Below are 144,179 nucleotides of genomic sequence, written 5' to 3'. Positions count from 1 at the left end.
AGATGATCCAGTGGACGTCTACCCCTTCTTCCTTCCCTTGTTTTGTTTCCCTTCTTCCCCACCTTCCCTCTTTTGCTTTGACTATGTTGGGCGAAGGAGGTGGGTGTGGGAAGTTGGGGGTCTAGCCTCGTGTTCATCCATGCCGTCCCTGCAGTAAACCCAGGTGAGCTCTCACAAGTGGAAACTGAAGAGGAGACGGAACCAAGGGAAGCAGGACAAACCTGCCCCGCCAGCTGCATCAGCAGTAGAAATCAAAGGTGGTGGGGCAAAAATGGGGCACTCAAGAGCACTGGCACTCTCTACCTCCGAATCTTTTGCTGCACACCTGGGAGGAGGGTAACCAGAGGGAAGGCATTCAGAAGGCCCGAAGGCCAAGGAATACAGAGTGCTTCTACCGCCCAAGCCTGAGAACAAACCATCTCAGAACAGAACCAAGGGAGAAGTGAGTTGTGAAGAGAAGCAAAAATATTGATCCAGGGAGTCCTGAACCGAAGACAAAGGTCCCTTAACAGAGGAATAGACGTATGGAACAGAACCGAAGATGGAAGGTTGCAGCTCAAGCTGTCTGCACGAAAGTTCAGGAGCCCCTGAATGTAAACAGCCCTCAATTCCAATAGGTGAGATTCCACCCAGGCACAAACCAGGTAAGCCAGGAGATTCGGACACCGGGTCCCCTCCTGGTGGTTCAAGTAACAATGAACTATCTGATTGTCGGTGTGAACCAACAGATTTGCCCCTTAGAGAGAAACCTGAAAGAACAGCATCGCCTGCCAAATGGACTCCAATTTCCGCCACTTTGAGGAACGGGCGCTGTCCGCCAGAGACCACTGACTCTTGGCCTTCAAGGACCCCAATATGGCCCCCATCCCGAAAGACTGGCATCCATACTCAACATGATGGGAGGAAGAAGCTGGAATTGCAATCCCTTCTCCAGATTGGGAGTGCAAAGCCACCAGGCCAAACCCTGCACCAGCACAGGGGAGAGAGGAACCAGAGCGTTGTGAGCTGCACGGGAAGGGTCCCAATAAGCCAACAGATGATTCACCAAGGGCTTGAGGTGCAGTTGAGCCCAAAGAACCACAGCCATAGTGGCAGCCATCAACCCCTGGACCCACAACCAAACCCGAGCCGGGGCAGAAGGGCGTCTAAGCAGGTCCCACAGAAGAGCCTGTGGGGTAGACATCCGAACAGGAGAGTGAAACACCACCCCCAACATGGTGTTGAAAAGTCCCCCAATCAACTGAAGCTGCTTCACAGGGACCAGAGGAGAATTCGCCAGATTCAGCTTTAACTCCAGACCCTCGAAATGGGCATTGTCGCCTCCACTGCTAGAAGAGCCTTAGGAAGGGATAAAGCAGAGACCAAACAATCATTATTTTAAGGAAACACAGAGAAACCCTTAAGCTGCAAACCCCCCACAGCAGTAGCCAATACCTTGGTAAAATTCCGGGGAGCAGTAGAGAGAACAAAAGGTAACACTTGAAACTGGTAGTGGAATCCATTCATTGCAAACCTCAGGAAACTCTGACTTCTGGGATGGACAGGAATGCGAAAATAGGCATCTTCTAAGTCCAGAGAAGCCCAAAAAACACCCACCTGGATGAGGGGAGTGACAATGTGACCATCTAAAAATGATCCAGTTGCACTAATTTGTTCAATGACTTGAGGTTCAGAATCGGGCAGAAGGAACCATCGGGTTTTGGGAACAGGAACAGAGTCAAATAGAACCCAAGGCCCTGCTCTGCATCTGGTAACCAGGACAACTGCGCCCTTTGACAGTAAGAGGTTCATGCCTGACAACATGGCAGACCTTTTCATGAGGTCTCTTGACAATGGGGTAACCAGAAAACAGTCCAAAGAGGGCGGGACCTGGAATGGAATCTGGTAACCCAGATCAGTGACCGACAGGACCCACGGGTTGGAAATCAGACTTGACCAATGAACCAGGAACTAATGGAGCTGAGCCCCCACCCTGGCATGGTCACTTTTGTCCAGCACCCTGGGGCTGCTGCTGCTGCTGTTCGGCCGGGATTTATAACTGAACGAAACCCCCGACCCTGAAAGGGCTGAGAAGAAGATAGAGCACCCTCAACTCCCTCAACTCCCTGTTTATGAAAAATGGTTTTCTTGTTCGGCACATTCTGAAAAAGTTTCAACAACTTCTTCTCTTCTGCAGACCGCCTGACCATTGTGTTCAAATCATCCCGCAAAAGCCAGGGACCATCAAAAGGCAGTTTATGAATCAAGGCCTTCTGAGCAGTGTCAAGACACCAAGTCTTGGTCCAGAGAGACCTCCGACCAGCTACTGCTGTCTGGCAGCCGAGGAGAAGGCCAACAGTGTATCAAAAGTCACAGCAGACAGAAACTGAGCCAAGACCTCCATCTGCACCAAGATAATAGTGGGATCCCCCTGAACACAGTCAAACAACTTCTCGAAATCCTTGATGAGGACCTGCGAGGCATAGGCTGAGTAAGTGCTAGCCCGAAACCCAAAATGAGAAGCAGCATAAGAACGCTTTAAATTGGACTCCACCTTCTGGTCAACTGGGTCAGCAAGGGAAGCCTCTTCCGAAGACAAAGATGAAGAAGAAGCCATGGAGGACAAAAAAGAATTGACTTTAGGAACTTGAGAAAACTGGGCATCAAACTCCGCCAGGAGATACCATTTACCCAAAAAGTGAGGAATCCCCGGCTTGTTGATCTCAAGCCATTCCTTAGCCAGAATGTCCCTGATGACATCATGAAAGGGCAGGTCATCCAACACCGAGCTACTATACTGGGAGTAAAACCCCTCATCAGTCAATGACTTAGGGTAAAACCCCAGACCCTCACAAATAGGGACCAACATGTCCAAAAAACCCTGCCTGGATATACTTCCTCTCAGGGGAATTATCCATGTCCCCATCATCCCCCACCTTAGACTTTTTAGCAGAAGGTTCAAGCAGTGCAGCCTGCACGGCAGAATTAAATAAATCCTGCAAATCTGACCTGGAAATCTGCAACAGGTCATCCTCCTGCAGCTCCTGTACATTATTCCTTTTGGGAAAAGACTTTGCAGGTATCAGAGAAGAATCCCTATCCCCCATGACAGAAGCAGAAAGCAAACACAACAGAGGAAGCCACAGAATAAACCAGGTTGTGCCAAGCAACTCCCAATTAATACTGTCACCAAGCAACCAAGTCTCGACAAACACGAGACTTAGAAATGCCAAAAAGGACAGCCCTGCTGCCTCCCCCACAGCCACAGAAACAAAAACCATGGCCACGGGAGCCAGACCTTGCTAGAAAACCCCAGCACCGGAACAGTCAGAATGCAAAGGAAAGCTCCCCGTCCCAGCCAGGCACATGTGCGGGGAGTGCATTCAGACAATGGAGCAGGTACACGACTGACCATAACACCAGCGAGGTCAGCATGCGCACAGTAGAAATATGTCTTCAGGTAAAGAAAAAAAAAACTCAACGCACAATAGCATCTGGAAAGAAAACACGGTACAGCAAACACCAACGCTCCGACCGCCGTGTCGGACAGTAAAAAAAACAGGCATGGCAGTGGGTGGGAGGGGCTTATATAGTAAAATTTTAAAAAGACAGACATTTTAATTAGACTGTCGTGAGGCAGGATTGCCTAACCTAGTAAGGACTGGGACGAGGAGGACATATGAGGGAGTAATGCCCCCGGGCAGCTTCTGAGGAGAGAGGGGGTACAGTGGGGCCTTGGCACAGGACGAGCTGGGGAGACCTGTGCTAGTCCTTGTTAAAGTCATACTGTTACCGGTACAAGGATCATGAAAGTGGTGGTAGTTTGTGAACACACTGATAGAAGTTTTACGAGTACAAGGGGGCCAGACAGAGAGGTGAGTGTAAAGTACGCAGTTCAATTTGCTCCCCACATGTCTTCATTTCCAAGTTCAGCCATGAGCCAAGCCCATTCCTATAATTAATTATCCAAGTAAAGGTGGAGGCAGGGTGAGAATGACAGCAGCTCAGGAGATGACTTTTGGGAAAATACAGCTGCCCAGCCACTTACATTTTTTTTTTTTAAAATAGCTGCATCTCTTCTGCAGCATGAAAGAAATCTATAGTACTGGCCCTCTAACATAAGTGTTGGTGCTGAGCACCGTAAACCACTGGCAGAAATTAAACACTGGGCATAAGAGATAGTAGTATGACATCTATGGGATGCACTAAAAATGCACTCATGACTATTTTGCAAGTCCTACATTTGTGCTGGATTGAGTAGAATTATGGCAGTTCAGGAGTTTAAAAATTGCTTATTTTTAATAAACTTCTGGATAAATGTAGGAAATGCAGTTGTCAATATTTATAAATAACAACAAAAGTGATATCGGTTTGGGTATGCGCTATACACCTGGATGGTATTTTTCACACCACTCCTCTGAGGTGCTTGAACAAAATATTGGGAAAAAAATACTGTGATACAAAAACGTAATGTCAAGAATATTGGAATGTTACAAATATCATCAGCAGGAATATCGAAGGTTTTAGTGTTGTTTTTAATATTGTTGCATGAAATATAGGTGTTCAAACTATAATTGTAAGTAATATCATTTGTAAGTGTTAATTAGTATGCCATTTATTGTAGTGTATGTAGTTGCATATGTGTATTATTTTTTTATTTATGTTTTCAGTTAGATGATTTTTTAGTTTTGAAATCGTTAGAATTAGTTTTTTAGTTGCATTCATCTATATAATTAATTGTTGAATACTTTTTTAGTAGTGGGATATTGGCTTTTTAGGGGATAAAGGTGGGGAGATTATGTTAAAATGTATGTTTTAAATAAATATTTCAAATATTTGTAATTATTTGCAAACTAATATTTGTGAATTTTTTATTTTATTTTGTTGTATTGATATTTTAATTGGATGCTAATTAAAATATATATCAATGGTAATAAGTAATCAAAAAATATTATAAAAATGAAACATAAAATAGTTTTTAATATCATCGAATATTTAGAAAATATTTATGTTAACATGTAAAGTGTTAATTTATTTTTGTTTAATATATAACATTGCATTCAAATTCAAATTTTTATAAATGATACAAAAAAAATTGTAACTCTTTATTTGACAGTTGCTCAGTGCACGGAAGTTGGTACAATCTTGTGTGAATAATTTGACACATTGTGAAGAAATGGCACAATATCCTTGGAATCACAATTAATAGCAAACAACAGTATACATCACTTAAGTGCAGTTCTGATTCTGTGCAAGCACTATCTTCATTCTTCACCCACCTAGTCCTTAAAATCCTCCCAACTAGTCCCCATGGTAACCATTCATGTTTCCCTGTAAAAGCACCATTGGTTCCATACTTTCGCATATTTTCTTGGCCATCCTCAACTTTGATAAATCATCTGCTCCGCTAGCTGGCACCACTCCAGATCATTTTCCCAACCTTGGACGCTCAGGGATCTGCTCTCTCCCCAAGCCCTGGCAATGTTTCTCTTAGCCACTCCGGCCACTGACATCAACCCGATCTTCAGATATCTATGCCACAGATCTTCTCCTGTTATGTATAGTACATGCCATCTGGCCTTCAATGGTACAAGAAGACCCATGACTTTGGCCATAATTTGCACCACCCCCTTCCAATATTGATGGATTATAGGGCAGTCCCACAGTATATGAAAGAATTACCCCACCATTCCACACCCTCTAGTGCAGAGAGCCATGCGTATCACCCCAAATGATGTGTAAGTGACCTGGAATAGTATGATGTATGTAGTATCCTTATCTGTATTAGACTGAAGCGAGCTCGTATGGCAACCTCTATAGGGCTCTGGAGTGCCTCCACCCAAACGTCATCTTCAAAATTCCTGTGTCATGCTCCCAAGCCTCTTGCAGGGAGTGCTAGGGGTCAGAGGAGTTGTTATTTAATTTCATGGAGATCACTTTGTCCAGCATAGGGTTCAACAGTAGTCAGTCCTCCAAAGGGGTTGACTCAGGCAATTGCTCACCCTCCAGCACATGGGGTCCTAATGCATGTCCTTACAGTAAATGCCTAAACCATTCTGTTTCCCCCATCTGGTATTCTCTGTGTAGGTCAAGTTCAAGTTCAAGTTCGGGCATTTATAGAGCGCACTACTCACCCAGAGGGTCTCAAGGCGCTTGGGGAGGGGTTCATTATTTGTCGAATAGCCAGGTTTTAAGTTCTTTTCTGAAGGAGATGTGGTGTTGAGTAAGGCGGAGGTGAGTGGGGAGTGAGTTCCAGGTCTTGGCAGCAAGGTAGGAGAAGGATCTGCCACCCATGGTGGATTTTCGGATGCGCGGGACTGTGGCGAGGGCTTGATTGGACGATCTTAGTTGGCGGGTGGGTTTGTAGAAGGACAGTCGAGTGTTGAGGCATTCGGGTCCTAGATTGTGGAGGGCCTTGTGTGCGTGGGTGAGAAGGCGGAATGTAATTCTTTTGTTGACTGGAAGCCAGTGGAGGTCTTTTAGGTGTCCGGTGATGTGATCTTGGCGAGGGATGTCTAATATGAGTCTCGCTGATGCGTTTTGGATGCGTTGGAGTTTTTTCTGTAATTTTGCTGTGATTCCGGCGTATAGTGTGTTACCATAGTCCAGACGACTCGTGACCAGTGCGTGGGTGACAGTCTTTCTTGTCTCGAGGGGGATCCAGCGGAAGATCTTTTTGAGAATGCGAAGTACGTTGAAGCAGGAGGATGAGACTGCGTTGACTTGTCTGGACATCGAGAGAGAGGAGTCTAGGATGAAGCCAAGGTTACGTGCATGGTCTGTGGGTGTGGGTGCTGTGCCCAGGGCGGAAGGCCACCAAGAGTCGTCCCAGGCAGAGGGTGAAGATCCTAGGATGAGCACCTCCATTTTGTCTGAGTTGAGTTTTAGGCGGCTGTGTTTCATCCATTCGGCTACTTGTTTCATGCCTTCGTGAAGGTTGGTTTTGGCGGTGATAGGGTCTTTGGTGAGGGAAAGGATTAACTGAGTGTCGTCAGCGTAAGAGATGATGTTAAGGTTGTGTTGACGCGCGATGGAGGTGAGTGGACTCATGTAAACGTTGAAGAGGGTGGGACTGAGTGAAGATCCTTGTGGTACGCCACAGATGACTTCAGTGGCCTCTGAGTTGAATGGGGGAAGTCGGACTCTTTGGGTTCTCCCAGCGAGGAATGAGACGATCCAGTCCAGGGCTTTTCCTTGTATGCCGATGTTGCTGAGGCGTTGTATAAGGGTGCTGTGGCAGACTGTGTCGAAAGCGGCGGAGAGGTCGAGTAGGATGAGGGCCACTGTTTCTCCGTTGTCCAGTAGTGTTCGGATGTCGTCAGTCGCTGCAATGAGGGCGGTTTCGGTGCTGTGTTTGGCTCGAAACCCGGATTGAGATGGATCAAGGGAGTTGTTCGATTCAAGGAAGGCGGCGAGCTGGCTGTTGACGGCTTTCTCAATGACTTTGGCCGGGAATGGGAGGAGGGATATGGGTCGGTAGTTTTTAAGTTCAGAGGGGTCTGCTGTGGGTTTCTTCAGAAGGGCGCTGAGTTCGGCGTGTTTCCAGCTTTCTGGAAAGGTGGCAGAGTTGAACGAGCAGTTGATGACATCACGGAGATGGGGTGCGATGATTGAGTCAGCTTTGTTGAAGATGTGGTGGGGGCAGGGGTCGGTTGGCGAGCCAGAGTGGATTGAGTTCATTAGGCGGATGGTGTCCTCAGTGGTGATTGGGTTCCAGGCGCTAAGGTTGTTAGATGGCGGAGTAGGGTCTGAGGGGGGTGGGGAGGGTTGATCGCTGGGAGTATTCTTGAAGCTGTTGTGGATGTCGGCAATTTTGTTGTAGAAGAAGGAGGATAACGCATCGCAGAGGTCTTGGGAGGGAGTGATGTCGTTAGATGCTGCGGTGGGGTTGGTGAATTCTTTGACGATGTTGAAAAGTTCCTTGCTGTTGTGAGTGTTGTTGTCGAGACGATCCTTGAATGCTGATTTCTTGGCGGATCTAATCAGTGGTGGTGTAATTGGTGGTGTTTGCGGGAGGCTGCCTTGAGGGTGGCCATGTTGTCTGTGGTCGGGTTTTTTCTCCATGTTTTCTCCAGGGTGCGGCATAGCTTCTTGGATTTTTTAAGGTCAACATTGAACCAGGGAGCCTTTTTACTGGCTGATTTGATCTGGTGCTTTTTCAGGGGTGCTAATTCGTCAGCACTGTGGGTGATCCATTGCTTGAGATTGGTGGCCGCTTGGTTTGGGTCCAATGAGAGGGTGGGAGGGTTTTGGTTGAGTGATGTGAGGAGTTGGTCGGAGGTGATTTTGTTCCAGTTTCTCCGTGGAATAGGTTGTGGGCGGTTGTTGGTCAGGGTGGATTTGTAGCTGAAGTGAACACAGCTGTGGTCCGTCCAGTGGAGAGCTGTGGTGCGATCGAAGGAGATGTGCTTGCTGCAGGTGAAGATAGGGTCGAGCGTGTGTCTGGCTACATGGGTGGGGGTGTCAACAAGTTGTTTGAGTCCGAGATTGGCCAGGTTGTCCAGAAGGGTGGTGGTGTTGCTGTCGTGTTTGTTTTCAGTGTGGTAGTTGAGGTCTCCTAAAAGAATGTAGTTCTCGGAGGCGAGGGCATGTGGGCTGACGAAGTCCGTGATGTCGTCGCTGAATTGAGTACGGGTGCCTGGAGGCCTGTAGATGAGGGTTCCTCTAAGTGTGGTCCTAGGGTCGGTGTGGATCTGAAAGTGGAGATGTTCGGCGGTTGCAAGATTATTGTCGGAGCTGGTCGTGATGTTGATGGTTTTCCTATGGATGATAGCGATGCCTCCTCCTGTTTGATTGGTGCGGTCTTTTCGGATAATCTTGTAAGTGTCCGGTATGGCTATGGCGATGTCGGGTGCTGATGATGTGTTCATCCATGTTTCTGTAAGGAAGGCGATGTCCGGTGACGCAGTGTCGAGTAGATCCCAGAGTTCAGTTGCGTGTCTGTGGACTGAGCGGGTGTTAAGCAGGATGCACTTCAGGCGGTTAGAGTCGGAGCCGTGTATGGAGGAAGTGGGTTTGGTGATGGTCCTGGAACAATTGAACTTGCAGGAGAGGCAGGCAAATGGGCCGTGGGTACGTCCTGGGGCGGTTTTGCAGCATTGAGGAGCGCGTCCGGGGTTGAGGGCGAGTAGAGTTGTGGCATCATATGTGACTCTAGTGGGCTGGGTATGGTGGGGACCAGGGGGACAGGCGCTGGGCGCGGTCCAGGCGCGACCGCTGCGCGTGGACGCTGCGCGTTGATTCATCTGTCTTAAATGGTGAGTGGAGGGGGGCGGAGCGTGGGGGGGGCAGCTGGGAGGCGGGGAGGAGACACGGGCCACGAGCACAACAAATGGAGGTAGGGAAAGTGAAACTGGGGCACGACACACTGAAGGGGTCAAATAAAATACAATCAATGCAGCGCAATTGACATACAATATAATTCCTCTGAAACGATACCAGGCGCTCTCACAGGACAGGCAATGGGCGCTAAGACAGCGTCGAGGCGCTGGATCTGCAGGCGATATCTGGCACAGCAAAATGTGATTCAGTCTGTAGTCAGCAGGAGGGGTGCCGGTAGGTAGGGAAGTGAGGCAGGGAGCGAGAAGGAGCGACCGTCGAGGAGCGAGTCCAGCTGGTCACAATGAGCCAGGGGAGGAGCGCTCTAACTCGGCTAGTGGGTGGGAGGGGCAGCTGGGAGGTGGGGAGGAGACACGGGCCACGAGCACAACAAATGGAGGTAGGGAAAGTGAAACTGGGGCACGAAACACTGAAGGGGACAAATAAAATACAATCAATGCAGCGCAATTGACATACAATATAATTCCTATGAAACGATACCAGGCGCTCTCACAGGACAGGCAATGGGCGCTAAGACAGCGTCGAGGCGCTGGATCTGCAGGCGATGTCTGGCGCAGCAAAATGTGATTCAGTCTGTAGTCAGCAGGAGGGGTGCCGGTAGGTAGGGAAGTGAGGCAGGGAGCGAGAAGGAGCGACCGTCGAGGAGCGAGTCCAGCTGGTCCTCAAAGGTTTGCAAGTACCCCCTCTCCAAACGTCCCCATGGTGCTTGATACCTATTAACCCTATTTATGAAAAACCTTCAGCTTCCCAGCTACCCTTGGCAGCTCATCATCCAGAGTGGGGTCCTGTTTATAAGCTTGCCCTCCCATCCAAGAAATGTGGAGGTCTCTCTCCATGCCCTCTTCACTGGCTGAGTGTGTATAGTAACAAACTCTCCGGTTTCCCGCTGTACAAGATTAATGGGTAGCCATGGCTTCCCATAGCCTTTCGGTTGACTCAATAGGCTGGTTCTTCCATGCCCCTGAACACTCAGTCGCTGATTGTGATCAATTGGGCTGCCCAGTAGTAGGTGTGTATGTCAGGGTCTGCCAGACCACCTTCAAAAAATTCTTGTTGAAGCTTACTGAGGGAAAACGTCAACTACCCCCATCCCACAGGAGTTTACGCAGCTCACTATTGACCATGCTGAAAAAGTCGAGTGGAAACCGGTATGGGGTGTTTGAAGGACCTATAGTAGTCGAGAGATGGGCATCATCACCTTAAAGAGTATGGCTGATCCCATCATGGACACTGAAAGCATCTGCCAGTGTGCTGCATCATTTACGAGGCCTTCCTGTTGAGGAAGCAGGTTCCTCCCCTGAAACTCCTCAACACTTCTCGTTACGTAAATGTCCAGGTACTGGAAACCATCCATCATCATGACTGAGGCCACACACCTTGACGGTAAGGCTGGGTTTCACCCAGCTAGTGGGAAAATAAGGAACCTGTCCCAGTTAATCTGATATCCAGAATAAATCCCAGAAAGCTGAAAAATATGGAGTATTCTGTCCACTGTGAAGCGAGGCCACATAGCGTACAGCAGGATGTCATCAACATATAGGGAGATCCGTTCTTCCGTTCCTCCGAGCCTCCACCCCCTCTGATACCCCACTGGAGAGGGTCATGATAAATCCAGGCCGTCAATAGCTCTAATGCCAAAGCAAATATCATTGGGGATAATGGGTAGCTCTTCCTTGTGCCCTTGTGAAGGGCAAAAGAACAGGATAGCACACCATTTACCCGCACCCTTGCCAAATGGTCCTGGTACAGAAGTATAATCCAGGTACAAAATTAGGGGCCAAATCCCTTTCTGGTAATGCCAGCAAATAGGTATTGCCATTCAATACTATCAAATGCCAACCTTGCATCTAAGGAGAGCAGAACGGTATCCTTAGTCTGTCGAGCCCCCGTCATGTATAAGTCCCCATAGAAGTACCTCAAATTCAATCTAATATCCCCATGTGGCATGAATGGATCGCGGATTGACCACCATGCTATCACTGTCTTAAGTCGGTTAGCCAGGGCCTGCGCAAAGACCTTGGCCTCTAGGTTCAATTGAGATTTAGGCCTGTATGAGTTGCAAGCTGCAGGTGGCTTACCCTTTTTTGGAATAACTACAATAGTAGACAACCTCTGGTCTATCAGGAGGGTGCCTTCTTAACTAGCCGACTGGAGCATGCCCAGTATGTGTTTCGTGACTTTGTCAGCTACGCATCTATATAATTATGTGGCAAGGACGTTAGGCCCAGCTGCCTTCCCAGATTGCAATTCTCATATTGCCCCTCCACGTCTTCTACCATCAAGTCCTGTTCTAATGTGTCCAAATCCTTGTTGGGGAGGACCCAGAGAGAAAGCTCTTTAAAGAGGTCAGCACAGTCATCACTGGATCATTTTGTCATAGAGGAGTACTTATGTTCATAGTATGTTGCAAAGACCTCCTTTGCGGCTTCCCCAGTGGTATGTACTGTCTACCAAGAATCCAGGATGTCTAATATTGTTATTGTTAATTGGGATTTATAAAGCGCATAATCACCGGCAGGTGTCTTAGCGCTGAGAGAGAGTTGCTAGAAACCCCACCATCGGCGGACTGTTAGTAACCAGTTTCAACCCACTGTCTCTCTTTTCCAATTAGGCTATGAGTTTATTGGCTTTATTGCCAACATCGTAAAGGTGCCTCTGTGTGGCCAGCGTGTGAGCTCGGGCTTTATTCTCTGCCAGGTCCCTCAGCTCCTGTTGCCGAGGCCTGAGCCTGGCGCACTGAGACGGGTCAGGTGTTCCCCCCCCACCAAGAACTTCTTTCTCATCCCCCCAATCAGGACCTGGGCATGGCCACGCAATGCTTCCCTGAAGGCCTTCCATAACGTGCAAGCTGAGTCAACTGTCCCTTCATTTTCTTGAAGGTATTGGTCTGTCTGTTCTCGTATTTTGTCTTGAATGTTTCTGTCTTTTAGATGCCAAGGATCTCTCCTAGGGGCCACGTTGAGTCCTGGGTAGAACCTGAGAATGACACCGCCACCGGGGAGTCATCAGAGATACCATGTGCCACGTGTGATGCCTTTTGAAACTGACCTGCGTGCATGGGTTTGGTAAATATGTAGCCCAAGTGGGAGAAACTACCATGCATCGCTGAAAGGTATGTAAACTATTTTGCAATCGGGTTGTGCTCATACCACTAGTCCACTAATCACATTGTATCCACAAACCCCCAAGTGGACTAATGTTAGTGGCTCCACCGTGTTGGACATCCTATCCCTCTCCGGGTCCATTGTGGCGTTCATGCCCCCCCCCCCCCCCAGAATCATGGTGCTCAGTGGTATTTCCAGCAACAATGCACTAAGTGCTGTAAAGGTTTCCGTCTGTAATCTTGGTGGCACATAGACTGGGGAAAGGTTAAGTGTACGGACCTTCCAGGTACCGGTCTGTGCAACAAACCTACCTAGTGGGTCACTCCATGTTTGGCCTGGCGTGTAATGTACTGATGATTTGATTAGAATAATGGTGCCCCTGGAATTAGAGGTGAAACCTGTATGCGCCAACAAGGAATAACCTAATTGGTCCAGTGCCCTTTAGTGGTAAACTTTTAAATGGATTTCCTGTAGGAGGATGAAGTCTGGGGCATGTGCATGGATATATTGCAAGACAACGGACCTTTGATTTTGTTTCCTAAGCCATTGACATTCCATGGCATGACCTTCAGAACAGAGTGGTGTGGGACCCCATGAGGTGTCGAGTTGTGTGGCAGTCCCACCTAGTGTGGGAAGGTGCAAAGGTTCTGCCGCCCCTTCAAAATTATTTGAGCCCCTTTCCCCTGTTGCACAATGTGACTGAGCAAAAACACATGAAACTATCCAAACCCATCAAAATATAACATAACTGTGATCACCTAGTAAACTCCCCTCAGCCTGCTACCCTGCACAGTAGGCATCGAAGCCCCCACCACCCCAACTTGCAGAGTGCCTGTGGTCCAAACGTTAGCATAAAGTCAATATTAAGAGTTAGCCGGCACTACCAAGACAAATCAAGTTATTGTAGCCAATGTCCATAACCCCTAAGCACAGCAACATTTCCACACATCTGCAATATATGAAACATAGCAGATCATTACTGCTCCTCACACTTAAAAGCAACCAGAGTTCACATCCTGGTGATCATACATTTACCTCGGGGGCCTGATTTTAGACCCCACGCTCAACACCCCCTCCTCCAATTCTCGTCCCACAGCGAGCAGTTCCATCAATCAGGGGGTCATATATTGTATGGCCATCAAAGCTAATTATAAGGCCTCAGCTGCATCACCCTCAGTGGATTGTCCCTGAGGTTGCATCGGTGGATTGTCCTCTGCTAGACAGTGGGACACCCTCTCCTTGCCTCTCGGTTGGTCCGTCATCCAAGAGGGGAGCAGCCTTCGAGCCAGTCCCATGCCCTGCTGGTGTGGTGAAATACAATGATTTACCCTCCACCACAACCCATAGTTTTGCTGAATAGAGCATCATGTATTTGAGTTCTTTAGTGCGGAGTTCCTGCTTGACTTTGGCGAAGCGGGTGCGCTGGCACTGTACCTGTAGTGTGAAATCTGGGGAAAAGCATATTGTGGTATTTCCATGAGTCAAGTACCCATGGGAAAGGGCTGCTTGTAGTATGGCATCATGATCACAGTGATTAAAAATCTTGGCAATAATCATCCGGGGGGAGGGGCTGGCTTTGGCGGCAGTATTGGCGCCCTGTGCACCCACTCAACGGAGAAGAAATTTGACAATTAGATCTTTGAGGAAGCGGTCTACACTAGGTCCCTCTGGCCCCTCATGAACCCCAATCACTCTGATGTTGTTCCTACGTGCCCTGCCTTCTTAATCTTCGAGTTTAGCTGCCATAATCCTGAGTTGCTTTTGAAGGTACTGTACTTGCTCCTCCAGCATTTTAGACATAGTCTGTAACATGTGCAACTCGGCTGCTGTGACCTTCTTCAACATTTTCTTGAAATCAGCTCTCAAAAGATTAACGTCCACAGTCACAGCGCCTATTTTAAGTTCAAGAGCACTCCTAAAATCACAGTTTGCTGCCATAATGGCTCAGAGGGAGGTTTCCGCCAACTCCCATGTTTCAATCCCATACCCAGCCTTATCCAAAGACTGTTTGGTCACAGCTAACCATGGGCGGAGCTGGCAGAGCGGGACTACCCTGAGGTCCATGGAGTTGGGAACAAACTCTGTGGATCTTCGCTCCGTCACCCGCCTCCATCCCCCCCCTTAAAAAATAATTAGACATTAATTATAACAATAAAAAAACACTTACCTGTACTGCGGCGTCCCTGGGCTGCCCTCCTCCTCTTCTTCGCCGTCTCTCTCCTTCGTTGGGTAATAAACCCAAAAACTGCACATGCGCGCGCGCCCAGCGCATGTGCATTTCTTGCGAGAAGTAAGTGTTTTTTTATTCTTTTAATTAATGCCTATTTAATTTTTTAAAGGGGGTGGAGGCGGGGCTGGCCATCTCCGCTCCGCAGCAGAGTGTGCAGAGATTTGCCTACTCCGTGTTCCACGGAGACAGCCAAGTCCTCGTGATATGACAGGTTGCATTAGGAGCCCACACTCAAATCGCACCTCTCAGGTCTTCCTCACCACCACAAACAGCCTTCTGAGGGCACTCACAATACTCTGCGATGATCTGAAGCCTGCAAAGAGTAGTCTGGCTCCGACCTGGTGGTATGTGCACAAATTTAATGAAGGCCAGCAGAGTGTCAGCCCTCAGGAGGTGGGCCACCTCCCCATATAAATGAGGAAATGGAGATCGTCATCCCACTGCTAAGGGCCAATTGCTCTGCGTCTCCTGCTGCCCAACTTATGCCTGCATACATAAGCGCCCAATTCTTTATGGCCAGGCAGCACCGACCGCACATTAGGTGATAACAATTTAGCTAGGAAAGCCAACAACAGGCACCAGCAAGGAGGAGGGTCCCCCAAGACCTGGTCACAGTTCGGGAACCCCCAGTGCCTCAAGTCCCAGTGCAGCTCCCTACACCAGGTTAGCAGCTGTTGCCAGGAATGTCGAGCCTTAGTGCATGTCCATGTCCCAGAGGCCCCTCAGCGAGCGGGCATGTGCCGCTCAGGCCCATGTCTGTCCCTGAACAATAATTTCACTGCTGGGGTGTCACACCTACTGTCCTGCCCTGCACTCGTGGCAGAATGTCTCCATGATTATGAGTGCGGAGCCTCAGCGCCCAATCTACCAGCATGTCTTCCTTGTTTGGGAGCCCACCCCGGCCACAGCCCAGATCCGGCACAGCTCATTGGCTCACCAGTCGCAACCCTCACCGCCTCACCTCCAGACTGATGTGTTCGGACACAGTGAGCCCCGACCAATCATGGACCACTGGCGGCAAGTCATGTCCGGGTCCCGCCCAAGATCCAGGTATGTGCCTCAGTTCCTCCACGGCTGCCAGATAACATGGGTAATTGCAGTGATGGGGGCAGTCGACAGCAGATGCATGAGTTCGGCAGGGGCTCTGTGTCTTTCCTCCCCCAGTCACTGCGCCGCATCAGGAATGGGGACTCTTCTTCTTTACAGGCCAGCTCCAGGGCATGCGGATGTGGGGACCCACCTCTTTAATCGCCCAGGTTTCGGTCTTCAAGACATAGCTGGCTTCAAATACACCCCTGGGCTTGCCAGGCACCCAGGAGTGTCAGTGTGTATACTTACAGAGCCAATATGTACAGATTTCAGGAGGGATGTCGGGGTTTAGATTACTGAGCACCATGGAGCTCGCTTAGTGTGTGCCATCTTGGCTGGAGCCAGGCCACGCCCTTTAAAATAGAATTTTTGTAAATGTATGATTTTGCATTATTTTCTTTTCCGTTTATTCTATCAAGCTTATGAATTGTGGAAAACATTTGTAAGAATATATTAGTTTTTAATAGTCATTAAAATACTAATTTTTCTGAATATGCACATAAAGGTTTGTAATTTAACATAGTGTTTTTAGATAAAAGTTTAGTTCATTTTATATTAAAAAATGTGTATAATTATGAAGTATTGCTTGTTTATGTTAAAAATATTTATTTGTATTATCTTGTGTAAAAGGTTTTATTTTGTAGTGCTTATTGTAAATTACATTTCTTTAGCCTTCAACACCTTCCTCAAATAGCCTTAGATTAGAATGGGATTAGTAAATGTCACCCCTTTAGAGGCCGACATCTTTCCCCAATATGAATATATTGGAATGGGAATAGTAAATGTCACCTGTTTAGTGTCCAACGCCATCTACAGATTGGTTTAGATTGGAGTGGGAATAGTAAATGTCATCCCATAGTGTCCAACAACATCCTCCGATAGGGTAAGATTGGAGTGTGAATAATAAATATCACTCCCTTAGAGTCTAACCTTTTTTTTAATGATTAATGTGGGAATTTGATACTGTAATTTTATGATTTTATTTAAAAATATATTTGACTTTTATTTGTCTGTTGTAGAAGGCTTTGTGTTATTTCATTATTATAATTGTGATTTGAAATTGAAAAAGAAATAGTTTGCAACCTATAATAGAATTCATTAAAAATTTAAATAAAATAAAGACATGTTTAAGGCTGGGCGGAACTTGTGGAGTTTCACTCTGTGGAATTTCTCACTGTTACATAAAAACTGAGATTCAACTGAGTTCAGCGTGTGGGGGGAAGTGGCACATCGAGGTGATTTTTAATGTCAGGAGCTTGTTCTGTGCTGCAAAATCAGCACAAATGGCACCACGCAGCATGCCAGGGGGAGGTGCTTTTTTGCTGCTGCTCGAGGAGATTTTCAGTCCTGTTTAGGTTCTGGGACTTTAGGTAGTATCTTTAAGGATTTTCCTTGTGGTGTCCTGAAACCTAGTGCTTGCCTCTCATATCCTGCCATGTTTTTCTTACTTCTATTTCTGTCACATTTGGGGTGTGGTTGTACTCTCTTACATGATTTACAAAATCATCTTTTGTATTTGTCCTCCCATTCCAGTTTATAATTTAAGATGATGCACTTTCTTGGCTGTAGGTGTAGCCCATGTCATTTAGCAACTGCTTTTCTTTCTGTGAAGTGATACATTTGGAAACATATGTCATTGTATCTGAAAGTAGTGTAATAGTGTAAATATATATTATATTTAACTTTTAAACGTTTGTTATTGACATAACAAAATGCAACTACTTCGATTTAGTATACTTACATGTATGTTCTGTTTAGATGTTTCAGACAATTTTTTGGAGCGTGTTAAGATGGTGGACTGGACGATCGCCCGAATGTGAACTCTGGCCGGTCGCCACATTTATCCACCTAAATCCCCTACAGTACTGGTGCTCTGGGACAAAAGCTGCAGCTCCAAATCGACAGTAAGTGAGTGTGTTCCCCCCCGACTCCCACCAAAAGCCATGGGTGGCTCTAATGGACGGGAGCTACCCACGCGGCTGCATCACTGGAGCCTACGCTGCATGTCAGAGGGAGGTGCCTGACAGCTCACAGGCACGGAGATCCTTCTCTTTGCACGGTGCACTTGGAGTGGTCATGGGCCACCAGGAAGCTGACCGGCCTTACCTACGGCCATTATCTATCCCTGCGCCCTACCAGACCCTACGACGCACCAGCTGCCCCTGATCCCGGACTCCCAAGATGATTGATTGCACTTCTAATTGTGGTAAGACTGTTGGCACCAAAATGTGGGGGCTTGTGTGGAGACCTGGGCGACCCTTGCAGCCCTGCTCCTCAAGCTGGCATGGTGATGAGGGCTCCCGGCTTGCTCACAGCCAATAACACACCCATTTCTGTCTCCGTGCCCTCTGTGGGCCATTTTTTTCTCTCCTGTCCCAGTCCACAGAGAGTGGACTGGGAAAGGGGAGAAAAAAACCTGCCCACAGAGGGCACGGAGACAGAAATGAAAGCAGACTCGCTGTGGGGCCCTACAGCAATCATCAGCTGTGGCCTCTCCTTCACCCCTGCCCTGCCAAGTAATCACGCTGAGGGTGGGGTGGGGAGGGCTGATTGTTTGCAAGAATCGGCCTCCCTGGGGGCCAGGTTTTGCTCAGACCTTTGAGCCATTTTCACCTCGGGCCCCCTGGGGCCCACACAGTCCAGAAACAGTGTTAGTCTTAACACCTCGCCCACAGCCCTTCACATACAGGGCATAGTGGGCGAATAAGAATGGGTCTCGCGGTGGGGGGGGCAGGTGATATTTGGAATTCGCACAATCTTCACCTCAGCCTCCCCCTGGCTACCGTGGATGACCCAGCAGCTGTGTTTTGTGCTCCCCTGCCAGGACATTGCCCTGAGGCGTGGAGGGATGGGGAGGGCTGAATAATTTACTAATTGCAGGGGCCTTACCTCTGTTCATGTGCTCCTCAGCTGAAGGTCGGGGAGGGCTAAGTAGGTTAGTAATAGCAGGGGCTTCGCTGCTATTCAGGTGCTCCTGCGCTGGAGGGCTCGAATAATTTTGTGACAGAAAGGGGCCTTGCTGGTTTTTAGGTCTCGGCTAGTAAAGCGCTGAAAGCGCGTTCTCGCCAGAGAACTATAGTCGGCGTCTCGGGACTTTGAGAACGACGAAGTGAGACAAGACCTGGCCGCGCGCAGCGTTTCCACATAGGATAACGTTGTGCGCGCGGCCAGGTCTTGTCTCCACGGCATTGCATGGCAGTCCGGATCGCGTCGCGCGCCTCTCTGGAATGGAGGGGGAGTCTGCATACCATGGCGCGGCGCAGATAACACACACTACAGAATGTAACCGACTCTGCTGCAGGCAGATACAAGTGTCGCCTACGCCCATGGGTGTAATCACACTACTAATTAATAAAAGCGCTGTAAAAAATGCCAAAACATATTTAGATAATGAGCCACTAAGTGCCTACGATGTTGTACTTTGTTACGGTCTGTATTGTCACACATGTCCTATAACGTGAGCCCATATCTAAAGCGTCCCTCCCTCCAGGCAGCCCATGTAAATCCCAGGGTGGCTCCTGCAGGAAGGGCGTCCTAATCCCGGCCCCCGGCCCCCGGCCCCTTTCTTCTTTAACCGTTGTGTTTGTGGTGTCTGCCCCCACCTTGCCAGCTTCAGATTTCGCAGGAGAGGCCCGGGTGTCAGCTGGTACCTGCTTCGCCACTCCACCTCCGAAAGAGTTAACGGGAGGTTGGAGAGGCCAGGTTTGGGGAAAAAAAGGAGCGTAGCCAGTTGTGAGTCACTCACTCACCTTTCTTCCTTGGCTGCCGCTCACCTTTGCTGGAGCTCACTTGCCTCAGATCACACACGAAGACTGAGACGTGCTATTTGGATTGTCTCTGTCGCACTTGGACAAGTGTTGGATCTGAACACGAACCCGATGCAATCACGTGGAAGCGGCGACACTAGCCTCTCCCCAGGTATTTATATTTGTAAATGTGTTCTTTTTAAAATTTATTTACAAGACGCCTTGTGAGAAGCGAGCGCGGTTTAAGGTAATCGAGTTGGTGTAAAGTACTGTCGTTTTGGAAATAACGTCGAAAACATCTTTCTAGAAGAGCCTCGCCGACTGGAGGGCGCAGGGACCGGACTGTGTTTGTATTTTTTTATTATTTTGGCAGCAAGCGCTTTGCTGTTAGGGGGGGTCTGTCCTGTGTTGGTGACTGCAGGGTGGTGTGTAGCGGGCTACAGGAGATATCTCTGTTTTGGGGTGCAACCTCCTGACAGCATGCACTGCAATTGACTGTGGTGTGTAGATAATTCGGGGGTAATGTCTGTTCTGAGTACCAGTGGCTTCAAGGTGGTGGTGCAGTGTGCACGAGGACCTGTGGCTTCAAGGTGGTGGTGCTTTGTGCTTTGTGCACAAGGACCAGTTGATTCAAGGTGGAGGTGCTGTGTGCGCGAGGTCCTGTGGCTTCAAGGTGGCGGTGCTTTGTGCACAAGGACCAGTTGATTCAAGGTGGAGGTGCTGTGTGCGCGAGGACCAGATGCATCATGGTGGTGGTGCTGTGTGCACGAGAACCAGTGACTTAAAGGTGGCGGTGCTGTGTGCGCGAGGACCAGATGCTTCATGGTGGTGGTGCTGTGTGCACGAGAACCAGTGACTTCAAGGTGGCGGTGCTGTGTGCACGAGGACCAGAGACTTAAAGGTGGTGGTGGTGCTGTGTGCATGTGGAATGGTGGCTTGAAGGTGGTGGTGCTGTGCGCACGATGAACGGTGGCTTAAAGGGTGGTGATGTGAGAGCTTCATACACCAATACAGACTTTGCTAAAAATGTAATGCAACACATTGTCATATACAATGCCAATAACGCAAACTTTAATGCTGCGAGACCCATTGCATTGCAAATGCTTGTTTTAGTTGCTCAGCATGTAGGCCATTGTCACCTTGGCCCTGTGTCCTGCACAAGAACAGTATCCTCCTACTTTCATTCCTTGTCTGTGCAAATGGTGTTTGATTTTTCTTATGCAACTAACAACCATTGACAAAGCCAATAGTCCTGGCTGCTTGTAGGTGTAATGTTACTTGTTTTACATATCTGGATGCAATGACAGAAGCACCGCAATACCAGTCGGGAGCACGGGCTCTCGACTGGTATTACGAAAGGGCACGCCCCTTGAATGTGGGCCACGCCCCTTAAATGTGAGTCACACCCCTTAAATGTGGGCCACTTTTTTCGTCAGTGACCGGGCCAAATTGTGATCCCAATCCGACCCTGCAGTGAACTAGACCAGACCGACTGGAGGTTTGGTAGGCCGCTCCACTGCATTGAGAAGCCCTCGAGCTGATAAGGCCTTGAGCGCCTGCCACCACAGTGCATTGACTACTGGTGCCACATATTCTGAAGAGGCGTCACTCCTGTGGATGTGCATCAGTGTTTTCCAAAGGAAATTCCATCACTTCAGACACCCCACCTCCCTGTACATTTATCCACGTAAATCCCCTACAGTACTGGTGCTCCGGGACAAAAGCTGCAGCTCCATATCGTCAGTATGTGAGTGTGCTCCCCCCGACTCCTTCCAAGAGCCATCGGTGGCTCTAATGTACTGGAGCACACTGTGCATCCTCCCTCCAGTTTCTCTCTCATACATGTCATTTTGAATGGTGGGGGCCTCATTGTCTGGGGTGAATCAGTCAACCATTGGCCATAGCTACACAATCTTTTAGCCTGCTATGGCTGCTGATGAGGTTAACTGGAATTCCCTTCCACAGTGTACTTCATGGACAGTGTTTCTGGGACTACAGTCCTATGTGATAGCTGTTGGGGCCTTTTGAAAGGTGACAATGTTGGTACGGTACGGACTGGTTCTGCCTGGGGTGGTGACCCATGCGTGCTTCATGTTATTGTCTGGCTCTTCCCTGTGGGAGGTGCGCATGGTCAGCGACTGGCTGCCGCCCCCCCCCCCATCCGACCACACCAACACCCAGAAACAAGAACATGAGGCCTGGTTATCTTTGGAAGGCGGGGGCTAGTCCCCCGGCCGTATTTATTAAGATATGAAATTAAAAAAGGTTTTTTAATTGCATGGTCAACAATTTATACAAAAATCAGCAGGACATTAGATACAATCTCGTCAACAAGTTTGAGAGGCTACCCTTAACAAAAACTGTAATACATGTTGTTTCCTAACCGAATCTAACATCCTCATCTTGATTTTTGTATCCTACATTTCTGGCCATATGGCAAGGTCGCTAACAGGTGTCAGGTCCTACTAGCTGTGCCTCACCTAGAGATGTGCGCATGCGCAGCCGGGCACGTTAATTACTCCGGTCTACGCCGTGAACTCCATTTACCCACTAAAGGAGGGCCCTTACTCTGCGCCATCCGGTGACGTCATGAGTATGCGCGCGCGGGGTGGCTACCAGCCTAAGGAAAGCGTGACTACTCCAACCCGCGCCCCTTTGAAGCATGAGTTACCTTGCCCCTGGAGTTCTAGGAGTGGCCAATGGCCCCTCCCCCTGGGCGGGAACCTCCATAGGATGATGCCCGCCCCCTCAGACCTTAAAAATAGGTGCTCACCGGTCATGACCTTACCGCATGTCCCATACCTAATAAATACGACGCCCTGTAGGAAAAAATTCTAATGGACAACTACTCTGACTAATACATCAAAACATTACTGTAAGGCTACAAAGGGAAAAAGATCCTAAACATCATTGCAAATCACAAATATTTCAGCATAGCACACAAAAAGGAGAGAAACTTCCTAAACACAATTACAAATTATATCGTATTTTACAATTCACTAAAAGGGGAAAAATTCCTAATGAAAGCATCATCAGCATAATATCTAACTCGACAATTTCCTTGAGCATTGCCATGGTGGCAACAGTCACCTTAAAACTACACCAAAACACGACTAATACAGAATCAACCATTTTTGTTCCTGGGATGGTGGGTGGGTAAACAAAGAAGCCCCGAGCGCGGGGCACAACACGCTGTGGGGGAGCGTCCAGGGACAAGAGGGTCTCCCGGGCGCTCCCCGCCTCTTTATTCTCGAGGGGCCGGGTGGGGTGGCGACGCCCCCCGCCCAGCCTCTCCAGCAGCACGCCCCCCCCCCTGACCAAGACATCCTACCCTGGTATCCGGGTCAGGGGGGCCGCCGGCCAATCGGTGGCGGGTCGCGCCCATGAGGGCCCGCCCCTCCATCGAAAGGCACTCAAGGGGAGACGGTCGCCGCGCAGCCATGCGGGCGGGGGGGCCAAGGGCCCCCCCTTTTCATTATCTGCGTGTTGGCTGAGCTGAGATCCCCCACTAGACCACTGATATGATCTTCCCTTGCTCCGTATCCAGAAGGCATACGCTTAGTGGAAGTGTGCCAACATGTCTAAAGTGAAGGTGGAAAGGGGAGAGACGGACCGAACGTGCGTGCCACTGTGGACCCGAATCCTCCGATGCACCGTCGACTGCGGAACGACACCTGCAGGATCACACCGAGAAATTCACAGCACTGTTGGTCAGTAATCTTAAGTACTCCTTAGAACCCAAACTACACTCTTTAATGATCGACGTGGGGGTCCTTCTTGAGGGCCACAAGAATGTAAAAGACAGAGTAAAAGTTGCAAAAACAGAATTGGCGATGGATTGAAACGGTTCAGAAGGAAGAGGCACACCTGTGTCTGGCCATAGGGTTTACATTATTAGTACTGATTCAACTCTCATACATAGCAATAAGCAAACGAAAGGTGAACAGATAACCAAAGGGCCTTTCTCTATGCTTCAACATGTGTTCTGCTCTTTTAGTAACTTTTCACCTGTTTGAGATAGATTTTTTATTAAAATATGCAGATTATGCAGTTGGTGACGCATAGCGTAGCAAATGTGTCAAATCAAAATGTATATGGAAAACGCAGGAGCAGAAACATCTCATAATTTCAGTGGCCCTGACAATGGGGCATGGTGTAGCTGTCTGAACAGTGCTGGTTTGTGCTTTTTGATTGAATGTGGGTGCCGGGTAATTTTCCTTGCTGCAAGATGCTTCCCAGGAGGCTGCATTCACACATCTTCTTTTGGAGGATTTTTCTTCTCCAAGCCGGTCTCAAATCCCAGGACATTGCCTCAAAATTCTCTTAAAATGGAAAGACTGTTGGCTTCCATATTGTGAGAAATTGGGTTATTGGTTGAGGGGGTTCAAGCTCCACTCAAGCAACATCCACAATCCTTGTCTGGGTGAACCACAAAAGAGACTAAATTAACCTGTGCTTAACCATCTGGTATTTTGCCGCAATGCAGTCTGGCTTAATTTAGAGGCAATGTAAGTATTTATGCAGCATACAAACAGTAATGAAGTGAAAACATAATACAAAAAAATGGCAAACCAATTTAGAAAAATAGAGTACATTTTAAAAATTAAACTAATAGCAGAACTACCAAAATCGAATCAGTAGTACCGGAGTATTCAGTTTTAAAGTTTTCAATTAAAATAGCACCTAAAAGCACAAAGCGCTACTCGTTGTCATGTGGCCCCGCAAGATGGGGGAAAGTCACAAATTCATGCCAACTGAGATGGAGCGTAGGTCAGATACCGGGACCAGGTTAGTGCTGCTGAAAATGTACCTTCTCAAGTCTGGCTTCAAGAGTTCAGTTTCCGCTGGAAGACTTCACGAGGAGGAGAAATTCGGCGCAAAGAACGGGTCAAACATCGCACACAGTAGTTGTTGTAGTGTGAAGCGATCCAGCTTCTTGTTTTTCGGTCTTTGTATGCTGCTGCTGCTGTAGCATGAAGTGTAGGTCTCACTTTGCCGGTCGTCATGGATGTTTGCTGTTAGAATGAAGAGCAGGTCTCACTGCATTGGCAGTTGTTGGAGGCAGCAGAAATTTGGTGCAAACTGGCCCCTTCCCAGTTTTTCGGAGCTCAAACTTTAGGATTTTCACCTTTTCTTGGAGGAGCTCCCACTGATGCCAGCCAAGGGTCAAGTACCTGGGAGTAATTCTTGGGGATCAGGACTCACTGCGTAAGAGGCCAGCAGCAGGGCTCTGGCAAGCCCAGGCAGGTCCAGTTGCAGCTGGTTTGCTGGGCAGTTTCAGGGAGACCTCAGAAGCTTGTTGTGTCTAGTTAGCTCACATAGGAGGTCAGTCAACTGACCTTATGAGCCACTCAGGGTAGCCTGGGAGTAAGGCAAGCAGATCCAGGCTTCCTTTTTCGGACAACAAGGTACTCCTTCAAGCAGCTGGGCAGTCCTCTGGCAGCAGGGCAGACCTTCTTCTGAATCTTCCACAGGTCCCGGAGTGTTCTAATGAGTGGCTATGTAGGTCCAATATATTGTTGGTGCCTGCCTTGTGTGAGGGTATTCCCTGTCCTACCTCCAACACTGGTTTAGGAAAGTTCTCCTTCCTTCCACATGGTCAAGGCTCCAAACTGTCTTGGGTGACAAAAGGAAGGGTAGTACTCTTGTCAGGTTCCTTCGTATGTACTGTAGGCAAAACCCTTTGAGGTGTAAGTGGGGCTGAGTACAGCCTCTCCCCAGTCATCCTGCCAAGATGGCCCATCCTGTCCACACCTAAGCCCCTTCTTTCTTATTGTCTGGAAGTAATACACAAACCCCGATACCAGAGCCATTCACAGTCATGTGACAATGGAGGCATAGTTGGTTCGGACAACCAAATGACAATTTTCTAAAAGTGGCATTTTCGTTATTGTAACTTAAAATCTGACTTCACCATTAAAGAGGATTATAAATTACAATGCATTTGAGTGTCAACAGCATATCTCTATCTGCTTTCAATCTGATGTTAGTACTTATTAAATGGAATAAGGTAATCCAGTATTAGTCAATGGAAGAAGTAGGCCTTACAGCAGTGAAAAACAACTCTAGGATCTTTTCACTGACAGCACATATAAACCATACACGTCCTACTTATTAAGTACAATGTACCTTTCCCTGTGAACCTTTAGGGCCTACTTTAGAGGTGACTTATGAGTATTAAAAAGGAAGGTTCCAGCCTGGGTTTTGCCAGGTCGAAATGGCAATTTAAAACTGCAGCCATGGTCTGCAGTGGTAGGCGTGAGATTTGATTTACAGTGCTACTTTAGTGGGTGGCACAATGAGTGCTTCTGCCCACTAGTAGCCTCTAATTTACAGGCTGTGAGTACAGGGAGTTTCCATTTACATGGGGCTTACATGTAAATGAAATGTGCCAATTAGGTGTAGTCCAAATTCTACTATGATTAAGGGAAAGAACACAAACACTTCACCATTGATTAGCAGGGGAAAGTGCACCGAGCCCTAAAAGCAAAGAATAACAGGTTCATCAAATAATGGCAGTAGAAGGAAGAAATCTCGTAGTGACCCTGCAGGAAGCATCACGCCCTTCACATAGGAGCAAAGAGATTATTCTCTCCCACAATTTCCAACTAACAATTCTACTCCCATAGTTGGTTTACCCTCCTGCACTGTTGAGAATTGTCCCTTGATATTAGGGTTATAAACCCTGGTGATGATAATCCTCTCCTGATGAAGACACCCTCCAGTTTGTTCCGCTTGCTGCTCAAAACCTAGGTGGACATGCTAAGAAGGTTTGGACCGTTTAAATTGTTTCACTTGAAAACCAGAAAGATTCACTATGAATCATTGTAGCCATTGGGCCAGCCATAATATTGACAGGAAAAACTATGTTTTTGTTGTTGGTGTTTAACATATTTGTACTCAACATTTACACTTTTTTCACCAAAGCACTTTGCCAGCATAAATAAACCATTGAAGAACTTTAATATGCTATTGCAATGCGTTTTTTATTTTTGTATATGGGATATAAAAATACCATTTATGCATTCAAATCTACTTTTCATACTACCATAATTCCTCTCGCTAAGGAATATTTGTAATTCAGAATCTCAATTATTGATTTACCAAGAAGCACAAAAAGGAGCCTATTACGTTGTCGGACAAACCTAAGTCTGTCCGACATCGGGCAGGAGCTGTAACCGACCGACCTGCTGTCGTCGGTTACAGCCCTGCTAGTACGATGCGACCAAACAGGGTTCGGTGGCATTTGTGTACCTTACAATGCAAGCATGCTTTCCGACCGGAAAGCATGCTTGCAATGTAGAAAGCAGGGGTGCAGTTCATCCCTGCACCCTGTGACCGGCACCCCAAGGTGCCTGCCACCGGGTGCAGGGATCAGCGGAGGGGCACCATAGGTGAGCCCAGGCCACCATCTGGTGGCCTCACACCCATGGGGACCCTGCTGGGGGCCCCCAGAGACAGCTTCCGACTGCCTTTTTGTGCCGGACAGACCGGCACGAAAAGGCAGTGAAAAGCTGCCATCGTACTCCCTCGGTCGCACAGAGGCGACTGGGGGAGTACTGGGGGATTTCCGGACTGCGGACACGAGCCTATCGTTCCCAATCCGGAAATCCGAGTCGGATTCCTTCCCGACTGAGCCCATCGGAATGGCTCGGTCAGGAAGGAATCCAACCGGCACTGACCTATTCGGTTGGAAGGGCTCCGAACATGGTTCAGAGCCCTTCTGGACGAAATTGGAATTGGCCCCTAAGTTGTTTCAACTCTCTGATCAGGATCACATTGGTTGCACCTAAAACAAATCTGTTTTACTCTAAGTCACCCTGAAAGAACTATTTTTGTTGTTTTGGGGGGGAATTTATTGCAATATCTGATTGTTCCGTGTTAGGTGGAATTTGATGATCATGTCCCATGTTTTTTTTTTATTATTATTGGACGTGTAGCTTAGTATCTTTACTCAAAACGGCAAGTATCAGAGTGCACAAATTAAAAGTAGGGCTGCATAAGTGACTACCACAGTCAATAGCAGCACTGATGTTCTATCTTCTAAATATGTAGTGTGGGACTATGTTTTTGAATCTTTTTTACTGAGGTATCAGACATTTGTATCCAAATCAGGGCTTTAGGTGGGCCTGGACCCTCTGGACCTAAGACATGGTAGTAATTAAAAACATCAACATTGAAATGGGCCCTCTTTGGGCTCTATATTCAAGTCCTTAACTTTCTTAGCTTAAAAAAAACTGATCGATTTTAGAAGAGTGAATGTAAGAATATTTAGGTAATCCATATCAGCCATTTTGGTCCTTTTTATATTTTACATTTTTTACCAAATTTTGCATTTATTAAGAGTGTTTACTATTCCCAGGATGTTGTGTTTCTGTATTTTGTTGTTGTTGTATATTACTCCTGTATAGTGCATTCTTTGAACTGAGTTGCCTCCAGGTGTTTAACCCCTTCCATGCTGATGACGGCCCCCAGCCGTCATGCATCACGGGGCTCATGTGCTGATGACGGCTGGGGGCCGTCATGAACCCGCCGACTTTTAAAAACGGCAGTACAGGCGCAGTATCGCGGCCGCGCCCAAGGGGTTAAAACAGGCCACGTTTTAAAGCTCTGGAGTTGAGGCTGAAGGCAGTGCAAGTTTCTCACAGTGGCTGTTAGTAGGTCAGAAAGGTATTCAGAACATTTGGTATTCCAGGCTTGGCCTCTTTGCCGATTACATAGGACGATGATTTTGTATTACTGTTGCAATTGTGATTCTGTGCAAATGTTTGTGATGATGGATGTACAAATTTGTTAAAATATTGACAAGGCAAAAGTAAAAGAAAATGCAATCCTTATGGGTGAGTGGGTTTGTTGGGTGTTTGGAGGCTTGTGGAATTAAGGAGATGCGAATAAGTGCATTCAGGAAGGAGTGGAAAGAGGGCGCTGAAGAGGAAAGAGATGTAAGATATGCAGATGGGCTAGATGTGAACAGAAAAGGGCGTACATGTCTAACACAGAGCGAACATAACGTGGCCGATTGAGACCACTACCCTTTGAACAGGAGTCAGTAATGATTAATTCACAGCCTCGCAGTTTCAAAATTGACACATTTTCAATATTATTTACAACAAAATTGTTGTTGCTAGTCTCTTATCTTGAGCATCCAACAACCACTGATAAAGCTAATAGTCCTGGCTGGTTTTAGGTGTTTCAGTTGTTGTGTTATAAATCTGGATGTCACTGGCGTAACAAAACTTGAGCCCCCCCACCCTGCAAGGCATGTGTAGGTGCCTCCTCCGGACTCATTAAGGAGCTCTCAGCCTGTGCTGAGGGGACCCCTTGAACCTGCCCCCACCCCTTACGGGGGCTGCGGTGGCTTGTGTTACGCCAGGGCTGGATGCAGTAACAAAGCTCAGGGGAATCAAAATACCGGTCGGCAAGCACACTATAGGAACCACAGAAATGTAGTTTATGTGTTTAAGGCACACCCTTAATTACATAGGCCAGTGTTTCCCAAACTGGGGTCCACGGACCCCCAAGTGTCCTTGACACATTCCCAGGGGGTCCGTATGCAACAGTTTTAAAAGCACAGAAAAGTTTCTTGTATAATTAGCAGCTTTCCAGCAACAATAAAAGTGTCAAGATAATGCCAGTGATTAATGTACCTGCTGGAGCATGAGGAGAGTTTTGTTCAGTGGCAGCTTTGATTTAACTAATGTAGCACAGAGGGTTAATGTGCCTACTGCAAAAAACGTGTAACATGCATTTTTAAAAAGCAGTATTTTATGTGCATAGGTTTGTGGTTACTGCTGTTGTCACAGAGATTCATTCGTTACTGTGCACTTCATAAGTGACAATCGTAATCTAGCAGAGGGACCTATAAACTGTTTAGAGAGCTGCTTGCAAACTGCATGGTACCAGTTAGTAACATATTTTTTCCCAGTTATTCATTATCCTGATGCTGCTAAAAAGATTTATTTGGGTGGAAATACATTTTTAATGTTAAAGTCAGTGCTAGCCACTGTGTTATGTTCTGAATCCTGAGTTTGTGCTTTTCCAGACCAAGCACTCTTTAAAAATTTTATATACACACTGATTTACATGTATGATTCAATGTCTCTATATGTGTGTGATGTAAAGTGCTCTGACATCCTACAATGGTATGAGAGATGCTATAAAACAAATGAAATTAATGTGACAGAGGGGATATTACTTCAATATAAAATACTAAGGGCCAGATGTACGATCTGTTTTTATTTGCGCGAACGGGTTTGCGAACCCGTTTGTGCATGAAAAAACCTATTGGGACATGTACATAGCCTAGTTCGCGAGTTGCAATTTGTTTGCGACTCGCTAAATAGGTTTTGAACTTGCTATTTGGAAGGGGCATTCCCTTCCAAATAGCGAGTCTCAAAACCATGTACAAATGTTTTGCGGTCGCAAAACAGTCGCAATTACCACCTACTTCAAGTAGATGGTAATGCATTCGCAAGTGGGAAGGGGTCCCCAAGGGACCCCTTCCCCTTTGCAAATGCATGCTAAATTATTTTTTAAGGGGCAGGCAGTGGTCCCAGGGATCTCTGCCTGCCCTTAGAAAATGAAACCAAAACGATTGCTTTTTTTTTTTTAAATGCATGGTAATGGGCTGCATTTTTTTTAAACTGCTTTATTTAAAAGCAGTCCCAGACATGGTGGCCTGCAGAGCCCAGCAGGCCACCATCCCTGAGAGGGCTGGCATTCCCAATGGGGTCGCAAATTGCAAGAGGCTCATTAATATTAATGAACCTCGAAATTTGCGACCCCATTGGGAATCCCAAACAGTGTTAAACACACTTTTGTACATTTCATTTAGCGACTCACAATTTGCCACTCGCAATGTGTCGCCAATTGCGAGGCGCTAAATGAAATGGTCGTACATCTGGCCCCAAAATCCTTAGTACTTTGAGTATTTGTTTTGTGTGCACACGTGTGTATTTTTTCGAATTACTGTTTTAATATTTGAAATTTAACTCATACAAATTGTTTGGGGGTCCCCGGCTTCCAGTGATGACTCAATGGGGGTCCTCAGGAGTCAAAAGTTTGGGAACCACTGACATAGGCCATTCTTCTTTCATAACCCTCCCCACCACACACGTTTTCCATCCCACTTAAAGCCCCGATTCAAGCGTCTGCCTTTCACGCTCAGATAGTTAATTACTTTTACATTATCTATAAATCTTTGCCTGGCCAGATTTGTTCTTTCCCATACTCACTCCAATTATATTCATGCATTAGTTTGGAAAATTAGAAAAAAAATTCCCATGAAAACTATTTCTTTATGCTTCTTGTGAAAATGGGGTACTAGTTCCACTTTACTGTGTTTACTGTACTCACACTACATGGTACCTGTGGGAAAGTAGATATTTTAAAAATATATATTCGTATTATTTTATTTTCTTCGATGGAAAATTATTTCAATGAAATGTTTCTAATTTCCCTACACCACGTGTGGAAATGGGTGATCCTGTCTGCTCTTCACTCTAGGACGTTTATTAACCAACAAAGTCAAATATGATTATGCCCATTGTCGTAAAACATACGACGGTTTGTTAAAAGCATCAGTAGGTGGCGCTGTTTAGCCGTTTCTCATTCCTAAATGGAAAAAGATGTAACATGAGAACCTCTCTCCTCTCAAGCCTAAGCCGAAGGACTTCTTTCTTGGAACAAAGGGTCAATGTTTTCTCAGCTTCCCTCCTTAAATACAGGCAGAGGGGAGGCAGTGCGGCTCAGCAGCACGTTTTCAATCATCATTGAAACACGGAGCACAGCCTGGGACATACCCACCCAGATACCTCGGACCACTGCTCTGGTTCACAATGAATCCCCGAGTGTTTCTCTGTTTCTTTTTACCCTGCCTCTTTCAAGATGCCCTGGCTTCCAACTGCACTGCCTGTGACAGGAAGAAGTGCCCCCCAAACCCTCTCTCCTGCAGCGGCAAGTACGCGACGGACCCGTGCGGCTGCTGCAGGCACTGCGCTAAGGACGAGTGGCAACCGTGCGGCGGAGAGAACTGGGAGCTGGGCTACTGCGACCACCGGCTCAGGTGTGCGGCTCTCAATGGGACCCAGCTGGTGCAGATACCGGACGTCGGCGTCTGCAAGCGTAAGTTGTCGTTTACTTTAGCTCGGCCAGTGCTTAGTTTGGAAAACTTGACTGCGGGTTCCTACGGTTCATAGGAACACTGTCACTGCCAAATCCCGGGCTGTCGAATACCAAGGTTGCATTGCATGCCATGCCTCTTTTCTCCTCCGTCCTACTCTGCCTATATTTTTTTTTATCTCATCCTTAAAGGTTATTTTCATCCCTGCTCCTCACTCTGGTATTGATGTTCTCCTTCCTCCCTTTCTGCTTTTTTTCTTTCGCTCCGAGTCAAAAGTTTTAATGATGCAAAATAAGATGGCCCATCTTATTTTGCATCATAAGACTTTGACTCGGAGCGAAAGAAAAATAAGCAGAAAAATGTGCAGGCGGGGGACAGTGGAAATTATTTTTGGGCCTATCTTAGATGGGTCCCCAAAATAATTTCCACTGTCGCCGCCTACAAATTTTTACTAACCATTGAGTTTTTATAGCTGTCTTTTATGCAAAACATATGTGCGTGTGTGTAGCAGGTGTAAACTTAAGCAGGTTTTTCCCACTAAGTGGCCGGAGGCACGTGAAAGACTTTCTGCCTGTCAAATGTTTTCCTCTAGCAATGATTTCCGCTCTCTGTTTTATAAACGTGCGTTCCCCGTGATAAAACATGGGCGTTCAGGTACCAACAGTCAAATTGCTCTTGAATGAAAAGTCAGGATTGTTTTTTTTCTTTCCCTGCTGTTTTTAGTTTATGATTCTGGTTGTTGGTTTTCATATAACAAGCACATGTATTCTGGCAGCTGTAGCTTTTGTTGTTTCAGATCAATGATTTAAATGGGAAAAATAAGTGCAGGTACTCATCTAATTGAGTTACGGGTGTGGTTAGTGGGCTGGGCTTGGGCAGGGCTAGGGGTGGGACATGATACAATGACACTTATTCCATCTGAGTATTCGTTTTGCACTTGCATTGTCCCTGATAGTGATCTCCAATTTCCCATATGTGCAGATTCCCTTAGCACGTGACATACCCCAAACATATACATTAATATCCACTTTGCTGTTATGACCCACTAAAATATGTATGCAGCCCATTGCACTTAAAGTGATCTTTACCTATGCTGTGTGGTATTTGGTCAGAAATATGTGCACACTATCTCAAAACGGTGTGATTTTAAGCAACACTTGTCTGTATATGAGCAATTGCTGTGATTTAGGCCAGCACTGAGTGATGTTGGGCCGCCAATGTTCTATCTTGTGCCAGTCATGTGGGGTCCTTGTTCAGCCCTACCAGGCCCTGCCTCTGGAATTTCAGATCTTTGCTCGATGCGTTGATCCCCACACAGAGAAAACAAACAAAATATATGGATGAGCTCACGAAAAGTAACACATGGGGGCATATTAGCAATAACCTCGTTAAAATTATCGCCGTTTTAGCGGCAGGAAACTACCGCTAAAACGGCCATAATGGGCTTGCTAATATGCGTTATAGAATTCCAATAGAAGCCCAAGTTAGAAGTCCTGCACATCTAACCTAGGCTTCTATTGGTATTCTATAACGCATATTAGCAAGCTCATTATCGCCGTTTTAGCGGCAATTACCTGCCGCTAAAACAGCAATAATTTTAACGAGGTTATTGCTAATATGCCCCTTGGTTCATAATGCATGGATACAGACATTTGTGAAATAGAGGGGAGACTTTTAGCTTAAAATAGTATTTTCTCATCCTTTTTCCTTCATTCTCAAGAAAGCTAACAGAAAATAAAATTGAAATGTATATCTCTAAGATTAACTCTTAGGTGTTCCCAATATCTTTGAGCTGTACTCTCAAAGCCAAGTCCACTAGATCTCAGAGTATATATGTCACAAAGACAGTATATTTGAGAGAAAAGAAAGAAAACAGAGTGAACTATACATGCATAGAAAAGACCGACACATCACGGGGTCACCAGTCCAAAACAATTCAAATAGGGTTTCCATCAAACAGACTTAATGATCAGTCATATCATTTGGCCAAACCCTTGTGCATGAATGGTTGATCCCTTGATCATAGGGACAAAACCCGCACCTTATCGCCGTTTTGGGATTTGGTCCGCCAACACAAACAGAACGTCCATGATGACTGATCTTTTGATGGTAGAATAAATAAGTGCAACAGAACAAATAGTGAACTTAAAATAGAATGGAATACCTTCCTTCTGACAACTTTATTCTGCGGACAAGGCACACCTCCTAATTAAAAACCAGAACAGTGCAAAGAGGACAGTAACAAATATCTGCCTATAGAAGGGCCAACATGTTTCTGCCTAACGGGTATAAATCCCTTGGCATTCATCAGGGCCTCTGCTCTTATGATAGTTGCACTCCTAGTAATGAAATGAAAAAATCACCACCATCACCAAAGAAATAAAGATAAAAAGGTTAGATACGGTACAACCTGTAGTAACCATGGACTTTCACCCTCCGACTCACTTTGGCTACAGTGAATTCTGTGAATGAAAGCATTATATTGTTAACATTATGTGAGTTGTGTCAATCTCCTATAACGCATGTGTCACCCTGATACCAACAATGTGTATGAAATTTAAAAGTTCAATGCTCACCCTTAATGGTAGGGGAATGTACCTCACCTCACCTGGACACTGCTCAGGTATAGGAGGCCCCGCACTATAAAGATAAAGGGAAGAATAGAGGAATATAGTACAGTGAAGCTAAAGATTATAGACTTAACACCATGCATATAACTCAATTCTCAAGATAATACCCTATATCTGAATGCTAACATATAGAATAGGTCAATACACAGACTCAGTTTCACCAAACCCTCAGGTGACTCAGACACTGAGCTCTAACACCAGACTATTTAGTAACACCACTAAGCTTTAATAAAAACAGTTATTTACAACTACTCTCTACTTCCTCAAAGGCAATAAGTCATCTCATGTGCTCTTACCTATCCGTCGGTGCCACGAGCTTGCATCTGAGGCTTGGGGGAGGCACCGACACGTGTGTGCTCTCAGTTTAAGTAGGATAAGGAGGTTGATGTTAGTATGTTAACCCTCCACCTGCATAAACACTACTGTCTGACAATAGCTGTAATATACAAAATCCCCAAAATACCATATCGTTTGTTATAAATGCAGAGTCAAAGATAACCCCACAGTGAGTTGTTAGAGGGGCTACTTAGCATGTAATAGCTCAAAGTGTACAGCGCACTATTTTGCAATCGAAATAATGCGGAGAAACGCGTCCAGAACTACAGGGTGATGTCACCGCGGCCATATTTGTAGTTCTTAACCTCGACGCCGATAAATAAATATATAGTGTCGGGGTAGCCTTTGTAGCAGCGCAAAATCATGCCCACTCGCTGACCAGACGACAACAAATCAGTCATCTCCTCGCTATTAAAGGCTTATGGAGCCTAACCACTCGGCAAGATGCTTGGTTCAGTAATTTTTTCTGTAATTTTTTACCTAATGTTTCACCTCCGAAAATGCGCGAGACCATGCGCTATCAAACTACAAATAAAAATTATTGTGCCCATATTTATAGTTTTCGTTGTCAGAGGCTAAAGGCTTACAGCCTGATTCATGAAGCGAAATTGCGCCCGCAATGGCTGCGAAAATGCAATTGCGGGTGCAAAACACGGAATCGGCATTCAAGTACAAAATAGCGAATTTGCAAACACAGAATAGCGATTTAAATAGCGATTACGCTATAATAGTCGCAGACTCCGGGTAGTCGAGCATTAGCGATACGGAAATAGCGACCAACCACGGAATCTGCGAAATGAATAGCGAAACGCAATATTGTCTCAATCGGCATTCATGAAAAAAATACTATAGCGAAAAAGCGCAAATTCGCACGTTTGCGCGGCGCAATTTAAGGACAACTCAAAGCAGGTGGTAACCATAAAAGCCATGATTAAGTAAAATTTGAAAAACTGTTGGCCAATCACCAACAGGTCCAGGCCTGACCAATCACACATAAGGACATTCAGCAGCAGCATTAGGCGTTCCACAATGCCAGGGATGTACATGGTGGTGAGGCGGCGAAGGCTACAGCGAGCAGCACGGAGGAGACGCATGAGGCAGGAAAGGATTTACCGGCAGCGGGTCACCTTGCTGGGCCAAACCAGAGAACAGATTTATGCTAAATACAGGCTGAATGGGGAAATGATCACCTGGCTGATACAAGAACTCGACCCCATCATGCAGCACCCAACAAGGCGAAACAATTCTGTGCCCACACATGTGCAGGTATTGTGCAGCCTGCACCTCCTGGCCTCCGGCAGTTTCCAGGGCATAGTAGCCGCTGCTGGGGGGATATCCCAGCCCACCATGTCACGCTGCCTCCACACTTTTGTTATACATCAACATAAAGACAGGGTGAACTTGCTATTTTGATCAGCACATCACTATTGTATCTTTCCCATCGTAGTCATAGTCCAGTCACACAAGAATACTCAATTTGGGAGTGCCCAACTGATAAGATGCTTATTCACCCTTAAGCAATTTCCGTCACGATAATCTACCCACAGAGACTGTAGTAGAGTTTCATGAACCATATATAAAGATAATTCCACCAGTGCACATCCCTGTTTGTTACTTCTCTCCAATTGGGTCGTAATTCGATCGCTTTAATAGATCAATTTCTTTCAAATCCTCACAGATAATCAAGTAGTACACAGTCCATCAATCTTGCAAATTCCTGTTTATTGATTTTTTTCTTGCCACATCGTCACAGCCGACGCGCGTTTCGCCCTCCACGGGCTTTTTCAAGGCAAAACAAAGTAGAATGGTGAGTGGCGTAATCTCGTACAAATCAATAAAAGATATAAAAATCCTTCTCTTATTTCTCCTTAGAGCCTTTCAATAGTAGAGGTGATAGTTATCCCTTAGAGTACTAGTGCTTCTAAGTCCAATCCTCATTCAATAGTCCATAAATTAGTCTAGAGTTCAAGGAGCCATGATAAGTTCCATCGCCGTTGCGAAGCCGGTCGCGTCTCTGCAAGGCGTCTCCCTTCCGCTGTTGACGCCATGCTCCGCCAGCTCCACCGCCACATCACATTTCCCACGAGCCAACAGGAATTGGACCTGACAAAACTACAATTTTACAATGTCGCCCATTTTCCCCATGTCCTCGGCTGCATAGACTGTACCCACGTCGCCATCTGCCCACCAGCTGCCACGGAGTATATGTACCGCAACAGGAAGTCCTACCACTCCCTCAACATACAGATGGTCTGCAATGCCAAGACCATCATCACTGACATTGTGGCCCAGTACCCAGGGAGTACCCATGACTCCTTTATCTTCAGGCACAGCGGACTCCACACACGACTGCTCAGGGGAGAGTTTGGGGAAGGACACCTACTTGGTAAGTACACTTTGTCGACAATGTCACATTGCTATGAAGTAACTGCGCTGCACAGGCAATCAACATCTGCTCCTCTCATTCAGGTGACAGCGGCTACGCCCTACGGGAATACCTCCTGACCCCTTACCTCAACCCTGCCACACCTCAGCAACGGCGCTACAATGTTGCGCACATCAGGACAAGGAACTGTATAGAAAGGACATTTGGCCTGCTCAAGAGCAGGTTCCGTATTCTGCACAAGACAGGTGGGGCGATGTATTACAGTCCTGCAGCGTGCTGCCGCATTGTGGCTGTCTGTGCAATGCTTCATAACATTGCACCCAAGCGCCGGATACCTGTTGACATCTCAGGCAGTGAATCTGAGGGGGACGACCGGCCACCAGCACATGCGCACCATGCACGCGGGGAGAACCCAGCTGAAGGCCACAGACGTCGCAACCACATCACAGCGAACAATTTCTAGCCCACCCTCTTCCCCCACCCCACATATCACAATTGCATGCAAAATGTAATGATTACACAAGGCTAATGTGTGCAGCAAAATAAATGTATTTGTTTCATTCACAAGAAAAAGGTTATGGTTTCAACTATTTACAAATTACAGTATTCCTGCATACTGCAGTGTGAAGGTTCTTGGCAGGCTTAGCGTCAGCCTGTGCCAGTGTCCCTCAGACAGTGTCAAAGGCGCCTCCGGCGCGTAATGCCCAGGCGCCTGTGAGGCTCATCCTCATCCTGGGCACCTGTACCAGGCGTTGCCCTGGTGCTGCGCCTAGGTGGCGGGACCTGCGTGGCAGATTGGCTGCTCACGCTGGAGGCACCCTCACTGGCATCGTCTCCCCCTACAGTGGCCGGTAGCACAGGTGTGTGAAGTGCCGTCACGGCGGTGGTTAGGTGCTCCAGGACCCTGGTTATGTCCTCGCAGCACTGGACCAGTTGGTGCTGCTGGGTGAGAGAGCGCCGCGACAACTGGGTGGTGGCATTTGCTGCCACATAATTTGACCTTCTATAGGACGACAGCCGGCTCATTAGCTGGTGGTGGCGCCTGCTTGCTACACTGCGGTGCTTGATGAGCGCAGCAGTGTTCTCCTCCATGGCTGCAGTCATGCGGCCCATGGCCGCCGTCATGCGGTCCATCCTGTCTCCAACTCCCGCCACATTGCGGCCAATTTTGTGCAGCTGGAGCTGGATGGCTCCTTGCTGCTGCGACTGGCGCTGGTGGATTCTGAGCATGCGCCGCTCGACGCTCATACAGGCATGGAGATGCCCATTGCCCCTCCTGCTGATCGGCCGCTGTGTTGCCGCTGTCGCAGGCCCAGATCTCGTTGCACGAGCTGCAGGTGGTGTCGCAGCAGGTGTTGCTGGTGCGGCAGGAACTGGAGGCACATTGGTGGGGTGCCTGGCTCTGGCTGCCGGTGGGCCGGCAGATGCAGGAGCAGGTACGGTGGGGGGCCTGGCCTTGGCAGCCGGTGGGCCGGCAGATGCAGGAGCAGGTACGGTGGGGGGCCTGGCCTTGGCTGCGGGTGGTGCGGCAGATCCAGATGCAGCTACGGTGGGGGGCCTGGCCTTGGCTGCCGGTGGGATGCTAGATGCAGGGGCCACAACGGTGGGGGGCCTGGCTGCTGGTGTTGGTGCAGCGGCAGATGCAGGAGCAGGTACGGTGGGGGCCTGGCTGCTGGTGTTGGTGCAGCGGCAGGGGCTGGTGCCTGGGTTTCGGGTTGTGAATCCTCCTCCTGGGCCTCCTCATCAATCTGCAGCCTCTCGCTGTCACTGCTATCTGCGCCACCTGTGAGGGTAAGTGGATACTCATTAGTTGCATGTGACTGTCAGATGTGCAGATGTTACATGCATGCTGGGTGACATTCCCTGGATGGCTGTGGATTTGCGTACTTTGGAACCTTTCTGGCTGCATTGTGGTACTACTACATTGTGGACATACTACATCTCCCACAATGCTTCAGGGCATTTCCTGATGCACAACATCGGCATTACTAAGGGCCAATGAGTGAGCCTATTTGGTCAGGGACGGTCATAGGGGACAGGGTCGCAGTCGCATGCCACTTACCTTGGGTGTCTTGGGTGGGGCGGGAGGAGTCCAGAGGGGTCACGCCAACGCACGCCTCCCTCTCCAAGGTGTTCTCAACCTGGTCCTCCAGGGGTGTGTTGGGTGGGACTGTCGGTCCGCCACCTCCAGTGCCCGATGCCTCACCAAGGCGCTCCGCCACCCTCTCCTTGGCACGACCTCGGAGGTCATACCAGCGCTTCTTTAGCTCCTCCAATGACCTATCGGCCACACCCACCGAGTTTACGCTGGAGGCTATTCCCAGCCAGATCCTCCGCTTGTCCTGCTCTGGGACCTTCCTGGAGTTGAGGCCGAACAGCCTGTCATGGTTGGCCACCACCCCTTCAATTAGGTTCTCGAGCTCCTGCTCTGAGAACTTGAGCTTTCGCTTTCGTCCTGCGCTGTTGCTGGGGCCAGGGACAGGTTCCTCAGACATGGCGGTCGCTATTTCAGGCGTTTCTGGAGTCGCTATCGCTGGTTAGGCGTCTGCTTTCCGACGTGCTCACTCGTAGGATAGCGTCACTGTGGTGTTTGGGGGTGGGAACTGCCTGCTTCCTGGATGTGATGTCATCACGGTGCTCGGAATGCGTCTTCCCGTTTTCCCGATCGCGCGAGAATGCGAGTCGCATTCCCGATCGCACGGGATTGCGAGTCGCATTCCCGATCGCACGGGATTGCGAGTCGCATTCCCGATCGCACGGGATTGCGAGTCGCAATCCCGATCGCAGGTAGCCGGGAATAGCGATTTTTCTGCGTTTTTAGTTGGTCGCTAACGGCTTTAGCGCCCGCGTGCGAGTCGCTATTTTTTCCCCGAAAAGTACATGAATGCCGTTTTGCGTTTCCTCTATAGCGAGTCGCTATGAATCGCTATTAGGGACACGCAAAACGGCCCGTACATGAATCAGGCTGTTAGATCTTGACTTTAATACTTTACTTGCAAAATAGCGCGATATCGCGTCGAGAACTACAAAACGAGACTATAGCGGCCATGTTAGTAGTTCACATTTAGACAGACTTGTCAAATTTCAAACAGCTAATAGCTGGTATTACAGGTGTGAACATCAAAGCTTATTATCAGAATGTTTATAGACTCTGTCTATATGTTGAAACCTAACAAGTTCAGTCAGTGATATAAGCAACATGTGGTAATATAGATCCTATACATTGCATGAAATAAATACACAATGATTACTGTGATTAGCCAACGCCTACAAAAGGTTATATGAATAGTATAGGGATTGTGATACTTGTTGTTGCTATACATTCCATTACAGTCTTTGATCTACAACACGAAGAATGAATAATCTTGCAATATCTATAAACTACTTTGAGCTTTATAGAATAGGGCTGGATAGTAATGCCCACTACTGTATAACACTAGATCATTATAATAGGGTCCAGGGAACGTCATCATTTAATCCCTCTTTATCAGACCGAAGTCTATAGATCCATTTCTGTTCCTTCCTAAAGAAGTAGCCAGACACATCGCTGATATAACTGGGTATATGCGGCTTTTCCAAAACAGTCCATTGGAAATCCGTTTCAATATGTGCCTGGTCAAGGAAATGTCTGGTAAGTTTAGTATTGCCTTTCTTGCATCTGAAAGAGCTCTTGTGTTCCAGCATTCTAGTTCGAACTTTACGAGTAGTCATTCCTACATATCGTATGGAACAAGGGCAAGTCAGCATGTAAATCAAGTTGGTACTGTTACAATTGCTGAAGTTATTCTGCAACCAAGGTCTACTCGTGCCTATATCTAACTCCCTTGAATGTTTGGTCTGTGGACAAACCGAGCAAGTGCCGCACGGATGATGCCCAACTACTGGAGGGAGATCCCAAAGGGTTGCACCCAGTTTTTTAGGAGTTTCTCTTGGGCGTGTGTGGACCAGTCGATCTCGTATACTGTGCGACCTTTTGAACGCAAACAAAGGTTGAGCGATTATCTCCTTTCCGTGATTTAAGAGACGCCAATGTCTTTTCACAATCTTTTGGATAGTATTGCTTCTCGTGTTAAAGGTGCTCACAAAGGTGAGTCTTTCTAAAGGAGGTTTTGCAATTGGAGCTTCAAGGAGAGCCTCTCTGTTGTTATTAAGTGCTCGTTTACGTGACCTCTTAATAAGCGATTTAGGATAATGTCTATCCTTTAGTTGTACACAGAGATTATTGGCATGTACCTCAAAGTCCTATCTGTTGGAGCAGTTTCTACGAACCCGTAGAAACTGGCCATAAGGTAGATTTTGGCGCAGGGATTTCGGGTGATAGCTCCCATACAGGAGAAGTGAGTTTCGCGCCATGGGTTTCCTGTAGAGTTCGCTCTGCAGGCCTGCAGGAGTGACATAGATCGATAGATCAAGGAAAGCAATCCTTTCTCCGTGTGCTTCCATGGTGAATTTGAGAAACTGGTTTTGGCTATTAAGCCACTGATGGAATTCGCTGGCTGAATCTAGTGTGCCTCTCCACACCACCAACACGTCGTCAATATAACGCTTCCACCACCTAATGGAGGTGTGGAAGGGGTTGGTGGGTGTCAGTACGTGCTGTTGTTCGAACTGATGGACATATAAGTTCGCCAGACTCGGCGCAAAAATGCTGTCCATACTAGTTCCAGAGATCTGGAGAAATAGCTTGTCATTATATTGGAAAAAGTTATTTTTCATGGCCACGGTGGCTAGAGCCATTATAAACGGTACTGGAGTGATAGTCTCACCTATATTGTCCCTCAGGATGGATGTTACAGCTTCCAGAGTCTCATCCTGAGGGATAGAGGTGTACAACGATTCTACATCGAAAGAGACCAACAGGTCTCTTTCGCTATCAAAGTCTATTTCTGGTAAAACCCGTAGCACATCTTTTGTGTCCTGCAAATATGTGGGCATTCGTTGTACAATAGGCCGCAGGAAATGATCCACAAAGGTAGACAGCGGCTCTAAAGCAGACCCTATGCCTGATATGATCGGCCTACCAGGCGGTGGCCTCTGTGGCTTGTGTACCTTTGGCAAAAGGTAAAAGTAAGGTGTTATTGGATGTTTGGAAACCAGGAATGTTGCCTCACTCTGGGTGATCCACCCCTCGGCAAGTGCTTCTTCCACCAAATCTCGTATCTGCTTGATGACTTCCTCAGTGGGATCTACAGACAGAGGAAGGTACGCCTGTCTGTTGTTAAGTTGTCTGTAGCACTCATTCTGATAATCAGTAGTGTTTAAAATAACTATAGAGCCACCCTTGTCTGCAGGCTTTGTAGTTATTGACTGATCTTCCGACAGTGTCTTCAGTGTGGTTTGTTCTAGTCTGGTCAGATTGTTAAATGACCTGATTCTTGTGTTCCATAGTGACGCGGTGTCCTCAGCCACCGCTTGTTCAAACGCCAAGACCTGTGGCGGAACAGTATGAACAGGTGGTTGAAATTTGGATTTGATTTTTAATCCAGTATTGATGTCTTTCGTCTGACCCTCATCGTTGTTCTTATCTTTAAAGAAATAGTGGAGTCTGAGTTTTCTGAAAAACTGACTGAGTTCACATTGAAAAGCAAATGGGTCGCCATGATTCGTCATGACGAAACCCAAGCCCTTATTCAGTACTTCATATTCAAGTGTGGTCAATGTCTTTGTGGATAAGTTAACTACGAGGGATTGTTCCCCGACCGGCCTGCTTTCTGATTCTTGGCAGTTTGGCTCCGTGTCCCTGCATGTGGACCTGTCTGGTCTTCCCACTGCACTCCAGTGTTTTGAGCCGCTCGCCTCTTGCCTCTGGGTCGGCGAGGGCCAAACCCTAAAAAAGGTTGTGAGTTGTAAGTGTTTGGAAACCCTTGGAAATGCGGAGGCGGTGGTGGTGCAGGGTAGGGCTGTTGGTTGGGTGGGAAACCCCAAGGGCCGGGTGGCCACCACTGCTGATATTGGTTAGTATGTTGATTACCATATGAGTAAGGTCTATTGCCCCTTCCTCTACCACGCTGTGGAAAGCTTGGTGCACACATATTTGTGTTGTCTGGGTCGCTACTATCAGACCCTGAGCTAGAGTAATTTGATCCAAAACGTCTGCCATTATTCCTATACATGGGAGGTGCATACATGTCACTCGTGTACGGGTACACGCGTTCATGTCTCCATTTACCCAGATCTTTCTTGAATTTATCTAATTTAGTTTGGAGGATTGTGTCATGAAACTCACATGAAGATTTATTCGATTCGTCCTGTTGTTTCTTGAACAGAATCGGGGTTACCGTTGTTTTTATAGCTACTTCCAGAATCTGTATTTCTACCAAGATAGTGTCTGCTATTCGTTTTGCTGTGCTAATGATCAAAATTAGCCAGTCCCTGGTACATCTCCATGCAATTAACGACCAATCCTTCATAAAGATCTTGTCTTGTAAAAATAGTCGAGGGGCATTGGAGACCACCAGACCAGGTGGGGCACAACTGGCCCTCAAATATTCCGCCATAGTTATACCATGAACCAAAGTTCGGGCATGTGATTTCTTTAGAACCAGAACTTTGGCCCAATCGTCTCCTACACTGGAGGTAACTGTTGAAGGTGTATCCAATACACTGGGCATACTCTCCAGTATGGATCTGTACATGTCATCATCGTACGCAATGCCACTGATTTCTGCCATGGTTATTAATGAAGGGAGTAGTTTGTGGAGGGAGTAGTTGTAGAAGTGGTGTCAAAGCAGTATCAAAGAAACCGAGGCTCAGTTACCACTAACATCCATGGTCAACCGACTCTCAATAACAGTTCTACAATTTAGTAACTATCAAAGAACCATCAATGCGTATGGTTCTACCAAAAGGACCCGCAGCCCAACAGCTGCTCAATAACAAACAACCACAAGAGTTTAGAAAAAGGGTCCAAGGGATATATAGTTTAAAGACCCACACCTGATCATATCCCCAGCTCCTACTTAGTATATAACACAAGAAACACAGGGGGTCTACCAGCTAAATATTTGAGCTATACTCTCAAAGCCAAGTCCACTAGATCTCAGAGTATATATGTCACAAAGACAGTATATTTGAGAGAAAAGAAAGAAAACAGAGTGAACTATACATGCATAGAAAAGACCGACACACGTGATGTGTCGGTCTTTTCTATGCATGTATAGTTCACTCTGTTTTCTTTCTTTTCTCTCAAATGTACTGTCTTTGTGACATATATACTCTGAGATCTAGTGGACTTGGCTTTGAGAGTACAGCTCAAATATTTAGCTGGTAGACCCCCTGTGTTTCTTGTGTTATATACTAAGTAGGAGCTGGGGATATGATCAGGTGTGGGTCTTTAAACTATATATCCCTTGGACCCTTTTTCTAAACTCTTGTGGTTGTTTGTTCCCAATATCTTGCCTGTATACAATGGGGTCTGTAATGTAAGTGGTAATGGTCCATCCACCTATCTTTACTACATGAAAGGAGATGGCAGGGGAAAGCTGTGGCACATCATAGACTATTGCTTTACCATTTTTTTCTTTTTAACCAGGTAACATCAAACAGTATTTGTACACACCTGGGCAAAGCTCCCTCCTTCAGCAACATAGTTTTCAATAGATCCTCCTTTAAAGGGTTAATCCTCATTTTCTCTTATACGCAATGGGCATATTGATGCATCTTATTCTATTTATTTGGACTGGCCAGATCAGACCATGTGAAAGAATCCTCAGAACAACTTTGACAATTTAAAAACCGTACACATTGGTCATCACTATAGGTTATATTCGGCCTGCATAGTGTTGTAGGCCAGCATTATGTGATCTGAGCACTGTTGGGTATTGGGTGTTGGTAGTTTAGTATGTACATTTGGGTCATTGCTCTACACAAGACGAGCACTGTCATATTGGGTCTGAAACGGGTGGGCGGAGCAGAGGAGAGGCAGTGATGGGTGTGACCTGTGTTAGTTCATGGTTTTAACCACTATGGAAACCAGTCAATGGCAAACATTTTTAGGATCTTGGAGGGGATGACAAACATCTCAAATGTCCCTCTTTATAAGCCATCAATCCGCCATCCCTGGCGTGGCATAGTCAAGCATGAAGGCAGATGTGTAGTCGTGTCTTCCATCCCCCCTGGTCTTCTTACATCATTGTTAGTTGGTATCAGGAGGCGAGTAGGAAAATATTCTAGGGTAGATTCTTTGTAACACCATGCACGTCTCAATATCTTATCTCAGTTATCCCTAGAGATGACATCACATTCTTTGAACCGTATTACTAGTCATGCATTCCCGCCACCACACTATAGAATACTTACCATCTGCCACTCTCTGCTTGAAGCCACCGATCTTCTAGGAACTTCTAGGGTGCTGGGTCCAGCAATCCTACACACAGATGGAAATATGTTTGAGGCCTCCAATAACCAAGATTGACTGACTTGTGGTGTCTTCTGGCACAGAAGGAATCACAGCTCACAACCCCCCAAAAATGCAATCTATTTTTTTCTGGTTAGCTACTGAACAGGGGTTTGTTGCCGACAGTGAAAGACAGCCTAAGAAAAGAACTAACTGAGTACAACGGCCCCATTTTGGAAGTCTCTCTGTTTGCTGGAAATGTCTTGAAAATTATACCCAATTCATCCATTCTCCATCTTAGACATCTGCACAATGATAATATAGAGCAGAGGAACCTTACCTTACAACCTACTGAACACCTTTAACGCATTTTATGCAGCCATGCTAGGTTCTATTAAAGGCCGTCCCCTCCCCTCCCCGCCCCCCAACACACCTACACACAGACCTCCCAGTCCTCTCTCACTTTAAATTGAAACAATAGAAAACAATAATTGCAGCAAAAAAATCAGAGCTCTCCACCTTCAGCTCCTGCCTGAAAATGAAGCCCAGCTGACCCATTTTATTTTTACGCTTGGATACATCCATAAATAAAAAATACATAAATATGTACAGGGGATTGTACTCAACCTTCTTCATCCACGGGTCCATTCAGCTATCATTCACGTTCTGCTTACCACAAGAAGTAACATGGGGTAAAGGGCCAGCCCATGAAGACCACTGGCCAGCTTGCACTGAGAGTGATTGCATTTTTCTTGATCACATGGGCAAATTTGCCTTAAAAAGTGCACTTCAGTGCCAGGCTGGTGGGCCAGTACTTTTGCAATGATTTTTTCTTTCCACTTTTTATCCATTTTTTTTTTTTTTGTCATTGTTTTTTTTTTAAATAGGTCTTCAGGTTACAGTAATTAAGGGCCAATTGTAGCTTTTCCTTCCATCAATAAGAATCATACTTTCGTGTAATGTGTATTAAAACTAAAAAGAGGTTCTAAACCAATTCTAAGTCACCTGTCTGATAGGGCACACTGATACTGTTTAATTCTATGCAATGAGAAATCTTTGTTTATTTAAATGTATTTCGGCATGATTATGATCACCACTTATAGGAGGCATGTTTTCTTTTTTTGTGGCATATTAATGCAATATTCTTTTTTGACTTAACGATGCACCTTCTTGACCAATGTCACACCTAATGGCTTTGCCAATACTTATTTATCCATTGCAGTTTCTTGATGCCACATTTTTATTATCAGGGAAATGGAATTATGCGATTCCATTTCACATTCATTATGGATCTACAGCATTTGCCACATATTCCATCATCTGCTGCATAATCTGCAGATTTTGCCCCCAAAAATTGTTTCTACCTCAGACAGTTCAAAAGTTAGTAAAATCATAGCCAGGGCTGCAGTGCAAAGCGGGACGGTGCTCTGTGTTCTCCAAAAGGGGGGTCCACAGGTCATGGTGCAGACAGCGGCATCGGTGACTCCATTGCGATGTCATCCGGGATACCAGGGCGGCGGTGTTAAGTGAGGCATGTGGGGTGCGGTGCCCACAGGTCACGGAGCCGACAGTGGCGTCGTTGGCGGTGTCAGGTTACCTTTTCTCCTTTGTGGCAGCTGAAACATCCTGTTCCAGAAGCTGGTTCCCAGAAGTTGTTGAAGTCTTAGATTTCTTTGAGCCTTCCAACAGGAGGCAATCTCTACTTCAAACCCTTGGGGATACTTAGTATGCAGGAAGAACATTCCAATCCTTTCTCTGCTCAAGACAGAAGCAGCAACTTCGGGCTAACCCAACAAAACACAACAGCAATGGGCAGACATCCTCCTGGCAGCTCTTTAGTCCAGCAGTAATCTAATGTTCTGGGGTCAGGGCCCCAATATTTATACCACATTTCTATTTGAAGCTGGTACAAACAAAGTTCCTTTGATGCACATAAACCGGTTCAGCTTGGCTCAGGCTAGTTTCACCACAGGAGTTGGAGACAACTTTGTGAGAGGCAGCCACTGTCCATTCAGGTATAAGGAACAACTCCTCCCACTACTCTAAATGCAGCCAGGTCTATTCAGCCTTGCTTTGAGTCACCCATGAAAGGCAGAACACACCTCAAGCCCCCCTTGTGTCTGTCTAGTGTGAATGCACATCCCCTGCTCCTGTCACTCTGAACCCAGACAGGAATGCACATAAGGCAGAGGCATGCAGACAAGATGGCTAAGCAAGAAACCGTCCACTATCTAAAAGTTGCATTTACAATCACATAATACAAAAATAATCTTTACTAAAAGGCTTATCTTTAAATTATGAGTTCAGGAAGCCTAAACTTCATTCCTTCATCTTGTCCCAATGGAAAGTTATGCTTGTAAGACATTACAAAGTGACTCCCTTGTTAGCATATGGGACAGATAGCCTTGCAATAGTGAAAAACGAAATGCACAGTATTTCACTTCCAGGACATGTAATAAACACCAGTACATGTCCTACCTTTCCCCCACACTGCACCCTGCTTATAGGGCTACCTTGGACCTACTTTCGGGGTATCTTATGTGTGAGAAAACACCCAGATCGATCATCCCTCACATTTCTTTGTGGTTGCATTTTGCCCAACCATCTTAGCTTGCTCTTACGTGATGTACCCATTTTTCCATAGGATTCAAGTTACATTTCATTAATGAGGGCCAACACAGGGGAAACGAGTTTGGAGTTGCTTGTGCTCGTAACAAAAATGAACGGGGGGGCTGGTCTTTTCCTACTGGAGCAGGACCAAAGCTGGTTTGCATATGACTGGTGCCTTCGTGAATCGGGATAGTGGCCAAAAACTATGGACTGGAATGCGGTCCAGGTAATTATCTGCAGCTGAGATTACTTCAAGCATTCCGCCCATCACATTCTTGTTTTCTGATTTTAATTCTGCCTGATCTCAAATTATGACTGGGAACGTCCAGTGGGACTATCTGTCTATCATAACGTCCATAACCCTCACACTACCCTAAAAGTAGGTCTGTTGATGTGGAATAGTATTTGTAAGTGTTTAGGACAAAGTCCCTTCCGAGCTTTGTACCTCTAGAGTACTGTATAGTCTTAAGAGCGTTTCTCGGCTATTGCACATAGGTGCGGAAGGGGCTTCTTTAAATGAATGGGTTGTTATGGACAATTTAGCAATTAACATGGGTTATGTGTCTATCCATAAAGACCAGCCTAGAAACGTGCTGACAACTGTCTATATGTAATCTAAAGGTCACATGTTTAAATGCCAGTGGGACTCCCCCTGCCTTTAACCCGTTCGTGATTGATTAATGTGTACCATTTAGTTAGCTACAAATAACATGTATTAAAAAAAAGTATATTGTTAAACCAAACTTTTCTTTTAGAGCAGACAAGTATGACAGAATCCTGGTTACGTGATAAAATCATTTGTCAACAGAACATATGCAGCTTTCTTTCTGCCACCCCCTGCGCTAATCTCTATACAGTTCACCAAAGCTTTTAACCAGCCTCACTTTGCAGCCGAATTGGGGGGTTTGCCGAGGATCACCCAGTGCATCTGGTTGTAGGAGCTTATAAATGTCCGTGTTGGAGACTAAGGACAAAGCTAGCACGTTTTCTGTCCCTGGGTCCCCTGTTTGTTAAACAAAACTGCAGCCGTTTTGCACCCGGCCCTCGAGCAGCCATTTAAATATACCCGGGAGCACTTTCGTGCATCATCCGCGTCATTGCATTGACGTAGCCTCAAAGCGTACAACCATGCCCTGGGTTTTTGCCATTACAAAGCCGGCTCGACGTATTGCATTGGGTGGACTTAATGTGCAAATGAGCAACAAAAAACGTGGGTGCACAAAGCTCCAGCTGCCAAATGAAAGAGAGCGGCACAGCTAATGAATGCGCTGAGCTGTGGGTTCAGATGTTCCAATCACCCCTCGCCATGAGGCCCTCGTGCAGCCAGCCCTGGTCAATGCCCCTCGCCCTCACACCATTCTTCTTTCTACTCTTCAAAGAGCAGGGCCAAGTGGGGAAAATACAGCTTCAAATGCGCCCCTCCACGACGCCATCCCTCCAGGCGTCCTTTGTACACATGGCTTCAAAGGGCTGGGGGTGCTCGGGCTGACAGAGGCTCCCCCACCCCACCTGTTTTTATTTACAGGCATTCGAAGAACATGAGAGTGCGAGTGGGGCACACATGTAAACTAAAACCACACAGAATGTGCATAGATAGGATTTTACCTACGATGTGACTTACCGCTTTTTAAGAATTCGCATTAATTGTAATGAAGTGTGGCCGATAGGCCTGAGCTGCCATCTGGGAAACCAGGTTGGAGTCCCGGCGTCGGCTCGACACCCTGACATTCTGGGCGCATCACTGAAACGTCCCGTGTCCAAGTAAGTAATCTGATCTTGTGTAATGTGCTCCTCGTGATAAATGCCCTGGTGTCTTTGGGCAAAGTTCGTTGCATATAAAACTGCACAAAAAATGACGATAGCTGTATGGGGTTGTCATTAGAAGCAGTTGTGTTGTTAGAAGCAGTTGTCTTCTATGCGTTTTTCGACATAAGGCTTTATGCACAGTTCCGTACAATTTCTTTTTTGGTTTATCATTAAGTGTTAATAGGCTGGTGACAGTACTTAATTTGTGCAGGTGATGGACACCGTCGACCTTTTTTTGGAGACTAGTTCTTATGGTGTTTTTATTCTAAGATTTTTTTTCGTTTCGTAAGACAAAAAGAAAGGGAAAGAAAAGGAGGACGAATAGGGAAAAAGCGAGGACATTATGGAAAAGAACCTGCAAGATAAAGAGGCCAGGGCTTGATCACAGCAATTTTTGACTGGCTGTATTACATGCCCATGGTGATAAATTAAGGCGGTGCTTGCTTCAAACACCTTTTATCTCCACACACTGAAAACAGGATTCTTGAGGTGGTGATGTGTGACGATAACGTTTGTGGATTTTTTTCTTGTGGAATGTTATTATGGTGGTGATGTGTTCTGCTGTGCTGCTCTGTATTGGTGCGGCATTATTGCTATGTGATTTTGTTGTGTTGTATTGAGGTTGTTGTGTCGCACTCGTTTCTGATTGTATAGTTATTATGTACAATGTTATGTTTTAATTATGTTGCTCTGTGTATGGTATTGTTATGTTCAGTTGTTTACTTTAAATGTCAACAAATGCTGATACTTTTTCGGCCAAAAGCAGCACAAGCTTTGAAAGATCCCGTGACAAGCGACCATTACCACTGTCTTGTGTGGTAAAATAGCACTGCTCCAGCTCTTCAACTATTTAAGACACCAGTCAGCCCAAAACTTTGGCAGAGACTGTGTCTTGACTTACTGCTCCCAGTGCAAACTTTAGTTGATTGTTAGAAATGGGGTTGCTGATTGACTAGGGCATATGCCTAAGGCAGGCAGAAACCACCTCTCTAGTCAGGGCAAGGGAGCTACACACTGAAGATAACCCCTGCTCACCCCCTTGGTAGCTTGGCAAGAGCAGTCCGGCTTATCCCAGAAGCAATGTGTAGAGCATTTGCACACCACACACTCACACACGCACGCACCAATGCCACACTAGACACACCACAAAGGGCACTCCACACTGAGGTATATGAAAATATATATCCTTCATGTTACTTTAAAAAAGAATTCAGTAGTTCCATAAATCACATTAGCTAGATATGTTCCTTATACTGAAGGCCAGAGATGTAACAACTTTCATGGGTCACCTAAGTAAGGGCAAGCTCTGGGTGTTAGTTAGCCGGAGTGCAATTTTTGTCATGAATCCCACGGGGTACAAATGCCCTGGTATCCGCAGAAAGATCTTAACGGCCACTGAGTAGCTAGTTCATGTCCTACCAAAGTGTCAGGCTCTAGTAATCACATTCACAAAGGAATCATGCCCCCATAAGATGTCTACTTCCAGTAATTTCTTAAATGAGGAAAACATGCCCCCGTAACCATGTCAATGAAGAAAACCTGCCCCCATCACGTGTCATAGGTTCCCCAGTTGCCACCGATCCCTTTAGTGAAAACACGGGATCTTCGTATTAACAGGAAGGTGCCCCAGTTGCAGTTGATCACAAAAGCAGTTTCACTTATGCCCGCAAATCGCTAGTTGGAAATACAGTGAGCTGTGCTCAGACCTCGGGACTGAGCGTTACCTGATTGATCCTCTGTCCTTCGCGCACCTCCGGGCTTCTCCGCTATGCAAGGGGGGCCCCGGCTGGGGCAGACACCACCACCACCTGCGGGGGCCATCTACTCCTCAGCGTCACTCCCTCTCACGACTGCCTGTGCCTCGGACGGCACTCCGACAGCGGCAGGAGCTCTGAGCGGCCCAGAGAGGACAAGGGAAGCACAGGCTCGAGGCTCCCTCGGTCTCCGGGCTGGGGCGGTAAAATCCTCTATGATGCTGTGGGGGGAAGCGGGGCAGCTCCTTCCTGAATGGAGCGTGTCCTCACTACCTGGCGGATGGAGCTGACATACTGCTGGGCAGTGCTAATTCAACAACTGCTTCTCCTCACTGAGAGATCTCGGTTGCTTGACAGGGGGTGGAGACAGCATTGTGCAGTGGAGTCAAGCGCCATTTATGTGTAAGATAAATCCTCCCACCACTCTATATGCAGCTGGGTCTATTCAGCTCAGGACTAGGTTATCCAGGAAGGGCCAGCCACACCTCAACCCCACCAGAGGCTGTTTACAGGGAATACACATCCTCTGTCTCTGTCACACTGAAACCAGACAGTCAATCCATAAACGGGCAGAGGCACAGAGGATTGTTGGACAAGGAAATAGACACTTTCTAAAAGTGTTACTTTCAAACACCCAATTTAAAAACCATCTTTACTAAAAGATGTGTTATTAACTTCTAAGTTCAGGGACCCCAAACTCAATTTTTCCATCTTGTCCCTGTGGGAAGATATGCTTGTCAGAGGTCACAAAGCATTCCCCATTCTCTCCTATGGGGGCAAGATAGCCTTTCATTAGTGAAAAACTGAAATTGGCATTATTTCACTATCAGGACATGTTACATACACCAGTGCATGTCCTACCTTTCACATACACTGCACCCTGCCAAGGGGGGTACCTTGGGCCTACCATATGGGTGTCCTATGTGTACTAAAAGGGAAGAGTAGGGCCTGGCCAGTGGGCGAACTTGCCATATTGACATGGCAGTTAACAAACTGTGCACAGGCACCGCAATGGCAGGCCTGAAACATCTTTTCAGGGCTACTCATGTGGCTTGCTCCATCAGTGCTGCAGGCCCACTGGTAGCATTGGATTTACCAGCCCTGACACACTCTGTGCACTTTACTAGGAACCTACTGGTAAAACAAATATGCCCATCAGGGAGAACCAATCACAATACCAATTTATGCAGGGAGGATTTGCGCTTTGACACTGATCAGCTGTGGCAAAGTGCTCAAAGCATCTAAGCCAGCAAAAACGAAATCCAGCACAGCATCAAAAACACAGGACGTAGAGGCAAAAAGTCAGGGAAACCCACGACAAGGATGCCAGGTCTAACAGTAATCTAACCCAGGAAGCGTAGGATGGTGGAAGGAAGAACCATGAGGTGGAAAAAAGACTAGTCGTTGTTGGTATTCGGCAGCCTAGACTTTAGTAGTACTGCAAGTTCCTAAAAAAACTATGGAAACTTAGGACCCTGCATTTTTTGTTTGGACTAAGGGGCTTAATCACTAGAAAACGAAGCAGCGCGGTGCTGCAAGCTATCTTACTGTGCAGAGTTGCGTCATTAGGAAAGTGCAGGGATGTGTTGGATTTACAACAATATGATGCATCCCTGTGCTATCCTCTGCACTGGTGCACAATTAGCTGCCTAGCGCTAACGCAGGCCCCCTTGCACCATGGTGCAAGGGTGCCTGATTTGCAGGGCTGATAGATTTTGTGCACAAAGAGACTCCTTCCTGCACAAAAGCAATCATTGATGGCGTTTTCCTCCTTCTATGTGTGCCGCAGAACAATACAAAGAGCAAAAAACGAGGAGAAATAAAGGTATTTCTCCTTGTTGTGCCACTTTAATGCTTCCCCTGGGGAGGCATTAGAATCTGACCCATTCCGGGTTTACGAAAGGGTCTCAAGGCGCTGGATGCGGCTTCCCGGAGTGGTGGTGTTCAAACAGATAAGCATACTTGTTCTTGTGGCTCATGTACATGTTCAAATAGTTGAAATAAAAATAAGATTTTAAATGTCATTTATGTGTAGTTTATTGAGTCCTGCTTTTATTTGAATTTTGATGTTTATATTGTTCTTTTTGTTTGCTAATGTTAAGTACAATGCAATGAAAAAAATGGTCTAGCTTAACTACAGCACCTTATACACACCCATTCAAGACTTCTGTTTTTTGATAATTTATTGACCAAATTGTTTAGGCTATAAAAATGTGATCAGTAACCTATCTCAAGAGGCAAACCTTACATTTATTATGCCCATAAAATGTCCAATTTCCAGCCGCGGCGTGTGGAGGTAAGATCGGTGGGACCTCGTGAGGGGGGATTTCGAAGGACGATGACGAGGGAAAATAAAATAAATCAATTTTCCCACGTCATCGTCCATCGAAATCCCCCCTCACCCGGCCCCACCGTCCCACCGCTCTTACCTGCACGGGACGCGGCTGCCAATTTCAATAAAGATCTCTGGTTGTCCCATCAGCAGTGACATGGGGTTGTTTATGGTGTCTGGCGTCCTACTCTGAACAGGGACTATTTCTGTCAAGATTTTATTTTTGTGATGTACTGGTATTTATATAGTGCTTTCCATAGTTGATTTAGGGCAATTGTCCTAAGTGAACCATAGCTACAACCCCCAGCATTTATTAGTGTGTTGCCTCAAGGCCCTGTACTGGAAACATGGTGTCACAGTGGCATGGATACATCAAACAAACACCACCTATCTTGACTGTGAACACAATGTCATATTTAACTCTGATTCAGTACTTGTTTCCTATTTTCAATTAGGATTACCAGCATACCTTCGAATGGAAGAAGATGACCACTGTCCGGAGGTGACCGGATGTAACATCAGGATGAGTGTGTGTGTCTGCGGCCGGCTTCGAAGCTGCTTTCATGTTTTCAGTTACCCTAACATAATCATATGCAGAAAGCACACGATCTATGGTAAGTTCACCCATTTGAGGTTGGAGATATGTACTCTGCGTTCCGATATTAGCTCAGTTCATGGTGCATCTTAACATTTAGTCACATGGCAAGATAGAGTGGGAGATATCTCAAATCAGCGAAACCAGATTCTTAATCATCCATTTCCAAACCAGCGCAGCAATTGTATTAGCTTTTCCAAAGCACAAACCAGATTGCCCCTCATTTGAGATCACTGATCCCCTAAACCCACTTGCGGCTATGAAATTCTTTCTCTGCCCACATCAGAAACGTCCCGAAATTCTTCTTCCATTTTTATAAGATGCAAAGATTCAGTATTTCCAACTGACTAGATTTAATTGAGATATTCACAAATGTAGACACCTCCTAGGTTATTTCTCCCATGAGTCCTCAGGTTGCAGATTACCTAACTTTCCGAATATTAACAAAAATTCCCATGTAAGACCCAGTAAGCTACACACAGTAGATTCCTATTCATTCCCCTCACTTGTGCTTATCCATGAGCACTGTCTGCAGTGTGGAGTATCTGCATCTGCAGGTAAGTATGCGGAGCACATTTGAGCATTCCTCCCCCAACACTTTTTTTCTCTGAGTGGAAAATATTTTTCCTGTGGAGAAACCGCTTCCTTTACACCCCAATGATATTCATTTTCCGTCCCAGATGCACTTGCTTCTGCCTTTAAAAGACAGTTTAAGTTTTTGTAGTGGGGAATGCTATGTAAAATGTTTTGACTACTTGCCTACATATAAGCTTGTAAGTATTCTATCCTTTTTGTATTTCCATAGACCATTACACCCTCATCCTGCTCCCAATCTTTAAATTACTGCGGAAGAAATCCCATAACGCCATCCTATTTTCCTTAGCAATATGTATAAGTCTACAAGAATTTTAGTTTTTATGAGTAGGATAAAGTTTAACTTGTGTGAGGTTGTACAACAATCCTCAAGTGATATCTACACTCAATAGACACCTATACTAAAGAAAGCTGATTCCACCCCATCTGATCTCAACAGCTATCGCCCTATATCCAACATCCCTCTGGCGAAAATGTGTACAAATCCAATTATGCGACCATATTGAGAATTACAATCACCTAGACAGTCACCAATCTGGCTTCCGTCAAGGTCAAAGCACAGAATCTGCACTCACACACATAATTGACCGCAACAAATCATGCCTAATGATAATTCTGGACTTATCCTCCGACTTTGATACGGTCAAGCATGACAACCTATTGTCCCTATTGGTACTCAGAATGGGCCTCTAGGGCTCAGTGTTACAATGGTTCTCCTCCTTCCTAAATAACAGAACACAAAGAATCAAGATGAAGAATTCCCTCTCTCAACCCTCCGCGGTCACCCTGGGCGTTCCACAGGGATCAGCCTTATCACCCATTCTTTTCATCCTACTAATGGAACCCCTGGCGAACGCATTAAAAGCAGGAAATATTCTTTATCACCTGTATGCGGACGACACCCAACTGTATTTAAAAATCTCCACTCCAGAAGACTTAATTTCCCTCAATACTATTCTACAGAACCCGCAAAGCTGGCTCACTAACAACCACCTCATGCTGTATACCCAAAAAAACTGAATTCATTCTCATCTCTCCACTGAATCACACACTTAAGATAGACCTATGGTTGAAACACCTTACCTCCTTTGACCGTGCTCCCCTCATCATTGGCTCCGCAAAACCCCTAGGAGTCACCATAGACAAACACCTGAATATGCAGACGCGCATCATAATGCCACTAAGGGAGCTAATCACAAGTTGAGTATACTAAGGAAACTCAAACCCTTCCTCCCTCAGGCCGACCTAAAAATGGCAGTGCAAGCCCTAGTGCTACCAAGATTAGACTATGGCAGCACCACTCTTTGCTCTCTCCCCAAATACAAGCTTGCTCCGCTGAGGGCATCACTTAATGCTGCAGCAAGAATGTTATCATGAACAAAAAGAAATAGCCACATCTCTCCGACCCTAAAAGCTCTGAACTGGCTGCCCTACGAGGCAAGAATACACCTAAAGGTTGCCTGCATGACCCATAAAGCACTACATAACCATACACCCAGTTACTTAGCTCTAAAGCTAGAAAGGTCGGGAGGTTGCAGACAACTACAAAGTGTGAGTACTTTACTTCTGAAACCGCAATCCTTCCACAAGAAGAGAACCAGTTGCAGAGCCTTCTCTGGGATTGCACCAAAGATTTGGAACTCCTTACCCCCAGGGGTACGTGGAATCTCTTCCTTTACCACATTCAAAAAAGAAGTAAAAATACTACTAATGAAGAAATTCATGTCCTAAGACTTAATTCTATGCCGACACTGAATCACCTATACGATCCGCATATCATTCCCTACCTCCGGAGGATTGAAAGAGATTATTATATGTATGTTTATTACCACAGCCACTTAATGCTCAATTACTGTGTTTAGTGTAAAGATCAGTTGACCACGGGTCTACTATACTATCCATATACCTCATACCCATGGTTGATCGAAGAAGAATAATATATATAGGTTTATTATCAAAAACATCTAATGCTCAATAACTGTATATAGTGCAATGTCTGTCTGGATACGGGTCCCCTATATTACCCATATACTATATACCTCTTATGTACCTAATGACAAATATCAAATGCTTGTATACTACCTCATCCTTTTATGATTTATACAGTATACTGTAAACTGCTCCGATACCCTTGTGGGTCTCATTTGCGCTATATAAAACTTTACAAATAAATAAATAAATAAATCATTACAGTTTAAGGGAATGATTTTAAACAATAATAACATAATAGTGAAAGACAAGTTTCAGACCCATGGATAGCTTCTGTTGGAACAAAATATTACATTTTCTCTAGGGGTGGGTGGAATGTTTTATTCTGCTTGTGGAATTGGTGACTCCGCATTTTTCTTGTAACACGGAGTTCAGGCCATATTTCGCCAATTGCTGCACAATGAATCTTTTTTCCTGTGACGCCCAAAATTTAGGGTCCCCTAGCTGCTAATAATATAGTATCCGATTATGTAATAGTGAGACGGTACGATTGTGGGATATATCCCATAAGACTGTTATCTCTGTTCTTGTCCTTTTCTGGCCACCCGCAAGCCACAACTTCATACCTGATGGATGCCTTGCCTTCCAAGCCATAGCAAAGGACTGTTTTGCCAAAACCAGGCCAAGATCCAGAAACCTGTCAGTTTACTTGCCAGCCTTTGATCTTTGTATCTGGCCCAGGAGGAAAAATATTTTTTTATCAATTTACCGGTCACTTCTGATAGGACCTCTATCACCTTCTACCAATACTGCATAATCACTGGACATGTGAAGTAGTGTGGCTCACTGGTTAGAGGCGGCAGACCCGAGAGCAGAGGACGGCCCGGGACCAGGGTTCGATTCCCGGCGCGGCAGGTTTCTGGACCAGGGTCAGCGGACTCGATAATTCTCTCGCCTCGGTGCCCACTCTGATCAGCGTTCACACTCGGCAACTCTGGGCATTAGCTTGCCTCATCTTCACTAACGGCCCCACCAGACCGCCGGGGATGCCTGGTCTCACCCTGGAGATACCCATTAAGGGACCATCTCTCAGGGAAGCCAGGAAGGGTTTCGCAGCGGTCGAAGCGCCTTGGGTCCCTACGGGTAAGTAGTGCGCTATATAAATGCCTATACATTTACATGCCTTCATAATTCAGATAAAGTCCGCGCTCGCTCTCTGACACCCTGGGCAACTATCTATGGCATCTGGGTATCTTTGTGCAATTCTTTTTGGGGTCAAATATGTCTGACGTTAGTTGTTCAGTTGAATATATTTGGACCAGGGATTCCTAGAGACTGCCTTGGTGTACAGCAATATTTTGTCTCACTCTTTATCCAAAAGTTCCTTACCTAGTGGCCCCTCCTTTGTGTCCTGATATCTGTCAACTCACCACACATAGTGATGGGACAAGTGTCATAGAGGCAAGATTTTTAATAAATCAGTTAATAACCCATATTCCGAACAGGGCACTTAGCTCATCCAACTCATTTCACCTAAAGGTACCGCGTACAGAATCAGCCTCCTGAGGCGATAGGCGCTTTGTTGTCACTACTACAAAGCTTTGGAATGCTCTCCCGTTGGAAATCAGATCCTGTCAGTCTGTGCTAATCTTTAGAAAGATGATAACAACCTGGCTGTTCAACCAGTAACATACTTGCCATGGTATCTGCTTGCTGTCCGTAGCGCCGAGACACCCTCGGGTCTTTGAGCGCTTTATAAATCTCAAAAATGAATAAATAAATAAATATGGCTAGTTTACATGTCTGTGTCAACATCACCTCAAGGATGTATTTGTAGGTGGCTCTACATCAGCTTCAGCTTGCCCCCGGTTGTTCTTAGCTGCTGTTATCAGGGTGCCATACATGAGAAAACGACCCCTTCCCCAGTGATCCACAAGGGTGTTATGTATGCAATGTACAATTTGAATATAATTCACCAACCACAAGCAATCCAGCCAGCGCCTTAAATTCCTGGACAAGCCGGAGTGGTAGTGCTTAAAAGACTGTAGTTGCTTCCCTGGTCTTTAACTAACACTGTCGGTCTATGTGCATGGCCTGAAGACAATGAGGAGGGAGAGAAACATTCTGAGGACCAACTCCTACAATGATACAGGCTCCAATATGAGAAAAAGCTCAGAGTGTTCAACACTTAACCCCGGCGATAACCATCTTCTCAAGCATTGCAATTGGTTAGGCATAATAATTGGCTTGATAATTCGGGGACACCTGTTCTCCACTATCTAAATGTCTCATGGGTTTACAGGGGTCTATTCTCCTTCGGTCCTTCGGTCTTTGCCCCAGCAAGGTTATGTAAGAGGAGTATTGAGCTCCTTCAAATGCTGTAGTGGTAGGAACACTTACAGGCTCACAAAATAATACAAACCCCTCAAAATTAGCAGCATGTTTTGCTTTAGTGATGTGTACCATAGTTGACAGTGTGAATCAGCAACCAAATATTAGGCCAGTTTTAAGCAAACAAGAGTACCCGACCGATATTATCCGATATGAGGCGTGTTAAGTCTCTGTATTCCATTTGCAATCTTCACCCTCTGCACATGCTGGTTGTGTGACCAATGGCCATAGGATATTAGCCACAATGTAAACCTAGTTAGTAATTGTAGTTCTAATAGCAGGGTCACATAATCTAAACTTGGAGGTTACTCTTTTTTTGGACCTTGGTTTAATTCAGATTGTAAATTATATCCTAGTTTTGTATCTAATGCTTTTACATGACCTACTCTGTTGTGCCAAGCCCAAACTCCTACACAAAAGAACATATTTTATTCAATGGCGAGTTGTCTTTCATGCTACAGAAAACCCTGTAGACAAAAGTTCAAACTATTAACTTTACATACTGAGACAAGTTGGCCCTCTGCTGCATGTTAACCATGTTTTCAATCTAAGACTCTAGGTACTATTGAAGTTGGATTACTGTGAGATTATTAATGCTGGTTTACCCAAGTGATGGACCGAAACATCGTAACAATTCGAAAGTTAAGTGGCCATCATGTATTCAAATCTCAAAAAGCATGGGTACATCACTGCTGCTCTGAAATCACTCCATTGAGTCCTGGTTCATCAAAGTATCTAGTTCAAGATGCTATGTACCTTGCTTGAGGCGTTTCAATAGAGTTCCACTCTCTCTGTGAAATGTGGGATCTTCTTATGTGCCCATAAGGATTCTCAGATACAAGAATGTTGTCCAACTAATCCAAAGCAAACTTACATGAAGGATGAATCCTTAAAATGACAGCCCCTCATCCTTGGAACAAATGGAACCAGCTCAGAGAAATCAACTATACCATGTTTTAGTTTACAAAAAACATTATTTTTAGTCATTTTAGCATACAATTCTTTCACTCCCCATCAGACGGACTAGGTATGGGCCAACCATCCAGATCTACTCAAGGACCTGAATAAATTTGATATTTTTACTTTGGGAGGAATCCGGTCTGTTTGGCTCCCCACTCACTTGAGTCAGTCATTACTGGGCTCCTAACCTATCTCAAACAAAAGTATTGCCCCTGATGAGGACCATTGAATTGGATGAGACCCGAAATGTTCACATCTCATGCTAACAAACACTCTGAATTGGCAGCAAGGTGACATGTCTAACATGATACAAAATACTTTTGAAATAAATACATCTTATAGATGGCCCACCCTGTGACTTGATAACATTTTTCAACTTTCAGGAAGTGCACTTCCATATACCCATTTAGCAATCTCAAAGTTTTCACAGGTTTTGAATCCAGGAATCATACTGACAGTTCACTCTGTGCCTTTACATTCAAGACCTATCCTAGAATGTTCACAAAGGTCTACCTTTGGTATGAATACTTCACTGTAGCATTTAGGCAGGTCAGATGACCGGCTGGTCCACACTCCAGCATGTCTACTGGCACACAAGGATTCAGAGACTGTTAGTCCAATGCTGGATGCACAGCGATTTTTCCTTCTGATCATCAAGAAATCCTTTCTCCAGCCATGCAGTGTCTGGAATATATTTGGGACTGATTCCAGGTACCTCTGGGAACTCTGTAAAGTAACAGAGTTCTGTTTTGAAGACTCAGCTGACCACTGTCCGAGCTAGAGATTATGCCTCTGTCAGGCAATTGTGGAAACATTATTCCAAGTCTAATGATGACTTTGTCTCATTTCAGAACATCTCTCTCCTGAGTGTCCTTGGGCCAAGCTGTATACAGGACTCTTGGTTCACCACATGCTGAAGTACTAGGATTTCAGGTCAGAGGACTTTGAAAGGCTAGTTCTAGTCTTCAGTATATAAAAAGATGCCTTAAAGTTTTGTCTGCTTCCTCCAGAGGCAACTGTGGTTGTTATCACCAATTACAATGATAGTAGCGTGGGTGAATCCGACTTAGTCTTTTTGGGTAGAATTTAAAATAGTTTAGTGTTTAAACTTGAAGGAACATGCCTAGAGCATGAGAGCTCTTGCTTCAAACATTCTGGGTCACACAGTTGTGGTCAGGAGAAGCTGCACTGTGACTAAACCCTCCATAAACCTATAAGCAGGACCAACATTTGTTCTTCTTGCCCATCCAAACATTCCAGTTAGGATCCTGGGCAGAATTTAATCTGTACTGCCTTATGGCTGTATGCTTCATGGCTACAGACAACAAGTGGGAAGATCATTTATGGGGGTTTTCCCCCATACCAGAATTTGGATATCAAACCAATTTGGAATCTCAAGAGAAAAGCCATTTGCCAGCCACAATTACACCCTTATTTCCAATTACTTGTCCAGGTTGTGGGTGCAAGGAATTCGCAAGATAGCTACCGTTGTAGTTCTTTGTCCATCTTTTCTTCTCTATTAATTAATTTATCTTCCTCTAATTCCTAGATTTCTGATCAGCCTTCACATGAAGCTCATTGCAGTAGACCTATTCTGAAGCAGAAGGGGCTGGAAATCCCAGCTTCATCAGTTGTCACTGAACCAGGATTTGTGTCTTTCATCTCCTTCATCCTTCTACTGAACCTGGTCCTGGTTTTGCAAACAGTTCTTCAACTTAAACTCTCAGATTCTTGATTGATTATGCAAGGTTTAAAAGATTAGGGTGGTCTGGTGTAGAGGTTTTATCCTCTGAACACACACACACAAACACGCACACCCATACTCAATCTCTCACACTCGCATACTCTCTCTTTCTCTTCCTCCCTTGTCTTTATTCAGGAAACACCTGCAAGTGAAATTGTACTATATTGGGTAGTAGAGGGACAGTTACCTTACAGAGATGTCTAAACTTGTCCCCTTGGGTTGCCTTCTATATTTCCTTTTTAGGTCTCGCACGAGCCACGCAGGGCGAAGCCCTGTCACAGCGAGACCTATAGTCGGCGGCTGTGCTTACAAGGAGACAAGAGATGGGCACGCGCAGCATGCCGGAATCGGATCAGGTCACGCCCGTGAACACGCGCTCCGATTCCGGCATGCTGTTCCCAGTCACATTGGTAAGGACGCACGTACACACGTACACACGTACACAGACACCCACAGACACCCACAGACACCCACAGAGAGAGAGAGAGAGAGAGAGAGAGAGAGAGAGACACACACACACACACACACACACACACACACACACACACACACACACACACACACACACACACACACACACACACACACACACACACACACACACACACACACACACACACACACACACACACACACACACACACACACACACACACACACACACACACACACACACACACACACACACACACACACACACACACACACACACACACACACACACACACACACACACACACACAGACAGACAGACGCACACACACACACACTCGCGCACACACACAGACACACACACGCACACACGCACACATCCCCCCCCACTCACCGGGCTCTTTCTGCGTGTCCCTCTCTCCCTCGGCAGCCAGCAGGTCAGTCTCGGCAACAGGCGGGGCACTCCATGAGCACGGGAGCCCCGCTAGCTCACACGCAAATCTTCCGGCTGGCTTCACGGGCACAGGAGCGCGGGGTAGGCTCCCGTCTGCTTCCTGTCTTTCTGCGGCCCCGCCCCCGTCCCAACACAGGTTGCCTGGCTTCCTGTCCAAGCCGGGCTGCGGCGGTGAGTTTTTAGATTTCTTTTGCTTGTTTTTTTTTGTGGGCAGGTGCTTGTCATGTTTAGGTGTTGACATATTTTTTCTTCTCTACGTTTATTCTTTCATGTATGTGTTTGTTTTAATCTCTTGCGGCATTTATTCATTTTTAGGCCTAATATGCTTGAGCAACGTGTGTGTGTGACTGTGTTCAGTTTTCATTGTGAAATGAACTTGAAGTTGCTGGGCCAAATATTGCTTCAGTTTTTAGATATTCGCACCTTACTGTAAGAATTGCGTCCGCCTTACTCATAATGTGCCCACCAGACTTCTAACTGATTCAACTTACTCTTAAAGATATATGTAGTGACACTTTTATTTTACCATCGACACAAAACAACTTTCGTGGCTCTTAAAGCAACCAACGACTTCATGGTGTTTCTTCCCTTGAAGGCAAAGCTTAAAGTGGCAGGGCTCCCATACAAGCGCACCACTGTACCTAGAATCGAGCACAGCAGGTGATGTAACACAACGGCAGCCTTCGATCCCTCACAAAAGCTACATTGTTTGCGGGGCAGAGGCGGCCGTGCAAGTCTTCCCGCCCCGTCACCTGACTACCTGTTCTGCAAGCACCCGTGCCCGTGGGATGTGCGCACGCTGTCGGAAACCTCGGATTACGATCCCTGTCGCAAGGTATTGCACTAAATCTGCCCACGGCTGCCTTTTACCTCAGACAGTGCCGCAAGGAAAGCATATGTACCAGCATGCAGAGTAGCATCACGTCTATTTTTCTCTCTCGCTCGTACACCCATATTTGCCCTCTCTGCCCACACACCAATTTCTCACGGCTGTCTGTTTTCTCATCCCTTCACTTTAATCTTCTTTTACCTCTTATCTCTCTCTCATCTGTTCCTCTCCCTTTCGCTCTCTCTTACAATTCATTTTTTTCTTCACTTCACACTCTTTATCTCTGCTCATTTCTGTCTCTCTGTTAATATCACTCTCCTTTCCACACTCTCCCACTAAACTGCCATTCACATGTTCATTATGCTTACTAAAGGAGATGTAGTTTATTTTACAAAGCCTCTGTCAAGCCAATTTGCAATGCAATAGGTCTCTCATTTTCGCATGTTTATGCTATTGGCATTGTAAATGACAATGCCTTTTATCATAAATGCAATGCGATATGTCTCATATTTACGAGAGTTTAAGCTATTGGCATTATGAATAACAATGCCATTTATTTATGTTTTAAAAATGAAAACAAAATTAAAAGGCATTGTCATTTACAATATCAATAGCTCAAACTGGTGTCAATGCGAGACCTATTGCATTGCAAATGCTTGTTACTATATGCATCAGTCTTGGTGACAGAGTTGTTTCAGATGGTTGCTTCTGCACTTCATGCTTGCGATTGCTTGATGTTTGAAATCAAGTTGCTGTGCGATAAAGTTGAATGTGTTTTGTGGCATTCTGAGCATTTGCTGTCTCAGGATCTCTGAAATTCTCTATTATGGACTTTATATGTGAGTGGCTAACTCCTATTATGAAATAGTTCTTAAAATGGAGTACAAGGGCCTCAGAAATAAAGCTACAAATTCAATGAAGGCATAACTGCAAGGTGACCATATTATAAAAGTAAATAAAAGCATACTGTATTATTCACTGATTTGAAGGACAAGATGACTGCCAATTACACTTGCCCTGTAAAGATGAACAGTGCCTTAAGGACAATTGCAAACCAATTTATTAAGAGGTGTATTAAGAGATTGGTTCCTAGAAATGCTGAAAAAATTAATGCAGGATGAGGAAAAAATGGAGACTAGCTGAAAATGCTTGGAGTGGTATTGCATGCATTTTGAGTCCTTCAAAGCCGCAGAACTTCCAGTGTCTTGCCCGTTTGCATTAGGGACATCATCATGCAGGTAAAAGTTTTACAAGAATATAAATGAGTAACTTTAACCTTGTTAATTGTTACATGAACAGTACTTCCATCTTACAAGAAGCATTGGCCGTGCCAATCATTTTGGCTTTTGTGTAGTAGTATACATGTTTATACCAACAAAGGTACATATCGGAAGCAGCAATTCAAGCTTCCTTAATACAAAGCACAGGTGCAATGCCGTTCAGCCCAGCATGGTGGTATGACCGATTGGTGTCATAAATAAGGCAGGTTCTTACTATGCAATATGGACTTGGCAGTTCTGTGGCAGCTGACATGCTGCAAATCGGTTTGTGATGGCAGAGCTAGCTGCGGCTCTGCCACTAGAAAAAGGGCGGTTCCTTTGTGCCCAAGTCCAGTGGTGGAATCGAGTGGTGGGCAGACTGGGTAGATGATCGGTACCCTCCTGCGATGACCCCAAAAGTATGTTAATTGAAACTATCACTTTCTTTGTGCTTTTTGTGTGCTATGGCTCAATGTTTCTTGTATGTGCTAAAAAATATTTTGTCTACCTGTTCCAGAACAGGACCGGTTTGACACCAACAACGAATGCTGGGACAGAGGCTGTAATATTATCGAAGGGCAGTGTGTTTGCAGAAGTCGAACGTGTGGCGTAAAATATCAGTTTTGGGACCAACTCGAATGTAATGCTGCACTTGGTGAGTTTAAGATGATTCAAACTCTAAGAAAGTAACGTTTTGTCATAATTGGTATGTGTTGTTGTAGATACTTGCTCGTTAAGGTGGATTAATGCAATGGGGTTTTACTTTTACTATATTAGCAAAGTTGTTGCATTAAAAAAATAACTGCACTCTACTGCCCCAATGCTTACCCCATCGTTATTTCAGGCACTCGTTAATTTTCCTCTTCTTGAACAGGGGTTAAAACCAAGTCTTGACCCTGTCTTGGGTTGTTGCAAGACAGGGGGTGGGTCAAAGCAAGCAAGCTGAATTCAGTTTGAGGGTCTTGCAGCCTAACCCAGAACATCTTGAGCCATGATCCTTCAAGGAAACTAAAATGGAGTAAAATTCAGTACAGCTTTTGTAATGCCCTCCATACTTGGAATTCTAAAAGCTGGCATACCATTGGAAGGTGCCATTGCTTATAGATTCTCTTTCCTGACATTGAAATACTTGTGGCAGAGTTGTGTTGATATTGGTGATTAGCGCCAAATCTTGCTCTCATTATCACAGAACATGTTCTCTAGTCCTATTCATTGATTACCTGGTCCGAGCTCATTCAGTATTTTACCTTCCATCTACATGGCCACATTAGAGGCCGAACTCTATCGTTTTCTCTAAGGCATGCACATCAAAGTATGAATCTATTATTACTGCCACCATCGAGTATGGGTAAGAGTTCCCCTCATTTTCTGTGCATTGCTTCAATAAAAAAATGAAGCTGGACGAATATGCCCAAAAATAAAGTACAAAATCAGTCAAATGGCACAACAGTATTTAATTCTTGCGATCTGCTAATTTGTTTGCTTGGGTGAAGATACGGAATATAGAGAACATAATATCCTGCTGCCTTAATATCATAACCAAAATATCAAGGACTAAAATATCGAGTAGTAAGTGCGCAGACAGAGGTATAGATTTACTATTCTTGACTTGACAGCTACATACCTTAAAGTATTTCCATCAAACATAGATGTGGAGTTAAGTATAGAAAAGCTTTAAAGATTTGCCTGTCAATATTTTTGTCTTTGATATTTTAGCTGCAAAATTAACGTAGCAAGATGTTCCATACTCAATATTCCAGCCCTACACCATCTCCAATAAACTATGAAATTAGGGAACTAATGTCTGGCAAAAGGTGACTAGATATAGTAAAAAAAATCTAGTTTTATTTGATGTTGTCACCATATTAAAACCAAAAACCAAACAAATATCATTTTGAGAGAGTGAATTAGAAATCTGTATGTGAATGGTAAAAAATCTATTTTAATAGCGTAAACAAGGTCCAAGGATTTAGTATTCATTGTACTATGACTTTTGTCCATGCTTCTGTGTTCCAGTGAAAGTGAAATGTGCCAACGTCACGTGTCCCGAGATCACTCATCCAACATGTCCCTGGGATTCTGTAGCCACCATGACACACACTCCAGCAGGGCACTGCTGCCCCACCATCCCTAGCTTCTGCACCTGCAACTTTCATGACTGTCCAAAAGGATGTTCAGATAATGCTTCAAAAGAAATGATTGAAAATGGGACAGGGATCCCCGGGAATTGCTGTGACCAGTTTAAGTGTATAAAAGGTAAGAACGTGTTTTGTCTCTCTATTTTAATGAATATGTGAATTGCTTTTGAGCATGCGCAGAGTCCACCAGCATCCTTTGCCTTTACTTACGTACAAACAAATCAAAGATGGTTGACAAGGAGGTGGCACCATAGCCCCTATGGTTCTCAACTATCGAACCACCGGGCTGAGAGAAGAACCTCTGAAGTATGTTTGTGATGACAAAACCTCATTTTATAGAACTAAGCTAGAGTCCGCTATAATGGACCCTAACAACTGTATGATATTCTCTGAAAATCCTCCAGCCCAACTCCCACTGTCCCATTTGTAATTCCTACCCTGAAGTAGTTTGCTGAATTTGTGGTTTCCTACTCAAAGTAGTTTGCTGAGCTCTTTATAGAAAAGGGATGAACCATAAAAACCAAACTTGCACTCCCCTTATCTCCTCTGCATTTCCCTTTTATCTCCAGGAAAGGTATGTTTAATTTGTTGACATTTGATTCAGTCTCTCAGTCAGTCAATTCATATTTCACCTTAGACCATATTGTTTCTGATACATTACCATCCATCCTCCCTAAAGGAATTAACCAGTACATTAGCCCTTTCTTGTCCAACTTGGTTAACTTATGTTCAGGGATGATCTTTGTTTTTGTTTCTATTAGTGCACAATGCCAAAAATAAATTAAAGGGTATCCGCATCCACTCCACAAATAAGCATTATAAAGCGATAATAAACCAGAGCACAAATATAAAATCTTAAATTAATAATTAGTTAATAACGTTAAAACAGATCTAACAACTAAGGTATTGCTTAAGTCTACTTTGAAAACTGATAATGGGACATAATTTTGAGAGTTAATTAATAGTCCTCTACAGACCCTACTGCCACTGCCAGGGTCACACAGACTTGTGTGCCCCCCCCCCCCCCCAAGTCAAACGTCCTTACTAAGACTAACTCACTTGATGACTACCAGTCAGTTTCAGGACTGGGTGGGTTATAGAGAGCGCCACAGTATAAACTCTGTTTCATGCTGTTTGACCTGCCTCGATTTGCCCTCAGCCATTTCATATTAGACCACTGATCCTCCTTGATACTCTAAAGTTTAACCTAGCTATTGTGGGGCAGATCCTCGACTGGTTCACATCATACCTGACAAACACGTTTTACAAATCAGTTTACAGAATTTAATTCCCAATTCTGTCCCCTTACTTCATGGAGGGCCACAGGATTTCTTCTTAGACCTTAGTTGTTTTAGTTTAATGATCTGTTTGGTGAACATCTGCATGATTTAGGTGTAGCCATCCAAGAGTACACAGGTGACAAGCTCTGAAGGTTCCCAAAGAATGTGCTATCTTTTATCTGTCCAGGCCCCAGGAAAAATGTAAAGTGGATGACAGAGCACCCTCTTAGACTTTACTTCAGAAAATTGATCTCCTGCAAATCTCCTCCTATTATGTCGCATCCCAGTTGCAATACGCTGAGCACTGGTGTCTGGAGAAGGACACTGGAAGAAGGAAATGTACTGAGGGTTACAGGAGGTGAGGAACTATCAGTGTGCCTGATGAGAGGGAATGCATTACCGGAGAAATACCCAGATGTAATGTGATAGTTTAGCGCTACATGGGAAATAGCTGTCCAGAGGGTGCTGAAAAGCTCCCCTTCACTAGGTCAATGCAGCTCTTTAGATGAATCAGCAGAGATCTTGCTCAATGGAGAATGAGGGTGTTGGATCCTGGGAGATCTCGTCCGGTAGAAACATTCATTACATTTGAGGAAGCGACAGTTGGAGTAGGGGTTGGACAGTCTCTTCAATTTGCTGAACTCACAAACACAGCAAAAGAGAGCTGGATGAGTTTCCCTGCTGGCCTAGCAGGCTTTGCTACCCTAGAGGAGTAGGTGAAGTCGAGTAGTGGACAAAGGTTAGTTTCACGGCTCTGCTGGGCAGTGACTACAGACCAAATGGGACCGGCCTTGCAGGGTGCCTAGAAGGAGCTATTGGGGCCTTTGGCAGATTAGTGGGAAAGTGTGTGCTCATGTTCAGGAAGTAGCTAGAAACAGTAAGTTTAAACGTACACAGTTCCACAATATTGCATATCCCTGCAGAGATTAGCCAGAATTTGTCTAGATAAGTCCTCTGGTTCCCTGTGGTGGGGCGAGCTGGAGGTGAGTTTCTTGCACCTAAGCTGGGGTTGCAGGAAATTAGAGGGTTACTGATGGGACATAGTGTAGAGAGTCTGAATGTGATAGTAGATTCAACAAAAAAAGGGCCTTCTGGGAATTATACCCAGTCCTAAAGGATGGAAAACCCAATGCAAATTTACGAGCATGTAGTTGGCGAGGCAAAAAAGAAGAGTAGCAATGCAGTAGGGGGAGGGGGCTAGATATATTAAGCCCTTAAATTGCCCCTATAATCACACAAGCTGACGCAATGCATGCAGAGGCTTCAGTGCTATTTACTAATCCACGAAGAGCCACTTTGCATGGCTCTGCATGGCTTAGTTCATTCAGTGTAACGCTATGTAGCTTAAATTGCTGCCTTGTGTTGCTTTGCACTGGGGAGGTGTTCCATGGGTGGAGCATGGGTGTTCCTATTCTTTCACCCATGGATTTTGACGCAGTACCTTATTTACTACGGGTTGTAAACTTGGAATTGCATCAAAATGGTATGCCATCCCAACAGAGGCGTGAGAAGTGGAAATATCTTCATTTATCCTTGTTATCCCTTCTTTCTATATGTGCTGCATTCTGCAGCACATATAGAAAGATGAAATTGCCTCTAAGGATTGTTTTGTACAGAAAGGTGTTTCCTTCTTCACTAAACCAATCCTCCTTGTAACGCAGGCACCCTTGTACCTTGGCACAATGGTGACTACATTTGGGCTAGCCATCACTGAGTGTGACAGCGCAGGGAGAGAGCATGAATACTTTATATCTTAGTAGATATGGTGCTTTCCTTCTCTCTGCCTTTCACAAAGCACAGCTTGTTGACTTGCTACATTGCGTGAAATTTTGATAATTCTGGTCCGGGGTGTCCCTCGTGCCCCATGATGGTAGTCTAGTAAAAAGACTGGAATGGGTCATTGCAGAAGAGATGCGCATGAAAAAGGGTGTACAGATGGCGAAGCAGATGAGAGTTTAGAGGTATGGGCAGGCATGATTAAGGAGATGAGGCCTCTGGGTGAAGAGTATCCACCACAGACTGAAGATAGCAGTAGGCAGGGGAGTGACACAGAGGAGTTGCATTAAGGAGGGGATCCCCCACCAGCCTAAATGCTAAAATAGATATGTACAGGCTGGGTTTTGAGTTCTAAACAGATGAGTTAGTCAATTCTGTAAATATACTTTATTTCCAAAAATATTTTGTGGTCTTTTTCTGGTTTGAAAACTGGTTAGTTTTCAAATCAGGAAAACAATACAATTTTTTTTTTTAAATAAAGAATCCTTATCTATTCAGATCTCATAACCCAGTCTGTTCATGTTAAACTTAGGGAGTGGTTAAGGGGAAAACCCTGCTCAATCTTGAGATCTCTGTTGTCTGACTTTAGGAGCCTCTATATTCCCTTCTTGTTCAATAGCTTTAGTAGGTGTGCCGAGAAGCAGAGATCAGCAATGCAGATTTCTGGGGAAGATTTATATATGGTGCCCCTTGTTCCAGTCTTATGCTTTGCTAGTAAGCAAGGATGTTGACACTGCTCACTTGTAGCACAGCAGACCTCAATTTCCTTACCTTCGCTTGGCGTTCTGTTCCGATAGTTTGTATGGACCTACCTCCAAAATAGAACACCAGGAAGCACGTTTTCTCCACCCATATTCCATCTGAAAAGTACCTGCACTGAATCTATATTTTAACTGTGTAATATCCATCCTGAATAGTGGTTTCTAGGACTCCAGGCCTTTAAAATCCTCCTGTACCCAGCTCTGCTTTTGTACACCAGTAAAACAATAAATTAAATAGTTTGAAGTTTATTTGTAGGCACACATCATACGCTTTGTTTATTGTGTGCTGGTAACTGAGCACAGGCACAAAAAAAAACTATGACCAAGCGTTTGTTTATCAGGGGTGAAGAAAAAGTTGTGAAACTGGGACACAATAAGCTTACAAGGTGGAGAAAAATGTTTTTTAAATGGGTCACGCCACAATAGCAGTACCCAATATTAGCCACAAGAGGTCAGTGTTCGCTCTTGAATACTTTGATATCAACTTTGGTTTTGGCTTCTTCATGCAAAAATTTCAGCTACAGGACGTTAAGCAACAGTCAAAACTTTCCTCGCAGACTCGGCACAGTAATGATACTGGTAAAGGAACAGTTTGGGGCACACCAGTAGGTGAGGGGGGGGGGGGGGGGGAAGCACGGACACAGACACCAGAAGTGTGTGAAAAAGGCCGCTTTTATTGGAATCAGGTGCACATATAAAAACATCCCCCTTGGCCTGTGCCGCACAAAACTACTGCTCACTAATTAACAACTGCCTAACAGCCCCCCACCCCCACCCCTAAATGCAAGCCCGAACATTGCAACAGTAATACAACAACATACGCTCATCAACCTGCCCCTCTACTAGATGCCCCTAATGACCTCCATGACCCCAAACCCCCGCTACCATGCAGTCCCAGGCCTCCAGCCAACCACCCTATTTCCTTAGGACAGCGCCCCACAACGCACCTGTTCCAGCGACAAAAAACACAACCTCAAACCTAAATAGTGCACCCTCAACCAAAAAAGCCCCTCGGGACAAATCCTCGACCACCCCCCCCCCCCCCACCCCGCAAGGGGAAAACAGCTTGGGCCTAACACAAAAACCCGAAGAAACCCTGCAAAAAGGGAGGGAGGGTGGGACAAAATTTTTCCCCGACCTGGCTGCTGTGTCACCGCACCACAAACGTGCGCGGTGACACAAAATGGCCGCCTATATACCCCCACGTCCCTGGGCAGCCCAAAAGGAGCCCAAACCGCCCAACCAGCCCAAAAAGCGCCGCTACGGCGCACCCATAGGGTCAAACTTCCCCCTCCCCCCCCCCCCTCCTCCGGTGCCCCAAACTTCCCCGGGGGGGCGAGCCTCCCGTTGGTCGGCCACCCCCCCAAATCCCCATTGGGGCACACCAGTAGGTGAGGGGGGGGGGGGGGAAGCACGGACACAGACACCAGAAGTGTGTGAAAAAGGCCGCTTTTATTGGAATCAGGTGCACATATAAAAACATCCCCCTTGGCCTGTGCCGCACAAAACTACTGCTCACTAATTAACAACTGCCTAACAGCCCCCCACCCCCACCCCTAAATGCAAGCCCGAACATTGCAACAGTAATACAACAACATACGCTCATCAACCTGCCCCTCTACTAGATGCCCCTAATGACCTCCATGACCCCAAACCCCCGCTACCATGCAGTCCCAGGCCTCCAGCCAACCACCCTATTTCCTTAGGACAGCGCCACTCGAAAGTCGCTTACGACTTTCGACCCCCCCACTAGGACTCCTGTCTCCTGGGGTACCGAACCACCCCCAGGGCCCCATCTATAGCCTCCTTTAACTGCACTATATACAGCTCCATGCCGTACCTGGACAGGTGGACCCCATCCTCCAAGAAGAAATAGTTAGCACCATAGCACAACTCCGGGTGCTCCATCCTCCCCACCCCTTCCTTGGCGCAGAAAACGCGCATCTCACGATTGATCTTCCTACGAGCCCTGTCTATGGCCCCTGGGCGCTCAGCTCCCCTCCACACCCGCCTGGGAATAAATTCCGACCATATGACATGGCAGCCCGCCCATTGCCTCCCGATTTCCTGCAGGTCCTGTCTCATCTGCTTGAGCAGCGCCAAACCCTTGCACTGCACCAAGTCGTTCTCGCCCAGGTGAATTACCACCACATCCGGGCACACCCCCCCTTTTACCAACGTGTTTAACAATGGCAATAACTCATGCCAACGCCTACCCCCTTTTCCCCTCCAATGACATCTATACAACCCCGGATCCAATCCCAAATTGAGCGCCTGATGTCTGTCCCACTCCGCTCGTTCAGCCCGCCTGACGAACGAATGTCCCACAATATACAAATTCAGGACAGCCACATCCGGCCCCGCCACAGCACCTGCAAAGACACATATATTAACATCGGGAATCATTGCGACAAAGCACCATCCGCCTCCCTCAACCTCACATACGTCCTGTAAGCGTCCGATTTCCACCTACCCAGCCTCTGAATCTCTTCCTTACCCCAACCCCTCCGTGCCGCCTCCGTCGCTGCCCCAATCCTAAAAGAATGCGTCCCGAACGCCAGGGGATCCTCCCCCAGGACCCGCAGCGCCCGCCGCAAGACCCACAACGCTTGCGACGCCGTCACCCCTCCCCCCCCACCCCGCCCAAAAACCTCCCCCTCCGACACGCCACTTTCAGCCATCAACCTCCTGCCCCAAACCGCCGGGCACACCCCCTCCGTGTCGCCCGGCCCCAGCACCACCCAAGTACCAACCCCCCGCTGGTCAGTCTTCGAGCGTCTCAAACACACCGCCACTTCCCGGGCCCGCACCTCCACCTCTCCCCACAGCACCCCCCGCCGCCCCCTTGCGCCCAGCAGCTCCGACACTCGAAACGCCCCAAAGAAAAGCCATGACATCAACGTAGAGAAACGCACCGACTCGCCCACATCCCTGCACACCTCCGGCAGCGCGCCAATCACTCCTGCCAGCAAAACCGCCGAAATGGGACGGCGCCGCCGCACCGTCGCCCCACTCTCCCTCGCCCACCCCTCCAGCAGCCTGGTTCCCAACTCCCCCGCCGACGGAGGGTAACCCCACCACATCTTCCCCATGAAGGCCACCGCCGACAACTTTCCCGCAATTGACACCCGCGACAAACCCCTGTCCATAAGCGCCAACATGAATCTTACCACCTGTTCCTCGCGCTGCCACCTGTCCCCACACCGCACCGCACCTGACTGCAGAAATTCCTCCCACGCTAGCTCGTAAGCCTTCCATGTCGACACAGCCACAGACGTCCTCACCAACTGAAAGACCCGGCCTCGCCTACCGACCACAGTTCTTCCGGCACCGGCGTCCTGACTTCCTCCGCCGCCGTGGCTAGCCCATGGAACCTCTCCCACTGTGAACGAGACAAGGCATCCGCAATGTCATTGTCCACACCGGGAACGTGGCGCGCCTGAAACAGTATGTCATTGTCCAAGCACCGCAAGACAAACACCCGCATCAATTTCAGCACCTGAGGATCCCGAGCCGACTGCCTGTTCACCACCTGCACGACGGCCATGTTGTCCACTCGAAAAAGCACCCTCTTGTGTGCCAACGCCCCTGCCCACACCGTGACAGCCACCACCAAGGGGAACAACTCCAGGAACGCAATGCTCCTCCCCCCCGCCTGCCAATGGTCCGGCCACTGCTCCGCACACCATTTTCCCTCCCAGTACAGGCCGAAACCACCGACGCCCGCCGCATCCGAGTACATGGTGACCTCCCACTCCCAGTCCTCCGCCGGCGCCATCGGCACCCCATTGAAACGCTCCAAGAAAGCCCGCCACATGCGCAGGTCCTCCTTCACCCCCGCCGAGAGGCGCACATGGTGATGCGGCAATGGCAAACCCGACAACGCCAGCCCCAAACGCCGGCAAAACGTCCGTCCGGCCCGCACCACGCGGCACGCAAAATTCAAATGTCCCAACAACACCTGTACGTCCCGCACCGTCACCTTCCGCCTCGCCAACATGTCATCCACCAGACCCAACATCGCCACCCGTTTGTCTTCTGGCAGGCGTGCTTCCATGGCGACCGAGTCGAGCTCGATACCGAGAAAGGACAACACCGTACTGGGACCGCACGTCTTCTCTGGCGCCAGGGGAACCCCAAATTCCCCCATCAACCCGGCCAAACCATCCAGCAGCCGCTGACAATCCGCCGCACCGGGCCGCCCCACCAGGAAGAAATCATCCAGATAGTGCGTCACTGACTCCGAGCCTGTGCGCCTGGAAAAAACCCACTGAATGAAGGAGCTGAACCGTTCAAATAGTGCGCACGAAATGGAACACCCCATCGGCAGCGCCTTATCCACAAAGTAGTGACCTTGAAACTGGATCCCTAGCAGCTGGTAATCCGCCGGGTGCACCGGAAGGAGTCGGAAAGCCGACTTGATGTCGCATTTCGCCAACAGCGCACCCCGCCCCGCCGTCGCAACCAGACGTCGCGCCACGTCCACCGACGAATACGTCACCGACGCCAAATCCGCCGAAATGTACGCATTGACCGACTCCCCCTCCGGCCAAGACAAGTGCTGTATCAGTCGGAACTGCCCTTCCTCCTTCTTAGGCACCACCCCGATGGGGGAAACGATCAAACCTGGCAGCGGCGGCGCCGTGAAGGGGCCCGCCATCCGCCCTTCCCTGACCTCCTTGAACAGTTTCTCTCGCACTATGCCCTTGTGCGCGTTCACCGATTTCAGGTTTTCCGCCCAGCGAGCAATCCGGGGACCTTCGTACCCCAACCGAAAACCCTCCCGAAAACCCCTGCGCAGCACCGCAGCATCCTCCGTCCGCGGATACTCCGCCAACCAGGGCTCCATCCGCTCGATCCTAACCGGCGTACGAGCCCTTTCCCAGAGCCCCTGCTCCCCCCCCTCTACCCCCACCCCTCCCCCCGCCTGAACCCCCTCTGGCAAATCCACCCCCCTGCGGGGGCAGCTGGCCTGGGGGGCCCCCGGAGCCCCAACACCGCAGCGCCGGGTGGTTCCGTCCGCACGAAGAGCACTCATGCCGGAAACGGCACGCCGCCCGCCCGCAGGCACCCCTATTGAAATCCCAGCAGGCCCCGACTGTGGCCTGGCTGCCGGAGGCGCCCTGACCCACCCCCCCACGGGTGGGGCGCGCCGAAAAGGGGGGGGACGCCAGCGGCAAACCGCTGGCCGTGTAGATGGTGCGGCCAAACTTGGCCCCTCCCATCGTCTGCTGGTACAAATCAGAATCCAGCTCCCCCCACTGGGCCTCGGGGTCCCCCGCCAAGCGAGCCCGAAACTCCTCGTCGTAGTGCGACCAAGCATACCCGCCGTACGTCACCTGCGCCCGCCGGACCACATCCATGTATTTAAAGAGCGCGACGCACCTGTCCGGGAATTTCTCGCAATACACGCTCGCGTAAATTAGGAACGCCGCCGACCAATTGTCCAGCGTCAGGGGTACCCTCGGGCGCCTAGCCAACTCCTGCTCCTCCTCTTTTGACCCCTCCTTCGATGTCAACTCCCTATGCAGCAGCTTCAAAATATCGATGTATTCCCCCTTCCAAATCTTCTCCTTCGTAGCCGCGGAAAGGTGCGCCCCCAGCGGCTTGGTCAGCCCCATGTACGGAAGCCTCCGCACCGGGATTACACAACTCTCCTTACTTCCCCCCGCCGCCTCCTTTCCGCCCGGCGCCGCGTCCCCCGCCGCCTCAACCCCGCTTCCTCCGCCCGGCGCAGCCCCGCCCGACCCCACGCCTTCGGTACCGACTCCCGCGTCCTGCACATACCGACCCCGCACCAGCCGCCACCCATCCTCCCCATCGCCCCCAGACCCCACGGACACCTGCACACAACGCCTCTTAGCGCTCCCCGCGCCGTCACCTGTCTTACCTGGCGTCAAGGTCGGCGTCCTTGCTGGGTCCCGCCGCCTAACCAGTGGAGCCGAGGGGGCCGTCACTCTGGGAGCTTCCTGCCGTGCCGGCACCTGAAATACACTTCCAACACCATTACCAGCCCCCCCATCTTCCCGAATCTCTCCCTCTTCCTCAGACTCACCATCCGCCGGCACCACACCACTTTGGCCCCCCAACTGGAGTTCCACCCGGCTCAAACCCGCCCGCTCACGACACACCCGCATTAAATCCATCAAGTCCACACTCCCCCTCCTAGGCACCACACTCGCAGGCAACCCAGAAATATTCGTGTCCATCCTTACTCCCCCAACCCCGGCGGCCGTAGAGACCCATCGGGGAGGGGCCGGCGGAGACGCGTCTCGCCTCCATTCGCCCAGTCCCTGAGCCAGGTCCCTCGCTGGAGCTCGGCCGTCCGCACCAAACAGAGCCGGCCCATCCACTCGGTGGGTGGGAGCCGCATGCTGCTCCCCCGAGCGCCTTACCAACAGCTCCTGCCAAGGAAAAAAGGTGGAGTCCAGCATGCCAGGGTAAAAACCACCCCCCTCGCCCCCCCACGCGCTGCCCCCACCGCCAAACCCCCACCCCATCGCCGCACCCCTCCCCCATCCCGCCGAATGGCCACCGCGCCGCGCCGGGACACTCCCTCCCCCCAGCTCCCAAGCCCCTTCCCCCGCCCAACCCCCCGGCCCACCCCACCCCCCGAAACCCCAACTCGGCCCCACCCCCCTTCCACGCCCCACCCCCCCAGCCTCCCCCCAGGCCACGCCACTGCCCCCCGCACCCCACCCAAAACTCGCCACCCGCCCGCCTGTGCCCCCATCCCTGCCCCCAGCCCCCCCCTCAAAACCGCCCCTCCCAAACGCCCCCCCCGACCCACCCCCCTCGCCGGTCAAGCCGCCGCCTCCCCTCCCGCCACCCAGCGCCTCCGACCCACCCCGCCCTCTCACCCCCGCCCGGCCCCTCTCCCCCCCCCGGGCCCCCTGCCCCAGCGCCAACCGCCCCCTCGCCCCCCCTCCCCCCTCCTCCTCCGATGACTCACCCCAGTCCAGCTCCGTGTCCTCCCCCCCCCCCCCACCCCCCACCCCCTCCTCACCCCCCACCCCCTCCTCCTCCACATCTGTCTCCTCTATGAGCAGAGGCGAAGCAGCCCCCCCCAGCCCCACCCCCACCAACTCCCCGCGCTCCCCACCGCCACTTGCGCCCTCCCCCCCCGCAGGCCCCTCCGCACTGTCACCCCCCCGCCCCCCCCCACCATCGCTCGCGCCCTCCCCATCCACAACTATCCGATCCCCACCCCCCTCCCCCACACCTCCCAGGCCCCCCGGCCGCGCATCCACCGCTGCACTCCCCTCCTCCCGCCCTCCCCCCACCCCCCCTCCCCACCGGTCACGAAGACGAGCGGCCTCTTCCGCCCCGCCTCCCGGGCCTTCCGCGCCCCCCCCTTCGATTTGGCCGTGGCCTTCGCAGGAGCCTTGGCCACCGCCCGGCCTCCCCCTTCCGCCCCCCCGCCCCCCCTCCCCCCCCGCCGAGCAACCCGCGACCTCGGAGGGTCGCACGCCGCCACAGCTGCCGCGGCGCCGATGGCAGCGCGCCGCGGCGGCCTCACCTGCACGTCGGGCCGCATTAAGTCCATGCGGCCCGCCTCTGCCAACAGCCTCAGCGCCTCCACAACACGCGGGTCCGTCGCCGCCATCTCAGTCCTCACGCCCCCTACCGCCGACGCGGATCACCGCACCACAAACCGCCGGAGCGCCGCACACTCCTCAGCCCGCTACCACGGTTCGGACAAGCCGCGCACCGCCGCCACACAACCGCCGGGCCCGAAATCCCCACTATAGCCGGACAAAATTTTTCCCCGACCTGGCTGCTGTGTCACCGCACCACAAACGTGCGCGGTGACACAAAATGGCCGCCTATATACCCCCACGTCCCTGGGCAGCCCAAAAGGAGCCCAAACCGCCCAACCAGCCCAAAAAGCGCCGCTACGGCGCACCCATAGGGTCAAACTTCCCCCTCCCCCCCCCCCCCCCTCCTCCGGTGCCCCAAACTTCCCCGGGGGGGCGAGCCTCCCGTTGGTCGGCCACCCCCCCAAATCCCCATTCTGTACGCGTTTTGTCCTTGTGTATATGTGGCCTTTGCAATCACAGAACAATAATAGCACAGACTTCTACAATGCTCGCTACGCTCAATGTGTGAAAGGGTTTTGTGTGAGTGTGTGAGCGTGTGTGTGATCCTTTCTGGTCGCGGTTGCCAAGCTATGGGGCACTCTTCTCATCCATCCTGCTAGTTTTTCCTCCAATGCGCCGCCTTCCACAAGTAGCTGAAAACCTGGCACTTCTCCTTTCTGTGATGCTAGTTATGGTCGTCTCTCCGATAGTAGCTCTCCATTAGGTAGCGCTTTGACGCCCTCAGGTATAATGCGCTTTACAAATACCTCAAAATACAAACATAAAAATATTCCTACTGGGATTGCAGAAGATTAATCTAATCCCTCGATTCTGGTTCATTAATAGCTAGACCACTTCCCACTGTTCTTTATTCCGTATCTCCAGGTGAAGGGTCTCCCTTTCTGGGCCTTCGCAAACATATTCCAACAGTGGGCGGCCCAAGGGAGGGGCCCCCACCACCTGCAACACTGAGTATCGAACCATGGCCGCGATGCCCAGAGGACATGGCCCTCTCAGAGGTATAACTAGCACATGCAGTGACACCGGGCTCTGTGGTCTTAGGGGCCTAATGGACCCGTACTTTAGTTGTGTTTTACTGTCCAGCCGATGCGTGCCCAGGAGCAATTTACTTTGCGCCCGGACCTACAGCCACATACCATGCCATTGTCCTCCGAACCCCTTCTAAGTACTCATAGCCATGATTCAGCACTGCAAGTATCCATTCCCAGGCAAGGACCCCTTTCCTGGCCTTCACAGCTTTATGCCCTGATTGTGGGACTAGGGATGAGTGCCCTTTTGTGGTCATAGCTATCAATAGTGCAGCAGGTGCAATGACACAGGAGACCAGGAGAGTTGAGAATCCAATGCGTCAAATTATAGCTGATTTTCCTTTCCATCCAGTAGACAGGGGTTGCACGGTCGAGGGTATTTAGCTTCTATGAGGGATATAGTTATCAGCTATGCAGCAGGTGTAATGGCACGAGGGCCCTGGGGTATAAGAGCCCATTGCACCCATATTGTCACTGTATTTTATTCTCCTGCCAGTAGATGTGTCTGTGGGTGGGGCAATTACGCTTGCGAACACTAAGGCCACAGCACCATTGCTATACCCCTAGACTCACTCCATGGTCGTCGCAGCCATAGTTCTGCTCTGCGAAACCCAGGCGAGGGAGGCCCGTTCTCATGGCTACAGAGAGCAGAACCTCTCAAGGGTGCTGCTTTCAATAGTGCAGCTTGTGCAGCAGTACCAAGCTACTCGAGTAGTAGCTACCAAATGCATTCCAAATTATGGCTGTATTTTATGGTTTAGCTTGAAATTTAGATTGCTTTTACCAGGGCTCCTGACACTATTGCTGGACCTGGCAGCCATGGTCCAGCAATGCAGGGAATAGCGCCTGGATGCCCCTCGGGATGATTAACATGCTATACAGAACTCTGATTGATTGAGGGGGAAGGAGATGGTTCCCCTGCCCCTGGACAACACAGTCCTGATTCAGTCCTGTGAGGCCTTGGAGAGGAGGCCTGTACCCAGGGCTTCACATCCATGGTCTTGCGCTACATGACTCAACAGAGTAAGGTGGCGGTTTGTAGACCTGTCCTACATTTTAGATGGTATCCAGCATCCTGCAGTGAGCTCATGGGGATGCCAAATGTCCAGCTTTTTGCTCACCAAAGGGACTGGTGCAGGGGAACAAGAAAGGTATGTCAAACAACCAGGTCGGCTAAGAAGCAGCAAATTTCCCAGCAGAGCAGGAATCCGAACAACCACTTTGCAGAAGTCGTTCCGCCACCTTTGTTTACAAGATGATTGCACAAGAGGGCTTATAGCACTGGGCGTGATCACACAGGCCTCTCCATTAAAATGTCTATCTGTAGAAGTATGAAAAGGAGGAGTGTAAAACTATGAATGAAGCAGCCCCTTTACATTGATGGTGAGTGAGCCCATCAACTAATGGCAGATAGGGGATTAAGTTCCAAGCAGAACAATATTTGGCCAACATCATACAATTTTTGTCAAGTAGGAGAACCAAGAATGCAATGCAGGACTGTTTGTTTCAAACCTAATAACATTCCCACAATGCCATATTTTCATTGATTTAAAGAGATTAGGGGCCTCATTTAGGATAGGTTGTTGTGGCATGGAATCCCCAAAATTAACTCTACAATTTTTGCTAATCCCATATTAGCGTTTTCTTGCTATAACCACAGGCGTGCAAATTACCAGGTAAGTGACAGTTGAAAGGTGGGGACTGTACCGGGGGTTATAACTATGAGGCTGGAGCCTGTTTTGAACTTTTAGAACCAATTGATGGTAGGGCCAGGAGTTGATTCTTGTCATTGAGGTCTCCCTGCCATGGTCCAGCGTTCCAAGACCCATGGGCGGGCCTTCTGTTCCCTGAGTCTCGCACCCATTGTCCAGAAGTGAGGACCATGTCCTTACTCTCTCAAACCTAGCTGCATGATCAAGTCCTGTGAGGGCCCAGAAAAGGGGGCCCTTGGGCTGCCTTTATTTACTTCTGAAGTTAAAGGAATAGTTTCTTTCAGTTACAATCCTGTCTGTAAACTGATGTTGATGTCCTCAAGATCCAAACCATCTAGGCACACATTCCTGCTAGCTGAGTCCTGCACAGTGACTTTTCAGATTAGATGTGGCCATGTCCATTCAACAAAGATTTTCTTTGTTGTGTGAAGAACTAATTATTAGTGTTATGGTTAAAGACAATTTAAGATGCTCTTACTAGAAATGATTGATTGAAATTGTGCAACATAAAGCTTGTTGTACCATGCGTTTGACCTGGATTGAGTTGATGATGTATTTGAAACAGCGAAACTATAGTCTTTTCAGTTTCCCTGGTCCTGATATGCTTTATGTACATGGTCATCCGTTTTACCCTTTCTTTCTCACTTTCATTGCACTCAGATATTTTTCAAATGTATATGTTTGGAAATAAAACAGCCAAAAGATATATCCCAAGAAGTTACTGGAAATTTGTGCTCTACTGTACCAAAATGAAACCACTCAATTTGTGCAGAGGCACTCGGTATTATTCTACATTGCACAATGGAATTGATATTTTTTTAAACTTGGATATCAGAACACAAAATCAGTTTAGGAAATCACAGCAAGTCTAGCATGGCCATGCACTGACATGAGTGTAAAAACACCATCAGACAATTCAGATTTCAGAGGTAGTGCTGCATCTCTAGAGGTTGACAACATAAGACTGTTACAAAGAGAGAGCTCGTGAATCAAACATGTATAAACCTCTAACCGATGGGGTTGAAAGGCAGACTTCAAATGTGCTTTTTAAAAATAAATATCGGTATAAAATTCTTAGATCGACTTCAATTTTTAATTTCATTTTTTAATGCAGGAAATTTTCAGTTGTTTTTGAATTAATTTCCATGTATACCTTTGAGCTGTTTTCAATGGGTATGTTGGCAAGAACGCCTACATTCATTCAACTTGATGAACATTGTTAATGTCAACTCCAATAAACCACATGTTTATTTTCATGATTACTCTCATTGGTTGAACATCCTTATATAGGATGTACACCTGGTATAGGTTGTGTCATTGAAAATGTTATTTTCTGCTTCATATTTCATGGATATTAGAAATTTATAGGATTAGTGTTAGAAATGAGATTTCTGGTTGGCTAAGGCTTGTGCCAAAGGCACATTGGCAATCCTTTGTTTCTTTTTTCTAAACCACTTAAACTTCTTATTTCATGCTTATTCGCGTCTCTTTTCTGTTGTCTTTCTCGAATTTATGGTCCCCACTTGACCTTGTGCGCCTTTCTTCCATGTTTCTAATGTTCCACCTCTGCCACTCGGGCCTCTTGAAAGAACATGACTGATGCGAGGTTCGTAAAAGGCAGTGTTTATTACAAATAACCCAATGCATTTCGGGCATGGAATGCCCTTCGTCGGGGGTCACTGTGAATTACAATAAGAATGACATTCAATCATTATACAACACAATATATCACCTGATTTTTACATTCTGTTTTTCAGTCTAGAATTCAAGTTTGTAGTTTACCTGAAACGGTGGGAAAGTGTTAACAGCTGTTGGTTCGGGAGGAGTTATAAAACGCGAGGGATGATGGGAGGAATAATGTTTGCTGACAAGGTAGAGGAGCACGGGCGTTTTTAACTTCGATAGCAGGTATGCACGCATTCACGAGAGTTAACTTCGGGTTTAATGATTATCAAGAATAAAATGGGAGAATGTTTGCTAGTATGTGAAGCGCGAGGGAAGTTAAACAGCTTAATGATCAGTAGAAGGGGAATCCGCGGCTTCACCGCTATGACCGAGTAACGGTTGTTGAATGTAAAGAGGGAGGTGCTGAGAGGACTTGCATGAAAAGCACTCATTAACAATTTGTCATGGTAAACAGTAGGATCGTGGAGGGCGTGAAAGTGGGTCATTAAGTAATTGTAATGCAGGCAAAAATGAATTCTAGACTGAAAAACAGAATGTAAAAATCAGGTGATATATTGTGTTGTATAATGATTGAATGTCATTCATATTGTAATTCACAGTGACCCCCGACGAAGGGCATTCCATGCCCGAAATGCATTGGGTTATTTGTAATAAACACTGCCTTTTACGAACCTCGCATCAGTCATGTTCTTTCAAGAGGCCCCGAGTGGCACAGGTGGAACATTAGAAACATGGAAAAAAGGTGCACACGGTCAAGTGGGGACCATAAATTCGAGAAAGACAACAGAAAAGAGACGTGAATAAGCATGAAAGAAGAAGTTTAAGTGGTTTAGAAAAAAGAAACAAAGTATTGCCAATGTGGCTAATTTCGCAGTGCATTTGGTCCGGGTCGTACATTTCGTCCCATTCATTTAGTTTAATAATCTCTCAGTGTCTGTTGGGCATGACACTGCAACCAAGCTGCACGCACATCGGAGTACGCGTAGTAGAAGAAAATTAAAATATTGTGAAAATGGAGTGCATCCCACCCCCCAGGATTATTTTTGTGCCAAAGGCAGGCAGAAACCCCCACTCTAGTCAGGGCAAGGGAGTTACATGCTGAAGATAACCCCTGCTCACCCCCTTGGTAGCTTGGCACGAGCAGTCAGGCATATACCAGAGGCGATGTGTAAGGCGTTTGTGCAACACACACACAGCAGCAACAAACTAGGCACACCACAAAAGAAACTCCACACAAGGTTATATCACAAATAGCCTTTGTATTATTATAAACACATTAGAAACGTATTCACACATTTACACGGTGCCAACTGGCTCCAGGCAATATTCATAGGGTATTATATACACATGACAGGACCAATTGGGACACTGCCCGAACCATCACAAGCACAAATAATAAATGTAGAACACAACCAGTAACTACTGGCCAAACACTGTACTCATCATATCCTGCCACATAAAATCCTATTCTGCAATCAGCATCACATTAGGCGTGAAACAAATTCTGCGCCAACCTCATAAGCATACTGACAGTATGCCATAACCTCACCAGCATAATAATAATAATAATCCACATTTGTATAGCGCACAATCACCCGTTAGGGTCTCTAGGCGCATTAACTAGGATTAAGCAAGCTATTGCCCAGAGTCGCATGGTGCTGGACTAACCTGCCGCCAGAGCCGGGGATCGAACCGTGATCCCCAGATTCCAGCGTCAGTCGCCCTGGCCGCGGCGCCACACCTCTCCCACATAAACACATTATGCCATTACCTCATAAATCTAAACATATTAGACAATAACCTCACATAAATCACATTATGCAGACACACATAAATCACATTATGCAGAAACACATAAATCACAGGAGGGCCTGGCGCCCTACCGACCTACCAACCTCACACTGTCCCCCTGACCAACTGGCCTTCTTAGAGGGCTCAAATGCACCATGTCCCAAATGTCAGGGCTGGCTGCCAAAGGAGCAGAATGACAAGCGCGCAACTGCGCTGGCACCCCTGTGCCTCCTGGGTCCCCACTGGGGCTCTTTGCATTGGACTGGCCTAAACGATGCAGCTGCCCCTAATTGCAGCACAACTGTGTAGATACTGTGGCCACTGGCACTCACTGTACCCTCTGCAGTCTCCACTGGGACTTTGCACAACAAATGAGTCACAATGAGCAGCTACCATGTGCCCCGATCGGTACCACTGTGCCCTTGGACTGCCAGCGCACCGCCCCCAAAAGGAATTGGCACAGGCACTCACTGTGCCCTCTGGAGTCCAACTCAGACTAACTAACACAAAGGTGCCCCCACATTGCAGTTGCCGGCTACGACAGTGCAACTGTGACAATGGCCTAAGTCCCCCTCTGGGACTCTTCAACAAGAATGTGGCCAACGTTGCAGCAGCCTGCGCTGGTGCGACGCCTCTGTATATGAAATAACGAGGCATGGGCACCGCTGTGCCTTCTGGACCCCCACTGGGGCCCTAAGATCAAGATGCCCACGTTGGAGCGGCCCGCTGTCCTGCAGCTCCACTCAGGACAGCATGCATCTGAAACGTGCCTTGAGAGTGCCCTTAAGACACTGCAGTGATGGGGAATGTGACTTCCCGGGTCCCGCCTACACTCACCGGGCTGCTCTGGGGCTCTGCTGATGTCCGGGGACTCCAGCAGTCTCCTCTGTCACCGGACTCCTCAAGCTTCACCTTGGCCCTCTCCTAGGGCTAAGGACTTCTCCTTACCTCTCTTCCCCTCTGGGACAGGGACTTCTCCAGTCTTAGGCAGGATGCAGAGGCAACTTTGGCGGCGTCTCGCAGAGGCGAGGTGGGCTCCTGTCCTCTTTCCGGCCCCACTCTTTTCGCTGCCTCCCAAGCTACGCCCCCGGTCAGGCAAGGCTGCCTAACTTCCGGGTCGGGCGAACCGGGTCGCAGCAGTGATTTCCTTTCTTGGCGCCACAGTGCGGGGTGGGCACCCACCTTGAAAATAAAGCACATTGCGGAGTGGGTACCGCCCCTAAATATAACTCACAAAGCAGGGTGGTCTCCCATTCGGCTTGCCAAATGCGGGGTGGGCTCCTGCTGATGGAAGCAAAAAATGCAAGGGGATCCCCATGTCGGGATTCCCTCTCAGAGCGGCAGATCCGTGCTGCGACGCCCACGCTCTCCTTTGGCAGGAAAACAAGCAGAGCGCTCTCCCGGCGCTATAGTACAGAGATAAAGTCCTTATAGGGAAAGGGGGCAAAGCTGGGCCCATGCAGGCCAGTGCACAGGGCCCTCCAGCCGGAAAGCAGTCCTTTGTGGCGGTTACTCCTGAGGCCCAGCAGCAGCAAACCCCCAAGCATAGGGACAACCACTTCATGGGGTCACAGCCCCTATATTTATATCAAGATCCTCTTTGTTCTGCCCTGCACAGGGCTGGGGAAACTAGTTGCAACTGGTGCTGGGGGTGTGGAGCACTTTGTGTACAGTGCCCACACCCTCCTTTGTGGGATGGGGACCCTGCCATCAGACACACGACAGGGGGGGTGGAGCCAGCATTCACATTGGCAGGCACAAGTCTATTCAGGGACCGGGGACTTCTCCTCCCACTACGCAGATGTCCCATTCAGTCTGCGCTCACTCACCCTGCCTCTCCTGGAGCCACACATACCTCCCTGGCTCCTGTCACTCAACAGCGAGACAGGCAATTTACATCAGGCAGGCAGACACATAGCACACAGAAATTCCAACTTCTAAAAGTGGCATTTCTAAAATAGTTACAATAAATCTGCGCACACCATTGTGCAGCATTTATTATAACCATTCCAAATATACCAAACTTGACCACGCTGCACCACCCATATCAAGAATTACCACTGAAACATTTATCAAGGAATCCTTAATGCATTCCTATGGGAGGGCAGCCCCACAGTAGTGAGAAACCGAAATGGCTGTTTGTCACTACCAGGACATGTCACACACTTAAGGTACAGGTGCTATCTTTTACCTACAATGCACCCTGCCCATAGGGTTAGCTCGGCCAACCTTAGGGGTGACTGACATGTAGAAAGAGGGGGTCACGGACATGTCACATACTTTAGATGCCACGTCACAGCGGCAGTAACACTGCACGCTCAGGCCGTGCAATGGCAGAGGCCTGAGACAGGTTTGAGAGGCTACATTGGTGGGTGGCGCAATCAGCGCTGCAAGCCCACCATTAGCATTTAAGTTACCCGCCCAGGGTATATGAGATACCACTTTACAAGGGACTGACAGGTAAATTAAATATGCCAAACAGGTGTAGACCAATCTTACCATATGTAAGACAGAGAGCACATGCACTTTACACTGGACAGCAGTGCTAAAGTGCCCGGATTCATAAAACCACCAACACCAGGTTAGAAAAAAAGGCTAGGAGAAAGGCAAAAGGTTTAGAGATGACCCTGCAAGAAGGGCCAAGTACAACAATTAGTAATATTATTGCATACAAATAGTTTAATTCAAGTGAGAGAACAATGCAAAAAAGAAACAGTGAATAACAGTGACTCAAGCATGCATTAACTCTAATTACTCCACTTCATAATGGCGCTCGTGTTTGAACCACACCTTAAAGTTAATTCCCAGGGCACTCATGTTAATGATGATGTAGAATGGTTTCCATGCAGGACAGGGACTTTAATTCATACATTAGTTTGACTTTAGTGAGTACGTAACACATAGATAGGGATAACAAACTAATCCAAGCGAAAGGAGGGGAAAAAAAGACCTAGCTCGGATGGAATATTTCTTTTAATGGATGATTTCCCTCACTCACCATAGGTGGCATGTTTCATTGTCGGGAACCTCCTCACACCCTGATGCCTATTCACAGTGTGGGCTACAACCCCCTCACTGAGGGGTGGGAGGAACTCTGCAGATGTGTTTTAGGGGCAGTAAATACCCTTTATTGCACATGGTGTGGTGAGGTCAGCAGAGCAATAACAAGGAAAAATGTGGGAGTAAAACTGACTTCTGGGTCCACAAAGAAGGTCAGTGAGGGGGTTGTAGCCCATACCATGACTAGGCATAACAGTGTGAGGATGTTCCCGATGATGAAGCATCGGTCTTTTTACATCTTTTACTACAGACCCATTGGGGAGACCAACCCTGCTGGTCTTGAAGTCGGCCTTCTTACTGTGAATTTGTAGGGATAATAAACCACACTTAATTTCGCTTTTTTCACTCCAAAATGGTGCTCGTGTCTGCAGAGCTCATGTGATGAATGACTATTGTGTAATCCCTACTAATCCGTATGACTTGCACATTGATTGGAGAACATAAACTAGGGGCTCGGTGCCAATATTGATTCCGGACACACCCCTGCAGGATATGTTGGCCTATAGACCAGCCAACTCACAGTACCACCGTAAGCTCCCTAACCTACCAGGCAGTGAATGGTTTCTAGCAACCACTGAATATGACAACTCTGACCACTCGGGGATCGTGGAAACAGTACAGAACCTTTCGCTCAGTCACTCACGCTCACTTATTCTTAGAGAAGTATACAAAGAATACACCGTGGGACGTTTTCAATATATTTATTGAACAGAGGTTATTCTTGTATAGAGCACATGTGCTACAATGATTAATAGACAGACACAGATACCATTGATTACAAGCACCAAAAGCATGAAGAGTAGATATATTTCTACCATGGTGCCAGACAATGTATATATGCAGGCATATAAAACGAGCAGTAAGCAAACATACTCCTACTATGCGAACCCTACTCTTAGTGTACCTAGAGTGTGTGTAGGTGTAGAGCCAAGAATTCCCCCAAGGGATGATCCAACCCCATTACCTTATGGGAGAGAATGAAGGACCACGTCTTGGTCACAAACTGGACACCCCTCATGGAATGTCAGACCGGTGCATGGTGAATTCTCAGCATACAAGGACCTCTTGTCTCAGAAGTGCCTCCTCTGCAAATCTATCGGGATGCTCATGTTTTATAATACAAAGCAGCTTTGTGATTTGCGTATAGATTAGTGATGTTATGGATATGTAGAAAGCCCTGTCCCCACGTGGATGAAGATAGAGAGAACATTTATACATATTGTGAAAAGAGACCTCGTGCATGATGTTCAGGGTTTTGTGATAATGTTGTGCAAGCTAGATTTGTTTCAGAGAAACTAATCCAACATTGTCGTGCACACAAATATGTGGAAAAGATTACAGTTGAAAAATAGGACAATGTTAGAAATAAGCTGCTTCGCTACATGGGCCTAACTTGGGACTAAAACAGCCACTCCTCACTAAGGGCCATTATCTAAAAGTAATCTAAAAAGCCAGTAGACCATTTTAAGAACTTAAAAAACTACTCGTATAAGCATCTAAAAGCAGGCTTTCCTCTAAAATGTTTATTTAAAAGCCGTTATACCATTTTATATCCCAAGAACTCAAAGTCATGGTGCCTAGAAAAGGAAAGCAAACGCTGTTTTGGTTTATTTTGTTTAAAAAACAGGACCAATTGGTTCCCTTACGTAAGAAGCCAATAGTCTGTGTTCTGAGTGGTAGACGAAACATTGATGTTGTCCACAACCACAGACGATGATCCCAGAGGCACACCTCGAAGCAGGTTTATGGAGCAAAGGTGATTCCATCCAATTCCCCCAGCAGCTGCTGAGGGAGGCGTTGTTACCCACTTGCATCACTAGGCGCTGAAGCATCCCACGGTGGCTCTAAGAATGCATTAATCGCCAATGGAATTTGCTGGGGACAATATTACACATGGGCCTTTAAGGGGTCCATCAGTACTGCTGGCGCAAAAATTCAGATCCAAGACATATATATGCTGGACGCATTTGTGGCTGCAAAGCAGACAATGGAAGACAGGTTGTATGCAGTCAAGCCAGACAAGTCTGGAGGATACGAAGCAATGCTCGCTCAGTTCTTGAAGCCAAGGTGTGCCGAATAAGTTTACCATGTACTCACAGCGACGCAGCACAAGCAGTACTGTCTCCATTCCGTGTTAAACAGGGACGTCCACTGCGGAGCAGAAAAATAAAAATCAGGATTCCCGCCACCAGTAGAGCCCTCCAAAAATGCTTCCTAACACAGAGTGCATAAAATATGGTATAACTCCGAAAATCATCTGTAAGGTGCTGACCAGACTAGAGCCAATACATTTTAAAAGTGCACTATTCCCTTTGTATCAGACATGTTATTGATACAGTGGACCAGCTACCCAAAATGCAGCGGCAAGTTAGTGTGGAGTAGTGTCTGAATCTCAGACAAGGACCTTGCAACTTGGAGATCAAATGTCTCTCTGGGTCAAGTTAAGGCCACATCCTTCTGAAAAATCATGACTTTTAGTTTGCTCCACGAATCAAACTGTATGTCGGAAACATTTATTGAAGGCAATAGCACTGCCTCTCTAACAGTGTGGGCAGGTGGAGGCAGTACTTGGGTGCAACAAGTCAATATGAAATTAACTCTCACTAGATAAGCAATGCTCCATTCCATTCCACAGCAAACTTGATCATTCAGCATCAAATAGCTCCCATTCGAGAGCAGCTTGAACACCAGATGAATCATGGCACCTGGAGAACCCTTCAGATAACTAGACAAGTTCGCTACTGAAGCATTGCATGCCCGTGGAGAGAAATGTCCTTGCAGACGAAGGAACCTCTTAACGCATCCTCACAATCGGAACCGCTAAGGAAAACATCTGTGTCCCCATTCCTGCACCTAAACTTGAACGGTAATTCCTAATACTCGTGCATATAACCTTCCCCTAGCGCTTCATATATGCCTACCTGTTGGTATTGGAGACAGTATTGGAATTGGAACATCGTGACCAGTAGTGTGATGTAACCATGGATTATCCAGTCATATATAATTCATACGATACCCTGCCCCAAACAATTCTTTCAGGAACTGTTGTAATGTTCATCAGAGACAGTTCCCTCAGTTCATTCTGGGACGATGCATGTGGTTTAAGAACCAAATGTACTAGTTGTACTGTGGAGCATTCTGGGACAAAGTGCCCATTAAGAAGCAGGAAAAAGACAGTCACTAAACCAATCCAGAGTACCAGAAAAAGTAAGCCAATTGTAATCCAGAGATATATCCAGGGGATAACAAAGTAAGTATTTTTTAGTCAGTGAAAGAAAGCATACATTTGTAGCTTGAAAGGGGGAGTTGGTGTTGGCAGTTCAGGTTCACTTGGATACTATTAGAAATCATCATAATGCACGAAGAAGCCAGATGCCATCCAATCTATTCTTGGCAGCTCAGCAGGTTTTGTAGAACTGGGAGAGGAATAAATCTGTGGCATGTTCACATAGACATCATCAATTTTTCGAATTGAAATTTCTGTGCTTGATGATTTTACAGTTGTAGTTGTTTCAACAGGGAGAAGTATCATTTCATTTATGTTTACAGCTTCTCTTTGGAGAGTGGAGTCTTCAGTCCATTATTTAAGCTTCCATCTGAACTTCCTGCACGGTAGCCAGAGGAGCGTGGTGTCTACCCGGGAGCCCGTGGCCTACTGTTGAGAATCGACCACATAGTGTGGTTTGATCACATCAATTGAGACAAACCTTTTGTGTCGTGGCCAGCAAGGGGCTGAATAGCCAGGACAGGTACAGGCGCTCCGTATGATGGCCAAATTCCTTTTTGTCCACTATCTTTTCTCTGACCAGGCCCCCAATCTTCGGGCCCCAGACAGGTTTTGCCGGGACAGCTTTCACTTCCCAATTGGCGGTGCGTTTTACTTGGACATTGCTTTGTAAAGGCTGGGATTAGTTGAGTTCCTTTAAAGGAGCCAAACGTTCATTGATGCCAAATGGTGTTTCAGCCACCACTGTGCTGACACTATCGAGGAGTTCATAAGGTGTACGACCCCCTAGGAATTTTCATTGCATGTTGTTAAGTGCCTTCTCAACCCCATACGGGTGATTGACGCAACTGCCTCCCGATCCCAAAACCCTCACTGTCAAGGTTTGCTTTAAGTCACGGTTTTTCCTCTCAATGACCAAATTCCCCTTGGGATGGTATGGGGTGGAGTACCGCAAGACCACACCCAAATCTCCCATGGCTTCTTTGAAACCCTGGGAGCTAAATGCTGGACCCTGATCGGAATGTAGTGAGCCAATTGAGTATGTCCCGATAAAAACTTGCAAATCTTTTATGACTCTTCGAACATCAGCTGAGCGCTGTGGCCAAACCCACAGGAATCTGGGGCAGAATCTGCTGCCACCAAGATATACTTGTAAGCCCCATCTGATTGTAAGGGGCCTCAGTGGTCCAAATAAACAGAAGGCAAAGGCTTGTCTGAGATCAGTAGAGATGTCTGAGCTAACGTGTTATGGTGGAGCCTTTCATCTGCTGGCAGATGTTGCATTTAAGGTCAAAGTACTTGGTCCGTTTTGATAGACCTGGCCACCAATAGTGGTGCTTCAGTAATGAAATTGTAGCAGTAATCCCTGTGTGAGCAGAACCCAGTCCTTCATGTGCAGCTAGTGTTAGTCCTAATCTTAGATCAGTATGTGGTATAACTCTATCCCCACTCCTGGAATCTGAGCTTATGGAATTTTTTGTGCGTCTAACTTGTAGGAATATTTGAGTGGAAAGGCTTTTGGCATGCTGTTCTGTTGCATGTGGCATTCACTGCTACCATAGCTGTTCTTTCTATCCTCGTACTTGAGAAAGTAATTGCAGCAACAGCAGTAGTAATAACTGTTGCCTTGGCGGCTTCATCCACCATCAAATCCCCTTCAACATGAACACCAGCATGTTGATGACTCGATGTATGAATGACATGAGCCCGTGGCAGGCCTTCTTTCAGCTTTACCACTGGTTCCCAAAGCATCTTCTACTTTACTGTGCAACCTCTGGAATCCCTAAATCCATTCTGCCCCCAATAATGTAAACATTTCTTATAGGACTAGCCACAGTAAAATGAATCACACACAATTAGTGTGGGGAATTCATGATCCATATTTTGTAGTCCCAGTATCAGAGCTTTAAGTTTTGCCAGCTGTGCCGTACAGTCCCCTAGGGACTGACTGTGTGTTTTCCCAGGTCAGAACTTTCCATCATGCATGAGCCCTTTTACAATTTGTATGCCGTGGAATATCGCTGTTTCATTCCTACGGCTGGCTAGGCAGAACCATTGGTATAAATGAAACATTCATATCGATCTAGAGGCATAATTTAATTCGACAGAGTATATTCTTGTTCCTACTGCAAAAATGCTTGTATTTGTAATGCAGAGTAAAATCTGTAATGTACATCAGTTGCAGTGAAAGAGTTAGCCGATTGAATCCATTATGGATTTAATGCTTTAGCATTTGGGATGCTTGCTTTTGTAATGGCCTCCATGGTCGGTACTGTGGGTCATAACAATTATGCGTTTCCCCTGCGCTCTCTCTTTACAGTCTGTACTGCTGTGAGTATCTTCTCAGTCGGTGGAAAATGCATTTCAGCGTTTGTGTACAAATGTGATTTGTATGCAATATGGACTGTATCACCTTCAAGGGAAGAGATGAAAGTGTACTTGATTGGTCCAGCGACTACGCGGATCACCAGGTTTGTTGTGTTAACACGTTTGTGCGAATGTTTAGAAGCTATCATGTCAGCCTGGACGGAATGTAGAATGTATGTTCCTGTGTCCAATGATGTACTGAAAAAGTAGGTCTAATTAAGTCGTAGAAAGGTTTCACGCTTACTTCTTAATCCAGAATGTGTGTCCTGCAAAAATTCAAAAATGGATTGTAGTCCTCATCATCAATTTATTCAGTTTTTACAAGAAAACCATAAAAGTCAAACAACACCTTAAAAAACACTCCATCAAATAATTTAACATGAACAATACATAATACAGAGTTAAATAGCAAACACTTTTGATGGATCCATTATGAAAAAATTTCATAATACCATGGTAACCCAGATTAACCATAACAATTTATCACAGCTGGACCTAAGCCTAATTGCAGCCCTTAAAAAGCTAAGAGCGTATAATACCGAGTTGCTTGAAAGCAGTTGTAGAAAGATAAAAGCCGATCTAACCTGTCCAAAACTGACCTTCTTAAGATTAGGTATGATAAAAGACTTTCTTAGGACCTCATAAAAACCACAAAACATTAAAAAGTGAATCCTATCTTGTGGAGATTTTCCGTAGCAGCCACAGGGTAAGAGACACTGCCCTCAATTTGCACCACAGGGATGAACTAAGAGATAATGAAAAAGGTCCAAACGAAATCGAGTCAGTAAAAAGCGGTCGTGGGCACTTTTGAACCTTAAGAGATAGGGCTCAGTGAATTACCCAGTCTTCAACAGGGAATACCTACGAACACTGGGCTTCCTCAACTCCTCTTCTTCCCTGGCTCATGTGCGCTTTTTGAAGAAGTTCTCCTTTACACAATACATATCCTTTCTACATATTCCCTCTGGATTCTCAAATAGATCAGTCCTTCCCATGCTGGAAAAACTTTCTCTGATCTACCTTAACCAGCAAATACGGTTAGAATAATCCAGGGAAATACAATCCCTTACAATTTCTATACCTAGGTCGGCTCCATTCTTCATCTAGATTTTCATCCATAATGACAATGGACGATAGGCCAGCACATCTGAGAGGAAGGCCATCCCAAGTTCTTTGTGGGCTATAAACAATGGCATACACTGGGGTAAGCAGAGAATCCGTGTCCAAAAAGTTTTTTGAACAGATTGCAATACGTCTCACTCAATATGACCCCAAATCTCACTCCCATAGGTGACCTTTGATATACATTTATCTTTGTGAATCTGAAAAAGTGCCCCGATCAGTCTACTTTCTAGTCTGGAGCACAATTAAGGATGGACTTAGTAGCCCTTGCATACTCCCTTTTCTTTCAACTTATCAAGGGGCGCCGAGTCAGGGGTGCATCAAGCACCACCCCATGATATGAAAAGACTTCAGTCTTATTGGACCTTGGTCAGAATATTATTGTCATCTACCCAGCTAGCGAGTCTATCAAGGACCATGCGGCCCAGCACCTCTCGAAAATATTGGCATCCAGTGTATTGGCTCTATCTACTTCTAAAAACGGGCTATTGATGATGCTCCATAATTTAGAGGTATTGTGCACAGTGCTGGCCTCCACCAGGTCTAACCACGCCTCCTCTTTCAGGGCTGATTTATGCTTTGCCAAGGCAGCCTTATATTGTCTGCGGTACATCTTGACAGCCAGGGAATTTCTTGGTGTGGTGCTCAAAGTTTCGGTCAATCTTCTGGAGGCACATGAGCACTCAGTCAAAACATTTCGGACCTGTATAAGAGGGGCGCTTTCCTGAGGCCCGCAATAGATTGGCTATGGCTCCTGACATACTTCCAAAAGCCTCCAGAATGTCTGAATGTTTTGCTGCTCTGTCTGAGCAAATGGCAAACTCCTTGGAACTCTGGGTGAGCTGGGACTCATAAAACTGATCTGGTATAATCTGTACCCACTTCAATCTCCTCTCCACGGCTGTCAGTGCCCCCTTGCTCCATTATTGGCTAATGTTTCTACCTGGGGACATCCAGTCGAGACACACACCTGGCTATGGGCACTGTACACACACTCCTTTATAATAAATTTCAAAGTATTAGAAAAAAAACGATGTCGAAACAAAAATGAAATCAATTAAAGACTTACAACCTCTCCCAGTGAAAGTGGGGACAACATCCTTTTTGTCCGGGGGCAACTTGTTCATAGCAGACAACAAGTCAAATTCATTCAGGATGTCGTTAAGTATAGAGCCCTGATGGGTGTGTTCCATATGCAGATCAGCATGGCATGCTCATCCCATATCTTTGACCTCCTCAGACCTAGGGTCCCCACATAAGGGGACATTAAAGTCCCCTTCAATGAGAACATTTGAGCAAAACTGCTAACTCAGAGTCACGTTTCCCAGACAAAAAACCCAACCGTTTAATATTGCATACTTCTGGGGGGCTAACTACTGCGTTATAACATTTTTAAAGCAATAGCTTATTTGCCTCCCTAGATGACGACAACACCTTTAAGTTGGGAGTCTTGAGGCAACATGACAGAGCTTACTTGTGCTGCTAAAGAAACAAAACTGACCAATGTCCCTTTCACTTCCCTGCTAGAGAGGGGTGGCTGGCACAAAGAAGGTTTTGTAGCCTGGAGGCAGATCACGCCAAACCTTCTTAAAAAATGCACCCTGTCTGGATTGGCAAGCTTATTTGCCAGCCCTGCAGCATTCCTGGAAATAAAGTTACACCCCTTGACTTCTGGATAAGTCCGAATTCCCGGGGAAAACTGTAAGGGAGGTGCAATTAGTTCTGGGATTCCTGGACTCAGACACAGCAATCTAATTAGCGAAGATGCCCAAACCATTAGATGTGGCTATGCCTAAAAGTTCCCTCCTGCTGACTTCCCTGACCCAAGTCCGATGCCCCCCTTCTACCCCTCCTGAAACCAACCGTAATGGACAGATAGATGGATCTGGGTCCTATAAAGGTAACTCAGAGGAAGAGCCACAATGGCCGAATTAGAACTCCTAGAAGTTGGGAGATCACACTAAGGATGCTATTTGCCACAAAGGGGCTATTAAAATTAATAGAAAACATAATCCCCATCCCAAGTTTTCTTCACTATGCCCACCCATGATGTTCTGCGCAAAATGATGATGTTACTATCTATCCTAAACCCAGTCGCAATGTTAGAGTTTAGCCAATGCCAATATTCTTAAGCTGTTCGCAGTCTTCCTTGGTGCCCAGAGCAAGTTGGGGTACATTTGCTAAAACCACTTATAGAGGAGTTGATTCTGGTGGCAGGTGTAAGGTGCAAGAACTTGGCACAGAGTCAATTGAGTCCTCTGGGCAGGTGCCTCCTGACCCTCTGCCAGACATCGTGTAGGACCTGCCCGCAACAGTTCCTGGGTTTGGGTTCTCCTTAAGCTGTGAAGATGCCCTGCCGTAAATGGTTGATACTGGTAGCAAAGGAGTGTTCAAAGCTGTGACCAATGTAGATGAGTGTGCAGAAGGCTCTTGTCGACATGTGCACTGAGTTGCACCCTCTGTTGCTGCTACATGTGAAATCTTTGTGCCAGGCTCCTGCACACTTTGGCCCACACTATGACACGCACTGGGATGCAGGGCTGTTAGGCCTTAAGGGAGGGTAGGCAACATGAGGGAATCACCATGAGAAAGTGTAGCCAGCTTTTTAAGATCCTTTTCAATAGTTGACAAGTGATGAAGAATGGGGGCTAATTTGAGATCCAGGGCTGATAACAAGGATGCTTTTAAAGCATCAAACAGGCTTGTCAAATGGAATCTGGGGGGCTGGAATGCGAGCCAATGCTCTTTCGACATTTGACATGACTCCCATTCAAGGGGCCCTTCCTTTTTGCTCTCACTCCCTTCTCCGCTCCAGAACCCACTCCTAGAACCACTGGTTTAGCCAGAGGGTCAGTTGTCTTTGTGTCATCCTGGTGTAAGGTGGTCGAAGAAGTCCGGCAGTAGCCCCTGTCATCGTTCTGAGCCAAGAGCACTGGGCCAGAGTTGGGTTCTTGGACTGCAGTCTTTTCAGAGTCGGAGATTGGAGCAGTGCACAGTTTTCTAAAAACTGTGCCACCAGGATTTTCCCTTCACTTGACAACTTGTACCCTAGACAATAGGCACTGAATTGGGGAATTTTATTTTTTTTTAAAATGAATTTGTAGTCCAGGTGAGCAACCCCAAGGATTATGTGGTTCACTCTACCCAAGTGTTCCATTAATTCATCGTCCGTCAGATAGATCTCATCTAAATGAGACAATGCTTTGAAGTAACTCTGTTACTCTGGCTGAAAACAGCCCAAGGCTATTCTTATACCCCTGACGTAATCTACAAAATTGGCACTAAGAACCTAGCGCAGATAATGCTGTCAAAAATCATCTGCTCCCAGGCACTATAATTTGGCAGAAAAATACATTTGAGATATCTAGTGGTTTGTATTATTTCAGCACACTGTTATTCATTAGTGCGGTACTATCTGCATTTTGCGTTGCAAATGTTCTTGTGGATACGTTTAAATGTGTGTAAACTACGACTAGACAATATGAATTATCAGGTTTTATCATGTGAAACAAGGGATTATTCATAGGTGAGGTGCAATTCTCTATCACACCCTGGGACTCAAGTGGATCCTGGATCTCCCAGACATGTTTCTTTGCTTTATGTTTTATTGGGTATTGTCTCTGTGGTTGAGGAACTGATTTTAATGGGATTACGTGATGAGGTGACACATTGTCCCACTCAGCATGATTGTGGTCAAATGCAGGAGCTAGTGCTAATGCCCTCTACTGCAAGTATGAATTTTTTTACTGATTCTGGTACGAGGTTGGAGAAAGCAGGTAGAATAACTTCTTCCCCCATTGGGTGTTCTACTACTAAATCAGGTGGCCAATTCTTTTCAGCCAAAAGAATGTTGTAACCATATGTCAGGTTCTCCCACGTGAGACCCTTTACTTGCCTGGGTATGTCTCCCTCCATTTGAAGTTTTATGTCGAATAAATGATGTGAGACACTTACCCTTGTGTTGTGCAATTCCACCGTGATATGCTCACTCAGCACCAATGCAGCCGCTAATCCTTCAGGTTCCTCTGAGCTACTGTGACTACTGCCATTCTGTCTAGCATAGTCACTGCCAATTTCTCTTTCAGAAGCAGAGTCCTCTGTAGCCTGGACATTCTTAATTTTAATGCTAGCTACCTTCTTCTTTTTAAATTGAGGGATGTTGTAGTTTGAAGTGTGATTTGTCTCCCTTTTCGGCTTGACTCGCTCTTCCGATCTGTGCTCTGACCATCCATCTCTCTCCGAAAGTTTTTCGGATGACTCCTGAAAGGAACAAGAGGAACGTGTATCAATATCATGATACCTGTCAGCTTTCTAATATTGTCACAGTTTCGCAAATTGTATTTTCTCTCAGTGTGTTCCTCTTGAGAAGATCCACCCGCAATCTTTTTTTTTTCTTCTTCTGTTTATTATCCTATTTCTTCTTTGAAGAATTTGGTGCTTGCTTCGAGTTATGCTTTTCAGAATTGCTCTCAACTGTCAGTTACCCTTGTCTTGCTCCCCGATTATATCTACCTAGTGATGCATATTATTCTTCGATAATCTTAGGCAATTCTCGCTCCTGCTGTGCTGGAGTGAATTTTCTCAGGCATTGGCGTATAGCCACTACTGCTGCCTCCCCTTTTATGGTACTTAACATAAAGGCAGATACATGGGCAAAATGGCCCATTTATTTCATCCCCAGATCTAGGGCAGGCTCTGCCCCATACTCCATTTTGTGTTTGTTTCAGTACATCTGGTATAACTGCTATTGAAGGAGTAACATGTTCTGGTATAAATGGCAGCGTAGATTGTACCCCAAGTGACACAGTCTTCTATCAGGGGAGCCATCCCCATTGGCAAGCAAATTAATAGTATTCTTTGTTTTTCATGGCTGCCCACATGGGGAAAAATGGCCTCAAGCTGCGCTGTTTTCTGTGCTATACAGAACGGGGATTGCTCCCGGCTGGTGGGATGCATTCTCATAACCGCGTTCATCGATTGGGGGCTGATACCTGCAGTAGCCAATTGAGGCTGTGCAGCCCTCGGAGGATGGACTGTCAATGTTCTCATTATGTATTGTGTAAGATTTCTGTACATTTTTACCAAATCTCTATAAAGTGTATGCCTTCCTGCTGCTGTTAAAGTAGCAATGTCTGAGTGTATATGAAGCTAAGACCGGCCAGGTTGCTCCTTCCTTGCTGAGCAGACCAAGTCTCACGTTTTCTGTGGTCTGGGGAATGGTGCCTTTAAACTAATTATTATGCTCTTAGTAAGTTAATGGGACTTCTATGTCCACATATGGAAAGTATTCCTTAGGTGGTTCATCCTCAATATAAGTGTGAAACAACTATGTACATGCAGGCGAGAATTTAACCCATGAGTAGAATACGTCAGTTCTGAATGCTCTGTGTGGCTCAACCACAAAGTTAACATCTCCACCCGTTGCCGGAAGTCCATGTTGTAATAGTTTCATAGTAACTGTCGGTCTGCAATTTTCTGTAACATTTAGAGCCACTACCTGCCCTTCAGCATCCTCAGTTTGTTCGGCCATTGCAAAAGAGAAGGATTATTTAGATAATTAAATATGTATAGTGGTGTAGTATGCACGATGTTGGAACTTCTAATCCTCCAGGGTTGACTAACCTATAGTCAATACATAGGTATACCTACTCAGCTGAGGCAGTTTTGTTTACCTTCCCACTTCGGACTTCTCCTGTTTAAATGTGAGTAGGGGTCTCTGAGAAAGCATAACTGAACTATTAAGGTTGACTGTTAAAATAACAGCCTAACCAATATTGACAGCAACACGTCGTGTAGTTCCTACTAATCAGTAGGTTCTGTCCCCTCAGGGATTGTGGAAACAGTATAGAGCCTTTCACTCAATCACTTGTGCTCACTTACTCTCAGAGAAGTATTCTGAGTATACACAGTGGGATGTTTTCAATATAGTTATTGAATGAAATACTTAATTGTTGATTAATAAAAATCATTACAAACAAGAAGTATATATATAAAAATAATAAAATTGTATATAGACACAACAAAACTTTGTAAAGTATAAAATAATATAGAGGATACATTATATTTCAATTCATAGTAACACCATCATTAAGCAGAATTGTGAAGATTTTTTCGACAGATCCTAATTTAAAGTGCCATTGCAAAGAGCCTTTATATATAAACATTCCAAGGATGCCAACCTTCTCCAGTTGACATTACATTTCTGATATTATAAATCAGAAATTTCACACAATTCACAGAATACTACTACATTATTTTTAAAACTAATTGGTAACATTTCTAAGAACTTTTTAAAGAATTGCCTACACTGTCCCTTATTTTAAAATTCGAAGGTAAAAAAGTCATAAGAGAAAAAAAAGCATAGGTAATTTTCCACTGTGCGGTTCCTTTTTAAATTTAGCCTTTGTCAAAGTCGTCTAAGAATTGCTTAAAGTGCCACTGTTCAAACCCTATCAGAGAAGCCGACATGTCCTCACACCGTTTTCTTTAAGGAAAGATTTTAATAGGGCTTTCCACTCTTCTAGTAGTTGCAATAGGGATTCATTATCAGAGCAGCATAACCTGCAATTGTTCGAGTGCCAAGTCTGTACCCATGGGGGGGGTGTTCCATCCTTTGTGGGATATCTCCCAAAACGTAGCAACAAGCATTTGTCTCTTATAACATTTTGTAGATGGGAAATAAGATAAAATTGTGGCTCCAATTTGGAGAATGAATTAATGGACCATGCATGGCTTTTTTTTGGCAAGCTCATCCTTGTCCAATAGAACTATCAGGAAATTAGCTGATTGGATAAGTGTCTGTCTGAATACAGCTTTATTTCTAGCTACATCTTCAAAAGGTTGAGACTTTGTTATTTAGGCTCTCCGATAAATAAGATCTCCAACCCTCAGCGTGCTCATATTCAGTTATTTTCTGCCAGCAAAAATTTGCAAGTGTGCCTGGGTCTGAACAAAAGAAGGAGTATAAAGATTTAAAAAATGCAGATTGTTGTATTAAACATTGTCTTTTCAGACCAAATTCCAATCTGACATTGGCATGCCCTATGTTCTTTGGAACCCTGAAAACCAATTTGAAGACTTTCACCTCTAGATTGTCAATACTTTTTTTGTTTTTTTGCTTGAAAATAACTGACCCATAGGCCAGGGAAGGAATCAGCTTTGCTTTCATTACCTTAAGTAAGTGTTCATGGTTCGAACATACCAGTGTGTCTCGCAGCTTTCTAAAAGCAAAAGACAGAGTAGTTTTCGCTTTTAGATTAAGAAAGTGCTGTTTAAAAGACAATCTGTCGTCAAATGTAATTCCTAAATATTTATAACATTTTACGGTTTCAATCTCTAAACCATTAATATTCCAAACTTTCATGTCTGATTTAGTCAAACCAATCATCAACTTGTTTGTTTTTTTGGTGTTCATCAATAAACCCATGGCTAATATATAGTTGTTGAAAGATTCTAGTAGTCTTCGTAAACCTATGGTAGTATGACTTAACAGTATGGTGTCATCTGCGTACTGTAGATATTTTATATTTTGTCCTGCAAGGTTAGGCGAATGAGCATTAACATTTTTGAAATGGGACTGTAAATCAGCCATACAAAATTAAAAAGACAAGGGCTAAGACACAACATTGTTTGAGACCACAATACGTTTAAAATAGGCTAGTTGTACAGCTGCCAAACCCCCCACCTTAACCTGGCCCAGGTATTAGAATATAACAATATAATCATATCTAACCGTTGGTTTGGAATGCCCCATGCAGATAATTTCACCCAAAGTAAATTAAGGGGAACAGAATCAAAAGCTGCCTTAAAATCAACAAAACAAACATATACATTTTGCTTTTCATGTTTTGCTCTTTCAGATAAAAATGTCAATAATGTCAAGTTTGTAATCGTTGACTCGCCCCGCCCCTTCAAAAACCAGTTTGGAATATTCAAATAATTTCTTAGTTAGCTGCCCATTCCTCCAGTTCATTGAGCAGACAACCTGAGAAAGTTTTGCCTCCACATCTATTAGGGCAATCAGCCTGTAATTAGCTGGATGCTCTGGTGGACCCCTTTTATGAATTGGCTGGATTATGGCTCCCTGCCATGATTCAGGGACCGTTTAAAATTTTATAACATCATTGAACAGAGATGTCAGGATTTTGCAACCAAAGATCTGTCTTAGCCTTAAAGACTAAGGGGCCGATTAGGATGGCGGACGGATCGCCACCGCCATGGAGGCGGTGACGATCCGACCACCATCCTTGCCCATCCGCCACCTATTTCCCCCCGCCATATTACAATGGCGGGGGGACCGTGGCGGATGGGAAGACCGTCCGCCGCTTGACCGCGGCGGAAACGGTCTAATATTTTGGCGGTGTCTATCAGACACCGCCAGCCATATTAGGATGGGCTGAGGGGAATGCCTTTCCGTGGCGGCATACGGTTCTTGCTTTGGGGGCCCGTTGCGGGCCCCCAGGGTATAGAGGGGTGGGAGGTGCACGTGGGGGGTACCTATGGTACCCCCCTGCGTTTCACAGTACAACATGCCCGGCACTGCGTGGTGCCTGTCATGTTGTGCTGTGAAACGCACAACATGCATTTTTGACATTGCGGCGGACGGTGCATTAAGCACCGTCCGCCGCAATGTTAAAAATGCGGGATGCACCCGCCACTGTGGCGGGTGCATCCTAATTGGGGGCACGGTTCCTCCGCCCTTGTGGCGGACGGTACCTGCCCCAGACAGTCCCTTCACCTTTCTCGGTTAATGCTGTAGCGATTGCAGGTTCTGTAAATGCCCATATTTCCATCTGATTTGACAAATCCCACACTAACCTTTTCAGATTGTAACTAAGCCGTTAGCTCGGTTACCATATTCCTTAACTCAGGCAGATAATGAACCAATGAAACCAGTGACATAATTTGTGGATTGTGGTCACTTTCTACTCTTGGGATCACCTGGTAGTCCCTAAGAGACTATCCTTTGAGATGATGGTATAGTCGATAATGGAGTGTTGCCGTGAGTTTTTAAATGTTGGAACGCTCTCAGTACTATTTTGTACATCTTCCTGTATTAACATGAGATTATATTTGTTAAGCTGGGAACGGCACATCTGCATTAAAGCTGTGCTTGAATTGCTGGCTCGGTATTTGAAAAGCAAATGCATGTTGAAGTCTTGCGAAATGATTAACATAGTTGTTGGACATTTCAAAATGTTGACTACTTCCCAGAGCGCAGTAAATTGGGATAGTCTAACAGAACCTTTTGTGCTTAAATATATATTTAAAAATATTATTGATTGTTTGAAATCGATTTTAATACATAGGAGCCATGCTAGCTGAAAATGGATTTCATGGTGCTTTATATACAGGGCCAATGACACATAGGTGGCTAGTCCACCACTTGCACGACCATAGACAGATGAGCGAGATGCAAACTTTGCGTACTCATGATATCCAATGAGCGGAGCTTTAGACATATTCCATGTTTCCTGGAACATTAGTACTTTAAAGTTGTTTATGAAGGTTACCATGTCTTGGTCCTGAAGCAAAGTTCTTAGGCCGTGAGTATTCCATGAGCAAATATAAAAAGGTTTAATTGTATTGGTCAAACTATTTAGGTATCAATTGTTCACTCCAGCTTTCCCTATATTGAGAATCTTCGGAAGCCAACCCCAGTCATCGCTTAATACTGAATTTTTCTGGAGCTCCTCACAAATTTGTAATCCAAGATACAGCTCGTAACTTTGATCCCAGAGGACAATTCCAGATGAGATAGAGTGCCTATGGCTCCCTTTAAAACCCTAGTATGGCCCTCAGATGATTTGCTTGTCTTAGGATTTGACAAAGTGGTGGTCTTTGATGCTTGCCTTGGAATTAATAGAGTTGGATATTGATTAGCATTACATTTCCGCAGCTCGATACCCTATTTTTCAAATGGGGGAATGTTTTCAAAAAAACTTTTGAGCAGTCTCTTTGCAATGCCAGGTTGTACAGGACACCTCTTTAGTGGTATTATTAGGACCTTGTTTGAATTGGACTCAATCTAGATCATCCGTTCCTAGGTCCTTGGGCTCTGGGATTGAATTTATCAATTTCAAAATGTTACCACGATTTAAGATATCATAATTACCCCTTGAGGCGTACTGTGATGTGAATATTATTTTCATGGAGGCGATGGATTCATTCATGCCCGCTGGCAATACATTTTTTTGCTGTCCACCATTGTTAGATGCTAGCAGCAAGCCATGGATCTTCCAGAGTCTGGGTGCAGTATCCTCTGCGTCAGATAGACCAGCATGATTACAGGATCATGGTAAAACTGGAGGCTGTATGTTGATCGGGATCATTTCCGGTATATCTATGTTATCTTGCTTTCCTCTTGCAGTATTTTGCATTGCTGTCTGCAGGTTATCACTTCATTGGGAGGGTCATTCTACGGGACCAAGCCAGACACCTGGGGGTTTAATGCTTCTATTGGGTAAGGTATTATTGACTTGTTGGTGTTATAGCGGGCGAAGGTGGCGCAGCTGGTTTGTTTGGCCGAGGGGTCAACCCCTCTATTGATTGGCAGTGACCATATTTCCAAAAATTTGAAAATTGGGTACATTTCTTTTGGTTTAAGGAGCATGCTGGTGTTCATTACTTTCTTTGATTTATTATAAGCCTTTCTTAATCTTTCCTTGCTCTTTTAGATAGCCCTTCTTGTGTTCGATTAGAAGCTGAGGCCGATTTGTCGGTAGCTTGAGTAACAATGGCTTCTTGTGCTGGTTGTAGCTCTGTGGATTCATTACAAAGGTCAGGGGATTTTAGTGGTCTACTTCGTATACTATCTTCCCTTGTTAATTGGTTTTCTCTTTTTTCCCCTTGCTTACCGATGGTATTGGGTTCTCTGGCTGATCTTTGCGCCTGTAGGGACCTTCTAAATTGCTTGTTGTTTTTTTCCAATCCCTTTTTTATCCCATTAGGGGTTGATTTCATTTGTGTTATAGTGCCAAGGCAGTAACCGTTATCATAGTCATTTATGCCAGCTTGGTCTTTAGCAATCCTGTCTGACATTGACTTGAACTCCGCCACCATAGACCCTACACTGTTTGGTAGCTCTGAAATTTTATCTATCTTGGGTGCGCAGGTACATGTAATTAATTTTTTTTCTTTATTAGATTGTGCCTTTGCAACTAAATTTGAAACATTGAGAAGTTTGGAGTCTATCCCGGCAACATGGAGCCCTAGTGTGTTTAATAAGTCCACTTGAATGTTCAGCTTAACTGAATGAAATTTAAGAGCATTAGTAATGGTATCCATGGTGTGAAGGAGACTACCCCAAATTCCATTTTCGTACTCTTTTTTTTTGCCCTCTGGACCACAGGCGCCTTCTCGGAAATGTTTGTCGTATTTAGCTAGTAATGAGAGGTCTGCTGAGTTAAGAGGGTTAATGATGGAATTGGATTGCTCTATCTCGCTTTGAACACTTGAAGTAAGCGCTTTCTTCGTGGAGATTTTCTTCGGGATTAAAGTTGGTATGTGATCCTGGGTGGTGATACCGGTTTCCAAGGTCAAGCTAAACGGATCGGTTTTATGAATGGGCATACTGTCGTGTGGGCTTGAAAAAACCTCTGGTATAATTTTTTGGCGACTTCCGACTTTATCTGGTTTTGACGTAATAGTAGATGACAGAAATACCTAGTCACTTGTATTTTGATCAAAACCGGATGATATATTAATCGCATAAATAGTCAGAATCAAGCTGATGTCCGTATGTATTCAGCATTGTGGTCTGTCACATACCTTTTCTCCTGCCCAAATGATGAAAAAGGAACAGGTTTTGTTACACCTGTGTGACTACTGGATGCACCTCTTTGCTGAGGCATTCCTAACGGAGTGCTAGGAACATGAACCTGTGCTTTTACCATAAGTAAGTTATGACCTTTTGCTGTTGCCAGGACTGTGTTATCAACTTTCGATGCAATACAAGGACTCTTATCAGTTATTAAAAGGTTGGTTTCCACTTCTGATTCTATCACCAAATTGGGTTGGGAGCCAAAGATGTACCAACCATTCCATGCCTCCATATGGGAGATCCAACAGTGAAGTTCTGTTTTTGCTTCTTCCAAAAGGGGAATTAATAAGGAGACCCTGTTGCAAGTGAGAGATTCTGAGGCACTGTAGTGCGTTGTAATGCAAGGGGCCTGGAAAAGTGGCCCGTTTTGACTAGGAATGGAGGCCTACTACCCATTGGTACAGTAAGAGTTCTCTTGAGTTTGTGTTTTGTTTTGGAAAGTTTGCGAGAGGGAAGGATCACGGCATCTTTGATCAAATTCCCTGCAAATCTCAGGAATTTAATATTCTGAGAAGGTGTTACAAATGATTTCTTCTTGTTGACTATGAAGCAGAGACTTTCCAACAGATTGATGATCATCTGCAGATTAGATGACAGACACCTCTAAACATAGTTACAAGATTTCGAATATCGTTCAGGTAGACTATCAACCTGAAACCTTGGGCTCTCAAGTGCTCGACCACAGGTTTCATAACTTAGGTAAAGCACCACAGAGCGGAAGACAGACCGAAAGGGAGGGAGGTGGACTTGACTATCTGAGACCTCCATTGAAATTGTAGAAATCGTCTGTGAAGAGGAATATTGGGAATCACAAGGTTGGCATCATTGAGGTCCAATCAGACCATCCAGTCTTGAGCTTGTAGCAAATACCTGAGAAGATTGATACCCTCCATCCTGAAGTGGCCATAGACCAGAAACTCGTTGAATTCCCTCAAATTGATGATGGGGTGATGACCACAGTCCCTTTTTTCCATAAGAGAGATTGCTGAGGAACCCATTGGGGTGTTGGTCATTGGCACAATTACACCTTTTGCCAAAAGATGGATGATCTTGCCATCCACTAGCGCCAATTGGTCAGTAGGGAGAACTAGAAGTCTGGGACAAGTTGCTTGGTGTGGAGAGAGTGTAGAACTCTATATGAATACCTCTGATCATTTGAAGAACCCACACGTCCGTGGTCAGAGGCGCCCAGTTGTGGGGGAAAAAAAATCCAGCCTGTCCCCAAGTTTGATCCCTTCGAAGCTCTGTACACTCACTTTGTGGGGTATTGTATTGGCTGTTGCCCATTCCTCTTGCACCCCGGCGACGGGGATAGAACCGTGACCGGCTTCGGCAAAAACATGGGATGTAAAAATGTATTTAATAGCAGTCTGGGCTTTATCTAGAGCAGTGGTTCCCAAACTTTTGACTCCTGAGGACCCCCACTGAGTCACCGCTGGAAACCGGGGACCCCCAAGCAATTTCTATGATTTAAATTTCAAACATTAAAACAGTAATTCAGAAAAAATAAACACGCGTGCACACAAAACAAATACTTGAATTACTAAGGATTTTAGGGGCATATTTAGAAGCCCCTATCTCCATGGGAACATCACTTTTTGCAATGTTCCCATGGCAATAGAGGCTTTGCCTTATTTACAAGGCAGCGTTAAGCCACTTAACATGGCTTAACGCTGCCTTGTAAATAAGGTCCCCTGTCACACAATGCCTAGTGTGAAAGGGGTGGGCAGTGGGTGTTGCGGTGGGCATTCCACCGCAACACCCATTGATTTTGACGCTGCCCCCTATTTACAAGGGCAGCATAAATAGGAGGTAGTGCCAAAATTATAGGAGGTAGTGCTAAAATGAAGCCAGGGAAAACCAGGTCTTAACTTGGGAAACCGATGAGAAATCCTTAATTTCTCCTCATTTTTGTTTTTTCAATGTGTGCTGCTTTGTGCAGCGCACATGGAAAAAGCAAAACGCCTTGGATTGTTTATGTTCAGGAAGGTGACCCTTCCTGCACATAAACAATCTTTTTAAAAAATTCCGTTTTGTAACTTCCATGTGTGCTGCATTAAGCAGCACACATAGAAGTGACAAAATGGAATTTCAAGATTGAAGCGGGACCTTCCTGCACATAAACAATCTTCCACTGCATACATACACCCTTGTGCAAGGGTTCCCCGTTGGCGCTACACTGCTAAGTGTAGCGCCAGCACAGGGGGAAACAAAGACTGCACCATATTCTTGTAAATATGGTGCAGCCCGCTGTTTCCGAAGTGGCGGAGCGTGTCGTTAAGCCAAGGAGGCTAACGACACTCTCTGCCACTTCTGTTGTAAATATCCCCCTTAGTATTTTATATTCAAAGAATTTGCAAAAAAGAAAACATTTTAATAGGAAAGTTGGTGCTGCATCTCCGAGACTAACTTTTAAATGGTTGGTTTTATTTCGCAGTACAAGGCTCCTGCTACGGCCAGACTGGAAACCCAAAGCAGCCTTGGCAAATGTTTTCAGACTAGTCGCCATACGGTGCACACCAAGTGCAGTGAGTGAGCCTGACCACTACAAAGGGGGCTTTGGGAGGCTCTCCCTCCAAGAAATTTAGGAAACATTGGCGCAGTCTAAAACACATATATCATTATATATTAAATTGTATTGGCTTTTAACGAATAGTAAATGAAGACCTTTCTATACACCAGGATACGACAATCTTTGTTGGGGTTCTTCAATGATTCCCTTATTATCATCCTTCAGCAGTGCCTCTCATCTCTCCATAGCCTCTCTGTCACATGTATTTCATTTGTTTTATAGTATCTCTCATGCCATTGTAGGATGTCAGAGCACTTTACATCACATACATATAGAGACAATGAATCATATGTGTAAATCAGTGAATAGAAAGTGTTACATAAGGCAAAGGGTACTACAATGTGTAGGATTCACATGTCATTCATACTAGTAGGCAGGAGTGCTTGATCCGGAGTAGCGCAAACTTGGGATTCAGAACATCAGCTAGTGGTTAGCATTGACTTTAAAAAATAAAAATGTATTTCCGCCCATATAAACCTTTTTAGCAGCATCAGGATAATGAAAGACTTGGAAAAAACATAAGTTACTAACTTGTACCATGCAGTGTGCAAGCAGTTCTTTGATGACAGTTTATAGGTCATTGTGCTAGATTACGATTGTCACTTATGAACTGCAGAGTAACAAAAAAATCTGTGACAAAAGCAGCAACCCACTGATCAATGCACATAAACCACTGTTATTTTTTCAAATGCATGATACACGTTCTTTGCATCCTCTGTTCTGTGCTACGTTAGATATCTCAAAGCTGCACTGGACAAAACTCTCATCTCTCCAGCAGGTGCATTAATCACTGGAGTTATTTTGACACTTTTATTGTTGCTCTAAAACTGCTAATTAGACAAGGAACTTTGCATTCCTTTTAAAACTGCCACTTGCGGACCCCCTGGGAATGTGTCACGGACCCCTGGGGGTCCGCGGACCACAGTTTGGGAAACGCTGATTTAGAGAATTCAATGTGTTCCCAAATTTGCCGAATTCTTTTAAGAATAGATCACCAAATAGATTGCCCTCTCCTACAGGGCCCGCCACGGAAGTGGAGAGAACCCCCAACTTTGGGTCGATTTTAATTTGTGAGAGACCGACAATGCTCTGGAGATCGAACAGTTTCGTTCCCCAAAAATATTATGACCCTTTGAGCCTAGCTTGATTGAGCTTCCGGGGAGGCCACATCATTACACTGCAAGTGAAATGAGCCAATCGGCTCATTTCACTTTCCCTGCCTACGTGCTTGTGGGGCTATCTCAGCCCCCAATTACCTAGGCAGATGGAAGAAGTATCCTTGGAAAGGAGAGAATTCTTAGTAGATCCCTGCTTGGGGATTTCCGCAGAAGGGTGATCACCAAGCATAGATCGACCACTAGACACCAGGGAGGGGGGACTGGCCCCTTTGGCAAGGGCTTTTGCTCCCCCCTAACATTTTTGGGAAAATGTAGGCTTTCTGCCCCAGGGGGAGTGGGGCAATCGCTCCTTATCTGGCTTGGGGGGCAGAAAACCCACTAGGCATCAGGGAGTATTGTTTATTTTATTGTAAAAGATGGGTGGAGCTGTCCACAATGGGCATGCCAATGGCCCCACTTCCCAGAACCTAGTAATAGCAGTCTTTCTGCCCCCGCGGGAGGAGATGGGCTTATTACCCTTGATCAGCCCTCCCGTGGTGGCAGAAATTCCACTAGGCACCAAGGATTATTTTTTATAAAAGAGGGGTGGGGGCTGCTCTCAATGGGCACGTCAATGCCCCAATCACAAAAGGGACAGTATTTCTAACCCCCAAAGAGAAGATGGGGGTTATTACCCCAATCGGCCCTCCAGGGGAGACAAAGTCCAATAGACACCAGTGATTTTTTTAATAAAAGAAAACTTTGGGTGATCTAGACAAGCCACACCTCCCTGGACTCCCCTGGGTGTCTCGTTTGCAGCAATGTCTGGGTTAAGTAGGTTTCCGTGGATGGCCGCTGAGCCCGGGGCTTAAACGGAGGAGACTCCTTTAAAAAAACCAGTTGTTTTATGATACAAAGGGAGTCGCACAGGTTTTTGTTCAGGGGCTTGGCAGCCATGTTGGTAAACCTACCAAACCCAGATATTTCTGAAAACTAGATACCCTGGGGAGTCCAGGGACATATGGCTTGCATGGATCCCCCAACGTTTTGTTAACCAGAATCCCCTGCAAAACTAAAATTTATCTTAAAAAAACTCATTTTTTCTCGCATTTCTGTGTGGTGTCCGCGTGCCGTCACAAATTTCCTACCACCCAGTATTCCCCTCAGTTTTCCAATAAAAATTATACCTCACTTGTGTGGGTTCCCAAAGCAGAGTCTGCTTCAATACGTATAAAATGAAAAACTGAGAGGGAGCCAAAGCGTGTCCATAAGAGCAGGTTGTTTAATACGTTTCTAGGTTGACTCTGCTTTGGGCACCCACACAAGTGAGGCATCATTTTTATCAGATGAAACGCTAAGTGGTGGGAAATTTGTACCGGCGCTGTGATCCTTAAACTTTCCCACACAGACGTTTGAGACAAGTGTAACTTTTAAGCGAAATTTGAGGTTTGCAGTGGATTCTGGGTAATAACATGCTGGGGATCCATGCTAGCTACACCGTCAGCCAAGCGACAGTCCACCCACATCGTCCGCCAAGCACCATCCAACATACATCGCCAGCCACGCACCAGTTGACACACACTGCCAGGCAAGCACTAGTCAGCACACCGCTGCCAAGTGCCTGTTCCACACACTCACACCACCAGCAAAATGCCAATAAACACACAGCCAGTTAAATGCCAGCAAACGCAGACCGTCAGCCGAACTCCAGTTCTCTCTCTCTCTCGTCTTTCTCTCTCTCTCACATGCACACACAACACACACACTTTCCCTGGTATCTAGCGGTTTCTGCCCTTCTTGGGGACAGTTAAGCCTAAACATATTGCTGATGGGGCAGAAATGGCTTAAATATGTGCCTTAAAAAAAGCAAAGCAACCTTGGACTATAGGGCCGCTTCCTGACATGCCCATAAATATATCCCCGGTGCTTAGTGAGCTTTCTGTAATAACCACCATCTACCCATGGAGGGCAGAACGTATGTGCCCATTTTTTATGGAGGAGGGGTCATTTGCATGCCCATTCTTGGCAGCCCCTAACTCTCTAACCCCCATTGGCTCCTGGGGGCGCGAAAGACTGTCCTTTTTGTGATATTCTAACATAAAATCTCCCCTAGATGTTCCGTATGTGCTTCAATACAGTTGGTAAACAACCAATGCTCAGTGACTGTGACAGCCATGCAATCCCCATCCACCAGTATGAGTTCCTTTCATGTGCACTGCTTGGCCTAAAGTGGTTAATATGTCAAAAAGCAATTGCATGAGCCCTAATTTTTCCATTTTCCTAAAGAACTCAGCACTGATGCTGTCAAATGCCTGAGTTGCTGAATACCAATAATTTCTAATTTTGATTCCATCTAATACCACTGTCTTCCACCACTCTGCACTCCTGTCTCTTCATATCAATTGTGTAGGCCCTCTTTTAGCCCTGTTTTCTTCCTTTACTTCTTTTTTCTGTTTCTCTTCTTCCTATCTCACGTTTTCCCCTATTCTCTCCTTTGCTCTGAGTTACAGACTCCCAATGAATAATAAGACTTGGTTATCAAAAATGAGGGCTAGTGCCCAAATCAGCATAACTTAAGCACTGTTGGCCTGACCTGACTGTGAATTGTCCTCAGAAGTGCCTGTTTCTTGACATTTATGCTTCAGTAGCTGGCCAATCTTGGACTGTGGCAAGCAGCTCTCCGTTACCTTTTGTTTAAATGGCTCGTCATAGCACACTGTCCTTCTGCCTGGATATACGAATGGGGCACTGATGTAATCTAGGGGTGCAGACTGCAGGCAACATCAGTGAATAGGCAGAAAGGAGAGTTTGAAAAGAGGTAGAAGAGAGGACAAGAGAATGTCTTGTGCAAGGAGATAAAAGGGTGGGAAACAAAGAAATTATAGGGAAAAGGCTAAATCGATAAGATGGAGGATTGAGGGAATTAGGAGAGAAAGAAGTGCGAGAGAGATTGAGAGACAACATTAGAAATTAGAGTGAAGAGACAGAGACAGAAAGCCGAGATAAGAGGAGAAATGCGACCAAGAAAAGAGAGGGGCAAAGAGAAATTGAGAGGGAAAAGAGTGGATAACAATGAGAAATTAGTGAGAAAATAAAAGAGAAGTGGGTGAAAGTAAAGTTGTGGTAGGAGAATACTCAAAACATTGGAAGCTGCTTCCTAGTATGCATTCTCATGCTGATTGATTTTGTCTAGCCACACTTCTTCTTTGTCAGATTTGGTAATGTGTATACACTTGAGGTGAGAGCTGGAGGGTAAGTTGCAATTTTTTTAATCTTGAAACATGAGGGTTAAAGAGAGTGCATGACTGAAATTCTACCTGGAAAGTTATTTGTTCTATCTACCTAGTGTAAATTTGTATCCGGAGAACTGACTGTACCAACAGAAGTGGGTGAACTGATTAAAACATGGAAAATCACAAATAAACTGTAATCTGATGCCAGTTTTGTCGCATTGACTGTGCCTCTAAGAGGTGCTATCCAATCAATGTGCCAAGATCAGTGTCATTAAGTAAAGCTGCCGCGCCATATTCAGTAAGTCATGCAGAGGAGCCAGTGTGTGTCTGATCTGTGGCAATATTTTGTATATTGTCTTGTACTGGCTTTTACTGCTGTATGTTCACCTATTGCTATCCTTTCAACATTTTCCTCTTGATTTTTCTTTTTCCAAAGATGTCCAGAATGGAAGAGGCAGAGAAAACAACATAGTGCGGAGAAGAAGACTACACCCTTTCTTTTCCCACTTGGAGAAAACCAACCGAGCAGGAGTGAAGGAGTCGAGAAGCTGAAGGACAGTTGGAAATTGAAAGAGACAATGCACTTAAGAGTTCGGACAGCACATTCTTCATAATGACCTTCACACAATGCTGTAATTTATTTAATCATCCCTTGAAATGACAAGAGAAAATGGTTCATCAACTCACAAATACTTGAAGAATAGTAATATTTCCTATTACATAAGTTGACTTGAAAAGATTCTTTCCACTTTGACTGCTGATTTAGCAGTTGGGATTTGTTTTGAGTTCATAAAACTGCATCAGGGTATTTGTTGCAGTTGGACCCCAGGGATTTCTCCTCAATGAATGGCCACTGTGGAACTGTTTTGTGTACTAAATTAGTACAGTTGGCTGGATTGCATGGGGAGGATTGCCTCTTGATGCCCACACTGAGATGCATGCTGAAGTTTTTGCTTCCTGCCTGAGGACTCTGTGAATGTATTATGGCAATGAGGCAGTGGGAAATGTTCTTAAGCTCCCTTGTAAATAATTTGTGTTGCTGCAGCCTTGGTTCCCTCCGAAGCTAACTATGAGATTGATGTGCAAATTCTAGGGTGGAACCTTGGTTCCTACCTGAGTCTTAAATACAAAACCTCAATTTCCTGCTGTTTCCTCAGCTTGATCCTTCAAATGTTTTGAACATGTATGTGTCTAGAGTGAACTAGCAACAAAACTGAACATAAACTTCTCCAATTAACTTTATATAAGAACTATACGTTTACAATATTAAGGACCATAACTCAGACCAGTGTATTTCATAATTTATTTTTCAGCAAAGTAGATATTTGTTTTGTGCATTAGAAAATCCTTATTTTATATCAAAAATATATTCGTAGATTTTTGTGAGCGCCATATAAATTCAAAACATACATAAAGCTCGGTCACCCACGGAACTCAACTCTGCACTCCACAAGATTTTCCTGCAGTATATTTTATTGCCAGGATTATGCTGTTATCTATGAAAATGAGGGCACCCCTATTTCACTTTGATCACCTCCTTTGATCTGAGATTGCCAGCAGCGCCCCTTGGTTTTCCTCGTAATCTCCTTTGAGATGGGTACATCACCCCCTGTTGTTGGTGGGAAACTCTTCCGTTCAAATATTCACTAGACGATACCAACTATGGAATCAAGATGGCCATAACAATGGAACGGTTACGCATCGAGATCGCCAGTATGGTGGAGGAATCATTGACTAATGACTGGATGTCCAGAAAAGAGGCTGATTTCCTCGAGAACAAAGATCCCACCATCCCCTACTTTTACACGATCCCAAAGATCCACAAGACCATGGAAAAACCACCTGGCAGACCAATTGTCTCGGGGATAGGTTCCATCCTAGAACCATTGTCTAAATTTGCGGATGAATATTCCAGGAAACATGGCAATACCATTACCCTAGACACGTAGTACTAGAATGCTGCCGTCTAGCACTAACAGAAAACTTCTTCTAATTCAACCACACCCTGTACCGTCAGAAGCATGGCACGAGCATGGGTCGTACCTTCGCACTGAGTGTGGCAGTACTGTACGTCCACCACCTTGAGAAGCAGAAAATCTTACACCCTAACAACCCCCATCTGAGCCACGTCCACCTATGGAATAGATACATAGATGACGTATTACTCATTTAGGAGGGAGATGAAAGTGGAGTCACTCATTTCTTACATTGTCTAAACTGACAAGACCCCTTTCTGAAATTTACATCAACAATGAGCAACAATGAGCAGGTCACACCTTGTGTTTCTGGACCTCAACATACAAGCTCATGATGGTAAACTAATCACAACTACACACTTTAAGCCTACAGCTAGGAACTGTCTTCTGAGATTCAACAGTTTCCACCCCAGACAATTGAGGGAGAACCTTCCCTTTGGGCAGTTTTTACGTCTCAGACGGAACTGTTCAGAGAAAAGTGACTTCAACATACAAGCGAAGGATCTGAGTACCAAACTCCTTCAGAGAAACTACCCTAAACATGTTGTGTCACAAGCTAGAAAAAGGGCTTCAAATAACAATAGGGATGCCCTTCTTGAACACAAAACAACTGACCAGAGTACTAAAAGTAAAAGACCCATTTGCATAACTACTTTCAACGTAGCCTCAGACAAAGTAGCAACAATTGTTAAAAAACACTGGAGAACCCTGAATAGGGGAGGTTTGAACTTTGAATAGCCAATGTTCAGCCTCCGAAAAGGCAAAAATCTCTGGAACTTTGTGGTCCACACATGACCCAAAGACATACACGTCTCAGAAGGCACAGTACGCCTTTTACACCCCCTGCCTGAAGGGCACTACCCGTGCACAAACTAGCGCCTGCCATCTGACCACAGCGTTGTAACAATGGGGTAGTTTGGGACCTGAGATCATTTTCCAGCTGCAATACGACAGGGGTGGTCTACCTGATCACCTGTACATGTAATTTACACTATGTGGGAATGACCACAGGAAGGTTAGCACACGTATAGTAGAGCACCGCAGTAGCATCAGGTGCAAACGATCCAATACTAAAATGACTACACATTTCTTGGAGAAACAGCATACCCTGAATGACATGAGGTGGGTGGTCCTTGAAACCATGCAGAATCACACACACACATGGACAAAATTTTTTTGAAAAAGAGCAGCGCTGGGTTTTCAAATTACATTCTGATACCCATGGTCTTAATGATGACATACCATGGGGACAATTCACGTAATGATCACAATACAACGTCTGGCCTTTTTGAAATATCTTTGACCTCCTGCTGCTAACAAGTTATCCAGCATTTATATGACTTTGTATCCAATACATCAATCCATGAGGTTATGAATATGCCTGTGGTCCTTTCCCAACATTAAGGGCCTTGAATACAGCTTTTTTCTTTCCTTAGTGGAATATTTGCACAGACACAAATTATCCCCTGCGTGAATCGCAGTTTTCCAAAATTTGGGTAAAATATTCTAAATTCACTTTTTATGAAGCTTTCACTCCTGACACCTCCCAAAAATACTTTTTTTGAAAATCCGAGCATTATTTACTAAGTTAACGCTATTAGAAGTGGGTGACATACACCCAAGATGGCAGCCGCTATTTCCATTGGAGTAAGTCCACCGCGAGTGGTCTATACCTTCTGCAATGACAATGCGGAAATGCAAGCACAAAAGCAACAACCGGACGCACACTCTCCAATATGCGGTCTGGAGGTTGCAGTGTATGTGATTTAGCCAGCGTATCTCTATACCAAGTAAGTGCCTGTTCTAACCCCCACAGGTGCAGAGAGACGGTGTACTGGCAGAACCAGCAATTACCGCTTGCTTTTTTCTAACATAACCGGCCTCTAACACGGCATTTTTTTCCCTCATTTTTCTTCCAAATTACTAGATTGAAGGGATACCACCAACTCTCCGCGACCATGGGGAAAAGCTAGGTCCCCCTTTATGTATGTAACTGTCTGTCGTTTTACATATAGTGTGTGTGTGTTATGTCACTGAGTGCTTCTGAGTGCTCAACCATGGACACCTGTTTTAAATGCACGCCAGTCGGCTTATTTCTAGTATGGACTAAGGCACAGACAACCTCACATTCTGTGTCTTTTGTGTGTAGAAACAATGCAAATACTTTGGGGGCCATGTAACCCCTTAACCATATTGTGTATGCTTTCTTTCCCACAGATACTACGTGACTATCAATTTACGTATGTACTAATGCATGCCTTAATATTGCAGCATTTAACTATTTTTAACCTCACTTGAGCACAACTAGGAGTGGTGAACACAGGGCTGGTCCCTGTGTACTCCTGACGAAGAGCTTGGGGAATGCTCGAAACATGTTGACTCGAATTACTAGGTACACCTAACTCATTGTAACTAGGACCCCAGTATTCTACCCCATTTTTCATTTTGCCTCCTAGGAGCAAGAATAAATTTTTGTAGCCCACTAGGTAGGTAGTTTTAACCCACTTAAAATAATTCCACTCCACTTCACGACACTGATTGCACTACACATAGTCCATCACTTAAGTGCTCCTACGTAGTTCGCAAGTCGTAGCACGCCTCAGTCCTTAGAGGACTGGGATGGCCCCAATGATGAAGCATGTCACTGTGGGGAAACCCTGGTGAGTGAGGGGACTCAATAAAAAAAACTTTTTCTTTCTAAAAAACAAAACTATTCCAACCCCAGTGAGCATTGTGAATACTGGTTACTTAACAGCTAGGTTCCTGATCCTTTTCCAGGGGTTTAATGTCTATATAACAATTTTATACATTTATAAACAATTGCTATTCATTGTGAGCCCCCTCATGCTTAAATAAGTGCTTGAATAAATTCAGACTTGATGGCAGCTGCCGTTGATTACTGAATACAGACCGCTCCTTGATGAAGGTTGCACCAACTTCTTCAACTAGCCTTTAACTACCGAAACGTGCGTTGGTGCAACTCCCATCTATTTATTTCTTGTTTTATAAATTAGGAAACTTCTAAACTGTACGAGAAGTCCAATCACAATATGAAATAATCATTTTGTCTTGTATCTAATGTTTTGACATATTTGTTTTGTAGAGTATGATTGAGTGTGATTGTTCCGCCAAGTATGGATATAAAACAAATATTTTCATATGTAAAAAAATATCTGTTTTGACGCAAAATGAATTACACTGATCTAATTTATAGTCCTTAATATTGTAAATGTATTGTTCTTAAATTAAGTTAATTAGACAAGTTTATGTTCAGTTTTGTTGCTAGTATTCTTCCCTGGAAACTTCTCCATACATATTAGTTTGTTCAGGGCCCCTCTTTTGTTTTTGATTGTGTCTAGAGTGAATACATAAAGAGGACAGTTTACTAATTCAGGTCTTAAGAGAGAAATGCTACATTTCCTCTAGTATATCCATGTATATTCAGAAACAAATATGCTGTGCATGTGAAAATATCTGGTGATAATTATTGCATGGTTTCAGCTTTTGAATCTTAGAGCTGGACAATGGTAGTGTGATCTGAACATTCCACTCTAAGTTAAAGATTGATCATTTTAAAACTGTTCAACTGTTGGATAAATACCAGGGATACAATACTAAAGGGGATATTATATACATTTACAAGAAGACTAGGTACAGAATGGAAAGAAGATTCACAGTGATGATGAGATGCAAGAATTCTAGTCTCTCAATTTTCTTGTGACATATAATGTTAGACCTTTATTCAGAATCTGAACCAGAGAAAGTGATAAAAATGAATGACTTGGGCTACAGAACATTTTCTCAGTCCATTGAATTTACGCATTGACAGTATTCACCATGAAAGGATTTAATAATTATTAGTAATGTTCCCAGTTAAAAGCCTACATAAAACACATTTGTATAGCTATGATATTGACCAGTGCCGTGTAAGTCATACGTTATTCATCTGTACTGCAGAGCCTTTAAATATGACTGCATTTACTTGAAATGTTTGCCACCATGTGCTAAATGATTTGTGTAAGGAAAGTAGTTTATTATAGGGGGTGGTTGTGAGAGCTTGCCATTTAATAAAGACAAAGACACAATTGTGTGTCAGGTTAGTTTGTAGAACCTTAGCTCAGTCCTGGGTAGCTGGGGCTCAGAGCTTAATCAAAGAAACAACATCCAACATGCATTTAGCAAACTAGGTTATATTTTTATCTTTAAATGGATACCTCAATGTCAAAAATTCACCCGAGGGATTTCAAGATATGAATCTTTAAAGGAACAATAAATCACCGATTTTACTTAGCACAATAAATCCGTGTAATCCACAGTAACTCGCAGGTTATGGTTAGCTACACCATGTAACTTGAAATTGGCTATGAGGGCACTCTTGTGGCAAGCAACTCCAGCACCTTTCTGGGACCAATAAGGTCCAGCAGAACAGGGAAGCAGTCTCCAGTCCAGTTCCTGGCTCTATGGGCAACCCACCATAGGAATCAATGGAATGGTCCTGATGCAAGGGATGCAGGATGCTGAAGATGCTCAAAAAGGCTAAGCCGGTGTCTGAGATTCTTCGTGGTGCCACCGCTCAGTCCAAAAACTTGGTGGGGTGACTTTGCCTCAGGGCGTAATTTCCCTCTAAGTCTGAAGGAAGTACAGCCAAAAATCAGTTTCCACTGGTTTAATGGTCTACAGTTACAGCAAAACCAGCGGTTCCCTTTAACTTACAGTATTGTCTGTGCTAGATGACCAAAATGCACTCCTACTCTAGCGTGTTCAGCAGACTTGGGTGCAGCTGTGGAGGGTAGGGACACAGTCTCCCAGGCTGCACATCGGCAGTGAGTGGTGATCAGGTGTTCTTGACTCTCAACTATCCTGGGCAGGCTTCTTCAGCTTTTATGGCCTAGTCCCTGTAACAGAGAGACAGTCAATTAAGTCTTGGAGCCATCTTCTCTGTGTGTGGCTCAGGAACAACTTTTTCCTCTAGCAAGACACCCCAGTCACAGTCTCCTTATAGCTAGCCCAAGGAGCAGCAGGTATAGTCCAGTCTTTGTTGCAGCCTCTCTTTTCTGGGTCAGAGAACAGCAAGGCAGACCTTTGGCCCTCTCTCCAGTACTGACATGATCTGAGGTCTGGGTGCCACTTTTATACCCATTACAAGCTAAGGGGATGGGGCAGCTACTTTGCCAATTTGGCTACCAGGTCACTCCCACCTGATTACAGCTTCTTGTGAAGTATGGCATCTAGCCATCCCAGGGTACACCCTTCTGCCCATTCTCAACATGGCAGAACAGTTCTTTTGATCCAAAACGCCTCCGCCCGACTGATCGTGAACGTCCCCCGCCGCAGCCACATCACCCCCCACCTGAGAGACCTACACTGGCTCCCCGTCGACAAGAGGATCACCTTCAAGCTCCTCACCTGATTGATTGATTGATTGATGACTGGTGCTTCCTAGTCCATCTCAGAGGTGTGGCTACATGGGGGCTACACACCGATAGAAAACACATTTTGGGAAAACTTTCCCCTCTCTGCCTGAGATACCAGTTTGTCTGCTAAAATGTAAGAGCAGCCGCGCTTGTGGATGACTACCACTTGCCCTTCAAAGACCAATTCCCCTTTGAGGCTCTCCTTTTGGGCTCACATCCTATTTGGCCATCATGCCAGGAGGAGGTAACACCTCTTCCCTCATTCCTCGCAGGCCCTCTGTATTATTTCCTGAGAGTCCATCACACCTCTTAACAGAAAGGCAGTAGGCAGTAGCTTGTGTGCAACCATAAATATTCACTGCAAACTTTTGGGCAGCAAAGTTACAACAAGTGGCCATTAGTGCTAATGTTACATTAAATTTGACATGAACAACAATTCGTTTTAGTGCAGCGATTGTTTTGATACCTTGACGTACCATATTTATAAGTCCCATTCAGAAGTTAGCACTGCCGAGTTGTCAGCATGTAACCCTGTACTCCTCACCGGAGCTATTAGCCTTTCTACAGCACAAAAACAATGTAGGTTTTTTCCTGTCAGGATAGTAAAAACTCATGCCCTACTTTATAATATACAGCACCTTGCTTTAGGAGTTACATATGTATCTATTAAAAAGGAATTTGCCATTACCTTAAATGGCAATGCCGAGTTAGCGGTTTTGAAACTACTCTGCCAGCCTGCAATGACAGTCTGGGTGTCATGTTGTACCATATCACACTTGTGACACAACTGGTGCTGCAGTCCGCAAGGGCACTTAACTTACAGGCCCAGGGTACCCCTAGTAACATACACTAGGGACATATAAGTAAGTTAACATGTACATTTGGGATGAGCCAATTAGACATATACTTTTTCAAAGGGTCAGAGCATTGGCATTGTGGCCTGTTTGTCAGCAACATCAGTCCAAAGATATTAAAAAGTGGGGCAAAGGTGAGGGTGAACCCTGCAAAAAAACAGTCTTTACAAGGGGTTTAACCTGATTACAAGCAGCCTGTTAATTGTGATATCTGCATTAATTCCTCTTACCACATGTCACAATTAGTAGTTTGGGTGCTAACAGTTTACTTCTGAATCTATTGACATTTTCAGGGTGAAAAATGCCAAATAAATTGTGAAATAAGCATGAAAATCCATGTTAGTCTCAGTTACCGAAGACAAATGTGTAATTGGGAGTTAATTTTCAGAAATGAGTAGTCAGATTTCACAAGTCTTATAAATATCAATCCAAACACTTGGCTGCTCATATTTGATAGCCATAGGGTACTGCTAACATTTAGCATTTATTTAAAGTTGCTTACGTTCTATTACTGGGCACCATGCATTGACCATTGTTTCTTCTTTGATGTAAGATTTCCGTTTATTACTCCTGAGCTTCTCCATAGTTAGTTGTAATCTCACACCACCTCAGCTGAAACATGCTCACCGCCCCTATTTTTCAAAAATACATTAGAGATGAGCATATGACAGAGATTCTCAAAGTGCTTCAATGTCTCTGTCAAGTCACCCCTCCCCACTGGCTCCACTCATGACCATAGTTTCTGATGTTATCTGGGCTGTTTCTAATAAGTATCTGTCTCTTTTTCTGGGACTACTGTCTCTAAAGCAGGGTGGAATACTCCAGGTAAGCCATTATCAGTTACGAAGAGTGTAGTAAAATAGCATCCTTTTTTTCCTTGGAAAGTCTCTCTCAACACGATGAGCATTCCATTTAATACTGCACCATTTCTTTATACTGTCTATAAAAGTTGGGGTTAGTCAAAAGAATAATCCCAAATTCCCCCTCCATTGTGATGGATTAGTATGTCCTCTCGCAATCTTGTATGGTTTAGCAGGGTTTCTGTGTTGCAAATGCTTCAAATTATATAAGCTGCATTGAGTCCTACCTGCCACCTTTCTGACAATTTTTTCTAAAATATATTTTTTTTACTTTTCTTACGTTATCAGCTATGCCATTGATCATAAGACATTCCTGAGAGTTTGGCAAACAGAACTCGAAGTGCAATGGATAGCCCATCCACCTTACTACAAGTGCCATAGGCTATAATGAACTTATAATATGGTGGACGGGAAATTCCGCCATGTTTGTGACAAAGGACCCCATGCCCCAACTCTGACACAAAGCGCCATTTGCAAATAAGGATTCCCTCATCGTGCTGAAATTAAAGGAATTTCATAGGACAGGCTATAGAACTGATCCACCTGGCACTTTCAATTTTACCCAGAATACTGTTCTTTCAAGCAAATTTGATTTCTCCATGGCTTAAGAACTCACTACTGAAAGCAGTGTGCAGAGCTTATTTCACAGGTTCAACTCCACTCAGGGCTGTGTTGGACAATGTTAACACCCTATGATAAAGCAATTATGAGTTGTTAGCATCATTATTACTTACATCACATTCTCCTGTCATCTCACCAATCCATGAAGTGTTGCATGATTGGGATGAATGAGATGAAGGCCAATGATTTCCATGCCCTTAACCAGGTAATGATGAAAGAGCAACTCAAGGAGGAGTGCTCTTGCCTACCTAGGCAATACCTGTCAGACTGGACAGAAAAGGATTAAGAGAAACTTGTAGTGTTGACTGACTGACTGTTGGCTCACAGGGTTACCAAAGGACTCTAAGCCTAAGGGAGAGAGGCACTCTTAAAACTTTGTTTACAATCTGGAGGGTAAGTGAAAAGAAGAGGCAGACTCCTGGTAAGTTAGAGCCTCTTTATTATTGACCAGTCCCGTCAACTCCCAGGCAGCAACTGCCAGAGCCCCCACATTCCATGTTCCACGCAGGGAACATGGATGTAGGAAGATTCCATGCAGACACAAAGAAAGGACCCAACACACCTCCCTTCGTATAACAAGAAAAGAAAACAATGAAAGAAATAAAGGGGAAACTAAATGAGAAAAAATCATCACAACAATGAAGAATCAAAGTAACCCTTACTGCAAAACACAAGGGAAATAGAATAAACATTGGACAAGAGATGCAAATAACAATACATGCATATTAATACATGGCATAATCACAAAACTTAGTTGGCATAGATCTCATCCTCGAAGAAAATCTTCTCTGAGCAGAAGAGGATGACTGACCACACCCAATTGAAGGAATGACCTTAGAAGAAGAACAGCTGGAGCCAGAAGGTGAATCAAGAGTAGCACGTGAAAAAGAACTGGAGCCAGAAGGTGAAAAAGAATCGACAGAACGATCAACACAGACACCCATCTTCCCTCCTACATACACAATTTTGGATTGAGGAACAATAGAAATGGCACACTTATTCCACACCTTCCCATTCTCCAACACCACCACACGTTCTTTTACTTCTTTGACCCTTGCAGGAGCAGAAAAACGAGAATCACCCTTGCGAACAAAACCGGGTTTCTTGATTCTTACCCAATCACCCACACGTACAGGAGAAACATTCACAGAAACAGTGGCATACTTGGACTGAACAGCCATTCTAACATCAACGACGCCATTAAGTTTAGATGGATCAACAGCTTTCCTGGACATCCAATCTTTGTTCAATTTAGAACTGGCAACCCTACCCCTGAGTAGCGTAAAAGGAGATATTCCAGTACTAATATGGGGAGTAGTTTGAAAAGCCCATAACATATCTGCAACTGCAGTACGCCATGACAAACCATTCACAAGAGCTAACTGTAGGTGGTCCTTAATGACGCGATTAAAGCGTTCAACTAAACCATTGCTGCGGGGATGATAAAGAGATGTCAATACATGTTTAATATATTATAACAACAAAGGAGTGACAGAAAGTAAGATAATATAAATAGTGAGGTGTGATAATATCCCACTTGTTGCCGCAAGTGTGATCAATACTCACGCACTTGCAAGCACCTAGTCAAGGATAGTCTGTCTCCCTAAGTGTGTCCAATAGGTTCCCCTCAGAGGGTAGGGACCTAGTAGGCTTAGTGATCACCCGGTGTTGAAAAGAAAAAGAAAAAGGGGAAACCTTAATTTTAAAAGGAGCACCCTTACTTTTTAGAAGGACCCTCACTCACCACTAGTTGGTGACATGCTTCATCATTGGGTCCCCGCTGGGGTGACCGAATGTCCCCCCAGCGTGCTACAACGCCTGATTACAGCGGAGCAGGATGTGGTGAGTGCAACAATGCCCAAATTAGGAGGTGACTAAATGTGAATGTGAATGTGTATTAAAAAATGCAAGGATGTGCCTTTACAAAAGTCTTTAATAATGGCCAACTTGCATTAAATAAAAACAAAGTGGGCGGACTTTGCAGGTTCTGAGTTAGGGAACCGAAGTCCTAGTTTGGATCAAAAAAATTGGTCAACATGTTTCTGCTGTAAATTTGCGTTTAGCTCAGCATTAGTCAGGACCTAAGCAAAAGTCCTCCGGTGGTATACGCGCGCTAAGGCGTACCCTCCCAGTAGGCTCAAAATGTGAAAAATATGAAAAAATATACATACAAGGTTAAAAATCGGATACTTCCCGTATTTTTACCCACTACAGTTTCAGTAAGGGAAAAAACCTGTAAAGAAAAAAGGAGACAGACAAAACATGAAAGGATGAAGGTTAGCCAATTTGATCCTTTAATCAAATGCAATTAATAGCATTAACCACTGTGTATACAGGTTTTGGTGTAGGACATACTTTATGTCACACCAAGGTTGAGGTGCTGCCCCTTGCTCTGGGGTGGGTTGCACCTGAAACAACTTGTATATCTGTCCGTATAGTAGAACGGATATCAAGTTTTTGCTTAGCTGAATAAATCATGGCAAGCGATGTACTGTTTGTTTCAAAATCATGAAACTATAAAATAAAGGAAGCAGTGTTTTAGGAAACAAGGTTCGGTATTGTCATTCACAAATTTTTAAACGATCTCTACCAAGGGGCTGTCAGGGAAATACCCCCTTTCCCAGAGAGGGAAGTGATTGCATTTGTGGTGGGAGAAATTATAGAAGTAATTCGACCCACCTCAATGGAGGCAGTTTCAAGCCCCTACAGACAAGGCAGCGTGGGATACCTTCACGCGGTGTAATTCTGATGGAGAGAGAGACACACACCGTGTGGAGTCAGCACGTGCAAGTTGATTAGAAGGTAAAATTTCCGAAGGAAAAATAGCAAGGAGCACTTACTTTGACATCCGCGGCTCCCCTCCGTCTACCTACTCCAGCGACCTCTGTCTTCCGGGAGTGATGAGAAAACGGGAGGGAGCGGCTTAAAAAGCACCCGTACCGTTGTTGGTACAGTGGTCCACGTGGGTAGGTGACGTCTTAGTAGACGCGCCCCTTGCTATTTGAGTAATGCAAGTGCGCGAATGGGTACAAGAACCACATGCTGTGTGGTTGGTTCAAGGGCCCACGTGGGTGGATGACGTGGACGGCACGATGGACACGCCCTTCGCTGTTGACGCTATGTGGGCAACAGGGTTCGAATCCCAGTCGGGATCTGATCATTTTTAGTCCGTTCACCCTGATGGTCCATAAAAACTAAATTAGTTAGATAAAGACTCAGTATAGAATTAATAGTGCAAAAGCATTACTTTACGCAATTCGCGCAAACTGTGTATTCATGGTGAATCTTCATCCCAATCAGGAAGGGACTAAACCCTGATCTGTTTAATACACAACGGCAAAAACAAAAATAAATACCAATGCAGTCTCAGGGGTCAACAGGGTTCAAATCCCAGTCGGGAACTGATCATGTTTAGTCCGTTCACCCTGATGGTCCATAAAGATTAAATTAGTTAAATAAAGACTCAGTAAAGAATTAATCATACAAAAGCATTACTTTACGCAATTGGCGCAAACTGTGTATTCATGGTGAATATTCATCCCAATTAGGAGGGTACTAAACCCTGGTTTGGTTAATAAACAACGGCAAAAACAAAAACAAAAATAAATACCAATGCAGTTTCAGCGGTGGGCCAGCCCTTTTGTTGCCTGCAAGGAAGTATAGAGACCTAACTAGTTGTTCATGTGTGTGAGTCCATGTCTGGCCCATCTAATGATGAATATATCTCTACATACGATGGAATACTAGGTAGATGCTCAGAAGTTCAGAAGTTAGTCTTTTGAGGGGGTAACTTCAGGCAGGCAAATGGGCTACTAGGTAGGTGCTCAGGACTTGCTACTTTAGAGGAAAAATACTTTAGAGGAAGGAAAATTCCGGCAAGTAAATGGCAGAGACGAAAGAGAACAGATCTATCTCTTGAGCACGCTGCCCCATGGTATCTCATCATTAAGTGGAGTTTGAAACGATCAAGTCTAGGGGTAGGAATAAAACTAAGCATGGGCGGATTTTGCGGATTGGCAATCCGCGAACTTGCGTATTTACGGATTCGCAATCCGCGAAGATCCGCGAACTCTAGCGGACTTGCGGATTTTTCCGTTTTTTGTGTTGGCGCGTGTTCGCGCCGATTTTGGGACAAGTTCGCAATTGCGAACTTACTTTTCGGCTTGCAACGGCCGCGACTATGTTGTTTCTACGTCTGGTTTATCATCACAGGTTCACAGCACCCTCTGTTTCACCACTGCCACCCTCTGGGACACCCATGCCACCCTCTAGTACATCCTCACAGGCACCTATTAGGTTTATTTATTACTGTAGATTATGGTGGTTGAAAAAAGCTAGCACACCTGCCCTTCTTCAACTGCCATCAATTAATTTGTGTTTCATTAATGTGTCAGTAATTTTGAAAGTTCCAGTCTGGCTGGCACCTGCTTCCTTCCTTATCTGTAATTTGCTTTTTGTTGCAGTGAAATTTTTTTTTTACAGGACCTTTATGGTGCTATTCTATGAGCCTGCTGTTTGGGTCATAGCAGGGTCATAGAATTGTTGCAAACTCTGGAGGGGCCCATCAGGAAGCACTACCTTGAATGTTACTAATGTTAAGTTTGAACTTTTGCACCTGCTCATTGCTTTCATTTTAGGTAAAATCGTTTTTTTTGCAATTTCGCGCGTTATTTGGGGCGCGAATCCGTGCGAGATCGATTTCGGAAGCCGCGAATACGTGCGAATACAAAATTGTTTTTGTTGCGACGTGTATGTTCGCGTGATCTTGCGCGTGTTCGCGAGGCGCTTCTAGCTATTCGTTTGCCAAGTTACCCTATCGGTCGTACACGGGCGCGGCCATCTTGTTGGCGTGACGTAATTCCGTTTCCGCCCGCTATGTGTAATCTCGCAAAGTGTGCTGCTCGCGAGTACAATTTCGCGCGTACTCGCAAGGAAAATCTCGCGCGAACTTACCCACGCGGTCGTGAACTGGCGCGGCCATCTTGTTTCTCATTCATTGCTATGGTTCTGGGCATGCTTTCTGTATCCTCTCTCAATCTCTGCCATCCTTTGCTTGTTTGAAGTTTTTTTGATCTAATTTTACTTATTATCTAACCCTCTATTTTTCTAGCTCTATATTTTTGTGTTTTCTGCAGCTTTTATTTACTTTTAAACTACTTTTTTAAACTCTTTTCTTTTCTTCTTCACTATTCTATTTCTTCTTTATCATTTAAGTTTATTTCTGCCCAGACCATGGTAAAGGGAGCCGGGAAGCACCCTGAGAAGGGGAAGGGTCCCGCACCCCGTGCCCGGCTCCCGTGCGGGCGTTTAAGGGGGGAGCAAGTGGTCCCGAGGGAGATCTTCAGCGCGGAGGAAGTGGCGGCACTGATCTTCCATGTCCAGCGCCGCCTCCCCAAGACGATCCTGGGAGGCGGCAAGATCGCGACCGGCTATGGCATCCGGGAGCGCCGCCAGCGGTGGGAGAAGGTGTGCCGGGCCATGTACAAGATCTCTGGGGTCCGGCGCACATATAACCAGGCCACCCACCGCTGGACCGATGTCATGGACCGGGAGCGGGACTTGCTGGACGCGCTCGGCGTAGAGGTCCCCGGGCTTGGTGAGTAGTTGTAGTAGTACATTTACTACTCTGTTTTATCCTGCTCTGTTATTTGCAAATCTTTGTTCTTTACCAAGAGCAATAATGCTGCCGATTACATTGAGGTAAATTATATTTCAAAATCTTCTATGCATTTCATTTTCAGGTGCACTGCTCTCCTTCTCAGTAGCCTTGCTTGCTACTATGCTTCTTTGTTTTGTATGTTGTGTTCAGAAGCATTTCATTGGCCTGAGAAATTATGTATCAGTGTACTGTAAAGAAAAGAACTGCGTAATGCTAGACAGTAAGGGTCATATTTTCAATTACCGGCGCAGATTCCCTGCAAAGTAGCAGGGATGCGGCAGTAATTGTGTGCCATGCCACCACCACCCATTGGCCCAAAACGTCACAGAAGCCTTACGCATCTGTGCCGTAAAGGCAGCGCATTGCTGGAGTTGCGTGCCAACGATGGCGCAGCTCCAGCAATGCTCTGGGGTACCCTATCTCCCCAATGCTGCATCAAGCCGTACGTCGGCTTCAAGCGCGCAGGGTTTGAGTCATGCATCATTGTCCTAAAAATGACTGATTGACATCTTGTAGATTTCCCTCAGCCACTTTTAGGATTCGTTCCTGCGCAGGTACGCCCTCCCTTGCGCCGGAACGCCCCCTGATGGCGCAGGGCTTTACAACGTGATGCATCGCCCATATGCCCATATGTGTTTTTTTTTTTAATATATACGCCGCACCAACACCATGGCGAGTCTTTTGTTCTGCCGCTGCGTCAGAAAAGGCACGCAACAATGGAGGAAAATCAGCCGCAACTTCCGCAAGGGACTTATAAATCAGCCCCAACAGACTGAAGTCCAGTGTCCTTCCTTTAGACAGTCACATGGCTATCAGAAGAAATAGTGGCGGTGGTGGCGGGTGGATTGATAGTTTGAGTATTCACTGATCTGCAAGCAGGATGGACTTTGTCTGTCACGTGTTGCGCACTACTGCCTGCAGTGCCAGGCCTAGGCAAACCTCTTTAGTAGTCTGTTTATTGAGTTACATAGGAACTTTCTAAGTCAACGTTCCGCAAATCAGGCAATACGAATAACGTAGTATACCACATGAGATAGATCCCGTGGAATAGTTGTCTATCTATTTGCTATTTTTCCAAAATATGTTGTTATTGTTCTTTTGAAATGTTTGATTTGGTTGAAAAATCTCATCCATGTTTTATGGTTTTTCTTTCTTTCATGTTGTACATCAGCTCCCCCCAAGGGCAAGAGGACACAGGAGGAGGGTGCTGAGGATGCAGGCCAGGATCGGGCAGGCGAGGGCTCCTTTGCTGGCCCCAGTAAGTTTACATTTTACTAAACAGTACCTATTTTTTCCTAGCGTTCCTCATTCGATTTTTTCTAAATCGTCTTTGATCTTCTTGTAGACTGGATATAAATTCTTATCCTGCCTCGAATATGACTCCCTGTGGTATTACTAGACTATTCTTATTAGTCTGTCTGTGTAGCTAACTAAGATTGGACATTTGGCAATTCCATTGGACTCCCATTATATTCAGCAATACCTCTATGCACTGTCTCCTTACTGACTAGATAGTGTGGCAGAGTCATTCAGCTCCCGAAGTCACCGATTATAGATCCCCAATGATCTCTAGATTATCGTACGCAGGACAAGAGAGTAGTACGGAGTCACAGCACAGTCAAGAAGTGTCAGAGGCACTCATGCTTGCAAAAATTCCAAAACCTTTAGCTCATCCACTCTAGTCTAGAGGAACAAAAACCACAGAGTCTATTTAAGTGTAAAAGCTTTATTAAAAGTAAACACATTTATTAAAATCTACTTTGTCATAAAACTATTTAACTGTAAACGGAAAAGTGGTTAGTGCTGACGATTAATTGGACACATTTCTTGTGGTCGAGCCGAACTCTCACCTACTTTGAACTTGATCCTGGTCGTGTTCTTAGGACTCAGGAGTCAAGCTTCTGTCTGTTAGGAGAAAAAGTGGTGCGTGTTAAAAATCAAAAGCAAGCATTCATCAGTTGTGCATAAAAGTGCAGCAAGACAACAGCCTTCCCTGGAAAATGGGACATTTTTACTATGGAGTAGACAGTCACAAATTATTACATTGTATTCTGTTTTTTTAACATTTCTCCTAGACCAAATATTATATAGTAGTGAGTGGTGTATTCTAACTTTCTTAAATGTACTTTGTAGGTGTAACATCTGGTGACGGGGCCAGCGCGGAGGTGGCTGTGTTGGACTTGGACTCGGAGGCCTCTGGGGAGGATGCGGCGTTAGAAGAGCTGGTGGCCGTTCCTGTGGGGGATCAAACGGTGGTGGCGGAAACAGGTAAGCTATATATTCCTTACTTATTGAGATTGAAGACTGCATAGTGTGCTTTCTGCACGGGTGTATTACAATTACAAATCAACCAGGTAGTAGCCTCCTCGAAATGTACTTCGACTTAGCTGTGAAGTTTTTGGTGAGAAGAATCCCAATAAGTTCTTAGACGAACGTGATGGTGGGATGAACGAAAAGCGAAAGAAGGGTGTAAGTAAGTGGGACGCGAACTTGTATGATGGCTGGCAAAGAAGAACGATATGTGTTTGCTTGGACCCAGAGGTGGCTGGGAAGGAAAGAATATGGTATGGTGCATGGCTGGGTCAATGATGAAGCAAGGATGGGTGGAAGGACAGCAGCCTGGGTGGGTGAAACAGAAACTCTATGTGTGCGTATACTTTGAATGAATGGATGCCTGGAGCATGGTATTCTCTGACTCTTACATAGCAAATGTGTATCTAGAGAGAGTAGATGGTCGCCAGGTGAAGTAAGTGTTACCTTGAAGAGCATGTACCACCGCACCCGCACGTCCGTCCCAGTGCAGGGAAGGCAAGGAAAAGAAATTGTAAATGTGTCCAATACTACCATGAATAGTAGCAGTACTTTGTATTGCGTTTGCATTCACAGCATATATCTGGTTATTACGGTGGACACTCCGTACCTCTCTTAATAACTTTAGTTTACTTGTAGTACGTCATTCATGTGTGGGTGTATCACTGTGTTCACTCAATATTAAGCAAAGCACCTAAAGTCATCTCATCTGTCATTAAATACGTCCCATGTGAAGTGATAGATAATCAAATTAGTTAGCTTCTTCAGTTTCCTTTTCTAGTACTCATTTGCACTGTAGGGTGAAAGGTAAATTAATTAAGCAGTAGCCCTTGTAACAGAGTATTCTCAGTGCCACCCGTAATAGAAAAGTAATAGCTTCACCACCTGCATGTACTGGACCGGTACAGTAACGCAAGTCTGTCTCCATCATCATGGTGTGCAACTTTTTTTCTCGGGTGCAACTTCACTGTGCTGTGTCCATGTCATTCTGCCGGCTTGCATAAGATAACGTACCCATTTCCCTAAACAAGAGAGAAGAAGAAGAATAAGACTGGTGTACTGTCATAGTCGACTGTAATGGAAGTCCATAGTGGTCGTAGAATTAGTTCATTAAACTACCACTACTGTTAGAGCAAGGATGCAGAAGTGGGAGGTTACATAGATACTGTCCTCAATAGTTATGTACTGTGCTTTCAATTTGCTACTTGTACTCTGTGACCCAACTTTCGGCTCAATCACTTTGTGTTATTAATAAGGAGCATTGGTTACAGACTATGTCTTTCTTTCTTCATATAGTTGCTCCTTCCAAATCAACAACAAGGAGGGAGCAGGCTAGATTGGCCCGGCAACGGAGGCCGGAGGCCACAGTCGCCGAGTATCAGCGGCTGGTGGCCCTGGAGGAGGAGGAGGACACGCAGTCGAGCGGGGCAACATCTTCGACTGTGACCACTGCATCCTCCTCCGTGACTAAACCAGCGGGACCGAGCCGGGCTAAGAAAGCCGACCGCCACCGCCAAGCACCCGAAATACCAGCTGCCCCCCACAGGAGCTGCAAGGAACGCCAACGCCGCCTACGAGTCCGCATGTCCAACCTGGAGCAGGAGGTCCTGAGGTATAAGACCTTGGTTAAGGGCCTCCGCTCCGAGCTTGCCACCCTCCGCAAGGAGTATGATGCCCATGCCGCATCATGCACCAGCACCAGCACCCTCCAGTAGTGGAGTGTCCCTTGCCCTTTTTTTATAGACTTTTGGGGGGTGGGATTTGGGAGTTGGGATCGTTTTGGGACGTTTCAGAGACAATCGTTGGGGTTAGGGTGGGTGAGGGAGATTATTTTGTTAGGGATAAATAAATATATTTTTCAACTTTATCTGACCATACCTGTTTTTTACTGCTTTTCAGTCTGGTGGGTGGGGGGCGGGAGTGTAACAGTAACTTTGTTTTCCTGAACAGTCGTAGGACTTTAGTAGTACAACCGTCAATCTCTTGTCTACTCCGAAATAATACTCCATTATACTACCTCCCACCAAACGCTTATCTTACCTGTAATTTGTGTTAGAAATTAGGGCTAGGCCCAGGGCTGGCTCCAGGTGAAATGGGGATTAACGTTGTCATTCCTGGGCGGGTGACATTTCCTCATTGCGGTGTTACTAGTGGTGTGACACAGTGGCAGTTGCATGCCTATGGAAAAAAAGAAAACGAAACCTTGTTTGTACTCCTTACTGTAGCATTACAACGGTTACGGTACGATCGAGAAAATAGCAGGTGACAGTACACTAGAACAGTGCCATAATGTAGCCTAACAAATGGTAAAGTATTGCAAGTATAACTAGTACTTGCGTTGAATTTATTTGACATTGGCTACTACTACTAGAAGATATAGTACTGAAGCTGAGTAAGTCTAGAAGATATCCTCGTATTCCTTCACCAGCCTGTTGCTGCTATCACCTTATCCTCCCCAGCAAGTGTGTGGAATTATTGATGTCATTTTAGTCAGACATCAAGCAAAACAACACAGCCCGGGGGAAGAGGGTTAGGGTTTGTAAAATGGATGGGAATGGGGGTTTCTTTTTGGGTAGGTTTTGTTGAGAGAAGAAAAAAAAAGCAGAGCATGGACAAACAATAATTGAAGATACAGAGTTTACAGACAATCTTTGGTTACAAAGTAAAGGTAAGCACATGCAGTCACACTCATAGAATAAAAGACAACAATGGATACTGTATCTGTATTGCGTATGTTGTTGGAGTTGTCCTGTTGAAATTGGTAAGTAAGTTGCATGCAGCAAACAATTCCTCTTATTGGCGGCACTCCTCCATTCCAGCTGACGCTTCGTCCATCAATGTGGTGGTGACCACTGACAGAAGAGACACCCTGTCCACTGCCTGCCTGGCGGATGTTGACTGAAACCCGGCCTGTAATTATTGAACGGAAAACAGGAAGTGCTATTACAATACCACTGATAAATAAATAAAAGGTATGTACGCTGTGTGGTTCAAAAAGTGACACTTTGATTTCCCTAATAGACAGTACAATATTTTTGAAATTGCGTGCTCTGTCTGAGTCACCTTTTTAAGGATCAATAAGTATGGCCAAAATATTATAGCGGATCTTTCCCCTCAAGGTGGGTGTACTACTGTGTTTTAGAACAAAATTTGACCTTCCCAGCAATGCTCCCACCAAGACCCTTACTAAAGCCAGTCGCAAAAATGTAGAAGAACCCAATCATATCTCCAAAAACGATGCCTAGCAGAAAAATGGTTACAAAACATACTTTGAAAGTAACAGTAGACCCAAATACAGACCGTGGATTGTATTCAAACCACTTGCCTGCAAGCAAAAGTATCCATAGCCAGCATCGCTCCAACAGTGCTCTACAACAACAGAACCGCGTTGCAATAGAACCCCCCTAAACACATGCAATCCTGCTGCTAGGGCTAACCCTAACGAACCCTAACTTACAAAAAGTGCAAAAACTGGTGTTTCCTTATGGATTTTGTCCAACAAACTTCTAGCCGGTATTAGACCTTCCCAGGAATGCCCCAGGCAAGACCCGCCAACCCACCCGCAAAAAAACACGCGACACAACACCACCAAACAGCGAAAAAGCTAAATCTCATACTTACAATGTCTCTCGGCCTTCGGTCCAAACGCGGCGCTGTGCAGCTAGGTCGTCATCATCATCAATCATCATAACTCCTGTTTTCCACCACGGATTTCCTGAAAAGCAAATGCAATCAAGATTAGACTGTCGCAGCAGTGCTTCGACAGAGACCCCGGCCGCAACCCACCCACGAACAGCAGGAAGCCCCCCAAAACGCTACATTGAGCAAGATGTCTGAAGAAATGGCAAAAAAAAGGCTTTTCCTTAAGGATTTTGTCCAAAACACTTCTATCCGGCATTAGACCTTCCCAGGAATGCCCCAGCCAAGACCCGCCAACCCACCCGCAAAAAAACACGCGACAACACCCCCAAACAGCGAAAAAGCTAAATCTCATACTTATCTCTCGGCCTTCGGTCCAAAGTAACGCGCTGTGCAGCTAGGTCATCATCAATCATCATAACTCCTGTTTTCCACCACGGATTTCCTGAAAAGCAAATGCAATCAAGATTAGACTGTCGCAGCAGTGCTTCGACAGAGACCCCGGCCGCAACCCACCCACGAACAGCAGGAAGCCCCCCAAAACGCTACATTGAGCAAGATGTCTGAAGAAATGGCAAAAAAAGGCTTTTCCTTAAGGATTTTGTCCAAATCACTTCTATCCGGCATTAGACCTTCCCAGGAATGCCCCAGCCAAGACCCGCCAACCCACCCGCAAAAAAACACGCGACAACACCCCCAAACAGCGAAAAAGCTAAATCTCATACTTACAATATCTCTCGGCCTTCGGTCCAAAGTAACGCGCTGTGCAGCTAGGTCATCATCAATCATCATAACTCCTGTTTTCCACCACGGATTTCCTGAAAAGCAAATGCAATCAAGATTAGACTGTCGCAGCAGTGCTTCGACAGAGACCCCGGCCGCAACCCACCCACGAACAGCAGGAAGCCCCCCAAAACGCTACATTGAGCAAGATGTCTGAAGAAATGGCAAAAAAAAGGCTGTTCCTTATGGATTTTGTCCAAAACACTTGTATCCGGTATTAGACCTTCCCAGGAATGCCCCAGGCAAGACCCGCCGGCGCCAACCCACCCGCAAAAAAACACCCGACAACACCCCCAAACAGCGAAAAAGCTAAATCTCATACTTACAATATCTCTCGGCCTTCGTTCCAAATGCCGCGCTGTTCAGCTAGGTCATCATCATCAATCATCATAACTCCTGTTTTCCACCACGGATTTCCTGAAAAGCAAATGCAATCAAGATTAGACTGTCGCAGCAGTGCTTCGACAGACACCAAAAATTACACACAAACCCCCGGAACCCCGCCAAAGAGCACCTCAAAGGCAAGCAAGTCAGCAAAAACGGCAAGAAATTTCCACCTCATATTTGGTCCAAAACACTTTTGTCCATTATTAGAGCTTCACAGCAATGGGCCCAAAACCGTCAACTCACCCGCAAAGAAGTACAACACCCCCACAAGTGCTGAGTCTTTCTTCATTGTGCGTAATCCAGCACTCTGCTTGGAGGGAAATCGCAGTCTGGAGGAGGAGGATAGAGGAGCATGTTCTTCAGAACTTGTGAACCTGAGGAATGTAGACTGCGGCACCTTCAAATCAATAAGCAAACAAGTGAAGACAGTTCTGATGATGGTCTTGTTTTTGGGATTAGGTGATTAAAGTTTGAATTAAATTAACTGTGCAAAACAAAGAAAGAGAGACACAAAGCACACAGGAATAAAAGTGAATAAGGACGAAAAAGAAAGTTCTTGATTGATTGTCTCATTTTCAGGGCTCGGTGTCAGGGAATAAGAACAAGATTTCGTCATCATACTCTGCGAATTCAGGCTGGATGAGGTCAGTGGCACCGAACAGAGAAAAAATCCCCTCATCTACGTTGCTGTCCTCATCGTCTTCATGTGGCGTGCTTTCTCGCACTTTGTAATCTGGTGGTATGAGGTGCTGATTCATCTTGATCATTGTCAGCCGCTCCACATTTTTGGGCGATAGGCGGCTCCGTTTGGCAGTTACAATGCCACCAGCAGCACTGAAAACACGTTCAGAAGACACACTTGCGAGTGGGCAAGACAAATAGTTTATAGCCAGGTTGTAGAGCTGTGGCCACAATTGTTTTTTGCCATGCCAATACTGCAATGGCTCCTCATTAAGAAAGACCACTGTTGAGTCATTCAGATAGTCCTGCACCATCGACTCAAGGTCATCAACTGTTCCTCCACTTTGCTTACTTTTAGCTGTGCCTGTGACATTTTTTCGAGAACCATACCCCATCAAACTTAGCCAATCCTCCTCCCCAGCCACTGTTAGTGTTGTCATTGTGTGTGGTGCAGATGATCCAGTTGCCGGTGTCTTTAACGGCTGAGAGGTCACTTGTGCCCCAGCCACAGGTGCAGAAGTGGATTCTTGTGACTGCGGATGGCCTGCTGATGCTGATGCTGATGTACTGGCTTCTCCTTCAATAACCTGCCGTTCTTTTTCAAACCTCTTGGCTGACCAGGCTAACCAATGTTTGTACTTTTGAACATCTGCATCAGCGAAAGGAAAGAATGCGTTGTCTGCCAGCGCCTTTTTGTAGCGTGGATCCAGAATAGTAGCACAAATGTAATGCTGATCTGAGTTGATGTTTTTAAGACGTTCATCACCACGTAGGCGATGTAATAATTTCTCAGACAAAATGAAATGGTTTTTTTTTTTTTCATCTTTTTCAAACTCAGAAGAAACCGCCATCAGTTGGTGCTCCAGTATGCACAACAATGGGATAGCTTTTCCCAAATTACAGTCCTCCTGGCTGACTGCACGCGTGAAGAACTCAAAAGGACGAAGCATGTCTGTCAGGCTTTTAACTATGGCCCATTGCGCCTTACTCATCCGCAGGTCCTCCTTCTGAGATGTAGCCTCTGTCAAGAAATAGTGATCGAGTACCGTATACTGCTCATGCAGACGCTCAAGCATGTAGAAGGTTGAGTTCCAACGTGTTGCCACCTCCTGGATGAGTGCTTTCACTGGCATTCCACGTTGAAGTAGCAGTCTCCGCAGATGCTTCCGGGCCTTAAAAGAATGGCTGAAATGGTTGCACATTTTGCGGCAGGTGGCCATTACCTCGAACGCTGGACTCTCTTTATCACTCAAGAATTTTTGAACTACCAGGTTGATACAGTGCGCCAAACACGGCACTCTAACATGGTCACCCATGAACATGGCCTTAACTACATTGGCGCCATTATCCGTGGAAACATAACCAATCTTGCGTTTTAGGGGGGATAGCATTGTCAAGACCTTTTTGTTAAACTCTTCCAAAAGGTTTTCTGCTGTGTGACTTTTCTCCAAGGCAAACATGGCTAGTGTTGCATGTTTCCGAGCAGCTTTGAAAACTTGGTCCGGGTCAACACCTGCGTTTAGCTTTGCTATAACACCTGAAAAAGAGACCCAGTGTGCAGTGATGCACATGTAATCATCGCCTGGGCCACTGGTCCACATGTCTGTTGTCAGATGTATTGTGTGAACAGCACTCTTCTGCAAAGCTGCCCCAATCGCCTGCAGCACATCTTCATGTAGTGCTGGAACCGCAACTCTGGCAAAATAGAACCGGCTCGGAACCTTCCATTTAGGGCAGAGCGTTGCAACTAATTCAAGAAAACCTACCGCTTCTACAAAAGAAAAAGGTAGAAGGTCCACAGCTAGCATTTTAGCCAGCTTAGTGTTATACAGACGCGTCAGTGGGTGGTTGCGTTCATATGGCACGTCTGAAGTAAGCATTGTTCTAATGTTGGCCTGGACCAAGCATTTACGGGCTGATAATGACTTCGTTGACCCAATTTTGCTCGCTGGTGAACTTTTGTGCGTTGGTGTCTCACTCGCTCCAACACTCTTAGTGTGCCTCACATTGGGTGTGCTGCTGACAGGGGTACTGGGTGTAAGGGAAGTGTTTGACACGTCTTCTTCCTGCTCGTCAACATCAGATGAAACATCAACGTTTCCTTGATTTTGGCCTTTCTTGATCGCAGCTAGGTGCGCAAACCATTGGACAGCGTGCTTTCTCTCAAGATGACCACTCTGGCCGCCGGTACCATAGTTGGTACCTGACTTACCACGACTAACTGCAAGCTTACAAAGGGTACAAATGGCAAACTTTGGATTTTTGGGACAAACAGTAAAGAAGTCCCAAACTGGGGACTTGAAGTGTCTGTGGGACCTGGAGGAGGCGGCGATACTGGTGGTGGTGGTCATGAAGCTAATGCCAGATGAAGTGGAGGATCTGGATTGCCCAACTTTTGTACGTTTTCCACTTTCACCGCCACTAATTAAGGTCGAGGTTGACGCAGGTCTCTTCTTGCCAGAAAGAAATATGGAAGCGGGACGAGTTGGTGTACTACTTAACTCCAATGATTGTGGTGTTTCCACTGCCTCCTCATCGACAACATCATCATCATCATCATCACGCGCAGCAGCTCTTCGGGCTAGGGTCAAAATGTCTGTTTGCTGCATGCCCGCTGGGGCTGCAGTGACCTTTATGATGACTGGGTCGTCGTTGGCAGAGTCTTCATCAGCAGCAGTATCCGCCACTTCTTGTTGAGCCTCATCACACTCCATAAGTCTGAGACTTTGGACGAGCTTCCTTTTACGCTTAAGTACCTTTGTTGGATCATGGTGTGCCTCACTCTCAGACGGCTGTGGTGCTGGTTCCCAAGTTTGATCCGTATCATCAGAAGGAGGTGTGCTTGAAGAGGATGTAGACACCACCCTTGATCTCTTCCTTGCTAGGGTTGTGGAAGACAATGAAGGATCAGCAGGAGGAGTGGCTTCCTCAAATGATACCTCGCCTTGATTGTCGATTTCCTGATGTGCCCCTACTTCGGGAGGAACAACTATTGTGGGCACTTGTGACCCTCCATGCACCTCTGCTTGCGCATCTCCTTGCGCTGCCTCTCCTTCCACATGTACTTGGGCTTGTACTTGCACATGTGATTGTTGTTGCGGCTGTGGTTGTTCAACACTCGTCAGATGAGCTACAACAACCTGTGTTGATTGAGGGACATTGCTGCTGCTTTCTTGCGATGAGCCAACATCACTGGTCGATGGTGATTGAACAACTATACTGGCTGCCTCTGCAGCACTCAAGGGCTTGGACTTAAGTTGGCGTGGTGGTGGTGGTGGCACTGAGCCCAATGGAGCGGGGGTGCTGCTGCCAGCTTGGTCCCCAGCAGATCCCGCTGCTGCTGCTGCAGGCATACTTTTTTTTTTACTCCCAAAAAAAGGGGCGGGCGGCACACCAGTCTCCTTGGTAACTTGCTTCTTCTGCTCCTTACTGGCACCTTTCTTGCTAGAGGAGCTACGGGTTACTTTTTTTGGGGCCATCCTCTTCAGAGCAGGTCAGCAGGCAGCAGTTGCACGAGTTGCAGAGGGTTCTGTGTCCAGACGTGACGTCGCGTGACGTTATGCTGCACACACCGTTGCAGGACTTCTTCCTGGCACTGGTGGTTCTCTTGAGTCTTCTTGTGCACCTAAAAGCAATGGAAGACAGAGGAACATCAGTTCAGTTATACACCCCAAAAAATCGACAAAACACAGAAAAATGAGCACAATCCCATGCCCTCCTTGATGTTTACATTGAAGACACCCCACAGAAAGACTACGGACATGCAAGTATGCAACACTCACTACCCCTGGGCATAATGGATGAAAAGTAGGCAAAATAAGTGCAGGCCTCAGACACTGCCTCTCCTCAAAATGGCCCACTTACACCCCAAGCACATGTTGCCTGTACCAGCCAGCACTCAAGATGGCCACCACCACCACCCACATGGCCAGTCCACATCAACAGTACACCCCCAAAAAACAGAAAAACAGCCAGAAATCACCACAATCCAATGCCATCCATGATGTTTACATCAAAGAGAGTGAGACCACACCACAGGCACACTCAGTCCATGCACCACCACCACCCCTGGGCAAGCAAAAGGCCACACCAGCAGCCCCCCAAAAACGACAAAAAACAATAAAATAAGCACAATCCCAGCCCATCCATGGCCTCAATTATGTTTAAATTCAAGAAGACACCACACAGAAAGACTAGGCCCATGCAACTCTCACCACCACCCCTGGGCAAAGGGCCACACCAGCAGGCCCAAAAAAACGACAAAAAACAATAAAATCTGCACAATCCCAGCCCATCCATGGCCTCAATAGAGTTTAAATTCAAGAAGACACCCCTCAGAAACACTAGGCCCATGCAACACTCACTACCCCTGGGCATAAGGGATGAAAAGTAGGCAAAATAAGTGCAGGCCTCAGACACTGCCTCTCCTCAAAATGGCCCCCTTACACCCCAAGCACATGTTGCCTGTACCAGCCAGCACTCAAGATGGCCACCACCACCACCCACATGGCCAGTCCACATCAACAGTACACCCCCAAAAAACAGAAAAACAGCCAGAAATCACCACAATCCAATGCCATCCATGATGTTTACATCAAAGAGAGTGAGACCACACCACAGGCACACTCAGTCCATGCACCACCACCACCCCTGGGCAAGCAAAAGGCCACACCAGCAGCCCCCCAAAAACGACAAAAAACAATAAAATAAGCACAATCCCAGCCCATCCATGGCCTCAATTATGTTTAAATTCAAGAAGACACCCCACAGAAAGACTAGGCCCATGCAACACTCACCACCCCTGGGCAAAGGGCCACACCAGCAGGCCCAAAAAAACGATAAAAAACAATAAAATCTGCACAATCCCAGCCCATCCATGGCCTCAATAGAGTTTAAATTCAAGAAGACACCCCTCAGAAACACTAGGCCCATGCAACACTCACTACCCCTGGGCATAAGGGATGAAAAGTAGGCAAAATAAGTGCAGGCCTCAGACACTGCCTCTCCTCAAAATGGCCCCCTTACACCCCAAGCACATGTTGCCTGTACCAGCCAGCACTCAAGATGGCCACCACCACCACCCACATGGCCAGTCCACATCAACAGTACACCCCCAAAAAACAGAAAAACAGCCAGAAATCACCACAATCCAATGCCATCCATGATGTTTACATCAAAGAGAGTGAGACCACACCACAGGCACACTCAGTCCATGCACCACCACCACCCCTGGGCAAGCAAAAGGCCACACCAGCAGCCCCCCAAAAACGACAAAAAACAATAAAATAAGCACAATCCCAGCCCATCCATGGCCTCAATTATGTTTAAATTCAAGAAGACACCCCACAGAAAGACTAGGCCCATGCAACACTCACCACCCCTGGGCAAAGGGCCACACCAGCAGGCCCAAAAAAACGACAAAAAACAATAAAATCTGCACAATCCCAGCCCATCCATGGCCTCAATGGTGTTTAAATTCAAGAAGACACCCCTCAGAAACACTAGGCCCATGCAACACTCACTACCCCTGGGCATAAGGGATGAAAAGTAGGCAAAATAAGTGCAGGCCTCAGACACTGCCTCTCCTCAAAATGGCCCCCTTACACCCCAAGCACATGTTGCCTGTACCAGCCAGCACTCAAGATGGCCACCACCACCACCCACATGGCCAGTCCACATCAACAGTACACCCCCAAAAAACAGAAAAACAGCCAGAAATCACCACAATCCAATGCCATCCATGATGTTTACATCAAAGAGAGTGAGACCACACCACAGGCACACTCAGTCCATGCACCACCACCACCCCTGGGCAAGCAAAAGGCCACACCAGCAGCCCCCCAAAAACGACAAAAAACAATAAAATAAGCACAATCCCAGCCCATCCATGGCCTCAATTATGTTTAAATTCAAGAAGACACCCCACAGAAAGACTAGGCCCATGCAACACTCACCACCCCTGGGCAAAGGGCCACACCAGCAGGCCCAAAAAAACGACAAAAAACAATAAAATCTGCACAATCCCAGCCCATCCATGGCCTCAATGGTGTTTAAATTCAACAAAACAGTTGTATCATGCACCCATAACCAACCCTGGTCCTACTGGATACTGTGGCTACCCACAATATAATTTATTTAATTTTCTGAAAAAGTTCAAAAATTGTACTTGCAGCAACTGTAATGCCCCAAACAAACTTACTTGTGAAAGTTGATTTCTAATCCAAAAGTGATCCAAAGACAGTCAAAAAGGCCTCAAATCCAAATATCCAGCAGCACCCACAAAAAGTAATCCTTCCAGCTCCAGATCCAAATGAAAGTGACCAGGAGATGGACAAAGCACTGGGAGGAGCCTGCTGGACAGGAACAGGAAGTTGGAGACTGTGGGGCACTTCCTTACTCCCCCCCCCCCCAAAATGGACTCCTTGCAAAAAAAAAGGCCATGCAAATGTCAACCTGAGGAGTGATTCTGATAAAAATCATAATTTTCTGAAGGTTTATCCTGTTTGCTGGTGATTTTCTTGTGCGAAATTGCAAAATCTCTATTTCGCAAGTGCGAGATTGTTCCTTTCCGCCGCAACTACGTGTTCGCAATTGCGAACTCTCGCGAGGTGTGCTGTGCAAGGTGGCAAGCCGCGAGTACGTATTCGCGGGCGACAAACTCCCGCGGGAACACGCAGCAAGATCTAAAATGGCGCGTCACTCGCAAAGAAAAACAACTCGGCAAACGCTAATATGACGGAAAGTGAACGCCGTGCACCACGCCGCGCGCCGCAACCAAGCAAAAAATCCGCCGCAAGCGGATTCACGGATTTTCGACAAATTCGCGAGCGTTCGCGGATTGCGGATTTGCCGAAAATCCGAAAAATCCGCGAGCGGAGCGGATTTTACGCCCATGCTTAAATAAAACCTAGTCCTTTTTCCAGTACTTCTGTTTCAGGTTGTGTAAGGCTGTAAGAGGATAAGTTAACCACTAGGGTTTCGCGTTGCTGGGACCTGGTCTCTGGTCTGTTGATGTACTGTTGGTGAGGTCCCTTGTTCCCTCTTGCATCTCCCAATGTACTTGGTTGGAGCCTTTCTGTCTCCCCCGATTGCCCCGCCTGCCTCTGTCCTGAAAAGGATGCGGGTATCCTTGGGGGTTGAGATTTGGATATGGCATAAAGTGTGGATTCCAGCCCATCATAGGGGGGAAAGGGGCCTGGAAAGGATTAGGATGATAAGGACCCATTGCTGTAGATGCAGATTACAATACGTGGGAATGACATCAAGACGCATAAAAACCAGAATACGCGAACATCTCAGCAATATACGCTGTAAGAAATCAACTACAAAATTGACATCTCATTTCTTACAAACTAATCACACACCAAATGATCTAGAATGGACTATCCTCGAGCACTTTGACAGTAGTTCGGAGTCTTCTTTATTCGAGAAAGAACAACGCTGGGTGTATCGTCTGGGCACTAATAAAACTGGCCTTAATGATGAGATACCATGGGGCAGCGTGCTCAAGAGATAGATCTGTTCTCTTTCGTCTCTGCCATTTACTTGTCGGAATTTTCCTTCCTCTAAAGTATTTTTCCTCTAAAGTAGCAAGTCCTGAGCACCTACCTAGTAGCCCATTTGCCTGCCTGAAGTTACCCCCTCAAAAGACTAACTTCTGAACTTCTGAGCATCTACCTAGTATTCCATCGTATGTAGAGATATATTCATCATTAGATGGGCCAGACATGGGCTCACACA

General features: G+C 45.9%; 1 protein-coding gene across 1 annotated transcript; it reads left to right on the top strand.

The window, feature by feature from the left end:
* The first annotated feature begins 31,163 nt into the window (after nt 1-31,163).
* Nucleotides 31,164-114,456, top strand: LOC144753439 (cysteine-rich motor neuron 1 protein-like). The gene is made up of 5 exons (XM_078641129.1): nt 31,164-31,610; nt 54,253-54,411; nt 65,502-65,639; nt 67,001-67,240; nt 113,692-114,456. The coding sequence occupies exons 1-5, from the start codon at nt 31,325-31,327 to the stop codon at nt 113,805-113,807; spliced, it is 939 nt and encodes a 312-aa protein (XP_078497255.1). The 5' UTR covers nt 31,164-31,324; the 3' UTR covers nt 113,808-114,456.
* The last annotated feature ends 29,723 nt before the right edge of the window (nt 114,457-144,179 follow it).

Source organism: Lissotriton helveticus, chromosome 5_1 (assembly GCF_964261635.1).
Source record: "Lissotriton helveticus chromosome 5_1, aLisHel1.1, whole genome shotgun sequence".
NCBI classification, from domain to species: Eukaryota; Metazoa; Chordata; class Amphibia; order Caudata; family Salamandridae; genus Lissotriton; species Lissotriton helveticus.
This window is presented reverse-complemented; position numbering and strand designations above follow the sequence as displayed.

Coding starts and splice junctions, on each gene's coding strand:
- LOC144753439 (XM_078641129.1), top strand. CDS start 31,325: ATGAATCCCCGAGTGTTTCTCTGTTTCTTTTTACCCTGCCTCTTTCAA. Junction 54,412..65,501: donor CAGAAAGCACACGATCTATG/GTAAGTTCACCC, acceptor TACCTGTTCCAG/AACAGGACCGGTTTGACACC. Junction 65,640..67,000: donor CGAATGTAATGCTGCACTTG/GTGAGTTTAAGA, acceptor TCTGTGTTCCAG/TGAAAGTGAAATGTGCCAAC.